Source organism: Papio anubis, chromosome 14 (genome assembly GCF_008728515.1).
Source record: "Papio anubis isolate 15944 chromosome 14, Panubis1.0, whole genome shotgun sequence".
In the NCBI taxonomy this organism is placed as follows: domain Eukaryota; kingdom Metazoa; phylum Chordata; class Mammalia; order Primates; family Cercopithecidae; genus Papio; species Papio anubis.
In genome coordinates, this window is record NC_044989.1 from 30,527,224 (window position 1) to 30,671,402 (window position 144,179).

The window sequence follows — 144,179 nt, forward strand, 5'->3', positions numbered from 1 at the left end:
GCCAGTAGTCTGTTTTAAGCAGCACCATTGTTCCTGCTATTCTCCCCTTTCCAGAATGCCGAGTGGGAAGCCTGCACACTTCCCCCACCTCTTATTCCTGACCATAGTCTGAGAGCTCTGGGAGGGAATGGAGGACTGGGGGACATTCGAACAAGGGGAGAGAGCCAGTAGTGGCAGCCTCTTCAAGTGACCTTCCCAGATTTGTTTTGAAAGTATCATTCAATGATACATCTACTCACGATGCTATATTTATCTATGAAAGAGGCAGGATATTTTTGAGCGGATGTAATTTCTGGCTCCCTCCCTTCAAGAAACAAAAACGTGTCATTCCTATTCATTTCTTCCTGCCTCTGCTTCTGTCTCTCACACACTTCTTTTGTATAAACATACCCCCCACACATGCACACACACGCACATACACATCCGCACATCCGCGTGCACACACAGAGGCAGGCACATGGTCCAACAGCTAAAATTCCGTGACTCTCTATGGCTGATTCAGACTTACCTAGCATGGTGGATAGAAAGGCAGATAGACAGGAGGAACAGGAGAAACAAAGAGGAAACTGTGAGTTTGTTCATTTATATTTTTGCCTCCAAGTTCACTGAACACTTAATATTATGGTAAATGGCATGAGGGCAAGAGAGAGCTCTGAGAGACACCTGCCAGGGTAGCGGCTGAGGGAACCAGGTCAGAAAGAGCACTTTGTTCTCTAGCTTCCAAGAAGTCACAGAGAGCAGAGGTACTCTATTTGCAGGAGACCCAAAGCTGAGATCTCGGGTAAGGGAAGTCTGAAGCAAGATTCAGGATTTTTTAGGGCAAGCTTGAGAAGCACAATACGATGAACTGTTACCAGGATGAGCATCTTCTGTTCTGCATTTAAATTAAATTATCAACACCAATGCCTCAAGTATGGGTTGGGGGACTCCTACCTACAGGGTGAGCAGGTGCCCGCCGTGTGATCTGGGCGCTGGGACTGTCAGAGCTGCAAAGGTCTCCAGGCAGTAACTCAGAAAGTGGGGAGGCGGGGGAAGCACTTGGCTCCAGGTCTCTTAAGCTGAATCACAGACAGATGCTGGGTTCAGGTATCAAACCACCGAAGAGAGAGAGAAAAATGGGTCAGTGTGTGCCTAAAGACAGGACCAAATTTGAGACCCAGAGAACATCAGCAGAAGGAGTCTTAAAGACTCAAGAACCAGGGATTGGGAAAGGGAGAGACAGGGTTGGGATCTGGTAGAAAGGGGACAAGAGTTGACCGAAGGGACTCAAACCTAAGGTAATTTCCTAGTGGAACCCGGGCTGTGCTGGGGGCTGCAGAGCCCTGAGCTACCCTTCCCAAGAGAGTGGTTCCAGCGGCTCTTGGAGAATAGGACTTTACTTAGTGTAAGGATGAGTGGGTAAATGCTTGCCTGAGTTTGGGATGAGGACCCTTCCTGGAGGGGCCACTAGGTCACAGAGGAAGCCAGACAGTGTGGGAGTCCCTGGGGACAGCATCCTCCATGCCAGGGTTTACAGCTATGGGGGACAGGAACCATCACTAGAGTCAGAAGCTCTAGGCCTGTCGCTGACTTGCTGGAGGACCGTGTGCAGCTCATCAAACCTCTCTCGGTCTCAATTTCTTCATCTGTTACAGGAGAGTGGTGATAATATTGCAGAGGGCTTTGTGAGGATTGAATGAGCTGGGCCATGGAAAAGGACTTTTAAAAAGTGCTTTCTAAACAGTAAAGCACAATACAAGTGCTGTTTTACTTTTCTCTAAGAAAAGGCAGAGGGCTTCTGTGGAAAGAACATGGGCTTTGAAAATGGACAGGTGGAATCCTGGTTATATCCCCTATAAGCTGTGTGGCCATGGGGAAGTTCTAGAACATAAGGAGATAGGTGTATAGCCATCCTCTCCACCCACTGTTTCTTAACAATTAAAGTATAATTTACATAGAGTAATTCATTCTTTTTATTATACAGTACTGTGAGTTTTGGCAAATAAATTTATTTGTGTAACCCGCACCACAATCAGGATATAAGCCGAATGGTCCCAAGATTCTAAACACTTCCCCATCCTCTCTGTATTGATCTCCATATATCCAGCTACCGGCAATCATTTAACCTGTTTTTTGCTCCTGTAGTTTGCCTTTTCCAGAATATCATATGAATGGAAGCATGTCTGGCTTTTCTCACTTAGCATAATAATGCTTTTGAGATTCATCCCTGCGGCAGCATATGTTAGTTCACTCCTTTTTATTGCCAAATAGTACTCCATGAACGTACTACAGTTTATCAATTGCCCAGTTGAGGGACATCTGGGTTTCCAGTTTGGGGCCACTATGATTATAATTGCAGTAAACACGCAGATTTCTCTGTGAATCTGTTTTCCCCTATGGTAAATCCTAGGAATAGAATAACTGGGCTGTATGTTAGATGTTTGTTTGTTTAAGTTTATAAGAAATTGGTAAACTCTTTTCCAATGTGGCTGTACCCTTTTTCATTCCGCCAGCACTGAATGAGTATTCCAATTGTTTCGTATCCTCATCAGCACTTGGTATTGTCAGGTTATTTTATTTTAACCATTTTAATTGTATATCTCATTATGGTTTTATTTTGTATTTTGCTAATGATTCATGATGTTGCACACATTTTTTGTTTTTGTTTTTTTTGGACATGGAGTCTTGCTTTGCTGCCCAGACTGGAGTGCAGTGGCACGATTTAGGCTCACTGCAACCTCCGCCTCCTGGGTTCAAGCCATTCTGCCTCAGTCTCCTGAGAAGCCAGGACTACAGGCATGCACCACTATGCCCGGCTAATTTTTGTATTTTTAGTAGAGGTGGGGTTTCACCATGTTGGACAGGCTGGTCCCCATCTCCTGACCTCAGGCAATCCGCCTGCCTTGGCCTCCCAAAGTGCTGGGATTACAGGCGTGAGTCACCATGCCCAGACTGCACACCTTTTCATGTAGTTATTTGCCATCTACAAATCTATTTTGTTACAAGTACTTGCCCTCTCTTTTAAAAATTTTGGTTGCTTCTTTACTTACTATTGAGTTTTGAGAGTTCTTTTTATATTCTGGATACGAATCCTTTCTTGGATGTGTGATTTGCAACATTTTTTTTACCAGTCTGTGGTTAGTCTTTTCATTCTCTTATCAGTGTCTTTCAAACAACAGAAGTTATTAAAATTTTGATGAAATCAACTTATCAATTTTTTTCTTTTCTGAATCATGCTTCCAGTATTGAGTTGAGGACGTTTTTGCCTAGCCCAAAGTCACAAAGATTTTCTTCTGTGTTCCTTCTAGAAGTTTTATACTTTTACATTAAGGTTTATGATCCATTTTAAGGTAATTTTTACATAGGAGTGGGAAGTATGGATTGGAGGTTTACTTTTTGCCTATTCATATTTAATTGTTTCAGTATCATTTGTGAAAAGATTATCCTTTCTCTACTGATTTTCCTTTGTATTTGTGTAAAAAAAATTTGTTGACTACATGTGTGTATCTATTTCTGGACTCTATTCTGTACCATTGACATATCTGTTTTTTTCTTTTTCCCTCCAAAATCATACACTGACCTCGTTACTACAGTTTTATGATAAATATAGTAAGTCCTGAAATCAGGTAGCATGGTTCCTCCAACTTTGCTTTTGTTTTCCCCCAAATTGTTTTGGCCATTCAAGTTCCTTTGCCTTTCCATACAAATTTTAGCCTCAGACTGTCAATTTCTATAAACAATTTGTGGGGAGTTTTATTGGAATTGAATCAAATCTATAGATCAATTTGGAGCGAATTAACATGTTAATATTGGGCCTCCTTTGATGTCTTTCATCAGTGTTTTATAAACTTACAAATATGGATATTGCATATATTGCAGAATTAAAAACTGAAATATTTAATGCATTTGGTGATTTGGTCTTCTCTTTCAGTCTGGCTTAGAAGTTAATCGATTTTATTAATTTTTTTCAAAGAGCCAGCTTTTCATTTTGCTGACTTTTTTATATTGCTTTTCTGTCCTCAATTTCATGTATTTCTATTTTTTATTTTTATTTTATTTTTTGAGACAGGGTTTTGCTCTTGTTCCCCAGTGTGGAGTGGGGTGGCACAATCTCATCTCACTGCAACCTCTGCCTCCTGAGTTCAAGTGATTCTCCTGCTTCAGCCTCCCATGTAGCTGGGATCACAGGCATGTACCACTACGCCCAGCTAATTTTTGTATTTTTGGTAGAGACAGGGTTTCACTATGTTGGTTAGGCTGGTCTCACACTCCTGACTTCAGGTCATCCACTGGCCTCGGCCTCCCAAAGTGCTGGGATTACAGGCATGAGCCACCGTGCCTGGCCCAATTTCATTTATTTCTAATCTTTCTTATATTGGTATTGTTTTCTTTCTTCTGCCTGACTTGAGTTTAATTTGCTTTTCTATTCTAGCTTTATAAGGTGGAAGACTAGTCATTTATTTTATATCTTTATTCTTTCCTAATGTAAGTATTTAGTGCTATACATTTTCCCTCAAGGTACTGACTGAAATACATCACACAATGCTTGATTGCTTGATATTTTGTTTATATTTTCATTCAGTTCAAATTATTTTCTAATTTTCTGTTACTTCCATTTTGACTTATAGATTATGTAGAAGGGTGTTTTAAAATTTCCAACTATTTGAGGACTTTCCAGATATCTTCTTGGTTTTGATTTCATTTAATTCTGCTGTGGCCAATTAACTTATTTTCTATTATTTAAATTCCTTTGAATGTATAAGTTTTAAAATTGACCCTGAATATAATCTGTTTTGTGACTATTCCATGTGTTCTTGAATGAGTATTTTGCTCTTGTTGTGTGAACTATTCTACAAATATCACTCAGATGAAGTTAATTGACAGTATTGTTTGGGTCTTCTATATCTTTAGAGATTTTCTGACTACTCCTTTTATTGGTTATTTACAGAGGAGCATTGTAGTTTCCACGTACAATGTGGATTTGTCTATCTCTCCTTTCAGTTATATCATTTTTTGCTTCATGTATTTTTAAGCTCTTATTTTAGGTGTACACATATTTAGGATTATTATGTCTTTCAGTGGAATTACCCTATAATCATTGTATACTGGCCACCTCTATGACTAGTAATATTTCTTGTTCTGAAGTCTATTTTGTCTAATATTAACGTGGCTACTCCAGCTTACTTTTAAATAAGGCTTGCATGATATATCTTTCCCCATTATTTTAGTTTTATGCTAACTATATAATAAGAGGTAGAATATAGTTTTGTCTTTAAAAAAAATCCAATCTGACAATTGCACTTTTTAATTTGTGTACACATTAGTCTACTAGGGCTGCCGTAACAAAATATCATGGACTGGGTGGTGTAACCAACAGGTGTAACCAACAGAAATGTGTTTGCTCACGGTTCTAGAGGCTGGGAGTCCAAGATGAAGGTGAGAGTAGGGCTGGGGGTTCAAGATGAAGGCGAGAGTAAGGCTAGGAGTTCAAGATGAAGGTTAGAGTAGGGTTGGTTCCTGCTGAAGCCTCTCTTTTTGGCTTGCAGATGGCTGCCTCCTCCCTGTGTCTTCATGTGGTCTTTTCTCTGTGTGTGCATATCTCTGGTATCTCTCTTCTTATAAGAACACTAGTCATAATGGATTGGGCTCTATTCTCATCATCTCATTCAACTTTAACTACCTCTTTAAAGGTTCTATCTCCAAATATAGTCACCTTCTAGGATACTAGTGGTTAGGGCTTCAACGAATAGGTTTTAGGGAGACCCAATTCAGTCTATAACAGTATATTTAGGCAATTCACATTGAATATAATTACTGATATGTTTGGATTAAAATCTACAATCTTGCTAGCTTTTTTTCTATTTCATTTTTCCTTATTTTTCTATTTTTTCAGATTGAATATTACTTATTCTATTTTATATCTATTATTGGGTTATTTTTATTTTATTTTAAATTTATTTTAGTGGTTTCCCTAATACTTATAATATAAATATTCATCACAGTCTAACTTCAAATACTATCATATTGCTTCATTTATACAGTAAGGGTCTTACAGCAATATATTCCTGATTTCTCTCTCCCATCCTTTGTGCCAGTGTTGTCTTACATTTTCCTTTTATATATGCTATAAATACCCATGATATTATAAGCATTTTGCCTCAGGCAGACAATTATCTTGTGGAGCAACTGAAAATTTATTTTCATTTATGCCATTTCCAATGCTTGTTATTTCTTTTTGTAGATACTCGTTTCTGTTTACTATCATACACTTTATTCTAAAGAAATTCCTTTGCTATTTCTTGTAGCACTGGCCTGCTGGCAATGGACTTGGTGTTTTTATTTTCCTGAAAATTTTTTATTGCTCCTTTATATTGGAAAGATATCTTCAGTGGGAATAGATTCTGAGTTAAAGTCTTTTTTTCCTTTTCTCCTTTCAGCACTTTAAGACGTTGTTCCATTGTCCTCTGGCTTACGTAGTTTCTGAAAAGAAGCCTGCTATACTCTCTCCTTTGTTTCTCTATGTTACGTGTCATTTTTCCCTGTGTACCTTCAAAATTTTCTCTTTGTTCTTGGATTTCAGCTGTTTGAATATAACATGTTTAAGCTTACTCCTCCTCTTCCTCCTGCCTCTCTTTCTCTTATTTTTCTTCTATCCTGTTTGCTGTTCTTAGGTTAAGGAATCTGGTTTGGTGTCTGTTCTTATTTTTAAAAACTCTGAGCAACCATTACTACAAATACTGCTTCTGCCCTGTTCTCTCTCTCTTCACCTTCTGGGATTTCACTTCCATCCATGTTACACTGTTTCCTATTGTCCCATAGGTCTTCAATTCTGTTCCATTTTTCACTTGTTTTTCTCTTTGGGTTTCTGTTTGAATAATTTCTATTGACTTGACTTCTAATCCACTGTTTCTTTTCTTAGCTGTATCAACTCTATGGATGAATCTTTCAATAGCATTCTCCAGCTCCTTGTTTTCCATTTCTAGCATTTCCATTTGTTTTTTATTTCTAGTTTTGCTCTCTTTGCTGGAATTACTGACTTGACTATACATGTTGCCCACCTTTTCACTAAAACTTTCAACATATTAGCTGGAGTGCTTTTATGTTTCTTGTATGATAATTTCAACATCTTTGGCATGTTTGAGTCTAGTTCTGCTGATTGTCTTATCTCTTTATAGGGTGTTATTTTTTTCTTGCTTCTTTGTGTTCTTTGTAACTTCTTTGTTGAAGGTCAGACATACTGTGCAGAACAGTACAGACTGAGGTAAATAGTACTTTATGGCTGGAAATGGGCATGCCTTGTCGTTTTCTGGGCCTTTGTTATAGAGGTTTGAGCAAACTAGTCAGGAATTGAGCTGTGTTTGGGTTTTACTGTTACTATGGCTACTGTTAGTGCATCACAGGCTTTAAATTTCTCTTGAAGTGCCTTGTGTTTAGGGTGGTAGCTGGTTTGCCAGAAGGTGTTGCTTAATGTCTGTTTCACCATCAGCTTCAGAACTTCCCTTTGTGGCTACACCTTCAAGAAAATTTTTCTTTATACTCTTGATCCTCCTCCAGCAATAAATTGCTGTTTCTTGTTACTTAACCCTTTTAGCCTGAACTTGGAGAACAGGGCAGGGTTCAGGGCAATGTCTGCTATTCTGCTTCAGCTTCAGTCTTACGCAGAAGCTATGGCCCTGTGTCTTGGGGTGGAGATATTTCAGTGATCCTGTCCCTTCCCTCTCTGTAGCAGACTCTACTGGTCTGCTCATATTTTTTCCCCTCACCCAGGGTAGAGGGTTTTTATTCTTCTCTTCTCCCAGCTGTGATAGATTTTCACTTGTTCCCTAAGGACAACAAAGTTTGCTGTCTTTTCTCCAATAGTTTTTTTTTTTTTTTTTTTTGGTGGGGGAGGGGGGGATATAGGGAGAAGGGTCTGTGTGGAACTTTGAGCTTTCCTGCAACACTGTTCTCTTGAGCCCAGAGAGAGGTCTGATCATGTCTCTCACCCTCCTCCTCTCTTGTGAGCATCCAGTGTGGTCCATGGAGAAGAGATTGCAATGGAGTGTGGATTCCTCTTATGTCTACAGCTCCCAAGGGGTCTAGACGATTATACAGCCCCCACATATTAGGAAGTTTGGCTGAATTCTTTCCAATTGGTATGGAGTCCGACATGTAAGCAAGTACCTGTGTTCTGTCTGCCTTTGGAGGTGCCTGTTTTTTCTCACATTCTGGGTTAGTTTGTTACTTGCAATCCCAGTTCTCTGATGAGATCAAGAAAAGTCACTTTGCAGATTCTTCGCTTTTTCTTTTGGTAAAAGGATGAGAGCAACGCCCTTTGCAGCTTTCTACACCCTAACCAGGAGCCAGAAATCCACGGCTTTGGAGTTTAAGAGTCTTGGGCTTACTTGTTAGGTAATCTTTAAAAATGTTATTTGTATTTTTACTTTTTGGATTCTTTGAGAGTACAGATTATTCTATGTATAAAGCGGAAGAATAACGTACACTTTTGTGTTCTCTCATGCACTGATTTTCTTTTTGTTGTTTGTTCTTAAACATTTTTAAATTTAAGTTTTGAATAGGAATGCACAATTACATTGGTTCAAAATTCAAAAGAGTACGCAATAAACGTCTCCATCCCATCCCTATTCTTCGGCCACCTGGTTCTAGGAAGCCAGCGTTACTTGTTTCTTATTATCCTCTCAGAAATATCTTGTGCAATTACAAGAAAATACCTCCATATCCTCTCCCCACTTATTTTTACACTAAATGGTAGCATACTTTGCATGCTGTTCTGTTTTCTTGTTTTTTTTTTTTTTTTTTTAATTCACTTAGCAATATGTTTCAAAGACCTTTCCTGATCAACACAAAGAATTTTCTAAATTTAATGACTCTGTAATATGGTATGGGTACATTAGTTTAATCACATACTATTTATTTACCCATTGATGGACATTTAGGTTGTTTACTGCCTTTGACATTGTTCACAAACAGTACTATAAGCTTACTTCCCTTATGTGCAGAGATAATCTGTAGTATAAATTCTTGCTCATGAAATTTCTAGGCTTAAGGGTATGTGCATTTCTATTATGTATATTGCCATATTGCCCTTTCCAGGCACTACACTAATTTAGAGTCTCCCCTAAAATGCATAGGAGTGCCTGTTTCCTATACCTTTGCCAAAATAGAACATTCCCAAACTTTTGGATCTTTGCCAATCTGATAGGGCGAAAATAGTATCTCAGTGCAGTTTTAATTTACATTTATCTTACTAAGAGTTAAGCCGGATGACTTTACACTGGCTAAAGACATAGTTTTTATTTCTCTTTCTGTTCTCCAGAGCCCAGAGTGCCTCAGAGATTCCCATGGGGTTTGGGAGAGACGAGCCCAGGAGCAGGCACTATCATTCCCTCTGCCTCTCCCAGATTCAGCCAAGCAGTTGTTTTCACTTTTTAAATATGTATTGGAGTTCCTGCATAAAGTTTTATTGTGAGCAGAATGTTTCTGTTATAGTTAAATAGAAAATTATTGATGGAAGGCAATGCATGTTTTAATCACTTTTGATGGCTGATGAGGGAGCAAGACCCCTATTCCTTGCCTCCTTGCATGTCAGTTTCCTTAGAGGAAATCCAGGGAATAGAATAGAGTGTGTTGAGGATTTCTAGGCTGAGAGAGGAGAAAGATTTCAGTCACATTCATTATGCCACGTTTCTGAGGAAATTGAAGCCGTGGTCTTGTGTATCTGACACACGAGCTGCCAAGACACACGGGCAGAAGAATGTGGAGAAGGACGTGCTTGTGTGTCCCTGGGAGGCGGCAGCTCCTCGATGACCGGGATGAGGTCCTAAGCTTTGTTCTAAGCAAGGCATGATCCCAGAAAAGGCCTGGAACCTTCTCTCCTGGAGCGGGTGAGTTTGGTTTTCGTGTTTTCCCAGTGTTGCACGGCCATAGGGAAAGGAAAAAGGATTCCATGATCAGGCGGACACCTAGGAAGAGATAAGAGAGCGGCTGCAGAGTTCAGATGGGAGGGGAGAGAGCTCAGGGGCAGGAGGCCAGGGCGCCAGCATAAATCCCTGGGAGGGACCTGAACTTGAACTCTCACAGGGAGCTAGAGCCAATCTTATCTCATTCTTGGGGGCAGTGGGAACCCTGCTGATTTGTGGGTCACAAAAATATACTGTAACTGTGCTCAAAGATTAAATAAATTATCCCAGGTCACCGAGTTGCCTTGCCCAGTCCCTCTGCATCTCCCCTGCCGCCCGCCTGAGCCTGTGGCTTCCCCCACTGCCTGGGCACTGCTGGGACCACCCTCTCTGTTCTGGCTGGGAGGCAGATGCCCCCCCTCCCCAGCTCCTGCCTCCCTGGCCCTGTGTAGCCACATCTCGAATCTCTCCTCTGTTCAGCGCACCTTCTTACAGCTGCAGGTTCTTGGACCCCTTCCCAGCCAGAATTGTTGAGGGACAGGGAGTCCCCAGAACCTGCAAAGCCCACAGTGGGCTCAGCTTGCTGAATAACTGCCCCACATCGCATCTCTCAGCCTTTGTGAGCAGCTGCATCCCCCAGGACCCACCCCTTTAGAGGTAGGAGAGATCGGAGTCCTTGAGGCGTGGGGGTGGCAGGCAGATACTGTAGGTAACCATAGCTAACTGATTCTGATTTCTTTAACCTCATTGGATACATTACCTTGGAAACTCCTCATTTCATGCCTTCAAAGTACAACTAATATTATCCCTGTTTAAGAGAGGAGGAAACTGAGGCCCTAACTTCAAACATGAGGATCCCTCTGAGAGTCAATCAGCGTGGAGAGGCCAGGGGACTGGGGCTTCTCGGCTGATGGCCAGCAAGTCCTATCCAGAGACCACTGGGCATAGACCTAAGGCCTCTCCCTGGCCAACTTTAAAGCGAGACCCCTAGGAGGGAGGAACGCAGATCGAAGTTGAGTGGGACAAGCTGGTGGTCACAGACATGCTGCTCTGGCCTGGACCAGCTTAAGAGGCCCCAGCAGGGACACACATCTGTACATGTGCCTCCCCAGGGACATTTGGGAATAAGGGGATTAGAGGCCACCAAGCAGCAAATGTAATTGCAAAAGGACTTCACTAAAAGAAGAGGATTAGCTGGGGATTTGGAGGAAGTTTCCACAAATCACTTTGGCTCCTGGTAGCAAAGATTACTTGGAGATCAGAAGAGGTCCCATTGGGCAAGGCAGAAAGAGACGAGTCATGGGATGCTTCCCTGAGGTTGCCAAGACCCTCCAAGGAGCCCAGGCGGAGCCTCAAGCCGGGGCTGGGGCTGACGGGCCACTCCCGGAGACTGGGCTCTGTGGGAAGGAGCCCTTCCTAGGGGCCCGATCCTGGGGCTAGTCCCCTTGCTCCTTGGCCTTACTTCACTACCTGCCAGGTGAGATGCTGGAACCCACTCGGAGGCTCCAGCGTAGTGGGCAAGTGCCCCAGCCGGCAGGCAGCGGAAACGGGCTTTGATTCCTGGCTCCACGCCCCCTAGTGGCTCCTCCCACCCGAGCCCACTTTTCATCCATATACGATGTGGATAACTGTTTCCTGCAGAAGATCCTAAGGATGAAAATAAGGGGTTTAAGTGCTCCCCACTTGGCTAGCATGGTGACAGCTCAGGTTAGTGTCACCCAAGGAGTGTCACCCAAGGGTCCTGCCCACTCACAGTTTTGAAGTGACAGCCTGAGGAGGAGGGCTGTGGTTCCACGGCCCCATGCTGCCACCTGGAGGTCACAGGGAAGGGAATAAAATGATTGAGATGGTGATGAAAACGAGCAATATGATGATGATGATAGTAGCCATTAGAGGCGAGTTCTTACCTAGGCACTGACCTAACACTTTATATGGTTTATCTCATCTAAGGACGAGATTCCTACTATCTCATTAAAGTGATTCAGCTATTTACGTGGCTAGAGACATGACCTGTGTCATTTTATACAACGACCCTGTCAGGTAGAGATTTACTCTCTCTGCTAAATAGATACAGGACAACAAGGTTCAGAAATGGTAACTTACTTCCCAAGGTCACACAGCAAGTCACTGGCAGAGCTAAGATTGAAATTATATCTGTTTGAAGCCAAAGCTCATACATGTTCCTCCACATCCTGTGGCTCCCCCAGAGATCTGGTTCCTCTACAGGCTCTGGGCCAGGGGACAGGTCTGGCAGGGAGAACAGGTGTGGCTGTGGAGGGAACTTCAAGGGAACTCAAGAGCTGTGGTCCAGGAAGTATCCATGTTTGTTCTGGCTTCACATTACCCTCCTTTTGCAAGGAGACAGGCGATTGACCAACACCAGCCAGATCCTGAGGGCAAGATCACAGTCTTGCAGACTTTAAAGCTATCCAGGAACTTTCCAAGCAAGCATTCATGTTCACAAAGTCTACAGAAATGTAGATTCGAAGGCAGAACTCAGGAGGAAAAGTGCCATCTCCCGTGATTAAGAAAACATTTCCATTTTTATCTGTATATTTTGTGTCTGCATGTTTTATATATCTCCAATGCATTTAAAATACATTATTTTAGCCGGGTGCAGTGGCTCACGCCTGTAATCCCGGCACTTTGGGAGGCCGAGACGGGCAGATCACAAGGTCAGGAGATGGAGACCATCCTGGCTAACACAGTGAAACCCCATCTCTACTAAAAATACAAAAAATTAGCTGGGCGTGGTGGCGGGCACCTGTAGTCCCAGCTACTTGGGAGGCTAAGGCAGGAGAATGGCGTGAACCCGGGAGGCAGAGCTTGCAGTGAGCCGAGATGGTGCCACTGTACTCCAGCCTGGGTGACAGAGCAAGACTCCATCTCAAAAACAAAACAAAACAAAAAGCATTATTTTAAAAATCATATCACATTGAAAGGACCCTCAGGGATTATCTGGCTCAAGGATAGCACTCAGCAACGTATTCAGTGAAAGAAAGAAGGGAGAAAAACTTGCCTGGGGAAACGGAGGCACAGAAAGGAGAGAGATGTTCTCAAAGTCACACAGCCACAGAATTGGGCCTGAAATGCAGGTCTGCAGACACCAGCCTGTTCTCTTCCTGCTCGGCTGAATGGCACCCATAATGGCTGTAGGGTCCACCCAGTGGGAGGAGAGGCCAGTGTGCCCAGTGAGGTCATTGTGGAGCAAGCGAGGACTTGAGAACCGGGGCGTAGCCCAGCCAGATTTGTGCTTTTGCCAAATAGCCAAGTCCTCCCCTATTCCTTGTGTTGGCTCTGAGAAGATCTGCCTGCTAGAGAGGGAGGGAGGGGCTGATCCTAGGCCTGGGCGTGTTATTCTCTCTTGAGTCATCTTTGCCGCTGTATCTCCTGAGTACTAGCAAGATCATCTGGTCCTCAATTCTTTCACCTGTCCCCACCCCGGAGGGCTCCTGGTAGGAGATGAGATGTGCTAGAGGTGAGCATCTGTCACTGTCCTCAGCCTCCTCCTGGGTCTCAGGATGGCAATAGCCCCTCATTCGGCTACCATGGACCCACCGTGCACCAAAGACCGCGCAGGGTGCATCGACAATGTTATCTTACTCAATTCTCACAGCAACCTCAAGAGGCAGTATTCCCAACTCCCTGCCTTTTAAATACACTTGATTTTTTCAAAGCGGTTTTAGGTTCACAGCAAGGCTGAGCAGAAAGTACAGAGAGTTCCTGTAGACCCTCTGCCCCCACATATGCACAGCCTCCCTGCGGCCAGCATCCCACACCAGAGCGGCACGTGTGACACAATCAATGAGTCTCTGCACAGCGTGATCGCTCGCAGCCCGGAGGTTTTCCTTCACTCTTGGTGACGTACATTCTGTGGGTTTGGACAAGTGGTAGTATTTTAAAATGCCCACTTGACACAGGACAGCAGCTAGGCCCAGAGGTTAGGGCCACGGTTGAACAGCCAGGAGGTACGTGGCAGCGATGGAGCCTTTGATGGGTGGAGGAGGGGCTTCATGCTAACAAGCTCTCTCGGCCCCAGCACCCCATGGAAATGTCAACATTGTACCTGGTTTCCCCAGTGAAAATCAAGTAGGGCAAATGGGTCTGCTTTATGGGTGATGAAGTTGCAATGGCTCCAACAGTGGTAAAATTGATTCATATTTATCAGGTTGGGAAACGGGAGAACTAGGCTTCAGGACCTGCTGGCCTCTTGCCTGGCAGCTCCTTTAGGCATATTTTTGGACAGGCCACACAGCTTCCTATTGAGGACTCGCCAGGCAAGCTGGCCCCTGGAGATGACCCTGGGCAAGGCGGAGCTGCTGCTCTTGAGGTGCTTGTAGCCTCGTGGAGTCACAGACGCATCTGAGCTTGTTTTGGCCTGGAGTCAGCCCACGCTCACCAAGTTTTCTGCACTGGTTGGGCAGCATGGCGTGGAAGAGTTTATAGGACTGAACAGGCTGGCACTTGAGACATTTCTGAATTTTCCCCTTTTCTAGATGTGAGTTTATAGCTGGCCATTCCTACAGTGATTCGTGAAGGCTGATCAGATATTTTAATATTGATGGGGTGATAGTTATTATTGAGCTGGATCACTGTACCTTACAAAGGCACCATCCAGGTTTCCTGTCAATCTCTCTCACTCTCATCTCTAGACTTCTAGGCCCTCCCGGCAGGTGGTGCTAAAGTAGCCCTCCCCAGCCCAGGGCAGCAGATTCTTAGCCCCTCTTGCGACTGGCCGGCTCTCCTTTGAGCAGGCAAGCCTGGGCCAGGAGCTGTCTTCCTCTCCTAGGGCTGTGTGGACCAATGGAAAGAACATGGCTTTGGAGTACAACCAACCCGCGCTCTGCCCCTTGTGTCTTCATGGCCTGGGGCAAGACCCTCCATTTCCTCGTCTGACCATTCTGGTATTAATCCTTGTTAGGGGGTTTAAGGGCTGGAGATAATGGAGCCTAATTCCTGTCACATGACAGGTACTCAAAAACTGGTGGCTCCCATTCTGAGCTAAGTGAAGTTACCTCTGGCATGCTCTCACTCTGAAATACCTCCTGTCCCAAAATATGCCTACAGGGGCTGCCAGGCCAGAGGCCAAGGGGTCCTGAAGCCTAGTTCTCCCATTTCCCAGTCTGACAAATATGAATCAGTTGCGCCTCTGTTACAGCCATTGCAACTTTGTCACCCATAAAGCAGATCCATGTGCCTTATTTGATTTTCATTTGGAAAACCAGGTACAATGTTGACCTTCCCAGGGGGCACTGGGGCCAAGAGAGCTTGTTAGCATGAAGCCCCTCCTCCACCCATCAAAGGCTCGGCAGCGCCTCACTTTCCACTCCTAGCCCAGTGGAGATTGGTGCTCTTCTCCTGCAGTACACTAGAGTGCTCTGGGGAGTTTATGAAATGCAGAGTCTAAGTCCCCCTAAATCTACTAAACTGGACTCTGCAGGGGTAGGCCCAGGAAAGTATTTTCACCAACTTTCCCAGTGATTCTGGCTTGAGAATCATGACCTCAGGACACCTACAGGGCATCCGCCTCACTGCCTGTCCAAGGCAGAGTCCAAGAACCAACGCTGGGAAGGCTTCTGTGATTTAATAGAGAAGAGGTTGGGAGAGGGAGAACAAAATTTTACTGTCCTTAACCCTTTACAGTGACAAGTACTGCTAGCTTGATGTAGAAACACATACTCTTTACTCTTTTTTTTTTTTTTGACAGTCTCACTCTATTGCCCAGGCTGGAGTACAGTGGCATGATATCTGCTCACTGCAACTTCTGCCTCCTGGATTCAAGTGATTCTCCTGCCTTAGCCTCCCAAGTAGCTGGGATGACAGGTGCCCGCCACCATGCCCAGCTAACTTTTGTATTTTTAGTAGAGGTGGGGTTTCATCATGTTGGCCAGGCTCGTCTCGAACTCCTGACCTCAGGTGATCTGCCTGCCTTGGCCTCCCCAAGTGCTGGGATTTCAGGCATGAGCCACTGGGCCCGGCCAGAAACACATACTCTAGAGTCACACTCCCATCAGTGAAACCATCAGCTCAGCTCTGTTGCATATTTTAAAGTATACTAGCTGCATATTTTTCTCAGATTACTTCTCCTAGTTTTTAGTGTTTTCTCAACATTAAAATGGGAATAATATTTATTTCAAAGAATTATCAATGGGATTATAGGAGATTCGTGCTGGAAATGCATAACATGGGGCTTGGCACAAAGTGGGTGTGTCTGTTGTCAATTTATTGCCTCTCAGCTGCAAATCCACTCTTCTTTGCCCTACTTTGTAATACTGGAGCTGGACCCTGTTAATATTTCTCTTTCGTCAGCTGTTGCAATGTTACATTGTGTCAGTAGAGGGTGCTAGAGGGAAACTGCAAGGCACAGCAGAGGACCAGCTCCTCCTCTTGGCTCTAGTGTGCCTTTTTTCTCCCACAGTGTGATTGTCCCAGCAGGGGGAAATCTAATGGTGCTTTCTCCAGTGATTTTCTCCAGCATCCAGCAGAGGAGGCTCTTGTACTCCAGCTCCAGTTCACCGGCACCCCGGACCTTCTCCACTGCCCAGTGGTCTGCAGCCACACTGTCTCCCTCAAGGTGGGACTCTTATCCATGCTCTCACCTCTTTCTCTGGGTAATCTTCCCAGCCCTAGAGGTAGCAGCTGCTTCCTGCACTTACTATTCCTGTATTCCTTAGAGTCTTCTTTTGCCCCTTTTAGAAGTTAACACCTTTTACTACTTCATATATATATATATATATACACACACACACACACACACACATATATATATATATATTTTTTTTCCCCCCCGAGATAGAGTTTTGCTCTTGTTGCCTGGGCTGGAGTGTGGTAGTGTGATCTTGGCTCGCTGCAACCTCCGCCTCCTGGGTTCAAGTGATTCTCCTGCCTCAGCCTCCTGAGTAGTTGGGATTACAGGGACCCACCACCACGCCTGGCTAATTTTTGTGTTTTCAGTAGAAACAGGGTTTCACCATATTGGTCAGGCTAGTCTTGAACTCCTGACCTCAGGTGATCCACCCGCCTCAGCCTCCCAAAGTGCTGGGATTACAGCAGGAGTTACTATGCCCGATCTATATTTTTTTATAGTAAATTTTCTTTATTCAAATTGGGTGTGATTTTTGTCTCCTGACTGCTGGACTCTGTCTGTTATACAGTAGGTGTTTTAAAATAATAGTTCACCTTCTCTCCACTTCCAGGAAAGCTTTTTTTTTTTTTTTCTTTTTTTGAGTCTTGCTCTGTTGCCCAGGCTGGAGTACAGTAGTGTGATCTTGAAACCTCCTGGTTTCAAGCAATTGTCTTGGCTCATCTTCCCAGGTAACTGGGATTACAAGCTATGTTACCACACCTAGATAATTTTTGTATTTTAGTAGAGACGGGGTTTCACCATGTTGATCAGGCTGGTCTTAAACTCCTGACCTCAAGTGATCTGCCTGTTTCAGCGTCCCAAAGTGCTGGGATTACAGGTGTGAGCCACTGCGCCTGGCCCAGAAAAGCATTTTTACACATGTCATTTAATGACAAGGGAAAATTACCACACACCGCCAGAAACTATGGCAGCTCTGGAGTCTGCAACCCTAACCTGAACAAATGACTTCCTCCTTTGAGGGCTCACAGAGTGTGGCCACGCCATACCTCCTGGTCATGGTCTGAGGAAAGCCGTGAGGAATAAGGGTAAGGAAATCGGCACAGCCTCACCCAGCATTTTGGTGGTGGGCATATTGGAAGGCACTGAGGTCTTCTGTGGAAGCCATGCAGTACTGACAGATGACATTTGGAGAAAGACTCATAAACACAGACCAAACACTGGTGATAAGAAACAGGGTTCAAGCGGCAGAAAGCCCAGCTCTTCTAGGTTAAGAATAATATGGAACTCAGGAAAGACCCAACAAGCTTAGCCACTGTGTCCCCAGCCATGCTAAATTGTGAGCACTTGTGACTGTGGGGGAGGTGCCAAAGCCTCAACCCACAGCTCCCCTTTCCACCCTTTGTAGTTTGTGGGGTGTACATATAGGCAGTAAAATGTGCTAAGAAGAACCCATCTGCACTGTACTTTCGGGATATCTGAACCCTACAGACCCCAGCAATAGGGCAAGATTCTGTTGCACAAAGTGGGCAACACCAGGTGAACTGGCCCCTGCCACCAACAGAAAGTCAGCTCCCCCAGGCTTCTCTCTGGCTGGTTTTGTTACTTTCTCCTATCTTGGCAGTTGGAACGGAGGCAGTCCTTGGCTGTAACATCCATGGTCGATGGCCTGGCTGTGTGGTCCTGCCTTGCGGCTGCGTGGAACTAAACGTGTGGACAGGCATGTGCATGATTGTGTGGGTGGAACCCCAGGGTCCCAGAGCTCCTCCTACCTGGTAGGGATATCCTGCTCTCCACGCGGGCCTAGGACTCCCAACTGTTAAGTTATAAGCCATGGCAGGGTCTGAGAGAACAAGGGAATTAGAAGGAAGTACTTTAGGGGTCAGGCCAAACCCACAATTGGAGAAACTGACTAAGGTCAGACAGAGAAGCAGTTGCAAGACTAAGGTGACAACCGAGGCCCTGCCCTACTCACACTATGGGTTAATGTTACCAATTTAGCCATAGGGAGGGCCCCACTTCTGGCAAACTCCTGGCTTGCAGTGCTGAGCGGCCGGGCTGAGCAGTGATTAGTGGAGAACACCACTAGGTGTCACTGTCTCACCATTATCTGCAACTGCACAGTGGCCTGATTTTTTTTTTTTTTTTTTAATCTCCTCAAAGCAATGTGAATACTGGCTTAACCGCCAGCCTCAGGTGGGTGAAAAGGTTTTTAATTTTCATTGTCACAAGCATCATAAGAGAAGCAGCAACTCCCAGGCTGAGGAAGGAGAGGACTGTTTTGACTTACTGCCCTGGAGAGCGTGGGTCTCAGCAGAGCTGCTGTTGCTGACTTGGAGGGGCTCTTCTTTTTTCTGGCTGTTAATTGCTGCCCCTTGCTGATGATTGCGGAGTAGAATCTGTTAGGACCTGGATCCCCACGTTTGTGACATGGAAGGAACCTTAGAAATCTGCAAGTCCAGCCCCTTCATTTTTGGAGAAGGAAGCCCAGAAGAGAAGCCCATTTCCCTGAGGCACAGAGCTGGATGGAAGCAGAACCGGGACTTGAACCTTAGACTCCAGAGTCCTCACCCAGTGCTCCGTCCACTCCCAGGGGTGCCTATCTTTACACCACATGTGCTCATTCATTCTCTCCCTTAACATCTATTGAGCACTTACTACAGGCTCAATACATGGGTGGTGAAGTTGCAATGGCTCTAACAGAGACGAAATTGATTTTATGTGTCAGGCTGGGAAATGGGAGAACTGGGCTCTAGGAAAGCCCTTTAGGCATAAACCATGGCAGAGTCTCAGAGAACAAGGGAGTTAGAAGGAAAGAATTTAGGGGCCAGGCAAAACCCCCACCAGCACATGTGGTGTAAAGATAGGCACCACGGGGGAGTGGACAGAGCACTGGGTGAGGAATCTGACTAAGGTCAGAGAGGCAGTTGCAAGACTGAGATTATAACCCAGGCCCTGCCCTTCTCACACTGTGGGTTAATGTTGCCAATTTAGCCATAGGGAGGGCCTGGCTTTGTGGTTGAACGGAATTGGGAACTCTTAAAGAGGCAAGATGACATGGCAGGTCAGTGACCACAGATCACAGGTGGGGCCAGTTTCCTTCCTTTTGGTCCAGAGTACTTGTCAAGCTCATCCAATCTTTATGCAAACAACAGCAAAAGTGAGAATAGGATTCAGACCAAGATGAAGTCAGGTGAAGATGATGGAGCAATTCCACAACTGTGGCAGCTTGGATGGTGTGTGCTCCAGCTGGGCTGCCTGGAGGCTCCACCCTCTGTGGCCCACACTGGATATTGATTGAATGGGCAGGAATCTTCGGACCGTGGAGGATTTGAAGGTGCAACAATTCTGACCATCAGGGGACAGTGTTTTATCACATTCCACTTGGTCAAAGAGCCTATCCTCCAAGGCGGGAGAAAGAAAATGTTTTTTAAGGGAACAGAGAGGTGTTTAAAGTAAGAGTGTTTAAGTGTAGAAAAGAGAAAGATACATTAGCCTGGACTTAACATTGTTCTCTCAAAGGCAGTCATTTTATCGTTTTGCCTGTCTCTTCTCTAACTTGAGTAGGTATATCGCTGACACAACTGCAAAATTTTCCGTGTCGGCCTGGCGCGGTGGCTCATGCCTGTAATCCCAGCACTTTGGGAGGCCGAGGCGGGCGGATCACCTGAGGTCGGGAGTTCGAGACTAGCCTGGCCAACATGGTGAAACCCCTGTCTCCACTAAAAATACAAAACTTAGCTGGGTGTGGCGGCGGGCACCTGTAATCCCAGCTACTCGGGAAGCTGAGGCAGGAGAATCACTTGAACCTGGGAGGTGGAGGTTGCAGTGAGCTGAGATCGCGCCACTGTACGCCAGCCTGGGCAATGAGAGCAAAACTGTCTCGAAAAACAAAAACAAAACAGAAACAAAATTGTCCATGTGTCTAACCACCTTTCACGTGACCCTTCTCCTATGATCCAGAGTTTCTCCGAGATTTAGAAGCCCTCTGAGGGCATTTGGTGGCCTCAGAAAGGATAGTCTAGAGTCTGGTTAGAGATGCCCCAAGCCCGTCCACCCTCCCCTCCTCTGTCCTCCACCAGGCGGCAAGGTCGCGCCCATTACCCAGTCTGCACTCATCTTCTCAGATACAGCTATCACCTGCTTTGCCGCAGCCAGGTGCCACTGCTGTACTCATTATTGACCTTTCTGCTGCGATATTAAGCACTTTGGCTTGGCTGGGGAATTGTTAATCAACAACCTTGTCAGAGTGATGGATTCTTTTAAGATTATTGCTTAATTAGCTTGTTTAGAGGTAAAAATCAACAAGGACATCAGTTCTCTGGGAACTGGGAGGTAGTGGAAAGGGATCTTGGTGACATCCCAGGGAGCAGAGTGTGGTTGGAGTGGGAGGGGTAGGAAGCCTCTGAACACAGTAGGCCTTAAGCTTGCATTCATTAGGGATCTCACAGTCACCCTGGTTGCTGCAGTCTAGAGAACTGCCACCATTCAGCCAAGTTGCAAAAGCAGTGGTTCCTGAAATGTCACCCAAGGACCATGTGCGTCAGCTGGGGGCTTTAAAAATCACAGATCCCCAGGGCCAGTCCCAGACCTGGATTAGGATCTCAGAAAAAATTGTAAACAAGCTACTCAAGGCGATTCCTACATACATAAATGTTGAAACTCATAGCCCCAGAAGTCTGAGATGAACAGAGTTAAACAACTCTGATGAGCTTTGGGCAACTCAACATTTCCACTGGGAATGGATTTCACGTGGCTGGGCTCTAGCTCCAATACGCCCACCAGCACCTGTGGCCCCAGTCTTCTTCCTTCTGTTTTAATCTTCCTATTTCTGTCGTATCCTCTGTCTCTCCCATCTAATTTGTCTGTATCGCTCCGGGCCATGCCTCATCTATCTGTTCCTTATCTGTCTAAAGTTTCCTCCCTCCCTCAGGTCCCCATCTCCATCTTTTCATCTTTCTATCTCTCCTTCCATTTTCCTCTTCTCTCTGTGCTGGCTGTTGTCTCTTGGCACCTGGCAGCTTTTACACCCTTTTCTACATTCTCTCCTATTTGGCAGGGACTGGAAGCTTGAGAAATACCCTTGCCAGGACAGATCCAGGTACATTTTAAGTCCCACCCGCGAGATGCATGTGGGTGACGTTTGGAAGGCAGAAGAGGGGCAGAAGGCATGTGATTCTGCCTCCAGCAGGGTGTGCAGTCCGGTGTGTTTCAGCAGATGTGAGGTTTTGTCCTGCAAGTCACTGGCGTTAGGCTGCAGGAGGTCAGGAGCATTACTGGCAGCTCCCTGTAGTGTCTGGCTTGGGTAGCAGTAGCAGCTTCTTGGTTCTCTTAAGGCTAGTGGTGAGCCTGGGAGTTAGTGGTGACCTTCCTGGCCTTGGCTCCCTTATCCAATCCAACAGCTTTGTAAGTGCCTCATTCCTTAGACTAGATCCCTTCCTTCTTGACATACCTTGAGTATTTTTTGTTTGTTTGTTTGTTTGCTTGTTTTCCTGGCTAGACCTGGCTGATACACTCTTTTCCTTCCTCACCATTTAAACTCTTTCTCTAGTCCATATTCTCTCCCCTTTCTTATTCCCATCCCTTCCTCCTAACTGGTTGTTAAATAGAATTACAAGTTCTAAATGTTGAATTTTAGGTGTTATATTGTCTTAGTTCTTGATTGAAAACATAGGCGAACTGAATGCTTTTTAAAGTTGGAAAATCTCTCCACAAATTTAGTTGCCTATAATGAGGCCCCTTATGGATTCTATCCTAGGGGGTTGGGAGCAGGGAGAAAGCCCAGGTATGATAAGTCCCCTGTGACTTCCTACTGTAAATCCTGCCTTCATCTTCTTTGGGCCTGGAGATGCTGAGAATCAAGGGGGGCAAAAGATCCCCTTCTGCCCCAGGGAAAAGCCAAGCTAAAGTCACACTTCTGCCCCCTAGCCCCCAAACCACTGGCTATGCACACGTAGCTGCTGTCTGGAACCCAGCTGCCCTGGAGTGAGCGTGTGTGTGCACACGTGCTATCAGATGGCTACCTCACTGGGGTAACCGCCAGCTCCAGGGAAGCCCGCCAGTCCTTTCCTCTGCTCCACTGCGGACCAGCCTAAAGCCTAGTTGCTGCAGAGGCCACAATCACTGAATCAGGGGACTTATGCTTCAATCTTGTATCTGTCACTTCTTTTTTTTTTTTTTTTTAAATACTTTAAGTTCTAGGGTACATGTGCACAATGTGCAGGTTTGTTACATGTGTATACATGTGCCATGTTGGTGTGCTGTACCCATTAACTCATCATGTACATTAGGTATTTCTCCTAATGCTATCCCTCCGCACTTCCCCCACCCACGACAGGTCCCGGTGTGTGATGTTCCCCACCCTGTGTCCAAATGTTCTCATTGTTCAGTTCCCACCTATGAGTGAGAACATGTGGTGTTTGGTTTTCTGTCCTTGTGATAGTTTGCTCAGAATGATGGTTTCCAGCTGCATCCATGTCCCTACAAAGGACATGAACTCATCCTTTTCTATGGCTGCATAGTATTCCATGGTGTATATGTGCCACATTTTCTTAATCCAGTCTATCACTGGTGGACATTTGGGTTGATTCCAAGTCTTTGCTATTGTGAATAGTGCCGCAATAAACATACGTGTGCATGTATCTTTATAGCAGCATGATTTATAATCCTTTGGGTATATGCCCAGTAATGGGATGGCTGGGTCAAATGGTATTTCTAGTGCTAGATCCTTGAGGAATCGCCACACTGTCTTCCACAATGGTTGAACTAGTTTACAATCCCACCAACAGTGCAAAAGTGTTCCTATTTCTCCACATCCTCTCCAGCACCTGTTGTTTCCTGACTTTTTAATGATTGCCATACTAACCGGTGTGAGATGGTATCTCATTGTGGTTTTGATTTGCATTTCTCTGATGACCAGTGATGATGAGCATTTTTCATGTGTCTGTTGGCTGCATAAATGTCTTCTTTTGAGAAGTGTCTGTTCATATCCTTTGCCCACTTTTTGATGGGGTTGTTTGATTTTTTTCTTGTAAATTTAAGTTCTTTGTAGATTCTGTATATTAGCCCTTTGTCAGATGAGTAGATTGCAAAACTTTTCTCCCATTCTGTAGGTTGCCTGTTCACTCTGATGGTAGTTTCTTTTGCTGTGCAGAAGCTCTTTAGTTTAACTAGATCTCATTTGTCAATTTTGGCTTTTGTTGCCATTGCTTTTGGTGTTTTAGTCATGAAGTCCTTGCCCATGCCTATAGCCTGAATGGTATTGCCTAGGTTTTCTTCTAGGGTTTTTATGGTTTTAGGTCTAACATTTAAGTCTTTAATCCATCTTGAATTAATTTTTGTATAAGGTGTAAGGAAGGGATCCAGTTTCAGCTTTCTACATATGGCTAGCCAGTTTTCCCAGCACCATTTATTAAATAGGGAATCCTTTCCCCATTTCTTGTTTTTGTCAGGTTTGTCAAAGATCAGATGGTTGTAGATGTGTGGTATTATTTCTGAGGGCTCTGTTGTGTTCCATTGGTCTGTGTCTCTGTTTTGGTACCAATACTATGCTGTTTTGGTTACTGTAGCCTTGTAGTATAGTTTGAAGTCAGGTAGCGTGATGCCTCCAGCTTTGTTCTTTTGTCTTAGGATTGTCTTGGCAATGTGGGCTCTTTTCTGGTTCCATATGAACTTTAAGGTAGTTTTTCCTAATTCTGTGAAGAAAGTCATTGGTAGCTTGTTGGAGATGACATTGAATCTATAAATTACCTTGGGCAATATGGCCATTTTCATGATATTGATTCTTCCTATCCATGAGCATGGAATGTTCTTCCATTTGTTTGTATCCTCTTTTATTTCATTGAGCAGTGGTTTGTAGTTCTCCTTGAAGAGGTCCTTTACATCCCTTTTAAGTTGGATTCCTAGGCATTTTATTCTCTTTGAAGCAATTGTGAATAGGATTTCACTAATGATTTGGCTCTCTGTCTGTTATTCATGTATAGGAATGCTTGTGATTTTTGCACATTGATTTTGTATCCTGAGACATTGCTGAAGTTGCTTATCAGCTTAAGGAGATTTTGGGCTGAGATGATGGGGTTTTCTAAATATACAATCATGTCATCTGCAAACAGGGACAATTTGACTTCCTCTTTTCCTAATTGAATACCCATTATTTGTTTCTCCTGCCTGATTGCCCTAGCCAGAACTTCCAACACTATGTTGAACAGGAGTGGTGAGGGCGGGCATCCCTGTCTTGTGCCAGTTTTCAAAGGGAATGCTTCCAGTTTTTGCCCATTCAGTATGATACTGGCTGTGGGCTTGTCATAAATAGCTCTTATTATTCTGAGATACATCCCATCAATACCTAGTTTATTGAGAGTTTTTAGCCTGAAGGGCTGCCGAATTTTGTCGAAGGCCTTTTCTGCATCTATTGAGATAATCATGTGGTTTTTGTCTTTGTCTGTTTATATGATGGATTACATTTATTGATTTGCATATGTTGAACCAGGCTTGCATCCCAGGAATGAAGCCAACTTGATTATGGTGGATAAGCTTTTTGATGTGTTGCTGGATTCAGTTTGCCAGTATTTTATTGAGAATTTTTGCGTCGATGTTAATCAGGGATATCTTTTTTTTTGTTGTGTCTCTGCCAGGCTTTGGTATCAGGATGATGCTGGCCTCATAAAACGAGTTAGGGAGGATTTCTTCTTTTTATATTAATTAGAATAGTTTCAGAAGGAATGGTACCAGCTCCTTTTTGTACCTCTGGTAGAATTCAGCTATGAATCCGTCTGGTCCTGGACCTTTTTTGGTTGGTAGGCTATTAATTGTTGCCTCAATTTCAGAGCCTGTTATTGGTCTATTCAGGGATTCAACTTCTTCCTGGTTTAGTCTTGGGAGGGTGTATGTGTCCAGGAATTTACCAATTTCTTCTAGATTTTCTAGTTTATTTGCGTAGAGATGTTTATAGTATTCTTTGATGGTAGTTTGTATTTCTGTGGGATCGGTGGTGACATCCCCTTTATCATTTTTTATTGCGTCTATTTGATTCTTCTCTTTCTTCTTCTTTATTAGTCTTGCTAGCAGTCTATCAATTTTGTTGATCTTTTCGAAAAGCCAGCTCCTGGATTCATTGATTTTTTGAAGAGTTTTTTGTGTCTCTATCTCCTTCAGTTCTGCTCTGATCTTAGTTATGTCTTGCCTTCTGCTACCTTTTGAATGTGTTTGCTCTTGCTTCTCTAGTTCTTTTAATGGTGATATTAGGGTGTCAATTTTAGATCTTTCCTGCTTTCTCTTGTGGGCATTTAGTGCTATAAATTTCCCTCTACACACTGCTTTAAATGTGTCCCAGAGACACATTATATCTGCCACTTCTAATGGCATGGCCACCTCTTCTCAGGGCCTCAGGGATCTCATCTGTAAAATGGACAAGAGCCTGGACACCTTGCTTCCATCATAGGGCGGCTGTAGCGGCAGAAGCTCTAGGGAGCCTGGGGGGCAGGTGGGATTTTTGTGCCTGAGCCTTTGTCATTTGCTCCGTGAGGCATCCCGCCCCTCCATCTGGGCACCAGCCATGGTCCTTGCCCACCTCCTCATCTTGCAGAGACAAAGCAACCCATCCCAGGACCCATGGGTAAGAGGCTGACAGGGCCAGGGTTTGTCTGAGATCATCAGCCTGTCAAGCCCGCCCTGCTCTGGAGCCCTTTCTCAACCCTGGCTGAAGGACACGGGGAGTCCCGAGGAGGTGCAGCCTCGGGGTGAACTGGCTGGTCTGCCCTGTGCTGGGGCTAAGGATCAAGGCCCTGCCCTTTCCTGGGGAAACTGGAAGCCAGGGCCCCTCTACCATGGCCACCTGGAGCCTTTCTGAGCCTTCTGGAGCCCCAGCATGACAGGGAGAGTCAGTTTTTCAATCAAGCAATTGAGGACCCTGCCCCTTTAAATTCTGTTAGTTTAGAGAGAAAATTAATGACTGGTCCCTGAGCAAAGCCCTATGAGGGAGGAAACTGCCCTGCATCCTGAGGACACCAGTCCAGCGTGTGCAGACCCCCGGGGCTGCTCGCCACCAACCCTAGGCCTGCAGAATCATCCATTTCTGCTTGTCCTCCAGGATGCAAGGAGGCCCAAAAGGAGCTTGGGATGACACGTGGTTGTGGCAGCAAACTGTGCAGGTGCGTTAGACTTTCTACCTGGATGCCTGGGTGAAGGTCATCTTTGAATCCTGCAGGAAATGGCTTATTCATTCTTCTGGATTTTCCCACTTATCAGAGTCTCTGTTGACCTGCCAGTCCCAGTTTTTTTTTTGCATGCAGAAAATCTTATGTAGCAGGGCAGTCTGACAGCCCAGGATTCAGGATCTTTAGACATTAGCTTTAACTCCAAAGTCCATGCTCACAAACATGGGCATCTATCCTGGCTAACCAAGCAGCAGACTGGGAGGCAAAGTGACCTGTCCCAAATTTTGCTGTGTGTCTGACCCTCTCGCTATTTAAAAGCATTAGCAAGAGGGGCTCAACTCCTTAAGCAGGCAGCTATTCTACTTGAAATGACTGTGAAGGCTTTACAACAGTCCCTGTGGATGAGGTCACTTGGCTGCGTGTTTGGTACTTGTATACAGCATGCAATCACTGCTGAGCACTGCCCTTGCTCCTGGCATGGGTTTGTGCGTGATGATGCAGCCCTGCCTACACTATCCTGTCCTCTGACCGTGCCACTCAGAAAGACACACTCAGCAAGCTTCCCACCTTCCTGTCCTTTTGACACACCCATTTGCAACGATTCCCCTACTGGGTTGATGCATCCGGAAATGAGCTTTCCAACTGCAAATTCTTTCGAGTGGGTTCTGACCCAGTTATGCTGTGGAATCTCTTCCATTCTTTGTGGGCCTTGCCTTTTTGAGACACCTGGTGACCACACTGTGGTTGAGGAGGGAGCGAGGGAAGCATCTGCCTTGCTGGGTACCTTTCCTCTTTTCCAAGTGTATGTTTGAGACAGAACTTGAATGAGAGACCTTTATGGGAAACATGTTTTATTTTTGCCATTTAGCTGTGAAATCATCAGGATTCAGACATAAGATAGTGTAATTATTCTGCAAACACCCAGTGGACAGCTCCCGTGTCACCCATAGCACCCGAGGGTGGGCAAACTGGCTCATTTTAGCTCTTCCAAGAAGTGAATCCAACTGGTGACAGGTGACTCAGAGGCAACTTCTCTTCTCCTTTCCCACAGGGAGACATCTCCTGCTTCATTTTCCAGGGCAATGTAGGCTGAGCACATCCCAAAGTGCTCAGATAAGCTGCTTGGTGGCCACAGGCTTACCAGGGCCTGGGCCAGCCAAGGACCGAACCCAGGCTGTTGGAAGACAGCTTGGACTCCGTTTCACACAGGGCCAGTTTAGATGTATCACAACCACAGTGGGCAGAACAGCCTCTTAGAATGAAAGACAGATTCTTGAGTGATCACTGGGAGCTTGTCCTAGAGAAAGACATGGAGGCGCAAATGCAGAAGGCCAAGGGTGAGTAAAGAAACTTCTTCCTTTGAGTGACCACAGAAGAGGATCCCCATTCCAAAGATGCGGTTCTGGATCATCCCACAGTAGAGGAAGCACTGGTGCTTCCTGCTGGCAAGGCTGACAGACCCCAACATGCCCATGGCCCCTTAATGGATGTTCCTACCCCATTCTTCAAAATTCCTTAAAGGGCACCCCCGCACCTGTCCTGCCCCAAGCTTGAGTTCATATCATAGCCCATTTTAGCACCTTGAGCGCTGGCACTGGAGTGGAGGGAAACTTGGGGAAGAGATGTTCCTCCCATCTCCAGGCAGGTTGGAAGGGCTGAGGCCAGGGGCTGCTATGGTAGCAACAGCCCTGAGCTCTGTCCCATGCAAGCTCCAGATGGCTGGCTTTGGACTTCTTCAGGAGAGTGGTTTTTCTCAAGTGCAGGGGGTTTGGATTAAAGTGACATTCGTGCATAGACATGTTTTCTGCAATGATCAGTCAGCTGCCCTACCCATTGGGTAAAGAGGCCTCAACTCTTCTTCCCTGCCTCTCTCCTTCTCTCTTGTCTCACAGACTACTTGCTAGTTTGCCTATTTTTTTTTTCATAAAAATTCAGTCCAAGATACATAATTTAAAAATTCAAAGAGTGCTACAAGGCACAAAGGAAAATAGCAGCTTCTTGTCCCATTTCTATCCAAATTCCCCTCCCTAAACTCTTTCTTCTGATGTTTACCTCCGTATTTCTAGGTAATATGCTTATGCAGTTAATTCTTGATTTGTCAATTTTAAATGCCTATTGACTTCTTATGATGGAAGATGGGGCGAGGTTGCTTCTAGCCCCCTTTCATGTCTACAACTTCCCTCCTTCCATCCTTCTAATATATTTATGTCACATTTTTGTTAAATCAATATTCCATTTTGATTTTATTACAATTGTATGTGTACTATTCACTGCTGAATGAAAAAATACTCTAGGATCACATTTTCTTTCTTCTGTAACTCTTTATTCTTCCAGGAGTTAATAACTGCCTCACTTTTTTGTCCGCTTAGTTTAAGTCGTTATCCTACTAATTCTTCCAAAGCTCTCCAGCAGAATTTCAAAATCCCTCTGAACATTATTTTTTCTATAATTAAGCAATCTGATCAACGATTGCTCCCATTTTCCCCAAAGGCTGCCCTCCAGCTTCCCTTGGGATGGCTCACTCTCTTGCTCTGCTGCACAGCGTTGGTCCTTGGACTTCCCTGCCTCTGTCTAGTGTTGGATCTTCTGTTACCTGGATTCCAACTCTTCCTCCTCCTTGGTTTATCCCCTTGGAGTGTACATGTCGGTTTCCCATTGGATACATTTTTCTTCCGAAGCCAGCTCCAGAAGGCTGGACACCCTGGCATCTCAAGGTGCCTGGTAACCACCAGGTGTATGCTTGCCAATGGTGTTGAGCGTTTTCACGTCACCAGAGGCACATCCAGACTCACAACTCTCAACTCACAAGTATAGGAGAGTTTAACTTAAACTCAGACAGTTCCATCTGCCCCGGGGTGTCAGTCTTCAACCCAGCATCTAGCCAGATCTCTCAAAAAGAATTTCTTTTGATGAACAGAATGAGATGGGAGAGATGGATTTACTAGGCTAGAAGCAGACTCATCCTGCAGAAAATGGTTGTGGGTCATCAGTAAGACCAGGGTCACTGTTGTCATATTTCACCTAAATCCTGCAGACTAGGAGAAGGTGTCCCTTTCCTCAAGAAACTGTATTCTTATACAGTGGGAAATTGTTATAAATACCAATTTTGTTAGAATAAGGCATTTTACTGGCATATTGACAGTAGATCAACACAGATGTAGATGACATTAGCTAGACAAACTCTCAGCAGGGTGTGATTTGCCGTGTATTAAACCTCTAGACTGTGAAATCAATTAAAATCAATACAGCCTCAAGTGTCCAAGGAGCACAGAGCAATGAACTAAGTATTAGCATTCTTTCAAGTATGAACTTCATATTTTAACATATTTTAATATAGGTGTTGCCTGCAATGTGACAACAAGGCGTACACTTCGTTTAAAAGAAATATTTTTGATGGGAAGAGAGGAGGAGGGGTTCAGTCCAGTTGCGTATACGTATAACCCAATCTGCTAGGTCAGAGGAGAGCAGATGGGTTGAAGATGAGAACAGAAGTATTCTCACAATGAAAGTATACCTCGACTTGCCCAGTGAGTCCAAGGGCAGATAAAAGGCGTCTTGTACACAGTTTGTAGGGAGTGACCTGGAAAAAAAGTAGCCTGGTGATGGAGCTCCAAAAACCCTCATCTCTGGGAGAAGCTCGCTTAACTCAGGACAAAGCCTTTGCTAGCTCCAGTGACACTTTGTAACACAGAGGATCAAGTGAGCAAGGAGAGGGACTCGCTGGATTGAATGCTGGCTAACAATGAAAGTCTCTTTGCTGACCTCAGAATGTTGGAACTCCTAGAAGAAAGAAACTTTGTAATAGCAAAATAAGGGAATATTGGATAGAGTTGAAGTGACCAGGACACTTCCAACTTTTTCAAAAAAGTGAGGGAAATTTTCAAATTTTTCAAAAAAGTGAGGGAAAAATAGGGCTTCATAAGATAATATGGGTCATGATATGTTAGAGATAATAACAAGATGATATTAACTATCTGCCTCCCAGTACACCAAAGGGGAATAAAATAGAGAATAGCTAAAATAGCAGGAAGACTAGGGTGTAAACTAATAGTAAAAAATGTTGGGATGAGAACAAAACAAAGGAAGGTATAAACCTGAAAGAACAATTTCTTTCAGTTATTTGGGAGAAAGTTACCAACTAGTTTCTCTTTGACAGGTGTTTCGCTTTGTGCTAAGGAAATAGCAACAAACAAGACATACCCAGGCTTATTGTCTAGCGGAGAATACTGACATCAAGCAAGTAATGAAAAGTGTGTTAACTCAGCTAGCTACAAATAGAAGTGCACTTCCTCAACCTGGCAAATGGTATCTATGAAAAACACACAGTGATCATCATATTTAATAGCAAAGAACTGGGTGTTTTCTCCCAAGATTAGGAACACAAGGTTGTCTGCTTTGTTCACTTCTATTTGGCATTGTATTAGAGGTTCTAGCCAGGACAATTAGGCAAGAAAAAGAAATAAAAAGCTCTATATTGGTGTGGAAAAATAAAACTATCTTTACTTGCAGATTACATGATTTTTGAATATATAAAGTTCTAAGGAAGCTCTTTAAAAATATTGGAACTAATAAACAAGTTTAGCAAGGCTGCAGGATATAAGATCAATATAAAATCATTTTTATTGCTGTACACTTGCAATGAAAATCTGAAAATAATATTAACAATTTTATTTAAAATTGCATCCCAAAGTACAATAGTTAGGAATAAATTTAACAAGGAAAGTGTAAGACTTCTACACTGAAAACTGTAAATCATTGCTCAAAAAAATTAAAGAAGATCTATAAAAATGAAGAGACACATGGAACAAAAGATTTTATATTGTGAAGATGGCAATATTTCCCAGATTGACCTTTAGATTTAATTTACTCTCTATCAAAATCCCAGAAACTGATATGTTGATTCTAAAATTTATATGTAAATGCAAGGAACCCAGAATGGCCAAAATAGTCTTGAAAAGTAAAATAAAGTTGGAAAACTCACACTTCCTGATTTCAAAACTTACGATAAAATTGTAGCAATCAACACAGTGTGATACTGGCATAAGATACACATATAAATCAATGGAACAGAAAGGAAAGTTCATAAATAAATTCTTATATTCAACTGATTTTTGAAAAGGGTTCCAAGACAAACAGGAGAATGAATAGTTTTTTTCAGCAACTGGTGCTGGGACAAATGAATGAATGCAAAAGAATGAAATTAGAACCCTACTTCATACCATATAAAAAATGACCTCAAAATGGATCAAAGACCTAAATGTAAGAGCTAAACTATAAAACTTTTTGAAGAAAAACCAGAATAAATAGTTTGACCTTGGGTTGGGCAATGATTTCTCAGCTATACCACCACAAATATGTGACAAAAGAAAACAATAGATAAATTAGACTCCATCAAAATTAAAGACTCATATGCTACAGACGATAGTATCAAAAAAACTGCAAAGACAACCTGCAGAAGGGGAGAAAACTTTTGCAAATCACGTATATAAGGAATTCGTGTCTACAATATACAAAGAACATCTACAATTTATATTTTCCTCGGTAGTAAAAATATAAATAACGCAGCTTAAAAATAGACAAAGAACTAAATGAACATTTCTCCAAAGATCTACAAATAATCCATAAGCACTGAAAAGATGCTCAAAATCATTAGTCATCATGAAAATGCAAATCAAAACCACAGTGAGATATCACTTCACACTGTCTAGGATTGCTATAAAAGACAATGACAAGGGTTGCTGAGGATGTGAAGAAACTGGAATTCTCATTTGCAGCTAGATGGTGGGAATGTAAAATGGTGTAGCTGCTTTGGAAAACGGTTTGGTGGTTCCTCAAAAAGTTACAAATAGCATTTCCATATGATCCAGCAGTTCCACTCGTAACTATACACCCAATTGAAATAAAAACATATGTCCCCCCAAAAACCTGTGCACAAACATTCATAGCAGGATTATTAATAATAGGCAAAACTAGAAACAACCCACATGTCTATTAACTGAGGAATAGATGAAAAAAATGGGGTATAGCCACAATGAAATATTATTTGGCACTTAAAAGGAATGAAGTATTGATACATGCTACAACATGGATGAATCCTGACAACATTACGCTAAGTGAAAGAAGCCAGTCATAAAGGACCGCATGTTGTATGAATCACTCATATGAAATGTCCGGAATAGGTAAACTTAGATTCAGAAGATAGATCAGTGGTTGCCTCCGGCTAGAGGGTGGGACACAATTGGGAAGCAACTGCTGTGGGCATGCTAGATGGGCATGGGGTTTCTTCTTTGCGGTGATAAAAATGTTCTAACGATCATATTGTGGTGATTGTTGCACAACTCTGACTATGCTAAAAACCATTGAACTCTATACTTTAAATGAGCAAACTGTAAAATGTGTGAATTATATCTCAATACATTTCTTTAAAAGAAGGAATGGGCTACAACCAAGTGTGTTGAATGTTATGAGTGGGGAGGGGTGATATGTGAGTGAATAATATGGGAACCCAACTGGGCTAAGACATAAAGGATCAGGAGTTTGGTGACTGATAGCCAAGACAGAGCAGACAGTAAGGCCAAAGGCCTGAGGCTGGGAAAAGCATGGAAAATAGAAGGAAGTAAAGGTGTGGTGGTGTGGTGGGAGTAGAGAACAGGAAAAAGAGGCACAAGTTGTGGTTAGATGGTGGGCAGGGGCCACAGGAGACAGGCTCTTGTGGTCCATGTTAATGATGGCAGATTTTTCTTTTGAGCAATGGGAGGACATTGAAGGGTTTTTAAGCCTGGAGAATGTAATGATTGGATTTGAATTTTTAAAAGTGTAGTCTGGCTGCAGGAAATTGATTTGAGGGATACGAGTGGATATAGGAAAACCAGATAAGGAGGCCATGCCAAAGTTAGGGAGAAAGATGATGTCTAAGAAATCTCAACTGAAGCAGTTAGCAGGGAGAGTAGGAAATGAGAATATGTAGACGATGAACTCTTCTGTGAAATTTGGTTGTAATGAGAGGAAAGAGGTGGAGTTCAGCTGGAAGGGGTAGGAGATAAAGAAATTTAAAAGACACACATTTTAAAATGGGAGTTAAATGACTCCAGAAGACAAAGACAGGTTTAGTATTCAGAAGACAGAAGAGAGAATTCATTCAATCAGGCCCTTGAGAAGGTGAAGTGTAATGAGAAACAGAATGTCCTTAAAGGGACGTGCCCTTTAACTTAATAGGAAGAAGGAGGGAAATAGTTACAGAGGAAGGTGGATTTGTAGATTTGGAGGCAGAACTTCTTCACCCTCCTGCCTCCAATTCTGTAAAGCAAACCACAAGCCAAGAGTGAGTGGATGTGCTTTAATGATGTGATGCCAGAGGGTGGTGATCAATGAGGAAGCTAGGGAAGCACTCCTGGGGGTGACGATAGGCATTAATGAAAGAAAAACTGAAGGAAACACAACAATGTCTCTAATATTATACTTCCTTCTGACACAATTTTTAAAAATAGGAAGGGTGGAAAGATTAGTTAAGAGAGAATTGGGACCCTGTACAGGAGAAAAGATAGTAAGAGAGAATCCAGTTATTTTGAAATTTTAAGCCTTTAGGCCCTGTATATCAAATTAGCTTAAATATAAAATTGACAAATCATTTTTGATATTAGAAATCATGCAGATTGGAACAGGCACAATAAAACTGAAAATAATCAAACGTTCTGTTTTTAAAAAGGAGTGAAAGGAGAACTCAAGGAAATATGGTTGGGTCAAATTAACTATGATCTCTGCAGTATTAATTTGCGATCATTAGAAAGCATCAAATGTTCATCAGGAAATATTTATGCTAAAACATTATTTATGGAGACAGTGTCTGTCTCTTGACTTCAAGGTACATGAATGGGAGATTAAATACTGTTTACAAAAACAATCGAGTTTTAGGCGATATTGATCACAGGTCGGCTGCGTGGAGAACTGTATACTTCAAAGGTACATTGGCACATAGAGAATGGTCACCAGGAGGTCTGGATGAAAACCAACAGGAATAATTAAAGAAGATGGGCTTTGGGGCAAAACAGCAAAGGTATCCTCCTTTGTAGGTCGTGCATGTCCAGTATTTTTTTCTACAGTGGTCCAGAGAGTGGAGCCAGCAGCATGAGTAGAAAGTTTCAGGGAAGTAGATGATTGCCTCTAGCTAAGGAATATTTAACACTTGGAGATGTCCAACAACGGGAACCACAACATCTTGAGCTCCCCAGTCCTAAAGGATTCTAGAGGACTGATGGGGCTTCTGCTACAGCAGGGTTGGGATGTGGACTATGTAACGCTAGGGTCTGTTCCATGGAAAAGAATGTAGAGGAAATGACATGAGTGTTAATTCTTCAGCACACTCATGCTAGAGGGATAAACACTGATGCCTACAGATATTCATCATCTGTCCAAAGCTGCACAGTGAGACAATGGTACAGCTGGGGCTAGAGCCCGCTCTTCTCTCCCCAAGGCCTGACCATTTCTACCATTTCTGTTACTCTACACCGTTCAATTTCCACCGTTTCTCTTGCCTTTCCTGTGATAAGAGATCACTTTTTTCCTTTGGAACTTCAGTAAAGAATTCTAAACCCTCATTCATGCCTTTCAAGCCACGCCTTTCCATAAAGGTCCACTGGTCTACATTGTCTGCATGAAATCTGCAGCATTGGCCTTGAAACTCAATGGCCTTGAGCAGCTAAGCCTTGGTTCACTTCGGTAAGGGTCTGTCATCCCTGGGGAGGCTCTCCCAAGGAAAGAGTCTTATATGCAGTTCCTGGAGGAGAAGGGGGACTCATGCTCCCAGGAGGGAAAGACTCCAAAGCTACCATGTCTTACCTGAGCTGTGGGGTCTGCTTTCCTCTTTGCTTCAGTTGTACATGACCAAGTTCATCCACTGAAAAATAAGCATCATCATTACAACAATTCTTTACACTTGTTAGCTTAATACAGAGCAGGGCAAATGCCATCCTCCTCCCTTGAAAGACCTCAGGCCAGTCTCATCACCCCTTCCAGCTAATTCCAGCCCAAGCTGGGTACAGGGTGGGGTTGTCTCACAGCACATCTTCTGCTACTCCCTGAATAACCAGGCAGTGAGACGTATATCTTAGGTCGACCAGTTGGCTGGTCAGGAGCCTCTAAAACTCAATGGGAGTAAGTTTAATGTACAGTGAGCTCAGCGGGCTGTCCTTCTGTTCCCTCCTGGATTTATGACTCCCACATAACCCTCTGCTTTATTAAGCTATTGGAAAAAAAATAAAATCTGTCTGCCAAGATCCTAAAGCAGCCTGGTGGCCAGCGATATATAAGGCAGTAATTGGAGGTTGAGGGGACAGCTTGGCTGGCCTTTGACAGACCGTTCAATATCCTCAGGGAAAAAAATGCCCCCTGGAATCAAGTCAGGGGAGGCAGCCTAGGACTGTGCCTGCCCCAGGGAGGGGAAGGTACCTCACCTCCATTTCTGTCAGGTAGAGTCCTTTTCCATCCTTAGAGAGGTTGCGGAAAGTCTCTAGGATAAAGAAGGGAAGGTTTTGACTGAGGAGGGAGGAATCCAGGCAGTTCAGGGGAGGCAGACCTGGGCCCATAAGAAGCACAGGAGGTGATTCTGTAAAGCAACCCCTCCTGCCCCATGGGGTGTGCCTGTCACCTGTCCTCTTCTCTGTCCAGCCGAGCTCTGCACAGGGCGAGTGGCTCAGGGCTCGCCACCTCAGAGGGACTCTGTGCCTACTCTTCCCGCTCGCCTCTCCCTCTCCCAGCTTCCTTGCACTCCCTGCCCCTGCATCCATCCACACTAGGCTGAGGGGATGTGAGGGCTTGTTATTCTTGCAGTGATACGATTTGGGGACCTCCCTTGTGCAACCAACTGAGAACTGTATGGGGGTTGAACCTCGGGCTTCTTTTTTACTCTCCCAGAGCCTTAGTCTCTCAATCTTTTCTGCCCAGCTCAGAGCTGCAGGCTTTGTAGCGGTGCCTCATGGCAGGGTGGTGAAAGGATTATGAGTGGGGAGGGGTCTGGCCTCTCTCCCGCAATCACAGCCGCCCCACTGTAGCCCGGGGTTTCACACTAGATTTCATTAAAACCAAAGGGTCATGCTGCTAAAAGGTGTGGAAACTTCGGCCCACACAGTTGGATTTCTGAAGCCTGGGGAGGGACTTCCTACACCCACTTATTCACTTGTGTGTGAAATTCCTTCAGCGAGGACCAAAATCCTTCATTACATAACTGAAGAGCAGGTTTCAATGATAAACACAACCTGGAGAGGGGGACAGCATGATTTCAATTAACCTTGTTCCTGAGAGAGGGGCTGGGCAGGGTGATGAGGAAAAGAGACCCGGGATGGGGAACTACAGGGGAGAGGGGGGTGCAGAGGGAGCTGGTCATGCCATCTGCAGCCTTGGTTGGTGCCTCACGCAGGCTGCCAGCCCACCCTGCTGCTGAGGCCTCACGCAGGCCTGGGGTGGGGTACGGGGTGGCCGGTCCTCTCCTGTGTTCTCCGGTCACTGCCAAGGTCTCTGGGTTGCCCCTCGATGACACTTACTTGCCATGGCTTCAAGCCGCATCAGGAAGCAGACCAGGCTGGGGAAGCTGACCCTGCCGACACTGTCGCTGTACCTGAGGGTCACCAGACGCAGCAGCTCACGACTGACAAAGATCCCTCTGAGGAAGTCTGGGGCCACAGGTGAGCGAGTGAGTGAGAGGAGGCTAGGGCTGAGGGGTTCCTCTGCTTTTCAGGGTCTGAGAGACCTGTTCAGAGGTCCCGGCAACCTCCCACCAACTCCTCCTCCCACTCAGCCCCCTCCCTCTAGTGTCTTCTCTTTCTCGTTGGTTATTGGGCCCCAGGAACCTAGTTCTGGAGTCTGGTCAGAGACCAGGTGAAGATACTGAAGACGCTGCTCTGGGGACACATCAGTCTTCGCAATCATCTGATCATTCCCACGTAATGGGAGAGCTGCTGGGACACCTGGGGGGTGCTTCTAGCCCTGCCTCTGTCAACCTTCTCTCTGCTGATGACCTTGACAACCTTCCCCCCAACCCATGACTGTGGGTAGGTTGTTTATGGATGCCGCTAGTGTAGGTGGGAGTGGCCCCTGGCACAAGGAGATGCAGTCCTAATTCCATCCAGGGAAAAGACTGACCCTTGGCGGGACAGCAGAACGCAGGAGGTGGCCTCAGGCAGGCAGGAGCTCAGTGCCTTGTCATCCTGTGCTTCTAGTTATAAGCTCCAGGGAGGCACCAACCTCACAGGGCCAAGTACATACTGGCGCACAGTCAGGCTTTGCAAGATTTAGAGAGCCAGTAGAACCCTGCAAACCAAACCATCCATCATGGGGACAAGCCTGGTGGCCCGTGAGCCTCTGGCAGCCAGAGACACACATGCTTTCTCTGGCAGAGTTAATAAAACATGAACTTGAATGCCTTTAGATAAGCCAGGTCCTCTCCTGCTTGGCACATTCTCAGTCACCTGTTTTCTGACTGTGAGCTCCATCGCCCCTTTCACTTACCTGCCTGGCTGCTGAAGGCTTATTGAGTTGAATTCGAACAATTTTCTACTGTTTTCTCTTTTATCATTCTGGAGTCATGAGTGAGGTCTTTTTAAAATATTTCATCTTTAATGGATTCTTAAAGTGTGGTCCCCAGACCAGGGACATGAGCATCCCCTGAGAGTTTGTTAGAAATGCAAATTCCTGAGCCCCACCCAGACCTCCTGATCAGAGGTGCAGCAATCTAGGCTTTAACAAGCCCTGAAGGGGATTCGGAGGCAGCTCAGGCAGCTCGGGTTTGAGAGTCCCAGCTCTACGTTATGAAGCATTAAGGGGAGGATCCGGGCTACAGCTGGGGGCAGCAGCCTGATCTTTTTGTCCTGTCTCCAGGCCGGGAGCCATGGGAGGGAGGATGATGGAGACTCTCCTTCTGGTGTTAACCCAGGAAAATGTGATTTTACATTTTATTAAAGGAAGGTGTCCATTTCCTTGTGCAACTTTTTTTGTGATCCATTTTTCCCATTGGGACGGTGGAGGTAATGATTCCTGCCCTTCCCAGTTCGCAGGGTAGTCGAGACAGTCAAATGAGATGATGCCAACAGAAGTGCTTGGTGAACCATGGAGCACTTACGCACCCTAAGGTATTATTATCATTATCCCAGGGCTGAAAGCCTTTGCCTACTTGAAGCAGACAGATGCCATTTGATTTAATTTAGCCCCAAACTCTCTGTGAAGAGAGAGCGATCATCAGCCAGCCTGTGGGTATTTAACCCTGATGGCCCAGATACTGAGCTGGAAGCGCGTCTCCGAGGCGAGCTCGATTCCTGGTAGGGTATCAATCATGCGGCAGCTATTTTCTCACAATTAGAGCTGTGCTGGGGAGGAAAGGCATCTGGGAAAATTGACTGGCACGTAAGAACTCGGACGGGGCAACTATGTCTGAGTCTGCAGCCCTGGAGGCCCCCCAGGGTCAGCGTGAACTGGGGAGGACACCAGATCGGCAGTGCTCCTCTCTGATTGCCTGGCACTGCTGTGCCAGCTTTGCTACTAGGGGTGTGGGCATCACACCCACCCCCGGACCCCAGGCACCACAGCTCCAAAGTCCCCATTGTACCTGTATTCTCTATGGCCTTCCACAAGTCCGAGCTCAGGAGGACTCCAGGGCTTGTCTGAACCTTCTGGAAAACATGCTAATAGGGGAAGAGAAGCAAGAAGTCTGTGAAGATGGGGGAGGTCCTGGATGCTCCTTTTCCGTCCTGGGAGGTTGCTTCCCTAAACCTCAGAGGCAGGCACGGTGCCAGCACTGAAGACTGGGAGGACAGAGTGGCCACACCTGGTGAACTGACCATCCTGGCTGCCTGCTGAGGGGCTGTGGCTGCTTCTCTCCTCACCCAGGCTCCTTCCTCTTCTGCACCCCCAGGCTGAGCCCTGACACATAGGGCCGTTTTCTGCTTTTGAGGGGAGCATAGGGCTCTCTAGAGAGTTTGCGTAGGGTAGTGGTTAAGAGGAGCTCAGGCTTTACAACCAAACTGCTAGGGTTTAAATCGTGGATTATTTACCAGCTGTATTACCTTTAGCCATGACTTAGTCTTCCTAGGCCTCAGTTTCCTCATCTGTAGCATAGGGTTAATTACAGTGCCTACTTCATAGGTTCGTTGCAGGGAGTAAATGACTAAATATTTATAAAGTGCTTGGGGGAGTGCTTTGCACATGAGTGAATGCTCTATAGAAAACATTGAAAGCAGGTGGGAATGGCATCCTGGAGCCCAGCACGGGGGCAGAAGGTGGCACCGGAACATATCACTTTTGTATGAGGCGGCTCTTGCACCTACCCAGGCCTTTTCTACTTCTACCCAATTCTCCCTATAATCCTGGTCAACATCGTACTTCACAGATGAGGACACCGATGCTCAGGCAGGGAACATTTTGCCTTGGATTAGGTGTGTAAGTGCTGCAGGACTGAACTCAGGACCCTAATTTGGGTCTATGCCTAGCTGTCCCCAGGAGCTACTCCAAAGCAAAGTACCCACACACAGGTATGTGACTGAGGCAACCGTGGGAGATGGTTTTGCCTTTGCAAAATAGCAGCTGGACAGCTTTTTGGGGGCGTTATTCGGCTTTTGGTGAGTGCAAGGACAGACCTAGAATGATCTCAGGCATTCACTCGTTCATTCGGAATTCCTTCGGTCATTTATTCAGCATTTTGAACCCCTGCTGTGTTTTAGACACTATGGAGGTGCTGGGGAAAGATGGATATGAGGGAACCCTTGCCCTGGGGGACCAGGGGAGTGGACATGCCGGCCGTCGCAGTGCCCTGCAATGAAATGAGAAACCAAGTGGCCCCTGCTTGGGGATCTGGGGATATATAATGAAATAGCCACACAGGAATGCTTTTTTTTTCAGCCTTTAAACATGTTATGAAAATATTTAGTGACATGGCTAGACATTTGATGTATTTATTGGCATTTATTAATTTTTAAAAACAGATTATACTTCTATTTGGCATGTGTGGGTATACATATTACAAGAAAAATTCTGAAGTATGTTCACTAGGTGTTAACAGTTTCCCTTTGGTTGGCAAGACCATGTTTTCTAAGTTTATTTTTGCCCATCTATATTTTCTGTTTTTTAACTATGATAGGTATTGCTTTCCTAATAAGGAGATGTTATTTGTAAGTACAAGATGATAAGACGACACAGTGTGGCTGGCCCTGACAGATGTGGGTTCAAGTGTTAGGGGCCAGAGGGGTCATGGGGGCCAGCAGAGTCCCCAGGGAAGGTTCTGCAGGGAAGGAGTGGTAGAGGTTGGACTCTCAGGGTAGGTGGGCACTGGCCAGTCTGAGTGTGCGGGGAGGGGAGAAACGGGAGGGGCAGGGTGAAGGGGCACAGGTGTGACGTTTACAGGAAGTAGTGAGTCTCCTTTAGACTTGTATTGGAGTCTAAAGGAGAGAGTGGGATGAGTGGAAAGGGCTTCTCCTGGGCCCCAAATGGGGACCCACTTAGAGGGTCTTGTGTGCCACTCTGAGGGTTTAGACTTTGTCCTGGGAAAAATGGGGAGGCCACACTGAGGCCTCAGGCCACATCACTGTTTTCGACAGATCCTCTGGCAGATGGATTGGACGGGGATGAGATAAGCTAGCAGGTGTTGCAGTGGATGGAGGAGTGGGGGTTGGGGGAGATGCTAGTGGGCAGCTTTAGCTTACAGGGACAGCATTCTCCTCCCACCTCCAACACATCCCTGATTCCGCCACCTAACTGGGCATTGCCTTTGCCTTCTAGAGTTGCACTACGTCTCCCCAAACAACATGCGAGCTCTCCTTGAGGGCAGGGGTGAGATTTCCTCCTCTTTCATACCCCTGAACCCTGGTGCAGGGTTAGACACCCAGTAAATCCTTGCTAACTGGACGGAATGAGCGTGCTAGTCACAGAGAATGTGCCTGTACCTGGCAGTGAACAAGGCGCTTCCACAGTCGCGCAAACTCCTCTTGGTCTAGCCGCCCATCCACTTTCAGCTGGGTACGGAGTTAAGTGTGAACCAGTCAGTGTGCAAGGTGCAGAGGGGCTGCCGTCCTGCCAGTGAAGCCGGAGCAGGTCCATCCATCACTAGCAACACAGTTGGTCCATTGTCACCTAGATGTGGCCTCATGCCAGCTGGTCCATTGTCACCTAGATGTGGCTGCATGCCAGCTGGCTCCTGCTGCGTCTGAAAGGGACCTGGCTTAGATTTGCTTCACAAAGAAAAATGGGCAATTGGAAGAAGGAACCCCTGAGGAAAAGAGGCCAATATCACTTGCATCTGAGGGAAGAGAGGGGTCTAGAACACAGCCTCCACCAGTTGGAGTGGGTGCTTTGGCTCCAGAAGTTGGGGAGGAGCACGAAGGGGTCATGGCAACCCAGAAGCAGCAGCCACAGGAAAGCACATAGAGCCCTGTGCGCATAAGTATAGAGGGAACACATCCCGTGGGCATGTTAAAGCCAGCCCTGGCTGCGCCGTGTGATGGGTTCAGTGATGACTAATGAAGGGAAAAGCATTAACTTCTGAGAACTGGAAGGGGAGCCAGCGAGTGAGTAGGAAGAAGGCTGAAAGAGACCTGTCTGCTTTGCAGGGGTCCAGCAAAGGTGACCTCCCCTAGGGTTACTCACCCTGGGCCGTGGGTCGATGAGGACCATTTGGATTCCTCTGTGGGAGATGGGTAGTGTCTCTGACAGATTCCAAAGCAAGGCCAGCAGAGACAGGGCCTGATTTATGATTTCATCAAAAAACCCCTCTTGTTTTACAATGGCCGGCTTCACAGTCCCAATTGAGCCTTGTCAATGGTGCGGGAGAGGGACAGAGCGTCTCACGAGACAGCACACTGCCTAGTGAGGGGCTGGCAGGGCAGCATCTGGGGGTCTACACTCATGGAGTCAGCCTCTCCTGCCTGCCAAACGAGGGGTGCACAGCAGGAGGATGGCTCACTGGGGAATGGAAATCAGGAGGAGGGGCAGGAACCTGGGGTTTATTCTTGGTCCTACACTTGTAGCCACGGGCCTGGAGTGAGTTGCTGAACTGCATCTGCCCAGCCTCTCCCGCTGCAAACGCAGCATGGTAACAATGCTGAGGTGCAACTGCTGTGTCGACCAGGCAGTTTTCTGTGTTTTGGTGGTAGTTATCTTGATTGAACTGGGGACTTGTTGAGTAAGAAATTTAGATAACAGAGACTCCTCCAGTGGGAAGGGAACAGGTGAAAGGGAAAATAGTTCCCAACGGTGCTATAAAGGGCGGTTTAGGATAAGGTTAGAGCATAGACTTTGGAGGCTGAAAGCTCCAACTTCAAATGTGGGCACGAGTCCTGACTAGCTGTGTGATCTGGGCAAATTACTTAACCTCTCTGAACTCCTGTTTCTTCCACTGTATGATGAGATGATACGTTTTGTATCAGAGGGGTTGCTTCAAGAATTATAAGGACACACACACATCCCCCCCCCAGTACACTGATCAGCACATAGTAGGTGCTTAATAGATGGTAACTATTATCATTGTTGCTGTGGCACGTTCGTGAGTTAGTAGAGAATCCCCAGAAACTCAGGGACAGGAAAGAAGAGAAAATACTAAGAGTGAGAAAAGGGTTCCCTACTGTCCTAATTAAGACTCTGGGGAAGCCCACAGAGCAGGGGGGCGCTCAGAGCATGGGAGGGACGACCGCAAAGGATACTTCCATCAGAGCCACCAAGCTGCGGCACTCATCTAAGGAGAACATGTCCCCTGGAGGTCCTGAGGAGAGAAGGACAGGAAGGACTGAAGTGTTGACAGCGGGGTGTGGGGTGGGGGTTGCCAGCAGGGAGGAGGGTGGGGCCAGCTTGCCCTTGGGCTGCTCGTACCTGTCAGAAGCTCCTGGTTGAGAAGGCTGTGAAGCTGGGTGGCATCAATGTCCAGCCTCTGAACCAAATAAGGAAGGAATGCAGGAATTATATGAGTTCCAGGATCTCAGAGGCACATCTGCCTGCCCTGTAAAAACACTCAGATTTCCAAGCACTTAGTCCCCACAATGTACCCATCTTGCCCTCATCGTGAAGCCTTACCTGATGGCTCCCAGCCATAGTAGTGACTCCCTCCCCTGCACATCTGTCGTGTTGGTCACTCCTGATGCTTGGCCCCTGGTGTAGGTGACCTTGCATTTCTCTCTTTATCCATTACTGGACTGAAAGCAGTTTAGTCCTTCCCACCATCTCTGGCACTTGGGAACCCCTCAGGGTAAGTATTGTTGAATGAATCAACTCAGCCCTTCAGATGTGTTCCCCATCTGCTTCCAGGAAGAGACTTAGGAAAAAGTAATGACTACTGTGTACGTGTGTGTGTATGCACGTGTGTGATAATAGGAGTTAAAAATAACAGAAATGTGGGCTAAGAGAAACTGCTATCATTGAGCACATTACTTAGCATTAATTTTCCCAGCCACCGAAGCAAAAAGGGAGACATGGTTTTCTTTGGATTAAGAGCGGGAAGCAATTGAGGTTGGGGAGGGAGGAATTCTTCCTGGCCTCAACTTCTGAGACAGTTAACTGCGTTTGATTTTATACTGGGGGCATCCAGCAGCTTGACAGGCAGTGTCTTTGATGACAATTTCACAGAGACATGGAGCTGTTCTGTATGTGGCTCTTCCTCACGTCCAGCCTGGGAAGGGCAGAGGGGATGCTATGCTGGTATTGCCCTGGGAAAGCATTTTCATGGGGAGCTGGTGCTGGAAAGATTTATCAGCAGGTGGCCCTGTGGAGTGGCACTGGTCAGGTAGAAGAGGGTGCCTCCTGGGGGTCTTCTGAGAATCAGCACCTTCCATCTCCCAGGATTGTATTGGTCTTACCACCTTGAACTGGAAGCACAAACAGCCCCAGAGCCCATCCTGACGGGGTCCTCACCCAGAAGGATGACCCCTCAGGATGCCCCTGAGGAAGACATCTTGCCAGTGCCTGAAAATGGTCCTCAGGTCATTTCTCCCACATCTCACTTTGGGTTTTATCAGGAAAGTTGGTGTTGGGTGCCCACTATCAACTGAGTTTCTCTTCCAGAGACTCAGGACACCTCGCTTTGAGCGGTAGTCAGCATGCTAATGAGGAGTTCCGACTTCCATGGAATCATCCACTATAAAGCAGCTTTGGGGCATGGACCATGTCTTTTCCCTCCATATTCCCACGTGGGGACAGAGCCTGCCCCGGGTCCCGCATTCCATAACCAACCAAAAGAGTCTGAGGAGATGAGGGTAGGAATGGAGGTGAGGGATGCTTAAACAATCTCCTAAAAAATTGCATGTTTGCCTCAACCACCACAATGCAAGATGCCCAAAAGCTATTCCTTGGGATTCCCAAAGCTTAGTGTGGGACTTGTAATGACTGGGTGCTCAGTAAATGCTGGCTACTTGGTGGATAGACCTAGCTCATCCCAGAGTCTAAGTGGATCCTTCCTTTCCCACAGGCAGACCCTGGGTTATAGAGCTGTCACTACTACTATAGTGAATGAAGAACCGGTGGTAGCATCAAGTCATTGTATTAGTTTTTTTGTTTGTTTGTTTGTTTTGAGATGGAGTCTTGCTCTGTTGTCCAGGCTGCAGCACAATGGCACGATCTTGGCTCACTGCAACCTCTGCCTCCTGGGTTCAGGCAATTCTCCTGTCTCAGCCTCCCGAGTAGCTGGGACTCCAGGCATGTGCTACCATGCCCAGCTAATGTTTGTGTTTTTAGTAGAGTGTTTCACCATGTTGGCCAGGCTGGTCTCAAATTCCTGACCTCCTGATCTGCCTGCCGTGGCCTCCCAAAGTGCTGGGATTACAGGCATGAGCCACTGTACCCGACAACCATTGTATTAGTTTAAATCTAAAGTGATAGAAAAGGTCAGAAGAGAGGACACAGTGAGTGCATGGAGGATTATTTTGCTTTAAACTTTCTTTGGAGGACACAGACCCTGAGGACAGCTTGCAGGATTACAGAATACTGCCAGATGGGTCCTGCTCAAGAGTGCCTGGCCGAGAGGTGAAAGGGGGCTGGAATCCCATCTCTTTTCTACTTCCCAGCCATGTATCTGGCAGAGTGCCACACTGGGGTCTTACTCTAATTCCCACAAAGGCCCCCTATGGGCCACTAATCACCCTCTATGAGGAGGGATTTGGCTGTTGTTTGGAAAAGTCCTGATTAGAAAATCTGTCCCATCTTCACATATGGCAGACATTTTTATTTTAGAGGTGCAGGTGCATGGGCCGTGTGTGAGAATTTGCCACCTGCCACTGAAGGAAGCTTGGTCTCAGGCATCCTAATTACGCCTGCTAACCATCTCGGGGGCTAACCTTCACTCAGGCATCTGCTCTGGGGGAGGTGATCTGCCTTAATTCAATAAAAATGATTGAGCACCTCCTTGGCCAAGGACAGTGATCAGTGTTGGGGACAAGGAATGCATATAATATCATCCCTGCCTTTGGGAGCTTGCAGACTGAGGACAGTCATCTTGGCCGGCCTTGTCATGCAGTGAGGGAAGTGCCTCCTGAATCAGCCCAGATAGTGGACCTGGATCCTGGGCTGGTACTGACTTCATGGAGGTCTGTGTTCCTGTGTTCAGCTGCTCTTTGCAACACATGCCCCTCATTCCAGCCACATTCTTTTTTTTTTCCCTAAGTTTTCCTACTTTGGCCCAGGCTGCTTCTGGGTGACCACTGCCCCAGTGACCCTCTGAATGCAGAGACAGGGCCTGCCCTCCTTCCTGTCCTTGGCCTCTTCCTGGTTCAAGGCGGCAGGGTAGAGACGCACATCGGTATCACTGTCCACTTTCCACACCAACACAATTATTAACGGTAAGAGGCCCATTGTGCAGAGCCCCTGGCAGCTATTTTATTCTGACAAGTCAAGGAGTTCTTTATAACAGTTTATTAAGCCATTAGGGAAATCCTGTGTGCACATAGGTGGCTTGGCAGCAAGGATGCTGTATGTGCTTTCTGAAGCTGGCTAGCTCCCGGGAGGAACGATGCCAGGTTGGTGGGAGGTGGCCGAGTAGGAGAAGGAAAGGTTTTAAGGGATACTGCCAATTGCTTGTTTAAAGATTTAGAAGGCAATACACCTCACAACCCATAATTATCCCCTCCGTTTCTAAGCTCTACATTCCATCTTGATGTCACCCAGATGACACTGGGTGGGGTGCCGTGTCTCTACCGAGCTTGGCAGCCAGAGCAGTTCTGGAGATGATCCAGAAAGAGAGGCAGGTAAAATAATCCATCAAGTCACTTCGCTTCTCTGCATCCCAATAAGGGCCTATAAGAGCTGTCCCTCCCTCAGATCCCCTTTCTCTGCTCCCACGTAAGGCCCCTGGGGTACCATACCTGCTGAGCATATCTGTTGAAAATGCTTTGTTGGGAGCCATGTTCGGAAGGGCTTCCCTGGATCAAAGGGAAAATAGCCAATGTTAGACTTCTGGGGAAGGAGGCCACCCATCTGGTTCAGCAAGGGCACAACAACCCCTGCCAAGACCTGAGAAAGAGGCTTTATTGGGCAGTTGGAAAAAGCCTTCTGGGGAATGAGAAAACTGAAGTTTGTGGAAGGAAGAGGACTGCGTTGAGCCTGGCCTTGGAGGTCTGGTCTTCTCCCCCTACCCCGCCCGCCCCTTTGAGCCATCATCAGCCTATCATTGGTATCTCTCTTTTCATTGGTTGAGGGCAAGGGAAGGCGCAAAGAAGGAGACAGAAGCTCTTGGGGATGGGATGGGGCCAATGAGGCTTGTCAGCCAAACCTTGCTGCATACCTACCTCCATTCTGAGGTTGAAATGGTGGCTCAGGTGCCTAGAAAATCAGAGGACAGTGTGACAAGGATGACCAGCTCACCACTCAAAGGGGGCCTGCATATACAGGGCACCCAGCTGGCACTGGATATTGATGCCAAGTTCCTGAATGGGGCACCCTCAGCACCGCAGGACATGAAGTGAGCAGCTACAACACTGTGGCCACGAGCCCAGCCTTTTGGCTGGACATGGTCTGGTCTTTAACTGTTTAGTAAATGGCTCCTTCCACAACCAGATACTTCCAGCAACCCCCATTGTCAGGATGGCAGATAGGCTCTGCCTTAGGCTCCATCTCTGATTGGTGGTGTGATGGCGGCCTGCCATGCTGGACTTGGAAGGTCTCACCCACGCTCAACTGCAAAGACTGCCATAATGATGGCAATGTCTGCCTTGGGCCCAAGAGAAGACAAGGGGCCCAGCGGGGTGAGCACTTGCTGGTCGCAGTCTCGAATGATCAAGTTGGCATGGAAGACCCTCCGTGATGGACTCTTTCTTTCAGGCCCATCTTTCACTGTCTCCCTGCTGTACCCCACATTTCAGGACATGTGACATGCTGGCGATATGCCACCTTCCTGTATAGATGCCGATGCTACTTACTCTCCAAGCAGCCCTGTGCACAGTCACTTCCCTGCCACCATTCATGCTTTCTTCTACCACCTTCCCATGGCCACCATCACCTTCCCTTTTAAGCTATTAAATTGTGTTTTTCTTCAAAGGCCAGCTCAAGTGCCATTTCTCTCAGTCCCTCTTGCCACTCAGTCCTCCCGTGCCACTTTGCATTTCCATCTGGCAATGGCCCCATCCTGTTTGTGGTCTGGTTCTTGGTTCACAGACTTTCTCGCTCCCCCTTTATGGTGAGCTGCTCTAGAGTGGGGCCAATATTGCGTCCCCAGTGACATGCTGCACGAATACACAGAGCACAGCCCATAACGACACAACGCATTTTTATAAAGTTAAATAGAATAAAACATTTAGAATCCCAGAGGGTTCTGTACCTGTCATTGTCTGGCGTTTTCAGGAAGATTCGGAGCAAGAACTCCACTGATTTTCTCCGTGTCTGTGCAACCACAACATAGTTCCCAGGGCTCAGATGGTAGGTCACAGTGAAGTTGCGGCGGAATTTATTATTTGAGCTTTGGACAACGTTTCCGAACGGGGAAGAAAACACGGGTGGAAATTTCTCCTGGAACCTCTGGAATTAGAAGAAATACAAGAAATACAATTATTGTGAGAAAGCCCCCTCTGTGCATGGACCCCAGGCACCAAGAAAGACCCACCACCTTCTAGACCCTTTCCATTTACCAAGATAACATTACAGGTTCTATAAATGGAGACGGTGCTCAGCTGAACTCTCAAAAAGCAGTAGCATTTAGACTGTCGTTTCATCTAGACCCTGGACACTACAATGGGTGCAAAGAAATACTACACACAGTTTTATCTCATTGAGTCCAACAGCATCCTGAGTTTCTGAGTTTTCTCTCCCTGCTTATATAGAAAGAAAACCTCCATGGAAACTAGTGACATCATTTCAACACTGATTTTCTTCCGGGGCCCCTGAAGCCCCTTCTCTCCTGAATGTTTAGCAGAATACTTGGACTGCTATACTATTACAGAATTGAATTCTTTTCACTTCCTCTGTTTCATCTCTCCAGCGAAGCCCCGAGATTCCTTCTCATTGGAGAATAATGGGCCCTGATCATTTTCCTTTTATTTCAATATTTTCTCAGAGATAAAACAATAAATATAATGCAGTTCCTATTACCAGATGTCACATACATATTATGTAATAAAAACCCCTTGCTAAACAAATTTTCCTCACTACAGTCAAGCATAGGGATTCCATTTCGGATGGTTATGCAGTAGGAAATGATTATTTATGAGCTAAGCCTTGTGGGGAACACGTGAAAGGGGAAAGTTTCTTTTCAGGAGTAGGGACAGGGTTGGGCTCCAAGGTGAAAGAGGAGATAGGCCACTGCCCCAGGGGCATGGCTGGGTGGCATCTCCAATGCAATTCTGCTGACATTAACAATAGCCTCAGCAGGTTTGGGAGCCTGACTTGCTTGCGCCCTTATGGCAAAAGCAATGATGGAATCAGTTCTTCTCCAGAGGGTCAGCAGTGTCCCGTGGCTCTGGGTATGGGCGAGGGTGCATGCATGTGTGGGTGCAAGGGGAGGCAGTGGGCATGCAGAGGTGTGTGGGCAGTGTGCCTCCTACAATTAGAAGGCAAGGGTCTCCCTGCTTACCCATTATCTTGTCCTGCTCCCTCTGTTGGCCCCTCATAGCCCTGTCCAGGCTCCTGATCCTTCAGAACAGACTTGCTCAGTGGCAGTGAGAAGTGTGAGTGTGGGGGAACAACGTGGGGGTTCTTGGTCCATTGCTCAGAGTACCCAGCATCAACAAACCACAAACCCAGGACTGGTCATGCACAGACCCGACTCTGAGCTTGTAGGGATGGGTCCTGTGCTTTTTCCTGGATTAAGTGCCACTTTGTTCTCCAGCTCTGGGGCCTGAGATGCTGATGGCTCCTTGCACCTGAGTGCTTCTCTCAATGCCCATCCCAACCTAGCTGGGGTGTCAGGGACCAGAGTGAGATCCTGACCCCAGCTCTGTGGCTGGGCCACCACTGTCACAGGCAGGCTCCCCTGGAAGGTCTGGAGGTGCTGTAATCACTCTTTGTTGTCTGTGGCCACATCCTGCTCCCCGCTTTCATCTGTGGCCCCCAGGCAGATGCACCTCCCTCTTGGGGGCTCAGAGCTCTCAGCCATGGGCAGAGGGGTAGGTCTGAGTGCCTGTGAGGATAGGTATTCCAAACTCCACCTGTCCTTCTCCATCCTTCCTCATATGGGCAAGTTGCCTTTCACCAATCCTGGGCCAGATGATCTGTTTAGGATGGTGGCGGTTTCTCGCAAGACGGGCTCAAGGATGTACCTTGAAGCCGCATTTGGAGAGCATGCATCCTACTTAGGGAGGATTTGGGGACTGACTACTTTAGGAGGCTGAAGATCTTTTCCAAGGTACCCCTTAGTGCTGCTCTCATCTTAAAAGGAACCAGCTTCATCAATCTTCTCTAACAGAGGCCGTGGTCCTGAGGATGGTTTCACTTGAATGTTAACAAGAGAACAGCTCAAAGGGTCAAAGCTTCAAACCAGGACAGCTAAATATTCTCCTGCTTTGTGAACCTGTTTGGGGATTCTAGGCCTGTGTCTGATGTAAGACTTAGACTGAATTTGCAGCCACTGAACACGTGGAGGCCACGGGCATTGGAAGTGGCCTAACGCTTCACTGGTGGACGGCAGCAGAGGTGCAGGACAAGGACGATGCTGAGCCATACCTGTGAGCCAGCCTGTTGGAAACAGGGAGAAAGGCAGGTTTAGGAACTCAGACCCAAACAAAAAGGCAAGCAGAACTGAACAGCGTGGCTCATTGGTTTCATCCCTGCATTCCTCCACCTTTTCTTCCTCTCTTTTAAAGAATTTATTTTATACCTATTATGCCTGCCATAAAGCATTTTTGTTGTTTTTTTTTTTTGAGACAGAGTCTCGCTCTGTCACCCAGGCTGGAGTGTAGTGGCATGATCTCTGCTCACTGCAAGCTCTGCCTCCTGGGTTCAAGCGATTCTCCTGCCTCAGCCTCCTGAGTAGCTGGGATTACAGGCGCATGCCACCATGCCTGGCTAATTTTTGTATTTTTAGTAGAGACGAGGTTTCACCATGTTGGCCAGGCTGGTCTTGAACTCCCGACCTTGTGATCCGCCTGCCTTGGCCTCCCAAAATGCTGGGATTACAGGCATGAACCACCATGCCCAGCTGCCACAAAGCCTGTTTTAAACACTGACATATCACTTTCTAATAAGATGAAGTAAAGACAAAAGAAATTTTTCTTATTAGAAACAAGATACACCATCACTTAGAGTCTTCAAACACTGTTGCACTCTAACTTTCATGACCCGACAAAGCATTCATGGACCAATCTACAAACTAGTTTTAACAGACACATAATAGCTGTAAGCAGACATGACTTCCTAAATTTATTAGGTATGAATTTTACAAACGTTACTTATATCTGTGATAACATTGGAGTTGGAGAATATTGCACCTTCTCCAAGTTGCATGGTGAGAACCACCAATAGTGTGGTAGAACTTACGGCCCTTTCCAAGGCCGTGGCTCTTGCAGCCTGAAGATGTGAGCCCACACATCCCGCGCTTGTGGACTGATTTGGTGATCCACTAGGTGTCACGATTTCCTCTGATAGCTTTATGGAATGGATCAATGGGGATAACCTCAAAAAATGTGTAAGTGGAACATGTTCCTCTTCCTTGTGTGGCCTGCCTGTTCCTTGGCACACCTAGAGGTGAACTGGGATGACTGGTTACCCATTCTCTGTGTGAGGTTGTAAGAAATGAAACCTACTCAGTTGCAGAGAACAGCAAGAGGAAGGAAACTGAGGCAGAAAAGGAGGTGTCTGAGAGGAGGAGGTATTCTTTGGTCGGCCCAGCAAGGTGTGGTTACTCTTCACAGCAATGATGATTGCATTGGAAGGAAGGGGGAGAGTTTGACAGGGCCTGCAGATGGCACAGAACCTGGTGCAAATGTAAACTCTCTAACATCGGGAGCTTCCTTAAGAAGTCAACTTCTTTTAGTCCATCAGACCACTGTAAATAGATGGGAATTTGTTCTTGCACCCCCACCCCCAATGCTTGTAGGAATGTCTGTGTGCCTATGAATGGGGAGATACCCATGTTCCAGTCTTCATGTAGTAGAAGGAATACCTGAGGATGCAGTTCCATTAAAAGCCTCTCTACAGTTTGCAAAGCACTTGTATGTAATGTGTTGGATACTCACAATAATCCTGCAAGCCGATGCTGAGCTCCCTATTTTATGGGTGTAGAAATTGAGGCTGAGCAGTTTAAGTAGCAGAGTTGGGAACAGGGCAAGCTGTGCTGCTTGCTTTGCAATCAAGCCCTGTCACCACCAGGTGATGTCTTCCTTAGTTGGCGTGATTCTTTTCCACTGTTGACCCTGGGCCCCATCCATGTTTACAGACCTCTCAGTTTTCCCAGACCGACTTATCTGGAGGCCAAGGGTGAGCTGAGAGGAAGGTGGAAAGTCCAGGCCTTGGGGAGGAACTCTGAGGGAGGTAAGGATGAATTGGCTCATTCACCCTCATCCTTTTCACTGTCCTGTCTTCTCCCTGCCTATTCATACCCCATCAGGGTCTAGTTGGATGTAAAGCAGAGCAGTGCTCCCACAGCAGCTGGGGAGTCACAGGCCCATGCCAGGGCTGGAGCATCATCATATCAGCAGGGCAGCACTGGAGCCACAGACACCATGTGAGCCCTGGAGCCTTCTGAGAGTCTGGCTGCTGGCAGGTACATTGCTGTTTCTCAGCTGAACTGTGAAAGCAACCCATATCATTTGAGTTGTCCAGGTCTGAGCTGTTCTTTGGTGTTTAACTCAATCAGGATCTTGCAAGATCTGCTGGGATCTCCAGGAAGCCTGAGGAGCTCTTGGGTCTGAGTGTTCTTTTAGCAAATTGGGGAATGGTGAGAAGTAACACATCTCTGGCAGAAAAGTAGGGAAGTGGGTTTGATATCATTTTAAAAATGGTGTAGTTACAGTCTCGGTAGGGTTCCTGAACTGTGAAGACTTTGGGTGAATCAACACAAGGCCCATGGTCACCCGTGTGAACAGAGCCTCGGAAGTTGTGTGTGTGCTGGGGCAGCTGTGATCTTTTTCTGGGCTTCTGTCTTGGCTCAGAAGAAGGAAGAGTTGGCTGAGATGTTTCTAGTAGGCCTCTTTGGTGCTTGACCTGGTCAATCCTGGCTGGGCAGACCAGGGACCTCAGTTCCTTCTCAGCCTTTCCCAAATCTTTCCCTCTGCCTCCAGCCTTTTCTTCCCAGAGGTGAGAGCTGGAGAATCTGAGGATGAGGGTCCTCTTAGAAGGCACCTGAGTCAGCAGGAATTCTTGTCTGAAAGCCCTGGAAACTAATGCAGGCTGGGGTGGGCTGAAAGGTGCTTCTTGGAAGGAAAGCTCACAGAGTCGATGGGATGCTAGAAAATGCAGCCCAGAGGTGGGCAGGGGCCAGACAAGAAGGATACACAGCAAATAATCCTCAGCTGTTCCCACCTATTTTAGTTATTTCCTCGAGTGCCAAGGCTCTGAGTGACTGTGTGTGTGTGTGTGTGTGTGTATGTGTGTGTGTGTGTATGTGTGTGTGTGTGTGTGTGTGTGTATGAGGGGTGAGGGGGAGATGAAGGGAGCATCTAATTGGGCAAGCCTGGGTCACAAGTCTACAACTTTTGCATCCAAGGGCTTGGTTGAGGGAATATTTGGCCTCTAGCTGCTTGCAGTAGGAGGCTGGACCCTGCCTCCCACCAGGATTCCCCTAAGGTGGAAAAAGTGTTCAGGTACCAGGTGGTGATGAAAATGACAACCGTGTACTACTGCATCCTTAAGAGATATTCTTTGATAGCATCAGAGGGTTTGAGGCACCTCAAAACTACTCTGCTAAACGCCAGCAATGTCTCTCCACCAAATTGCTGAAATTGGGAAATGGAAATATGGTCAAGGAGAGCAGAACACAAAAGCTTTCCTGCTCTTTGTGGTTTTTGGAGCCATGAGTATCATCAGAAAGGCATGCTCCTAAGCCCTACCGAGAGCCCTGGGCCTGAGACCCTAAGTCCTGGGATCAAACACCCCTGTCACCTCCAAGGTGCACCTTGGATAGGTCATTCCTCTCTGAGCTTTAGCTTCCACACCTACAAAAGTGGGGCTAATTGGGTTTTTGAGACAATGAATGTGAACATGCTTGTACTTCTGAAGTACAGGTTGAGCATCCTTAATCCGAACATCTGAAATCCAAAATGCTCGAAAATCCAAAACTTTTGAACACCAACATAATACTCAAAGGAGGTGCACATTGGAGCATTTTGGATTTTGAGCTTTTGGACTAGAGATGTTGAATCAGTAAGTATATAATGCAAATATTCCAAAATCCTCCAAATCTCAAATGTGAAATACTTCTGGTCCAAAGCATTTCTGGTAAGAGAGACACGATCTATATTCTGTCACCGTGAGGCCCTCTTATTAGTGTGAACCACAGCCAATGCACAGGACTGTTCAGCCATGTCTGGGTACCCAGGAGCCCTGTCTGTCCATAAATGCACTGACACTCAAGGCTGTGAATTTTGCTTTCAGCTCAGTGAACAGAAACTGAAATCATTCCTAGAGACACTGTAATTCAAGTTCCAGCCCAGTCTGCTAAAGGACCTCTGATATCCCTGGTGCTCAGAAAGGTGACTTGTGTGTTTGACTGAAGGCTTAGGGGACCTCTGGAAGCCAGTCTCAGCTCTGCCATTAACTCTGACCATGTCACTTCACCTTTTGGGGCCTCATTTTCTTCAACTCTATTATGAGGAGAGAGGATCCCAGCATGTGATGAGTACATGATCTTAATTATCCACATTAGTGCAAAGAAGCCGTGGGGTGTATGATTTGAGAACCTTCACTTGACTTGGGGGATGCACCGAATTGTTTGGGGGAATAGCAGGGAGTAGAGATATCAGACGTTCTTTTGTAGCTTTTTTCTTTTAAATGGTATTTTTAAAAAATGAATTCCCCCAGCTATCGCATTACTGAGTACATACCCAGAGGAACATAAGCATTCTACAATAAAGGCATATGCATGTGAATGTGCACTGCAGCACCATTCACAATAGCAAAGACATGGAATCAACCTAAATGCCCATCAGTGACAGATTGGACAAAGAAAATGTGGTACATATACACCATGGAATACTATGCAGCCACCAAAAGAGCGAGATCATGTTTTTTTCCTGGGAAAATGGATGGAGCGGGAAGCTATTATCCTTAGCAAACTAACACAGGAACAGAAAACCGAATACTGCAAGTTCTCATTTATAAGTGGGAGCTAAATAATAAGAACTTATGAACACAAAGAAGGAAACAACAGACACTGGGATCTACTTGAGGGGGGAGGGTGGGAGGAGGGAGCGGAGCAGAAAAGATGATTACTGGGTACTGAGCTTAATACCTGGGTAATGAAATAATCTATAAAACAAACCCCCATGACACGTGTTTACCTATGTAAGAAACCTTCACATGTACCCCCAAACCTAAAATAAAAGTTTCATAAAACCAAAACCATGAAAGGAGAGAGAGCCTAGGTGGAGGGGAAACCTGGCCTCAGAATAGCCAAGCAGAAGTTTGCATGCCAACCACCAAACTATGACTCGACTTTGGTCTAAACATAAGAGAAAAACACACCTCTTGGATTTATACTCAGAACAGTTTAGACAGCTTCCCCCCGCCCCCACAACTTCCAAAGTTTAGCCAATGATTCTCAAACTTTAATGTGCATAAGCCTCTGGAGAGCTTATGAAAATGCAGATTTTCAGGCTCTGTCCTTAAACATTCTGATGTAGAAGGTCTGGAATAAGCCCAGAATCTGCTTTGTTAGAACAGCTAGTCTTGGCCCAGACCACTTTTTGAGTAGCAAGCATTCGATTCTACAGCGTCCCAGAAAACGCTGACAAGCGACACAGGCAGGAGGTGAGTCCCACTGTAATTATGGTCGATTGTCATCTCTCTGGCCTCAGATTTCTTGCACATTTAGCCTTGGACTGGATGAATGCTACAGCCTCTTTGGGATTTGTCTCCAAGGCTGTGGTATAGTCAAATCTCCCAGCATGGCCAAAGCTGTTCTCCCCAACTCAAGGTTTACACTGAATTTCTAAAAGGGAAAGCCCTGAAGCAGGCTGCCTTACCGGAATCACTTGGAAATTGAGTGGAAGTTTCTCATCTTCTGCCTTCAAATTTGGTGGCGTGATAGCAATTGTGATGCAGATGACAACATTGGTGCCTTCCATTGGCTCTTGCACAGAAAAGTTGAATTGAGCATCATTCCGAAGTCCTCCTGCATCAGATAGAGCTGTTACTAGAGCTCAGCTTCACTACTGGGAATCCCGGGCGGGACCATGTCCAGTGCAGAGAGCTCTGTGGGGTTGTGTTGTGAACTCTGGATTGGAGACCTAAGGCCTGGGTCCTAATCCTCACAGTTACTACTTGAGATACAAGTTTATTTTCTAAACCTTGGCTTCCTCCTCTTAAACACAGGAAAGGTTGTATAGTCCCCACTGTGTGAAAAATGTTTCTTAAACTGTAAAGTCAAAGTCTATTTTATAATGATAAGTGAAATTACAGAGTTCCCAGCTACAAGTGAGCTTTTGCATTGGTGGTAACCATCAGAGCCTTGAAATGGCATGAACCACCCAAGCACAACTAGAGACAGGAAAATAGGCAGAGAGATGGCAATTGCTGTACTCTTCTAACCAAGCATGCTTATCAAAGCCAGAACAAGAGAGAGCGAGCTAATGTGAAAACCATTAGATTCAAATACATGGAAGAATGAAGATAAATCAAGATAGAGATGAATTGATATACATCAGAAGATTGGACTGACAATGGGGGAGCTCTGCAAGGGAGTGGGGAGGCGTAGAGGACCATCATAGCATGGACGTGCCGTGAGGACTGGATAAGACGGTGCATTAAAATGCAGGTGCTCGATCACTGGCTCCCTTTTCTTTTTCCATTGTAAGGTATTACTGAAAACGGCCCTCATGTACAGGTTTTGTTAGTTCATTGATAAGGACTGTATCCAGGGGAGAGGGCCTTGGCCCTATAATCAGAGAGGCGTAGCTCAGGAAGAGGAATCAGTAAATTTGCTGCCCAACAGTGACTCAGAAGCTCTTGAGGTTCTGCCCAAGACCTCCTGGTGACAAGGTTCTCTGAGCAGCAGTTCTGTAGATCACTAGAGCCTGGAGGTCAAGAAGAGGGACACCATGGGGTATGGGCTCATTCAAACAAACCATCTCGACAGGCAGGTGCCCAGAGGAAGGGATGCATACACATCCCTGGGTGTAAACACACAACAAACACACTCTCACACACAAATGCATTGTTTACGCAGCCTCTTTTATCAAGGATGTATAAGCACACTCTGGTTCCTCTTCACAGGGAGCTCTTTCACTCATCAATGCCACAAACAGGGAATGGGAGGTACAGGGAGGGAATGTGACTTTCCCAAGGCCATGATCAACAAGATTCATCTCAGGGGAGCTCAAAGACGGGCTCAGAGGCGCCTATCTGTGGGACTTCAGCAGGGACACACCTGCCAAGACAGGGCAGGGATAGTCTCCCTTGTGTCTGGGTGGTGCTCTCTAGGCTCAAGGACAGACAGGTATGACTAATTCCACTGCTGAATGTTGGGGAGGCTGAGGACAGGGTGACCAATTATGTTTCCAACATCACAAGGCCAGTATGTGGCAAAGACAAGGGTCCAACCTAGGCCCCAACTCTTTTCCTGTGTTCTTTCTGCAGCCCTCCCCTTGTCCTGGATGTTTACTGGAGGGTGGTGAGCCTGCTCTCCTCCCAGGAAGCGGGAGGGGGTTAGTGGAAGGACAGTGGCACAGCATGGAGGGCTGTAGGAGAATCACATCAACGATTCTGCTGCTTGGCCCCTACCAGCAATCATTTTACTTGGAGGAGCCGTCACAGTCTCTTCATGCTGACAAACTCCCCTCCTTTCAGCTTCAGGCTCATGGCCCAGAATCAAGGGCCAGAGAGAGCTGAAGCCATGGCAGGGCTGGGCTGGGGCAGCCAGCTTCCAGTTGGGCAGTGTGACCACCCGTGTCATCATTACCTGTAGTGTTTCCTAGAATCACTTGCTTCCTAAACATTATTTGGGACCATCCTTCGTGGAGTGTGTTTCCATGGTCCAGGGTAATTGGAATTTGGCTACATATAAACATGGAGACGAATTTCTGTTGGAAATCTTGACATGACATCCTGTTAAAAACAGATATACATCACTCAGTGACTAGTGGTTGTGTCCCCAGGGTGGGGGTTCCTATGACTTTACAGCATAGCCACTGTCCTGCCCAGAGACCAATGTCTGAACCTGGCTCATTCACCATCAAGCACCCTTCTGTGTTTTCAGTCCTTCTGCTCCAGTGGCTGGGAGAGCAAGGACACAGTCACGTTCTGGGGTCTGCCTGTCACCAGGCAGAAGCTTTATCATTAACTGCCATCTCCTTAACGCATTGATCCAATGGTGAGCCCTTTCATGGTCAGTGGGATGACTGCCAGTCTCTGTCTGCTCTGGGTTCTCTAAGCTGCTACGAAAATTGTTTTTACCCTAGGGTGTTTTGCCAAATTTATTGTTGAGGTCTTTATCAGCCTAAAATTGGATTCCACACCTAAAATCCCATCTCCTACTGTGATTAAACCAGGGACACTGGGAAAGATTTCCTTCTAATCTATATTTGTCCCTCTGATTCTTAATTATTTAGACCCATGCTCCTTTCCACACATGCTAATTTTCATTGAAATACATCACTCAGTAAAACAGACAACCCTCTGAGGAATATACAGGTCATGCTCTGAGATGTGAGTATATGGCCAAGAATGTGTTCTCAAAACATCTAGTCCTGCGTGACTTCTGGGTGATGAAGCCAATGTCTCACCCAGAGCTACAGAGTCTGCATCCTGCTGCTGTTTTTGAGGTCACACTAGAGGAAACTGGGGAGCTCGAGGGTCCCAGCAAGATGGTACAGAAGATATGGGCATGACAACCATGCATCCTAGCTTCCAGGAAACCACAGATTTCAAGCCTTTGGTGCCAATATTCTCTTTTACTATTAAAATGTCCTGGAAAGTTCAGCATTTCATAACTGAAATAACTTTCCCACCAAGAGGGAGCCTACAATAATTTTTCATCCAAAGTTTTTGTGTCTTGGTAGAGAAAATAGGCTCCCTCTAAACAGGTCTCTGCAAAGCTATTTTCCGTCTTCGTAAATGTTTAGGGAAAAGGGTAGGGATTGAAGACTTGGGCAATAGTTAAAGATTTAAAACACCGTTATATAAGAAGGGTAAATACCAAAACTCTCCATCTTCCTGTTTCTTATGTAGCTGGCTTTTCCGCGGGTCACGGGTTTCCTCCCACTCCTGAGACCTGAACATGGACAAACAAACCACGGGGTGAGATTTTCCAGTGCATTTTTTCTCAACCATGTGTGGGTCAACAGGGACCCTCTGTACATGTCCCCATTAGTTCCTGGGGAGCACATGGCAAGTGTCATTCCACCTGGGACAGGACCCAGTTATTCTCTACCTGTTGACGACTTCCAGACATCTGTCCCCAGCCTGGTCTTCTTTCCTGAGGTCTAGATGGATTTATGTTGCAGTTCACCCCACATCTCCAACAGAGTCCCATAGTGACCCCAAATCAACCTGTCCCTGACCATACCCATCCTCTGCCACCTCCTATTGTCTGAGTGAGAACATGAGGAGTCCCTCTGTCACACCCACACATCCAAACAATCATCAAATAGCATTCATTAATTGATCCTACCTCTTAAACCCCTCTCAAAGCCAGGCACTTATTTCCATCCCTCCTGCTGTTACCCCAGTTCAGGCTCCCTGCCCTTCCCTCTGGATGTCCACCTGGTCTCCCTGAACTCAGTTCTGCCCACTTTCCCATCCATTCCTCACACTGCCATTGAAATGATCTTTCTAAAATGTAAACTTGATTATATTATTTCCCTGCTTAAAACCTATCAGTGGTTCCATATTATTCTCAAGGTAAAGTTCACACTCCTTAAAGAGAACCTCGGCCTCTGCCACCCTTTCTGATGTTACCAGTGTCTTGCTTCCTCACCTTACCTCCACTCTTGAATTCTATTCTCCAGCAATAGTGCCTTCATTTCCTTAAAACACCCCCTGCACCCCCAACTTTCACCCTGATGCTCGCTGCACCTGGCGCCCTCTTCCTCCTTTTAGTTCTGTAACCTGCCCTTACTCATCTTTCCTCTTCAAGGGCATTGCCTCTGGGAAGCCCTGCTTGGCCCCCAACTGCCCTCTGTTCCAGGTCTTTTGAGCTTCCATAGTCTGCTGTGTTACTGTTACTTTGTGTATTGGTTGCTATGTCTCACTAGACTCCCAGAGCCATGAGATTGCTGAGCCTGGCTGGCCATCCTATCATCGCAGGTGTTTTGCCCATGCCTTGGCATGTATTAGGTGGGTGCAAAAGTAATTGCATGCCTAATAGCACACAGTGATTTTTTGTTTGTTTAATTAATTAATGCTGCCCACTTCGTTGGAACGATATGTTCCAGAAGCCAGTCCTTGGGTCTCTGGCGAGGAAGAGACCCTCACAAGCAGAAGGCAGCAGCTGCCCTTTCTTCAGCCCACTCCTTAGAGGGGAGGCATGCTTGTAGGCAATGGGTTTCAGGGGCACAAAAGCTCAATGAGACCTTTCTCATGGATGAGGTTGCATGGGGAGCCTGGGTCCCCTCTGTGCTAGGACAGCAAGGCAGGGGCCACCACTCAGGCTTCCGGCTGCAGGCTGAAGCAGTCAGATGTGGTATTGTAAAATGGCAATTTTATAATTAAGCGATAATTACATTTTCTGCAGTGTGTAAGGGAGAATAATTGTAGTGTAAATCAATACGCTATCGATTCATACAAGTTTGCTTTTAAGTGTGTGCGACTGAAATTTCAATTATGGCTGAGATTAGACCATCTGGTTCTCTCCATCCATCTCCATTCCTAAAAAGTAGGGAAGAAATCAACCACCTGCTTGGAGACAGTGATTATGCAGTCCCCGTCACTTCCTTCCAGTCTGGTTTCTGGTGCAAAGTGGTGACCCTCAGCAGTCAGCCAAGATACAATATGTGATCCGACAGAGCAGGTGCTGCTAGATCCGTCTCCCCCAGTCCCTGCTCTGCACACATCACGGCCATGGTCAAAAGCCTTCCTTTATGCCCATGCCTGTAGGGGATAAATCCAGACTTCCGGCATCAGGCTGTCTGGTGTTGGCTCCCAGCACTCTCTCTCTCTCAGCTTCCTCTGCCTCAGGCCAGTTTGTTGGCCCTGAAAAGACTATCGATGTTCCCAGAGGGGTGCCATAGCCTATGCGTCCCCCTCCTATCTAGTGATCTCTTCTGAAGTGAGTCATACTTCCTCCACCACAAGGCCAACTCAAGTTCGGTCCCATCCATGAAGCTTTCCCTGAACATGCCAGCTCATGGGATGCTTCTCTCCCCAAACCCTGGTGTCCCCCGTTGCCTTGACTGGTCACTTGATATTTAGCATGGGAAACATGGGCAAAATATCAATTGCGAATATATTGCCTCTTCTTCTACCCTAGGGAATCTGTCATTGTCATTTGCCTTCCCTCTACTTCTATCCCAACAGGCAGCCTCAAATCAGGGGTGCTGGCTGATCCTGTCACACTCTGGGCCATATTTGGCAACTTGGAGTAATGACTGGGAAGGAGAACTGGAAAAGGACAGAGGTTATTAGGATTTATATTGGAAAGCGCAAAGGATACACCTGGGAAGGAAGAAAGAATAGAGGCAAGAGAGGAGAAACTGGGGAGGTTTGACTGCCCGATTCTCCCAGGGGCGTCTGAGGTCACAGTTAGGTTTATTCTAGGAATTCATTGTGCTGTTTCCTCCCACCTTCCATCTCTGCTTACCTTGCCCTCCATCCCAATCATACTTTCATCCCACACTGGTTGAGTGCCCAAGGGTGCCAAGGTCATGGGAGATTGGAGTGGTCCTGCCACAGCTTAGCCTGGGGCATCAGGTCTAGAACTGGCTGGCTCTGCATTAGCCTCCAGGACGCACCGTCCTCACTGTATTGATTTCATTGTGTGCTGGGCCCATTCCTGTTTGTCTGAACGGATTGCACTTCCTTTCAGATCAAGTTCTCCACCCCCAGCCCCACTGGTGACGATGCAGCAGCTGCTGTGTCACCACACTTTTCACGGATGGACACAGACCCCTGGAGGAGTGTGACCGGGCTGAGCCTTGCTGGCTGCCCAGAGGAGCAAGTAACCTGTTGCGGCCCCTCTGTCCTCTCAGGACCACTGTCTCCTTCACAGTCAGCAAGGGGCTGGCGGCCTAGGGGTCTACTCCTCTGGCAGCTGGGAAATGCCAGCCCAGTTCCCTGGGGAAAGCACTGACCACACAGCTGGGCCCCCATGGGATGTCTTAGCTCCTGTGCCTCCTGATTTAAGTGTGGAGAGGTGCAGCTTTATCATTTATATCCCAGGCACCGAGTACTCACAGGCATCCGGAGCAGCAGGGCAAGACTGGAGAGCTGAGTAGATTGGACAAAAACATCATCTAGATCTTTGCATCACTTTCCCCAACTGCCCCCGGTTAGGACGCCTTTTCCACCCTGATAATGTGACATGCTCAGGATCAGAATTCCATGGGTCCCTCCAAGGGAGGCAGTTCCTTCTCTCCATCTCTGTCTTGCCAAGTCGGGGCTTGGCTCCTGCCTGCCCTGACTCCCGCCTCTTTTACTAATTCTGGGCATGTGCATTCCCTGCTGTGGACTGTAACCTTCTGGAGGGTGGGCACTGGGTCTTGTCATCCATATACACCTCACAGCACCCGCTTAACACAGTGCACTTAGTACAGGGTGTACACAGTAGGTGCCTCATAGTTGCTTGGCAGATGGCATCACAGGAGCGTGAGATGCACAGATAACCACGTGTAGGTGTGAGCTGGACAGGCCTGCCGTGAGATGCACAGCGGCGAGACAACCCCTGCTCTCATGGGCAGGAGGCTCTACCAACACCAAACGCTCTGTGAAGGATGGAGAGAGGTTTCCTGAAGCCATACCCATCACTCCAGCGCCCTCTCCATTCAGTCTCGCCCCAGCCCCAGGGGTTCCACAGGGAGATAATTTCTTCCCAGCCCCTTCTGTATTGAATCTGTAAAGAAAACAGAAAAGGAAACTGTCAGTGCTCTACAGCAAAAGTCAGCAGAAAGGGGGATGAATGCAGCTGCTTTTTACCTCCAAGGACCAATTTAACTTCTGACCTCATTTGGCTGCAACCAGAAAAAATTGAAAGGAAAAAAAATCAATGTCTCTCTACTGCCTGCATGGCGTTGGAAGGAGATAGACGAGGAAATGGCCCCTCATTCCGCTCAGCCCCTCGCAAGGGCAGATGCAACTTTATCATTCCTTAAGACTGCATCCCAGAACCTGAGTGAGTTGAGATTTAATAGCAGATAAACAGCAGGGGATGTTGCTTCGGGCTGCAGAGGACAACTTTATGGGTCCCCAGCCTCCTCCAAGCCCTGTCATGGATGGCATCTCTGTTCCACAGACACAGCCTCATTCTCTGCCGGCAGCCCAGTGGGAGCTATGGAGCAGTCTCAACAGCACTGTCGTGAGTGAGGAGGGTAGAGGAGGCAGATTTGAGCAAGACTGAGATGGCCTGTGAACCAAGATAGCCAGGGCTAGCCCTCCTCATCCTGCATCCCGGAGCTGATGAGATACCTCAGTCTGAAAGAAGATGGCCAACAATGGCCTGAACTTTCCCTCCTTCCCTCCCTTCCTCCCTCCCTCCCTTTCTCCCTCCCTTCCTTCCTTCCTTCCTCTCTCTCTTCTCTCTCCTCTTTCCTCAAATGGCGAAAAGCCTTTCAGCCACGCAAGCGCGCAGCTCTCGCTCTTTATTTTTCCGGCAGCGCGCAGCAGTTTCACGCTGCCTATGGTGTTTTTAAAAATGCAGGCATGCGCAAAAGTTGATTTTGATGATGCTTAGTAGCTTTCTTTTGATTTTTGACGCTGCGTGCAGCGCGCGCTGGCGCTGCTCACCAAAAATGCCTTTGCGCGGCGGGAAGGCGTTTTTGAAAGTTGAGAAAGTGTTCTTCTTTTTGATTTGATCTGATTCGCCTGACGACGCGCAGGCATAATGCCGCCAGCGCCTTTTTCCCGTTTTTCTGCCGCGCGCGCGTTACGCCGCCATACGGCCATGCTGTCCGTCGCGTGCGTCGTCGTCGTTTTGCGCGCATGCGCTGCTGCTTAAAAGCAAAAGTTCGCGTCGAAAATGCCATGCCCCTCCTTCCTTCCTCTCCTCTTTTCCTTCCTTCCTGTCTGTCTTTCCTTCCTTCTTCTTCTATCTTCGAGCCTTGTTTTTCCTTCCTCCGTCCTTTCCTTCCTTTCTTTTAATTCTGTTTCCTTTGATCTCTTTCTTTCTCCTCCTCTCCTTTCCTCTCCTCCTTCCTTTTTCTTCTTTTGCTCCCTTGTCTGTAGGTTACTCTATCCTCACTCAGACTGATAAGGAGGTTCATCTCCCCTATTCTCACACCTGCCTCCTAGTTAGAGGGGCAGAACTGTGAGAATGACAACAGCAGCTGGGCCAACTTGAACCTTGCATCCCTGGGAGCTGGGTGGCTCCCTAGCGTGGTAAGAGGAATTAAACAGTTTTCATGATTTCTGAACCAGGGCTAGATGATGTCGATTCCAGGGCACTGTTGTCTGAGGAGACAGAAGCCCAGAGGGGTGAGGAAAGGGGCGAACTTGCTCCCTGATTCTTGGTCAGAGAAGAAGGACAACACTCTGGATAGAACAGACTATCACTGTGTGGAAGAGAAGCCGCAGGTGGAGGCAGGGCTCAGAGCTAGGTGCCGGCTAACGTGTGCTAAGGAAACAGCACGGGAGAAGCTAAGCACCTTTCTCAAGATCGCTAAGACAGCGGCAGAGGCAGAATTCCAATCTAGCCATGGTCAGTTTCCAAAGTCCCGGCTCCTAGTTTTGGAATTGGGCAAGAGTAAAGGTCCATTCTTGGATGTAGCTGTGCCCTTGGCCTCGACTGTGACCCTTCAGCCACCTGGTCAATGCCCATGCTCACCAGTGGGGCATTGCTGTGCCGGAGCCGTACAGTCACACACGGGCCCAGGAGCCTGGCTCAGAAAAGGCTGTTTTCTGTTGCTTCCCTTGTCTGCGCTGCTCCCTGGCCAGTACCTCAGCAGAAGGGGCTCTCACTTTCAATGCCTCCAAGAAGCACAAACCCAGCTTTCCCACCCCATCTGCCCTACCCTGAGGCACCCCAAGCCTTGCACACAGTTTACTGTTAACTCCCAGCACCTGACAGAGCCCATGGAGCAAGGACACAAGAAATGGTCACCTGGTGCCCCAAATAGCTTAATGAGCCATGCTCAGTGTCTCATGGATACTCAGGGGCTTCGGTGGGCATGGGGGAGAAAATCAACCTGCGATTCAAAGGGGCTGGAAGCAGGGCTAAGTGAGGCATGCAGATAAACACTCACCCCTTTGCCCAAGGGAATCGCCGACTGAGCTAAGTGCATAATAAAAAATGCCAATTTCATTTATCTTCCTGTCTGTGTCCTGCCTAGAGGGAGGATGAGCAGATTAAAAAGTATGCCACATTTATGGGTTGCTTTAATCTTAGCACTTGTGGTTCAGAGTTATAACCTTCTCTCTCTGGAGGAGGAGTCTTTAACCAACTCAAGTTCTTGGTTGTGTCCCTCCTTTATGGCAGTGACCCATTCGTGCTGGCATGGGCCTTGGTCTGGGGGTGCAGGGGTCACACTCGAGGCCAAGGCCATGGCTACACCTAAGAATGGGCCGGCCACGTGCTTCTTCACTCCCTGGCCGCTGACTCTGCCTCTGACCCTGCTCAGCACTCAGGAAAGGTGCTACTGGGCAGGAGGTAACCCAAGTTATCTACCCTGCAATAGTACTTCCTCAAATGAATTATCCTGAATGCCAGTTCCATTGGCCATTAATAGTTATTCCTAGCAAAAATGGTTTTGTGGCTAATGGTACAATAAAAACCAGCAGGGCTTGCACTGCTCATACAGGCCTCTTGGAGTCTTTAAAATGCAAATGTACACTCTGAATCGCCAAGGAGGGGATATAGTGAGTGGCATTTTCCAAATGTATTTGGAAACCCATTTTCACAGAGGCTAGTGCTTCTTAGAACACGTTCTGTGAAGTGTCAGCAGCATGGAATGGTGGAGCAGGGACGGATTACACAGGACATGCGGTCTTGATCACCTGTCTTCCCAGGGGAGGTGTTCTGTTTAGACCACTCAGTATATTATTAAAACAATTCCAAGTGTACACTATGGGGGCACAAATGTTCGAGCTGTGGGTGTCATGATCAGGAGCCCAAACTGCAGCTGAGACAGCACTTGGACTCCCGAGTTCCCCTCTGTCACCCTAGATGTTCACATAGCTGCTCTGCAACCCAGCAGTCACTGCCATCTCCACAGCCAGCCACTGCGGGGACTCATGCTCTAAGGTCATCTGGACCTCTGGGTACACGAGTCCCTTCTCCCCTGTGTTCAGAGCAGAAACAAAGGCTATCTCAATGTATAAAAAGGATCTTGTCCAAGAATGGCAAATACATTGCAAAGGTACCTGACTTCCTCATCTCATGCCCCAAATAGATATTACTAATTGATAATAGCTCTCTTTCCATTAATCTGGAAGTGCCAAGGTCAATTTTGGACAATTACCTGTTGTACAAAAAGCATTCATTAGAGACAGGAGATATTGTCTTGGTTTTGTGATTGGGACAATGATCAAAATGTGAAACAATGGAACAACTGGCCTCAGGTCCATGGACAAGAGAGACAGATGGATAGAGAGAGGAAGGACATGTGGGAAAGGAGGAGAGGCCAGGCAAGTATGAGAAAGCCACACATAGAGCCTGATGCTCTGCAGTCCTCGGTCCATAAAGTCCTGGGAGAAATGATGTGCCCTAGAGTTTGGAACTCGGTCTCTTAGGGCTTAGAAGACATTATTAGACCTCAAGTGTTGTGGGAACTACAGAGACCGAGGAACACTTGCAGGAAACCATCCCATGGCCAGGAAGTGCTGTCACCGCAAGTGTGGTGACAAGTGTAGACAGACACTAAAGAGACAGAGTGTCCAGGCCAGCTATCTCCCAGGTGCCATCTGTCTAACCTCGTGAAAGACATCTTTCCTATCAGGCCCCAGCTTCTTTCTTTATGAACGGAGAAAGTTGGACTTCAGTAGTGTTTTCCAGGCCAAATTATACTGCACACAGTGATTACATACATTTTTGTCCAGCCAGAGTCAATTTTTCCATTGAGGAGCACAATTGTCCTCCAACGCCAACCTCCCCCTCTTCCATGAGAATAAAGTTTTATCTGGGCCTACAGTGTATGTCCCAGCCTCCCTTGGCCTTGGTGTGGTCACATAATTAAGCTTATACTAATGGGATGTGAGAGAAATGATGCATGCCTCTTCCAATTCATGCCTTCTATATGGATATATGAGTGTCCCTTGGCCTCTTTCTCTCCTCTGGCTGGGAGATGAGGGATTAGAGCAGCTGTCTTGGGCTCATGGGTGGAAGCCCCATGTGGAGATGCCAGAGCCACCTACTAGTCCTGGCATCACCTGCTTACCTGAGAGAGAAATGTACTTTGTCTTAAGACCCTATATTTTGGAGTATCTTTGTTATAGCAATTTAGCTTGCATGTAACAAATAAAACCCCTTTCAGGGCAAAACTTCCCCCCTGGAGTCAACTGGGTAGTTCATTCTACCTCCTTTGGGGCTAATCTCCCAGTTTAGATAGACACTCAGAGCTGTCTGAGATCAGCAAGGTCTCTGGTGGATTCCTGGAAAGGAAGACAGTGGGAGTCAGAACTTCTGGATGAACAGAAGGAGCTGAGGCTGTCCATGGTGCATGTCATGATGGGGGCAAGGGTGATAAATCCTCATTTCATCTTTGTTGGCCTTTCATGTGATTCTGGCCCCTATTGAAAGGAACAGGAATGCTGGGGCAGAGGCCAGGGGAGAGCTGGACAGGCCAGCAGCCAGCCTTACCTGCTCGGCCCCAGTCACGGTGTAGGCGTGCAGACTCACCAGCCCATTCTCCATCGCCTGTGCTGTATCTGTTGACTTCAAAGCAGAAAAGCAGACCAAGCATTAGACATCTACAGGTTCTTCAAAGAAATAGAAAAACACAGTCCAAACAGCCGCTGAGCCATCTGGGTCCCACTGACTCACTTGGGACTGATAGATGGCCTGGAACTCTTTTCTAGAGTGGCAGAGTTGGAAGGCCATTGGTTATCTGAGGCCCCAGGGATTTCATGCCTCAGGGAACCACCCCCATGAGTGATGGAAGGAACCCCATGGAGTCCTGAGGGCCTGGGTTACTCTCTCCACCAACCACATGTCATCAGTGAGACACGGCACAAATATGTCTGCTGGGACATTTGCAGGAGGCAGGAATCACTTGACACCCACACTGGGAGTAACTGGGGTTTAAAGTGCATCTTGGGCTTCTGGTGGCATTTTGGATTAGCGATGTGTGACTCAAAGCCCGTATGTTTCAAGATGAAGGAAGCATCCCCGCAGATAGAAACCAGATGTCTCAGAACAGACTCAAATAATTTGGAGGGTCACTCAAGCTTTTCAAAATGAATCATGCTGCCTTTGGGTACTGCCATTAGAGCCAGTGAGCATCAGAGGGCCCCGGGGGACTCTGTGTAAACTTAAGGCAAAATACAAAGGAGTGGTCCACAGTGGCAGGAGCTGCAGCCGCCTTCTCCAGTGCATGGTAAAACCCACTGGTTGCCTGGGAGCTGTAGCAGTAGGTCCAGGCTCTGGGGCAGCAGCACTGGAAGACTTTTCCAGCCACTTATGAGCTGTGTGATGGTGAGCACCTTAGGTAGCCTCTCTGAGCCTGCTTTCTCTTCTGTGAAGTGAATTCTGCAATTTCTGTCTTAGAGGCAGGCTACTGCAGGGTTCAATGAGGTGACCCAGGTAATGCACACTGTCAGTGTTCGTTAATGGTGGCAGCTTGCCATACCCTTCTTAGCTGAATGGGCCCCTGGCTGAGCATTCCTGGCTGAGGAAAGGCTTGAACTGGTGCAAAAGGGCTCTCCGTTGACTTACCTCACTTGGAGTGGCACAGGTAATCAGGGAGCCTGCCTTGATCGCTGTCTTCACTGCCTTCACCAGGTCCACAGGGGAGGAGTGCAGATGGATGTTGGTGATCACGCCTCCCGTGAGGTCCACCAGGGCATCCTCGAGGAAGCCATAGTGCAGATCGGAATAGGATCCGAGCAGCCTGGGAGCGGAACGGGGGATGAACCATCGTGGTGCCTTTGGTGAAATGCTCCGGGAGGGGAACTTGTGCACTGACCCTCTGCCTATTTCCCAGGTGAGAGGCTGCCTGGTCCACTCCTGACCATGGCCATCTACCTCCCATTTGCCTGGATGGAGATTCTAGCACTGTCTGCTGCTCCAGGGGCTCCTACTGTCCTCTGTACCTTCCTGCCCTGGTCCCCTAGGCCTGCATGGTCCCATAAGTGGCAGCACTGATGACAGGCTGGGTGTGCCTGTGCTAGAGCCATAGGCCAGGGGTTGAACCCTACCTTTGCCACAAATTTGGCTGCTTGACCTTGGACACATTAAGGAGCCTCATGGGGCTATGTTCCACATAGTACCTGGCACGTGGTCATCCCTTAACGAGTACTGGATATTACTACATTGAGTATCTCCTGCTTCCCATTCAGTTTAACAGCAGTGTGAAGTACTGACTGTGGGCCAGGGACTATGAGAGGCATGTTTAAAAACCCCGTTCTTGCCCTCTAAGAGCTCACAGCTATACCCTGATGCTGGCAGTGGTCATTGGGAGCCGCTGTTCTTACTCTGCAAACCCTGATCCAGAATTCCCATCCCCAGAATTACCCACTCACCCCCAGATTATGAGGGAGATCACTGGCTTAACTAAAGGTAACATAGGTAAGGATGAGTCTTACGTAACATAACCCAAAAGCTTAAAACTCTCACCCCCTTCTCCAAAGCATCTCTTCCTGCCACGCCACCTCCACCCCTGCCCATGGCGTTTCTGTTTCTGGGAGATGGGCAGGGCCAGACCCAAGAGGCCTACTGTTCCCCAGGAGAGAGGGTGGCCTGATCAGTCACAATGGAACCTCTCACGCAGCGGCCAGACAGTCAGATGTGTTTTGAGAACTTCAGCTCCCATCCATGGGGTGAATTGGAAGGGTTCCATGGAATTTTGAAATTTAGGCAGGGCAAGCTCACAAAGGATGTGGAACTGAGGCCAGATCAGGCAGGAGACCCTGGCATCAAAGACGCCCAGCAGGAGCCACACTCACTGCTGCCTCTGTCACTCTCGCCAGGGACCTACGCGTTCCTGTCCCCAGTGGGCAGGCAGAGGCCGAGCCCTTCGCAGGGCGGTAGGCAGTGGAGGAAGTCCTTGCTGCAGCTTTTGTTCTGGTAATGCAAAATCACACATGGATCAGGGCCTGGGTCCGTCCTGCTGCCCCCTCCAATTGGGTCTTCCACCCTGGACAAGACCCTTCCCCTCCCTGTCCTTGGCCTTTCATCTGGAAGCTGCAGGGTGGACTGGATCAGCCCTCAACACTCCTTTCTCACTGTTTCCACCTCTGACATTCTCTCCTCCTGGGGATCACACAGAATTCCAGTAGATTCACTTCAGCAAATACGTATGTATCAAGCAGTCACTATCAGCAGGACACTGCCCCAGGCACGAATGCTTAGAAGGAATGGCTTAGAAAGCCTTTTATTAAAGAAAGCTGAGGATTTCCAGAATGAAGGGGCATCTCTACAGGAGCCCCCATGTGACAGATTAATCTTGTTTTAAAACTGGTTCTAAACCTTATCCTCCTTCTCTCCCTCTCTCTGACCCAGGGTCTAGATTCTTCTCTCTGGAGCATTTGCTCAGTCAACTGTAGAGTTTTCTTTGGTGGTGAGCGTGCCTGGTTGGGGCTGAGCTCTGGAATCCCTCGCTGTCCCACGTGGGTTCTGGCTCCTGTTCCATCGACCAGGGCATGGCTGAGTGTGCTGGAAATTCACAAGGACTGGGGTTTGGGAATCCGTTCCCCACCAGTGCGACCTCCTGCTCTTTGCAACAGCCCTTTCCTGGTGATATGCTCACGGCGCCTTTCCTGGCTTCAAACAGGGCTGTGCTAAAGAACAGCACTCCAGAAAAGCCGTGGTGGGGCCTGGCCCCTCCCTCATGTCACTGTTTCACTGCCTCTGGGCCCCATCTGACGTCCTGCACCCACGGCATCCGGCAGTCATCTCGGAGTCACCCAAGACAACCTGAGGCACCCCCTGCCACTCACGGCCAGAGCCCTTGGTGTCTTCTGAAGCTTTCTCTTACTACGCATCCACAATGCCCATGAAACCTGTCCCAGCAGCAGCTGGGTGTTTTGACAAGGAACTATCTTTCTGCTTTCTAAACATGAGCTCACGGATCCTGCTGATGTTCAGGAACATGGCAACTATTCTTAGCCCCCTTTGCTGACAGGAAGTAGAAAGGAGAGAGAGAGAGAACTGTGTTCACCGCAGCCACCACTATTCCTCATCACCTGAACCAGGAATTCTGAGACAACCTTGTCCCCATCCCTCTGCTTCAGCCTCATTTGGGGGAAATGTCTTTCTGCCCGGCAATCATATGAAAGAGGAAAGAATTCAGATAGAGCCGGAGCAGATGCTGAAATGCTGTAAAGAGTCTATAGAGGATGGTAAGCAGCCTACCAGCTCTCGTCCCTCAGTCTCCTCTCTTATTTCACGACCTCTGGGGAAAACGAAACCCTAACTATGGTTTTCATTTGACTTGACCAATTAATTTCCAGACTCCCCAGCTGCAAGGAGAATAGAAAGTTTGGAGTCCATGTGTTCACTGGGCTGTTGCCTGCTCTCTTGGAGGGAAGAGGTCCATCTCCATCTGGACAGATGGGCTCTCTACATTTGGGCTGTGGTCCTCATGTGCCAGACACTGAGCTCCACAAGCAGCAAAAAGACAAATCATTTTCCTGTAGGACTGACAATGTCAGGGATGGTGGGAAGGCATGGGAAGTAGTGACTAGGGAAAAACGTGCTCACTCCATCCTCATCTGAGTGTGATCTTGGGCCAGTCATTTCACCTCACTGAACCTCAGTTTCCTCATCTTTCAAAGAAGGTGGGGTTTGATGCTGACAGACATCCTTTCTGGCTCTGAAACACTGTAAGTCTATGTGATTCACCCCTGCATTTTAGAGCTTCCTTTTTTGGATAGTGAGGGGTGGGGAAGCTTTTAAACAGCTTTAATAGTTTGAGACATTTTATCCTCTGCTAGATTTCTTTAAGCAGTGGAATGCGGATGCCACGTCCATGTTCCTATTTGTTTTCAAGCTGAATGATTGCTTTAGGTCATCTGTTAACAAAATGGGGTCAAAGTCATCATTTCCTTCTGCAAGCTTTCTAATTCCCACAGGGAACCACTGGTCTCCCTGTTTTTACATAAGGATAAAACAAGGCCCTGAAGAGAGGAGGGCTGAATCCGTATTGAAAAGATAATGGCAGTGTTTTCATAAGTAGCTTAGAAGTGAATTAACCTCCCAAACATGTGGATTGGTTCAACAACCTTGGCTGTTATCTGGGCTTCATTCTCAAATGCTAATGAGCAGCTCTTTCTGACACTGGAAATGAACAAAAACTATAGTTTTTCACAAGTTTGCCTCAAAAAGAAAGAATGCACAAAAAGAGGTCTTGAGGCACCTCGCTGTTTGGACTGTGACTTCCAGAAGGACCGGGACTGGGGTGGACTGTGGGGCTATCACCACCTCTAGGGCCCAGGACTGCACTCGGTAAGGGTGCAGAACGGATGGGGAAGATAATGATGTCCCCTGGCCAGGTGAGTAAAGACCCGGCAGGCCCAGCTTAACTACGTGCACCTACCACCCCATCACAATTCGGAGACTCAGCTTCTCCATGTGTGGGCCGAGAGGCTGGTTAGGATGATCTCCAGAATTTTCTGGATCTGTGATGCTGTCCACTCATTTTCTCCTCAAGGGTGTGGTCCTCTCTGCTTTCATCTGCTAGCAGTGATACCCAGCTCTGACACTTCCCTCGCCTCTTCACGGTGCCTGCCTCACACACAGCCTCTTCTGAGGGCAAGTGTCCCCTCCCCAGCTCGTGCCCCTTTGTAGCCACTTGACGCAGGTCATGGCCGATTGGACCGATGGGGTCCTGACCCAGGCTTGACCAATAAGACTCCAACTCTCTGGATTGGAATCAGGTACTGGGCGGGGAATTGGGTAGAAAGTAGCAGAAGGTAAAGACAGAGGCACAAGGCTAGGCAGCCTGATGAGGAGTTCAGAGGAAGCAGGGGTCCTCAGAAAGTCGGAGCAAGGAGGCAGCAGAGGAAGATGCACAGCAAAGACAGGCACCTGGGTGGTAGTAGGAGGAGCAGGCCAGCTGCAGAGAGGAGCAGAGCAGAGCAGAAGCCACAGCAGCTGCAGCAAAACCAATGCCAGAGCCTTTCTCCAGGCCCTGGGGACCGGCCCCATGACAGTCCCGGCCCTTGGAACTCTGCGTACCTTCCTGTCCTATTTCCAGGTGTGCCACTTTCCCCCTTCATAATATCGTCACTGCGAGGTCTTGCTCTTTTTTTTTTTTAAAATTTATTTGTTTCATTTCATTTCATGAATTTTCTCTTTTTTCTTTTCTTCCTTCTTCCTTCCTTCTATCCACGTTCTTTTTCTCCTCCACCCCAAGACAAGCACTTCAGGATGTGGAATGTGCACCTTTTGTTCATATGTGTTCTTGTGAAATGAGAATTGCAGGGCACAGAGTTTCCATTTCCATAAATAACAGTACATGGGATTGCTTAGTGCCTCTTACCTCATTTGCAAAACCCAGAAAGCTGGAGAGTGCCAAGTGTTTGCCAGGATATGGGGATCCAGGAACCCCCAAATAGCACAGGAGGGAGTGTGCATACAGGCAGCCTCTGAAGGACAACCTGACAATACTTATCTTGGCTCCATGCACGTCTCACACCCACTAAGGACACTTCTAGGGGACCGCGAGGACCCTGCCTCTCAGAACTGTCCCGGTCACCGTGCACAGATGGGATCTGTGGCTTCTGACTGCTGCATGGCTCTCCATGAAGTGTGTCCATCCATTGTACCCACTGACTTCAGTGATGGATACTCCATACCATCCTCGTGGCAGTCAAGAACCTCCTCAGATGTGTCCCCTTAAGGGCCCCTAGGAGTGTCCCTATTGGGTGTGAGAAGTGTGTGTAGCGAAGCGAAGTATTGTCAGGTTGTCCTTCAGAGGCTGCCTGGGTGCACACTCCCTCCCGTGCTGCTGGAGGGTCCTGGATCCCCACATGCTGGCGAGCACTTGGCATTCTCCAGCTGTTGCAGTCTCATAGGAGGAGACGGATGTGTCATTACTCTTCGTGTTTACATTGTGTTGATGACGGAAAGTTTGAGTGTATCTTCATGACCTCTGTGGGTGTTTAGGACAGGGCCCTCTTCCTCACACACACATGTGCACCTCCCCCATCCACAGTCCTGCACACATCCACTTGAGTCAGTCTGAGAGCGTCTGTCCCAGTGCCAAGCACAGTGCCTGGCATATGGTTAAATGCTCAATAAACATCTGTTGAATAAAAGCAACCCAAAGAATCTAAGCACAACATGTGAATTGGGATGTTTATAAGTTCTTAAGCTTGTCAGCACTGAAAGGCAGTCCCTAAGTCATGGTATTTTGACCATATGAGAATGAGCATGTCCTGCCCCACACCCACACATAAATGCCACCTCATAGCAGCCACACCGGGTGCCCAACTGCCTGGACCACCCCAAGGATGGCTTTATTTGAATCACTCCCATTGTTAGAGATACCTCCTCCCACCTATCCCCTCTCCCCTTGCTGAAATCCTGCCCATCCTTTGAGGCCTCACTCAAATGCCATCACTTCCACACAGCCTCAGCCTGACTTTCTGTGAGTCAGAGAGTGAGAATTGTTTACTCTCTCCTCTGCCCTCTCGTCAGACTTTGACCGTGATATTATTAAATATATTTCTTTGGGCCCTGATACCAGCCTTGCAATAATATCATTGTCAATACGTATCTCTGTGCAGCCCCTGCCCTGCCCACTCTTCACTATGTGCCTGTGGGATCCTCCTGATGGCCCCAACACTGACCTTTGCACGTGGTGACTGTTTATGGAGACGCCCAGCCAGGTGGCAAAGGCTGCAATGCTCCAATGGGGACTGTTTGCATTCCAGGTAGGCAGGACCAGCACTGAGACTCTGGGCTGATGGGTGGCGGGGTTGTACTTACTTGGCATAGGCTTTCTCCAGCAGGCAGGGCCAGAACTCTTGGTTTTTGTGGCGAGGACGCACAAAGAGGCACTTATCTCCCTGGACAGGTAGGCGGTCATCAATCACCACTTCCACCCACTGGCCACATTGCCAGAACTGGAAGAGAGCCAAGCATATGCTTTCAGACACAGCTGAGGCACGAGGGAGCTCCTGGGTCCCCCAACTTAAGCCAAAAGTTGTAACATGACCTCTACAATGTAATAACGAACTCTATCCAGAACAAAATCCCAGCCCAGGTTGCCAGGCAGGAGACAGGCATGTCATCTCCACCGGCAGATGGAGAAAATGAGTCACAGACCAACTTAGTCCAGGAAGATATAGGCAGGGAAGAAGCAGACTTGGGTTCTAGCTTCACTTTGCTCCTAAGCGTTGCCTCTCTTTGGCAAGTCCTTTGTGAGCTTTAGTGACACAAATGAGACTCTCCAGGTACTTCTTGTGCACAAAATGGCAATAGGGAAGCAATGCTACCAACAGAGGAGAGTGGTGGGGGCAGGGCTAGCATGACAGAGGCAGAGCCTGCAGGAGCTGAGAGCTTGAAGGAGGAGGCAGGATTTAAGCATGTGGCAGGGATACAGGGAAGGTATCCCAGACAGGAGGCACACTGTGGGCAAAGGCCTGGAGACAGATGACATGGATGGCTCAGGAGGACTGAGCAGTGACAGCCTCCCTCTGGCCCCTCTCTTCTCCTGTCAAGCTGCCCTGCCATTATAGCAGCAGAAAGGATACTGGCTGGTGTTGCTACTGCTAAGAGTGCAAATGAACCAGATGTTCCTCTCCAAAACAGACTGTTTGAATCTCTAGCATTCAACTCTGAATGGTTCACCCGGGGACATGGCCAAATGAGGAAAATTCATAACAAAACCAGCTTTTTGGATTCTCTTTGCTGGCCTCCCCTGTGTAGGAGAAGCAGCAGGGCTTCCGGCTTCAGCCCTGAGCTTTGGCGAAGGCCAATTTCCACTGGGTGGACTCCATGGAAAGCTGGGTGGATGGGATCGCTCATCCACATGGCCTTTTCCACATCTGGATGTCCCAGATGTCAGGCTGTTGCATCCAGCCGCAGATGCAATTTCAGAGCAGAGATAGAGGTTGAGACAGATATGTCAGTGGAGACATGTTTTAATAGTTGCTAATGAGCCAGTGCACTGTGGCGGGTTCTGCATAGCTGTGGACTTGCGTTCCTATTGCAATGAGCAGCAAGATGTGTCAGCAGTGAGGATGAGAGGCAACAGGGATGGTTTTAGGACGGTGATTACTAAATGCATCCGAAGCACTAAGAGAAGCTAATCCCAGTCCCTAGAAGGGAGTACCAAAAGGACAATCTGGATTTTGTGCTTAATTGGGTGGCAGCATATAGTAGATAGCAGTCAGTCGGTGGAAATGCAGTTGAATGCTGGTCTTGCCTCTTATTACTTTAGCAACAGATGTTGGACAAGATAATTCTCTGGGACTCAGTTTTCTCATCTGCCAAATGGCAGTAGGAGTAAGAACTGCCTCATAGGTTCTGATTAGGATCAGATGAGATCATAAAAGGTGAGATTATGAAAACAAGATTGTAGTTATGAGAGTAGAGACTCCTTTTCAGTGGCCATTTGGTTCAGCACCTAGGACAACGCCTGGCACACAGTAGGACGTTAAGAATGAGTAAGTCCTGGCTAGAATGAGCTTCTCTGGTTAGTTCATCTTTCTTTCTTTCTTTCTTTCTTTTTTTTTTTTTTTTTGCGACAGAGTCTCGCTGTCACCCAGGCTGGAGTGCAGTGGCACTATCTCAGCTCACTGCAAACTCCACCTCCCAGGTTCACGGCATTATCCTGCCTCAGCCTCCTGAGTAGCTGGGACTACAGGCACCCGCCACCATGCCTGGCTAAATTTTTGTATTTTTAGTAGAGACGGGATTTCACTGTGTTAGCCGGGATGGTGTCGATCTCCTGACTTCGTGATCCGCCTGCCTCGGCCTCCCAAAGTGCTGGGATTACAGGCACTAGTGCCCAGCCTAGTTCATCTTAAAAACAACTCTTAGCCCTATCTTCCCACACCAGTAATGCTGACCAAACTTGCTCTCCCTATACAAAGGGGACATCAGATAAATTTGCCACTCTCAGAGACGATGCAAAGGGCCTGACCGGTGGTAAAGAATGAGGCCACCACCTGCATTTCCTGGTTCATGCCTCTGGGTGGGGAGGGCTGGCATTTGGATCATGTCTGTACCTTCCAAGAACCATGCTGGAGGTCATTTTGCCAACACCCAGTGGTCTGACAGGGAAACCAGAGTGTTTTAGGCAAAGCATCTGAGGTGACCTGGGCACTGGATAACTTTTGGAGAGCAGTACACAAGCTCGCAGCAATGAGAGGAAATCTACAGAGGTCAGGGCACTGCAGCTGCTTCTGGGGAACTGTGTGACTTTCTTCACCACCCAAAAGGGCAGAGTGTGCCTTGCCTGGGCCTTGAGTTGTCCTAACCACCTAAGTAGCTCCACCAATGCTGGGGACAAGTCCAGACACAGCTCAATCCTGGATCCTCTAGCTCACTCGCTGGTGTGGTCCTTGGACCAGCAGCAGTATCATCACCTGCCTGACAGAAGACCTAATATGCAAATAGCTGAATGTAAGGAGGCAAGAGCAAGATAAAGGAAGGGCCCAGAAATAATAAAGGGAAACTTAGTTGACTAGAAGGATACAGGTCTTCAGACTGAAAAATATCACTGAATTCCCAGACAAGATGAATTTTTAGCAGGTGTATATATAGATATATTCCAGAGAAATTTCTGAACTTGAAGGAGAGAGCCCTTTTTTTTTCTTTTTTTGAGATATAGTCTCGCTCTGTTGCCAGCCCGAAGTGCATTAGTGCAGTGGCACGACCTCAGCTCACTGCAACCTCTGACTTCCTGGTTCAAGGATTCTCCTGCCTCAGCCTCCCGAGTAGCTGGGATTACAGGCATGTACCACCATGCCCAATTAATGTTTGTATTTTTAGGAGAGACAGGATTTCACCATGTTGGCCAGGAATGGCCTCAATCTCCTGACTTTGTGATCTACCCACCTCAAGCTCCCAAAGTGCTGGGATTACAGGTGTGAGCCACCACGCCTGGCCAGCACTTCTTACAGACTCTCAGTTGGACAGAACACTTTGCATACAAAGTCAAAGTCCAGAGAATAGATTAACATGAGATGTTTCTTCTGCAGCACTGGAAGCTGCAAGACGACGACACAATGGTTACAGACTTTTCAGGAAAAGAAACATGATCCAAAATCGTAAACCTAACTGAAATATCATTTTTAAATGAGAGAAAAGGAAAAACTCTCACATATTCTGAGGAAATTATTCAAGGAAATTCTATCTAATAAAGATTTAATTAGAACAAAAATCTTAAGGAGAAATGAAGGGTGGGAGAAACAGTGGTAGGCAATGAGTTTCAAATATGCTTTTTATAAGAAACACACCTATAACCAAGTGAGCATTAAATTAACAATAAAGAAATGAACAAAAATATAACAGGGAAATGTACATAACAGGAAGCTAAAGTGGCAATAGGAATATCAGGTAAAGAGGAATCCAAGGCCAGAGCATTAAATGCAACAAATAGGGATATTGTACAAATTTTGTTGCAAGAAGAAGATAGCAAGATCATAAACCTTTGGGTACCAAAGAACATAGCAGGAAAAGTGTAAAGCCAGAGCACCCGAAAACATAAGAAGAATTCTCCTAACAATAACTATGGGAGGAACTTCTCCCCTTTGTTATGATCTAAAGAATCAAGCAGACAAAAAATAAGTAAAGATAAAAGACATAATGACAGATAACACAATTGGAAATCATAGAGCTTGATTCAGTATGTAAAACTCACAACCATTGGATAATGTAGATTGTTCTTGTGTGTCCATGAGCCATTTATAAAAACTGCTGTGGGCTTGGCTAGAAATAAAACTACTTTATTAATCTCCCCAAATGCAGATAGTTATGAATTATATTCTCCAATTATAATAAAACAGAAACTCAGTAACTCAAAATTACCCCTTGCAAAACTTAATCACTTGAAAATCAAATAAACTTTAAAGAAACAACCCCTATATGATAAAAGATACAAAATCTAAAATTGTATTATCTTAAAAATTAATAAAAGTAAGACTTTTTATATCAAAACCTATAGATACACATCTCAGAGGAAATTAAAAAGACTACGAATATTAAGTGTGAAGTTTCAGAAAATCACAAAAAAAAATACAATCAGGAGAAAGTATAAAGGAATTAATAAAGATAGGATTGAAATAATTAGTTATATAGAAAACAAAACCTCAAAAGGAAAAGAATAGAAAGACTAATGAAAATCAAAAGTTGATTAGTTAAAAAAAAAAACAAAAAAAAACCATACACACACAACACCCACATAACAGATTCATTGGATAAAGAAAAGCAGAATTAAGAAAAAAAGGAAAAGTAAAAATACAGCACAGATTGAGAAAGTAGATTTAGTCACAGATTACAAGAAGTTAAATGAATTGTCAGAGATTCATATAAGCAACTCAGTGGCAATATATTTGAAAATACCAAAGAAACAGTTGATTTTTCTAGTTCGAGTATAAATTTCAAGAATTAACTTCGGTAGAAGTAAGAGACCTGAACAGATCAATAGCTATTGAATACACTGGAAGAATTAAAGAAATCATATTTAAAAGGGAGGCAGGCCCAGGTAATTTCACTATCGTCTATTTTACTTTCAAAGAACAGTTAATCAATGATTAGCTTTCATTATTCTACTTATTTCAAATCAAGGTATGTAAAGCTCAATCAGCTTGTTTTAAAAAGCTAGCAGAACTTAAACATGATAAAAATAACATCAACTAGAAACCACTTTTATGCATGATATAGGTACAAAAATTCCAGTACAATTTTTTAACAACTTGAATGTACTAAAAGAAGAGTGAATCAAGAGAGCATATTACTGAAATCAAGAGAAGGCAGGATTTGGCTCTTGTCACTCATTCAAAATTGTGAGGTTCTAGCTTATGTCACAAGGCAAGAGAGCAAAATAAGTTCTACAGATATTAAAAGGAGAGACAAAATTATCTATTTGCAGATAATATTATTAGATAACTAAACCATTCCAGATTCTGTTAAAGAAAGAATTAAGAACTAATAAAAGAATTTGGTAAGGAGCCTAGATACAGTTTAATATACGATAAGCAGTAGCTTTTCTCTTTTTTAGCAGCACCAAGTTCAAAATGAGGGAAAAAGACCTCAATTACATGAGCCACAAAATTATAAAATGTTTGAGAATGAATTTATCAAGAAAGATACAGCACCAATATGAATATTACACTTTATTGAAGGGCATAAAACTAGTTCTGAATAAATAGAAAGGTATCCCGTGTTTCTGGAAAGGAAAACTTAAAATTTAAAAAAAATGTAATTTTTCTAAATTAATACATAAATGCTGCTGCATTCTGTATCACAGTGGCTTTAAAAAAATAGACAAAATAATTTTAAAATTCTCATGGAAGAATAAATGTGAAAGAATTACCAAGATATTTTTGAGAAAATGGTAATGAATAATGAAGGAGAACTTATCCTACCAGATGTTACCACTTCCTATAAAGCTACTGTAATCAAAATAGCACAATATGGCACAGGAATAAACAGAGACAAAAATTCGATGTTAGTTACAGGGTTCTCGATCAATGACTCTTTTGCTAATCATTTCTGTCATTTCTTTTTATTCACACAAAAACATTTCAACTCTCATCTTCCCTGTGTGTTGTCAGACTATAAGCTTGAATCCTTTTTTTGGAGATAGGGAGGGTAACTAATACAACTGTCACTTTCATCTCAGGCTTCCAGGCCATGAGAAAACTTAAGACCCTCACCTTCCCTGTACTCACAGAGAACCCCGTAGCATAATGAGTGTTGCAAGGGCACACGTACCCGGAAACGGAAAATCCCGGCATACTGGTGTGAAAAGCTTTGGACCCTCAGGATCTTCTGCCTGTACTGTGGATTCTGAGTCAAGGAGCCCAGTGCTGCCAGGAACCAGCAGTCAGCTGTGAGGGGAGATAAGGCAGGAAAGGCTGACGGGACACACTTGGAAACCCCGTCCCATAATTTAAAAGGTCCTTACCACCAGAGGCCACACACTTCCTTCTAAATGATGCATTTTTTTTTCCTCTGAGGAGAACCAGGGGAGGGAGTCACAGGGACTGGCTCCAAGCCAGATAAAGAAGGGGCAGAGGTGGTGGTGGTGTTCATGGAGTCTCGCTCTGTTGCCCAGGCTGGAGTGCAGAGGCGCGCTCTCGGCTCACTGCAACCTCCGCCTCCTAGGTTCAAGCAATTCTCCTGCCACAGCCTCCACAACTGGGACTACAGGCACGCACCACCAAGCCCGGCTAATTTTTTGTATTTTTTTAGTAGAGACAGGGTTTCACCGTGTTGGCCAGGCTGGTCTCAAACTCCTGACCTCAAGTGATCCACCCACCTCAGCCTCTCAAAGTGCTGGGATTACAGGTGTGAGCCAGCATGTCCAGCCTCTGATTCTCTTTTTGCCAGAGGTGCTCAGTTACAGCAAATGTTGGCAATGATGCTCTGTACAATTGAGGAAAACTGATTCACGTTTTTCTTTCCTATTAGGTCAGCCTCTCCCTGTGCAGAAGTAGGGGGGTGTTCTCTCCTTTTCCTCCTTGAGGGATGCATGGCCTTGAGTTTCTCCTTGGATGTCCTTGTAAGCCCTTTTGAGTCCTCTCCTCCCCTCCCTGAGTCCTTTCTGCTTCACCCCTAACATGATCAATTTGTCTTTGAATGCCATTTCATGCCAGGCACTGGGTTCAGTACAGAAGCCACAAAGACGGCCTCAGAGAGGTCCTTTTTCCAGTTAGGTGAAACCCTAATAGGGGAACCATCGGCTGGTGGCCAGGCAGGCTCTATTGACTTGGTCCAAGGCACGGTGATTTCACCAGGCGAAGTTCAATTACAGGACCTATCATCTGCAAGCTGACATTTTGAAAGCTTAGAATGTGTTCTCAGAAAGGTTGTTGTCTTTGCTGTCTCCAACTCCTATCCACTTTCCAGCCAGCTCTGCCCTTTCACTCCAACGCTTCTCTTTCTGAGGGTTCTCTTGGCCACACCTGGAACAGCCCAGGTACCTCCTCTTAGGCAGCCCCTCCTGTTGCCCTGTCCATACCCTCCAGCTCTCAGTAGCTCCTTTGCTCTGGGGCTGCCTGGTGGGGTGGGAAGCAGTCAGAGAGTGCTGGATTCTTAACTCTGTTACTAACTGAGTGTGTGACATTAAGCAAATTATTTTATCTCTTGGACTCTCCACTGTCACATATATAAAATGAGGTTGTTGCACACACAAGGTGTCTTGCACGGTCATTGCAGAAACTCAGTGTATGTTTGCTTTCATTTTTCCTGTCTCCTTTTCCCCTGCTCATTGCAGGCTGCAGGACTGGGTGTGAGCAGTTTGTCCACATCTGCACCAAGGGAACTGGCCTTTCTCCCTTAGAAGTAGGGCAGGACTCTGTGGGTAGGCACCACCCTCCACCACTTCCTATCCAAGGCAGGGAGAGAAGATGTTGCACTCTTACCTGCGCCTCCTTGTTGGATGTCAAATCTGCTTATACCATCCAGGATGAAGTGAGGAGGACCCCCTGGTAAATCCTTTAGGAAAGAAGGAGAAAAGCTATGAGCATCATTCATTGCTTTGTATCGCAAAGTGACATCATTCACTTTGTCTTTCAAGGGTCGAGGTTAATTCTTAAAAAGGTGCTTAAAATCCGAGTTAGGAAAGTTTGCTGGGCTCTTCGGCCTTTATTGCTACCAGGAAGGCAGCAGGTATCATAGGGTGTAAATGTAACTGAAAAGACAGGCCATAATGCATTAGCATACTACACGAAGAGAGAACATAAATAAGGACTTGGAATCCTTGGATCAAATAGCCATTCCATCTCAACAAGCCAGGGTTTTAATAAGAGGTTGTAAATAAACCATAAAAAGTGAATAGAATACGTTTATGAGAGGAGACATTTATAAATGTAATAAAGTACTATAGCTTTCATAATAAAGCTTTTGTTGTAAAATGGTATCTTTCAGAAATGAGCATGGGCATTCTGGACTCCAGGTTTAAGTCCAGCCATGTGCTGTAAGGGATATACAGTGCACACACCTCAGCTCTTTACCCACTCCCTGGGTAACTCACAGACTGGGTCGGGAAGGCCCCAGTCCGCTTGTGTGAGGAGCTGGTACTCAGTGCCCGGTCCTTCCCTAACTTCTAACACACATAGTGCCTGCCAGCCAAAGAAAGTGGTTACGGAGGATTCCCCCAGTGCTACCACATCTGGGAAGAACATGAGGAACTGTCAGCAGGCACTGAAATTGTGAGAGTTCCCAAAGGGGATCCCCCAGGCACTTTGGGAGAACACCGGGCCACAGGTCTGGCTCCTGCCCCAGCACCAGCCAGCCCTCTAGACTTGGCCAGGATGACCTCAGCCTCCTCTCAGTGCAGCTCTTTCTGGATTTGCATAATTTAGTAATTGGTCCTTGTATAATTTCTTTTCACATTGACCAATAAGTCTGCAGAGAGCAGGCCTGCAAGCTGGAATTGGATTCATTTGCTCAGTAGACATTCATGTACAGAGTCACGTGCCTTGTAGAACCTGCCAGCTCTTCATAAACTGCCCAGATTTCTGGAAGAGATGCACACTTAGGGGAAAACGAAGGTGTGCCTGCCTGCAAACACAGGGTCCTGGCTGAGGGCATCATTTTACAAAACTCCTCCTGCTGCTTTCTCTACAACTAACTGACTCCGTCAAATGCCAGGAGGGGAACTCTCAGGCCCAGGCCCTTCCGGGTGAGGGGGACCCTGGGGTGGCACAAGGTCTGACCCTCTGCCAGAGCCATGGTGGGCAGAACTTTGGCATCTCCCTCAACGCAAGAAAGAGGGAAGGACATCCGGAGGGCCTTCAGGTGCATGCAGGGTTCCAAGTGGAGCCAGTTTTAAAATGGTGTAGGGCATTTCAGTAACCTTTACTTGTCTCCTCTCTCTACTGGAAAAGGGGACTTAAGGTCTCAAAGCAGGCCTGCTGTCAAAGATCCTCTACTCATGGGAAGTAAAGCAGGGATGGAGGCTGTGGCATTTTCAGACCCAGAACAAAGATGACTTTGCTCCATTTTCTTGACTTTGGCCACAGCTCTTTTTCGCTGTGGTCCTGCTAGTTCCCCTCCAGGGATCCCTGGAGCAAGGGTAGGGGTGCTTGGAGAACCCATTCAGACAGACCTGGTGTGGAATCCTACTCTAACATTTCTTCCTGGGTGACCTTGAGAGCTTGAACAATTCCCTTTACTTTACTGTGCCTGTTTCCTCATGTGTAAAATGGGAACAATAATACAAAATGTAAGGACAGTTGAGAGAATCTAATGATGATGCAATCAAGGCAATGGCTGTCATTCATCAAATCCTTGCTGAGGGAGGGTACCTTGCTCCAGGATTCTCTCTGGTAGGCTCCCAACAGCCTTGCAAAGCTGGACTAGTCCTTACGTTTACAAATGCGGAAGGATGTGAAATACTTAGCACAGTGTCTGACAGAGTACATGTTCAATAATTATCAATCCCCCTCTTTTGAAATATTTGCAAAATTAAAAAGGCTATACTCAGACAAACCCATAGCCTCAGATGCATTCATTATTAAACAAGATAGAATAAAAACATGAATTTAGCAGTAGATCTTAGGAAGAAAAAGACAAAAAGAGCCTCACAAAAATAGGAGGAAGAACTGAAAAGAACATTAGTGAATTATAAACCAGAAAAACAGCAAGATTAATAAATAAATTGTTCTATTATTTGCCATTGAAAGTAATGGTTTATAATGGTTTTTGCCATTACTTTCAATGACAAAAACCACAATTACGTTTGCACCAACCTAATATGTGGGAGAGGGTTACATAGACTCAACCTTTGGCAAATATGGTAGAGAAACCCAAATAAAAGTAGAATTAAAAATTGGGCTTTAGAAATATAAAATAATGATGTAGAATTCTATGCCAATCAATTAAAAAAATCCGATGATTTTCTGACAAAAATAAACTTGGCTAAAATTGACTCGTGTTAGTAAACAAGCTGAAAAGACTAACAGCCTTTGGATAGTATTTTAAAGTTACCAAAGAGTATCGCCCAAATGCCCTGTAAAGGCTTACAGGTACATGCAATTTTTCCTCTGAGTTCCCTCAAACTTTCAGAGAATAGAAAATTCCAGTGTCATTTACAGTTTCAGTGTAAAAATAAAAATTAAAAAAGAATCCTGCCACCATCTAAGAAGCCAGCATAGCCTTGATGCCCAACCTGAGAGAAAACTCACATACATACCAGACTGATTTTGGATAATTTGTTATCATTGTGTAGGATTTGCTGTAGAAATGCAGAATGCAAGGATGGTTTCACATCAGGACATCTACTAATATGAAGTAGCACTTACATGGGCCAAAGGGAAAAAAATTTGTATCCTTTCAATAAATGCTATGAAGGCATTTGATAAACACACAAGTTTTTATGATTTACTAGAATAATAAAAGTTAAAAACAAAAATTTTAGCTAATTAGGAACAAAAAGATATTTTAATGTGTTGAAAATTAGATGGTGATGATTTCAAACCACAATTCAATAGTCAACTTCAAGTTTATGGGAAAACATACGAATCATTTGCATCAAAGGTGGGCACAAAAGCAGCTTCTATGTCTCCTGTCTTCTAAGCTGCTTGTTCCTCCTGGACCCTGGACTTTAGAGCTATGACCAATAATCCAAAAAGAGAGACGGTAGGAAGGGATAGAAATGATACCCAGGAGCATTTTAGTCTGCCAGGCTGACTTCCTGAGACAAGGCCCATTAAGAAAATAGGTAAAGATGGCTGGGAAACTGAAAATGTGCTGACTCTGGGAAGGCCACCTGTTACCAGATGGGCCAGGCACATCAGGGCAGTGAAGCCAGTGTGATGAGAACCTAGATTAGATTCACCCTGAACTGGCAGCAATGGGCAGTCTCCAGTGAATCACCTAGCAGCTTCACAGACAGGGAGACTGCTGTGCCCCACCTCCCACTGCTGTGATTTCACAGGTCATTCAGAGATAGCGTTCAGGATTTGCATAGCTTCTCAGGGGATTCTGAGACTCAGCCAGGGCCAGGGAGTAGGTTCGATTTGTTCCAGGTCACACAAGAAACAGGCTCTGAATCAGGTGTCTGCCTCCATAGTGTCTTGTTCTTCATTCTGACCACACCAGCAGTCAGCATCTTCTCAACCTTTTTGTTTTTGGATTCTGTGAGATGGACTTGGGCTTTGAGGGCTATGAAACGTTATTAGTACAGAAGAAAGCTGGGATGGTTAATTTTATATAGCATCCTAACTAGATCACAGAGCACCCAGATACTTGGCTAAACATTACTTCTGGGCATGTCCATGAGGGTGCTTCCACATGACATTAACATTTGAATTGGTGGATTTAGCAAAGCAGATTCCCTTCCCAGGGTGGGTGGGCATCATCCAGTCTATTCAGGGCCTAAATAGAACAAAAGATAAAGAAAGGGAGAATTTGCCCTTTTTCTGCCTGACTCCTGGAGCTGAGACGTTGGTCTTTTCCTGTCCTTGGGCAGGGAATTACATCATCCATTCTCTGGTTCTCTGGCCTCCCACTCAGATTTAACTACATCACTGGCTTTCCTGGGTCTCCAGATTGCAGGTGGCATATTGTGGGACTTCTCAGCCTCTATAAGCATGTGAGCCAATCCCTCCTAGTAAATCTCTCATTATAAATATATCAACAGGATATCTATTAGGATATATGTCAATATGTTAATGGAATATATTTATAAAAGATATATTGATATATTTACTAGCAATAAATATGTCAACAGGATATATATTAATGATTCTTGTTCTCTGGAGAGCCCTGAGTAATACAGAAGCCAGCAGCAATAGTCAAGCTAAGTAATCTTAGGAACTTAATTCTGGATTGTGGAGACCTTTCTCCAGGCAATGCTTGGGGGTAATCTCTGTTATATTAGGTATGTCAGAGCTCTTGCAATGCGAGGGCTCCTGGCATCTTAGAAAATACCCTCTCTGATGTGGTCCCAAGCCAGCTGCTCTCCCCTAATCATCTCCAGAGGTAGACGGAGAAATATGCCAAGAAATAATGTGACAGCACCCGGCATATTTCTGCATTCTCTCTAAAGACTTCCACATCCTCACATGGCATGCTGCTTTTGGGTAAGAGAGCCCTGTGTTTAGACTCTTGGTAGTTGGCTCTTTCACATGGTGGCCAGAGTTCAGTCTGGGACAAGTGGCAGCGTCACTCCCTTTCCTATTTTTGCTAGAGGACTTTGATTTATTGGCATCCAAGTTCTCTGGCTGAATGACACTTGGCTGTTGGCAGGGTCACTTTCTGCCATTTTATGTTACCTATTGCCTTATGGAATGCTTTCATAACCTAACCGGCACTTACAACTCTGCTTTTTAACCTCTTCCTTTCCTGAAGAACACATTTTGGTCCCAAGGTGAATCGTTTCTAGTGAATGATCCTTTCAGAAACTGCTCTGGCTGCATGGAAGGAAAGGTGTCACCTGGATAGGCAGTGCCTCACTCTAGGATGGCCACAGGCAGGAAGCCACATGGGGCTGTGCTGAGCTTCGAATACCTGTTAAGCAACGTGCTTGGGGCACACAGCCCATTTTTCAGTTGAAAAGTAAAGTGTGTTTTACTATAAAATGGGTACAAAGATGAACTTTCAGTTTATCTGACAACATTGGTTATTGTTGTGAAGATCTACTGTTTACCATTGTGTACTGTCCAATATGGTAGTCACAAGCCATATGTGGATACTTACATTTAAATTAATTTAAATTCAATAAAACTTAAACCTTTAATCCCTCAGTTGCATCAGTCACATTTCCAGTGCTCAATAGCCACATGTGACTAGTGGCTACTGTATTGAACAGTGCAAGAAGAACATTCCCATTATCACAGAATGTTCTATTGGATGGTGCTGATCTATTTAATGAGGATGATAATATTATCTACCTCATAGGACTGTGAGGCCAATTAAATGAAATATTGCATGTAAAGTGCTTAGCATAATACTTTACACATGTACATGCTTGATAAATTATCCATGAAATAAAAATTCTGCTAAAAGGGGTCCACTTTAAGTACCAAATTTAGCTCAGGGAAATATCACGTAGATACCTCATGTGTAAGTGTAATTTCTTAGCACTGTCCCTTGCTGAGACTGGGGCTGTAGGAAGCATTGAGACTGATGAGGAGTCGGGTCCTCTCAGTGCCATTTGCACAGGGCACCATCATGGGCTGTTGTGGAGCCTGACTGGGGGATGGGGAGGGCTTGGGAACAGAATGAAGCAGGATGTGAACAGGGCTTCCTTCTATTTCAGAAAAAGTTTCAGCAGCAAAATGGATGAGATTATTGGGTTAATTGTTGGAGGAAGGAAGGTCAAGAGCCAGAGGAAGAAAAGGGTAGGTAAGACGCTGGGGAGGAGAGAGAAAGAAAGGTATATGACACAAAACAACTTTTCTGCACCAGGCATAGAAAGCTAAGCCTGGTTCTCATGCCCCTGACTCTTGGGCTAGTGTTGAACCTGCCAAGCTGGGATAAATACTCAAAACAGAATGATGTCCCTTGTGGTTTACCAGTTGCCTATAGGAGGAGATTTCTCATTGTCTGGAAAAACTTAGAATGTGGAGAGGGCCTAAAATACCTTGGTGCTACCTCAGCCATCATATAGTTGAAGTTTAAGGGCCACTGGTCAGACCTCTGGTCAGGCACTTAGCAAGTTCTATAGCTTGGGAGTCAACCTTCTAAAAATAGTGATAGAAAGCAGAACATGAGGCTGGGTATGGTGGCTCATGCCTGTAATCCCAGCACTTTGGGAGGCTGAGGTGGGTGGATCACTTGAGGTCAGGAGTTTGAGACCAACCTGACCAACATGGTAAAACCCCATCTCTTCTAAAATACAAAAATTAGCCAGGCATGGTGACTCATGCCTGTAATCCTGGCTACTCAGGAGGCTGAGGCAGGAGAATAACTTGAACCCAGGCAGTGGAGGTTGCAGTGAGCCGAGATTGTGCCACTGCACTCTAGCCTGGGCGACAGAATAAGACTCCATCTCAAAAAAAGAAAAAGAAAAAAAAAGCAGAACATGAGAAGAAAGGCATTTTCTACGCTCCCTGCCAACCTTCCTTCAGCCCCTACATAGTTTCCTCTGACCCACATTTTTCCCTGAAAGAGTTTCTTAAACTGGCCAAGGGCTGAAGCTGAGATGGCTGGACCGTGAAAGCCCAAGAATCCCAGGGAATAGGCCCTGAGGCTGCTACCTTATGACATTCTCACAAATTAATCACAGTAACAGTAACTAGTGCATACTTAGTGTTTACACTGTGCTAGACACTGTTCTAAGTATTGTACTCATTTAGTCCTTAAAGTAATCATATGTGGTACGGGTGCCATTTTTATCCCTAAAAAGGAAAAAAAGGGCAGAACATAGGCAGATGAACTTTAGAGAGGGATTGATTCCTGTTTTACTCACATGAGGTAGAAGATTCTACTAGTGCAAAAAACATTACTAGTGACAGGCAGGAACCCAGAATAGGACATGAGCTTATGATGAGGACTTACAGGGTCCATTTAGCATGGTGTTAGGAGCTCAGGTCTTGAAACCAGACTCCTGGGTTCAAATTCCAGCTCTACTATCATCTAACTATATGACTTTGGGCAGAGGTACCCCTACTCTCTGATTCTGCTTCTCAGCTGCTAAATGAGGCTAATAATAGTATCTTATCATAGAGTTACTGTGAGGATTGACAAGTCAAAGCCCCTAAAGCCAGGCCTGCCATATGGTCAGCACTCTGTGGGTGTGGCCGTTACTATTAGGAATGGGCCAGGCTGGCGTGGCTTCTCTTCCAGTGCTCTCTGCAGTCACAGCTGTACACTGTGGGTCAAGGACATCACAGTGTCGAAGGGGTGAGTACATTGGCTTTTTCCTTTACTGTCCTACTTGGAAAATAGGTCAACTCAAGGTTTCTTTCTTGCACATGTGAACTTGAAACATGCATCAGGCACCTGTAGATAGGGTTCTTCATTAATCCATTCACTCATGTACTTGTTCATCCAAATTCTAACAGAGACCCTATTAGGCACTTAAGTCAGTGGGGGGAAAGCGCAGCAGGTGGAAGGAATCTTCATTTAAATTCTGGATCCTTCCCTCACTAATCATGTCACTTTGGCATGTCACATCACCTGTCTGAACATCAGTTTTCTATAAAGTTAGGAGAAAACGAAGAAGATAAAGTATGAGAAGACACATGGAAAGCTCTGGAAAGTACTATACAAAGGTAAGTCTTGCCAACTGTGATAAGAAAGACAAAGAAATATGACATTTAAAAAGAAGTGCCAGAATGAAAAAGTGCCCCCAATCCGCCCAGTAGAGCTCAGGTAAGCTTTTGGATGAGGAAAGTAGTAATGGGAAAAGCAGATTCGGCCCCTGTCTGCCTCTATTTTGGGTTCCTGGCATTATTCTTTATAAGTGATTTCACTTCCGTTTGCCTCAGTTTCTCCTTGCCCCCAAAAGACATCACAAGTTGAAGTGTTGTGAGAATCAGATAATTAGCATCTCTCAATCCTTTCTAAAGAGAAGTGTTATAAATTCTTCAACACTATAAATATGGTCTCACATCTATTGCTCAGCACCTTGTGAGAAAAAAATCCCACCACTTTCTAAAATAATCTCAGCTTCTGAAAATAGCAATGGGAAAAAAATGACCTCTTGGAACTTCTTTAAATAGAATTCTCTGCTTCATCTCTCCTTAGGAGGTAAAGACTAGAAGAAGAGAGTCATTGTTGAGGACTTCCTGCCAATGGCTGATAAGAGGATCCTAGAACGCTGAAACACCGCACTTTTCTCTAAGCAGCATCCCAAACCCTACCTGATCCCTAACCCTTCCCTTCACCAAAGCTTCAAATCTGTCCCAATGTAGGGCAAGAGGTGTCGCCTCCCAGAGCCTGATGTCTTCAGTTCTCCTTCCCATGTGCAGAACCGAATTAGAGATCCACAGACCAGACAAATACTTTTGTCTCATAGCCTCATAGACTCTTAGTAGCCACCATTAGAAAATAACTTTATTCTGTAACCTACCTTGGCTTTATGGGAAGTGTTTGGACAGTGCTTGGCATTTAATCAGTGCTCAATGGTTGCAGATATTATAATGATTAGCTTACTAGACACTATATTATTTTATCTCATTCTAGGTTATACTGGCAGCCTACAGAAGCATGAATAGAGGTTTGGGCAGGAGGGTCCTTAGAGTGGTCATTATCCGGGTGCTTTGCATCAACAGTAGTCCTGATGAGATTATCAGAATGTTGAGTCAGCTGAGACATTTTCCATGGAGGTGTCAGGCCCTAAAATTGAGATAGTTCTAGAAAAACCAGGAGGGCTCACCTGGCTGCAAGGTAGAGGTAGTGGCCATCTGCTGGGGTTGTGGAGTCAGGGAGATCTGAATGTTGTCCTACAATATCTCCCTAATTTTAAAGCTGATGTCTAAAATTCTCTTGCAGGTGGTCAAGCCTCTCTAAGATCGAGAATGTGAATATAAAAGAGAGAGGGGAGGTGATTATTTAAATTCATCCTAGTGTAAATGACTGACCTGATATCTTCCCTTTGAGCAAATTCTAACAGGGAAGGAAAAAAGAATATAAAGATACTGACATCTGAAGAGAAGAAAGGGTGACAGAGTGATAGACGGGGTCAGTTATGTGGTGGAGGAGACTCCAACAACTACAATTTTCATACCCATGGTTTCCCATCTTTAGATGAAAAACGGAGGCATTTTAATTTAGTGACGTACTTAGTGTTAGAACTGGGTTAGAGTTAGGAGTCTGGGCTCCTGGCTCCTGCTATAGCATCTTCCCATCCCGCTGAATAGCTGCAACACTGGAGCAGAGATACCCAGTGAATTTCATTCTCCTTCCGGTTTGGTTTGGCCCAACCTCCTTTTGGCTGGAGGTGCCATGGCAGGTGACTCCGAGGACCCTGGGGCTGGTATGCTCCTGTGGGGCTCACTCACCTGTGGCCGCTTCCATATCACATTGGAGAGGCGTTTTTCCTGGAGCAGCTTCTGGCCTATGGAAGAATCTGCTGCAGGGAATGTCTCATCCTTAAACGTCTGGCCCATGCTCAGGCAGTAATCCCGCAAGGTGGTAAAGTCCTGGTCTTTGAACTTGATGATGGAGGTCTCCACTGAAGACTCCTGGTTATATGCCATGACTCTCCTTAGAAGACTTCCGAGGTCCTTTCCTGTTGGTGAGAAAAAGGGATACCTTTGGGGTAAGCCATCAAGTCCTTTGCACCATCAGATGTGAGCTCCAGATGGGCACTCTGATATACCACCCTTTACAGGTAGGGGACTGAGACTGAGTCTGCGCTGTCCCTGGTGGCACAGTCAGTGAGACTGAACTAGGATTCAAGCATCCTTACTCCCAGCTAACTTTTCAATCTGCTGTACAAAACAGCTCACCAGTATGCTCTCACATGCACAAGAGGCTATGGGGTACTAGTACATCTCATGACCATTTATTGAGCACTGCCAGGTGAAGAACTGGCAGATAGGTTTAAAAAAATTGCCCACAGCTTCCCTGAGTAGGAAGTGCACAGAGGCCCACGAGTTGCATTGGAAAGGTCACGGGGTGTTGGAGGGTTTAGTGGGGTGGGGGTAGAGGGGGTGGGTAGGAAGTGTTGGAAGAGATTGCCAGAAAGGTAGGTTGGAAAGTTGGGTGAGAAAATGTTTTATACCCCATAAGCTCTGCAGAGCTGTTGAAGAGGTGGGGCATGATCAGATCTGTACATAGAATGGGGTTGCTAGGAGCAATCTGGGGACCAGAGAGAGGGTGTGGGCAGGGACTGGATGCAGGAAGGAAGCCAGGAGCTGCTGCACTTGTCCACAGGAGAGACGGTGGTAGAGCATCAGAAGGGAAGATGGTGGGGTGTGGACAGATTTGGTGTAATTTTATAGGTGAAGAATTCAATATGGGGGATAGGGAAGGAAAAAAGAAAACAAAGAAAAGATAGTACAGTGAATATCACATGGGTTTTGAAGTTTGCTTTCTGTTTTCATCAGCTCCATACTGCTTCTGCAACTTGGAGTGGGTATTCAAGCCTGTGAACCCATTTTTCCACCTGTATGGATTGAAGCTATCAATCTCATAGGTTTGTTGTGATATTAAATAAGTTTTGACCTAACTGAGCAGAGTGACAGGCATGCAGTAGTCCCTTAATAAATGTTAGCATCCTAGCTTTCCTCGAGTTGACAAGGAAGGCTGAGGTTTCTTGTTCAGGCAGCCACAGGAATGTAACTGGTGCCATTTACCAAAAATGTACCACGTCCTCCATCTGTGAGGCTGGCCTGGATGGGAATCCTGAATCCATACTTCCTAGTTATGGGAATTGAAAAACCTTTCTGGTCCTTAAGTAGGACTTTTCAAGCTTCTTTGACCAGCGTCAGTGCAGATGGCACAAAAAAATCCAAAGGTCCGTGTGTTCTACCCATTTTCACTTCACAGTGGAAAAGGAAGCAGGTGATAATGAAGGAGCTAGGACTGGAAGGGAGTAAATTCTAAGGAAAGAATATGAACTCATAATCAAAATTTTGAATCCTAGAAAAATGAATGTAAACTTAACATAACTTAGCAATTTTCTTACAATTACCTTGTAATACCATGTGGCAAGTTATTTAGATAGCACAAATTCATAGACAGAATGTCACCAGTGAAGTGTCATTGTGCAAGCATATTTGAGGAGAATTGTGCATACAACTGTCTCAAAAACAAGATATGAATAATTTACATTTACATTTGAACAATTAGATTGGACCATACAGAACTGTCATTTTTGTAGGTCAAAAATGGTTGAATATAGTCAGTTTCATAGGGTTTAACCTAGGGTAAGAAATGGTTAAATACAAACAGTTCCATTTAGTTTAACCTAATACACATGTCCATTTCTTCAATCGAGTTCTTGGAGAATAATGGCACAAAATATTCAGTATGTCTCACCACTCACAATAGGGTTAAAAAGAGGGCCCACAACAAATTAAATAGTGATAAAGCTAAAATGTCAAAGTATCATTCAGAGTAAGAAAACAGTGATAGAAATCGATTGTCAGTTCAAGACAAAAGGCAATGGCACTCGATAATGAAGAGTTGTGAAAATCATGGGTCTACCGATTCTCTGTGTGTGCTCGGGGACAGTGGAACCAGTATAGCATTGCCAAGCCTCCTACCTCTCAGGAAAATATTGAATTACAATGTGTGATAAACTCTAGCAATGAGCTAATTTTGGTTTATGAAAACCAAATTATAGTTACCTTTAATAATACAATTATGGGATTGCCTGTAAGTAGCCCTTAATTGCATATAAAATGAAATTCTAAATAACTTTGTTTCATTTCTCCTTTGGAATTATACAAAGGTCTTACATGTGAGGATCAGTTCCTAGTTCATCTGGGGGGCCACCACTGTCCACTATTGGGTAGGGGACTGGCCACACTTTAGGAATTCACATTCTAAGATTCACTTGCCTCGTTTGTGAAATGGAGATGATACTATTACACATATTATAGGGTTGTTGTGAGACTCAGATGAAACCATGCTTCTAGAACACTCAGCACAGTGACTGGTAAGTAGAAAGCAGCCAATGCATGGTGGTTATTAGGATGATGATCATTGCTATTTTGAGCAGGAAAGGACTGTGCAGAGGCCCAATACTGTCTAAGACGAGGACTTGCTCATACTCAGGACAGGCTAGGCTCAGAGGGGCCTGCAGGGTGAGGGCCAGGATGTGCAGTCAGACCTGGGCCCTGGGCTCTGTTACTGCTCTGTATTCACTACATGGGCTGCCCAGGCATGGGGGAAGGGAAGGCTTGGGGACAGGCAGCAGGCTGGGTGTCTGCTGCTGAGGAGGTGGGCTGCTCTGGGAGGAGACTCTTGATGGGGAAGGGAGAAGCAGGCAGCAGAAGCTTGTTCCACCTCCACACACATAGTTTTCTTTCTCTCTGAGTTGCTCAGGGCTTCACCAGGGAACAGCCTGTAGGCTCATGTTCTCAGGAAGGGCCCACAGTACCTGACAACATTTCACTTTTGCGCACAGCAGAAGAGGATCACCTGATTTTCCTGCTGTCACTTTTGGGGAGGGCTTTCTGGTTCCTTCCTCTCTTCTCTACCCCATTTGTCTCACTTTGCAGGGTAGCTAAAGGTAGAAGAAGACTCAGCTTTGTTAATTTCAGGGGAAAAAAGAGATTGCTGAAAGGCCTACGTGATGTTCAAGACAAAGTTTATCTTGCTGCTGGGGCAGCTCTTGGGTGTTGCAAGAAAAGTCACACAAGAGGAGCTAGAAACATCACAAAAATAATTGATATAAAGTTCTTCACGTGAGAAGCTTGTGTAAGCTCATGAATCAAGCTTCATGAATCTGAAGCTTGCTTCAGAGAAGCAAGCAGGAGCTGCAGCTGGGAGTTACAAAGCCTCTTTAGCTCCCCTTGGTGTCTATGAAAGGAGCTTCCCTGTGTCCTCTGCTGAGTTGGGTGACTTAGTGAGCTCAGGTTGCCATAGCAAAATACCACTGACTGCGAGGCTTAACCGCATTTATGCCTGAGGTTGCAATTTTTTGAATTTTTGCAATCAGACCTTGGCGATGACCTTGAGCAGTATGATATAAATAACTCCCATATGCTTAGTGTTCCAATAATGGAACACTAGGCATAAATGGGTTAACAACAGGATTTATTTCTCACAGTTATGGAGGCTGGAAGTCAGAGATCAGAGTGCCAGTATGTGGTGGAGGGTGGGGAAGAGATCTTTTCCTCATCCTCTTCTTATAAGATCACAGTTCTATCAGATTAGTCCCCACTCTTAAGATCTCTTTTAAGCTTAATTGCCTCTTAAAGACCTTATCTCTAGTTACAATCATGTTGGGGGTTAGGGTTTCATATGAATTTGTTGGGGGAGGGGAGCAGTACAATTCAGACCAAGGCAGTGACTAACCCCAGCCTGATCCAACAACTCTCCTATCCCCGGCTGCATACTTCAGGGAGTGTGCACATCAAAGGGGAATTGGGTCATGTCGGTAAGGTTCTCAGAGAATAGACGGAGGATGCCAGTGGACACAAGAACAAATGACAGAGCAGCAACAGTGATAAGTATGTAAACATTATTTGAATTAATGGAAACATGATGAGGGCTCCTTAATGGGAGATATGTCTTATATACTGCTGAGTATCTTGATCTGCCAGCACGTAGCGCCAGACCTTGCACATAGTAGGTATTCAAAAAAATCTCCTCAGTGTCAGCAGATTAAATATTACATATCAGCTATTCTTGGATGTGTTCTATGATGCAGTTGCTTCATGAAACCCTCCACAAATAACAAATTATGAAGTGAAATTATTTTGGAAAATACCTGATACTGAACAGTCTTTATGGAAATTCACAAAAAGCTCCAAGAAGCCCTCTGATAAAGAAACTTAAGTTTGCTCCCAGTGTTTCACACATATAACCAATAAGTCCTTTTATTGGAGAACTTTTATAAATATTTCATGGAAAAGATGCACAAGAATTAAGTGACTTCAGAACATCCTGACTCAAGTCCTCATTCTACCCCGTACACACTAAGCACCTCAGTTTCTTCATCTGTCAAATGGACACATGATACTTTGTTGAAGAATCAAATAAGAAAATATATGGAAGGAGATTTAAACCATGAAATATTTTATGAAAAGATATTCATTACTATTTATTTATCTGACTAATCTTGTCCTAACCTGCTTGTATTTCTCTCTCTCAGAAATAAATAGTTGTAAGAATACACAGATAAATTACCTAAATTACATCTGCCCAGAAACATGAAAAGGGCATTTATTGTCCCAGTTTCTCTCTTTTCCCTGAACTATGTGTTGTTCTTCTACATGAAAATTCACAGGAGGAATTCAATAACAATAGAATATTTAGGTAAACCTCAAATATCTGGAATTAAACACACTTTTAAATAATTTATGAGTCAGATAATATCATAAGAGAGTTAGGAAGACCTGACATAAGCAGAAGGACATAAACAAGAAAGATAAGAGCAGAAATTAGTAAAACAGAAGACAGATAAGAGCAGAAATTAATCAAACAGAAGACAGACAACAGATAAAATGAACAAAGCAAAAATCTGCTTCTTTGAAAAGATCAACAACATTAATAAACCCCTAGTCAACTTGATCAAGAGCGAAAGAGAGAAAATGTAAATTGCCTATATTATCATATGATAAAGGGGTTATCATCACATGTCCTATAGACATTAAAGGGCTAATAAGAGAATACTACGAACAACCCAATGCTAACAAATCTGCTAAGTTGCATACAATGGATTAATTTCTTGAAAAATACAATTTATCAAAGTTGACACAGAAGAAACAGAAAATCTGAATAATGCCATATATAGTAAAGAAATTGAATTTACTATCAAAAGCTTTCTCCAGAAGAAACCCCCAGGCTCAGATAGTTTCAGCAGTGAATTCTGTTACACCTTCAAGGACAGAGTAACGCTAATCTTACATGAACTTCCTCAGAAAATAGACAAGAAGGGAAATATAGCTGAACTTATTTTTATCAGCTCAGCAAAATACTAAAAACAAAACCTCATAAAGAAATCTTCTTCCTCAAAAAAAATTACAGACCAATATTCTCATGAATAGAGAAGCAAAGAGCCTTAAAATTTTAGCAAATCAAATCCAATAATGTTAAAAAAAAAAAAAAAGAAGATACCACATCATAAGTTGGGTTTATTCCAGGAATGTTAGGTTGATTTATATTTTTAAAAATCCACCTGCAATCTACCACAGTAAAAAGCTACAAAGACATAATTTATGATAAAAACTCTCAGAAAACTAGAAATAGTAGGTAACATCCTCAGGAGGGTATCTGTGAAAAATTTACAGCTAACATAATATTTAATGATGGAAAGTGCATTTTCTTCCCTTTACGATCAGAATCCATGCCCATTGTTACAGTTCTATGTACCACTGTTGTGAAGGTCCTAGTCAATGCTACAAGAAAATTAAAGGCAAAAAGATTAGAAACAAGAAGAGAACTGCTCCTATTTTGGTGTTTTGATTGTAGGAAACCTACAAAACAACTACTAGAACTAATACTTAAATTTAGTAAGGTCACAAGATACAAGGTTAATATTTAAAAATTGTATTATTATATAATAGCAACAAAAAATAGCAGAATAGTAACATCTAAAATGCAAAATACTTGGGGAAAAAATCTAACATTAAAGATATTAAAGATATCTACAAAAAAACTATAAAACATTGCTGAGAAAAATTAAAGAAGAACTAAATAAATGGGGAGATATATCCGGTTCATTTATTGGAAGGCTCAATACTGCCAAGATGGCAGTTTTTTCCAAATTTTTCTATAGGTTCAATACAAGCCCAACCAAAATTCTAGCATGCTTTTTTTTTTGTTGTTAGAAATTGATAAGCAGATTCTAAGATTTACATCTAAATATGAGGAACCTAGAATAACCAAAGCAATTTTTAAGAAGAAGAAAAAACTGAAGGACTTACCCAATCTGACTTCAACACATGTTAAAAAGCTACTGTACTGGCAAAAATATAGACAAATAGATCAATGGAGAAGGGTGGAGAATCTAGAATAAATCAACACATATATGGCCAATTAATTTGAGAAAGGTTTCAAGGCAATTCAATGGGGGAAATAAAAGTCTTTCCCAAAAAATGGTGCTGGATCAACAGGATTTCTAAATGGGAAAAGTATAAACAAACATGGATCTTACTTCACACCATACACAAAAACCAAGTCAAAATGATCATAGACCTAAAGGTAAAACTTAAATTATAATACTTTCAGAAGAAAACATTTGCAAACTTGGGATAGGTAAATGTGTTTTTGATAGAATACAAAAAAATATGAGCCATACAAGAAAAAAAATTGATAAATTAGACTTCATTAAAGGTTTAAAAGACACCATTAAAAAAACACAAATACATATTTCAGACTAGGTGAAAATATTTGCAGCACATATATCAGACAAAGGACTTGAATCCACAACATATAAAGAACTCTTACAAATCAATAATAAGAAAAAACCCATTAAAATGGCCAAAAGATTTGAATAGACACATCACCAAATAATATATAAAAACAGGCAATAACCCAACATGAAAAGATGTTCCACATCATAAGTTATCAGTGAAATGCAAATTCATACCACAGCGAAAGCTCACTATAGACTGTTTTCTAATGGCCTAAAATGTAAAAAGACTGATCACAGTGTTTATGAGGAGATGGGAAACTGGAACTTTCATACACTCTCGGAAGATATGTAAACTGGTATGACTACATTAGAAAACAGTGTGGCAGTTTCCTAAAATGTTAAAACATACACTTACAAAATGATTCAGTCATTCCGGTCCTAAGAATTTACCCAAGAAAAGTGAAAGCATATGTTCATACAAAGACTTGTGCATAATCAAAACAGACTTATATTTAATAGCCAAAAGTTGGAAACAACCCAATGTCCGTCAAAAGTGAATGAATAAATTGTGATGTACCCATAAAATAAGGTACTACTCAGCAATAAAAAGAAATGAATTATTGATACATGCAACAACATGAATAAATCTCTAAAATCATTATGCTATGTGAAAGCCAAAGTAGAATACATATTATATCACTCCATTTATATAAAATCCTAGAAATGCAAACTAATGTACCGTGATAGAAAGAAGTTCAGTGGTTGCTCAGAAATGGGGGTAGAGGGAGGAATGGGTTATGAGAAAACTTTTGGGGGTGACAGAAATATTTTTTATTTTGAGTGTCATGATGATTTCACATGTGTATACACGTGTCAAAACTCATCAAAGTTTACACCTTAAATATATGCAGTTTTTATATATTCTAAGTAGAGTTGTTTCAAAAATTAAATGCTGTATATAGTTTATACAGTCTTCAGTAATTTGCTTCCCCCTGCACCCGATGGTTAAAAAGCAGCAGGATTTCATTTATCTCACTGCTGTATGTTATACTATGATTTATTTGTACTTCTTCTCTCAATGGACGTTTAATGCTCTTCTCTTTGTTTTAATGAAAAATTATGCTATAAATGTTATTGTACGTATCTCCTGATAAACATGCAAGAGTTTCTCTAGTTTACATTACAAGTAGAACTTTTGGGTTTAGGGAGCACACATACTCAACCTCATTAAGTATGCCAAATTATTTTCCAAGGTTGTACCAATTTATAATTTCACCAACAGTGTAAAAGAGTTGCCATTGCTATATATCCTCACTAACTCTTGGTATTGGCAGGCTTTTTATTTGTACCCATCTCGTGGGAGTAAGTGGCAACTCCTGTGGTTTTAATTTGTTTCCCTGATTACTGGTAAGATTGAGCATCTCTCACTATGTTTATTCTCCATTCATGTTCCCTCTCTTGAGGAATGAATATTCATATTTTGTGCCCATTTGTCTATTGAGTTGTCTTTTTCTTATTGATTTGTAGGAATTCACTACTCACTCTGCATATTCGTCTTTCATTGGTCATATGTCTTGTAAATATCTTCTCCCAGTTTGTGTCTTATCTTCTTAACTCCTTTACAGTGTCTTTTGTTGAACATCAATATTCTTTACACTAATACAAATGTACTACAAATATTTGCTTATAAGTTTAATTTTTATAAATTGAGCCAATATTAATTCTTATGGGAATTTAATATAAGAAACTTTGTAAGAGATTCTCTTTTTAAAATAGAAAATTTGTAATCAGCACATTCTTCTGAAACACTGATTTAAAATTTTCTTATAGCTCTATAATAATATTTTTAAGAAGTCCAACATATATATCAAAATTCTGAAATAGACTTGCAGAGAAATACTTTGAGTACTTAGGAAATAATGCTGGTATCTGTATTGGCAAATATAGCTTTGCCAAAGCCAATTACTTAATTTTCCCTCCCTTTTCCTTTCTTCCCCAAAATATAGTCCTTACTTTGAAGAAAGATATATATATATATATATATATATATATATATATATATATATATATAAATATCTTGATTTTTAAAATGTATTTGATAAAATCTCCACCTATTCCCTGTGTGTCGACTAGATTAACAGTAAAGTAGAATACAGCATAGTAAACAGAATTCGCAGTTTGACCCAGAGATTATGGATGAATGGTCTGGAGTAGCTAAGAATCATTGCATTGTAATAGTCACACAGTTCTGTCCCGTGTCCTGTCCTATTCTACATTTTTATCTTAGTCCTCAAAGAAGATGTTGAAATAAAAATGAAGATCCTTTTCAACTCTTTCATCATTTTTAATAGTGGAAATCAAGAACAATTAACCAAGCAGATAGCAGAATCAAAATTCTAAATGACTTCAAAACCAAGAAGATGAAATTAACTAAGGGAACTGCAAATCTATCTTTACATTTAAAAAGTTAACTATGCAAGTAAATAGTGAGCAGGATCTGTCTTGGGTAAATTTCATTTTGAAAATATTTTGTATACCTCACTTGACTTCCTATTTAAAATGAGACAAAACTACGAAAGATGTGGCAGGCTCTGACCAGCTTCAACATCAGTAAGGCACTGCTCTAGACAGGCTAGCCCCAGGACCTTGTACAAAGCCGCTCTTGACCCCACGTGGACATCTGTGTTCAGCTCTAGGGGCCACATTCCAAGAGGCTCATCGGCGCTCTCAATGGTATCTGAAAATGAGTGTTTGAGTAACGTAAGGGTGCCTGGCAGGGAGGCAAGCCCATTGCTTGCAAGCACGGGCTCCTGGCATGCAGTTATATCCACCTAAAAGAGGTGGCAAATTTTCATATTGGCAAAAATGTGCCATACGGGCAGGAGGCAGTCCAGCTAAATAGACAGGAAGCCTGGAAATCCCTTCCTGGGAGGAAGAGTTGGAGATCTAGAGAGGTTTACTGGGAAGAAGGCCAACTGAGGGGCCTTCAGTGACTCTCAGACTCAGCACCTGCAGCCCAGGTCCCCCTCCCTCCAGAATAATCCTGCTCTAAGAGAGCAGATATTTAACTACCTCTGGCCCCACAACCGTACTCCCAACCCCTGAGTTTCCATACCGCCAAGGTTATGCTCCAGTTCAGGAAACTGAACTCTGCCTTGTGTCTTAAGGAAAAAGGAAAAAGAAACAGCATGGAACGGTGCTCACAGGCACATAGAATCAGGTTGAAACTTGGGTTTGAATCCAGCTGTCCCTTACTGACTCAATGATCTTGGCCAATACTCTTAATATCTCTGAGCCTCCTTTCCTTACCTATAAAGTGGACGGGAGGTGGAGGTAATAAAACCAGCCTCGTAGCAGCAGACAGATATTAAATGAGAAGATTCTTGTTAAGAGCTTGGTGTGGCACATAGTAAAAGCTTGTGTCCATTATGCTATCAGAAACTCCTTGAGAATCCTGCCTGGCCCTGAACTTGAGCCCAGTGACTACAACCCTGTACCAGCTGATGGGCATGCCAGGCACCTGCCAGTCACCTCTGAACTCCCAACCTCAGGTATCTCCAGGTTCCAGAGTTGTGTTCTTTCCATGTGTTGAGACTGTCACCTCCTCCACCTGCCTGGCAGAAACACTGGGTGCACATTTACCTCTGGCCCTGAGCCATGCTGTAGACCACGCTGTCTGCATCTCCAGCTGGGCCAGTGTCCCACAGCCTCTACCCTGTCCCAGGGGGCTTTCTCCTCCTCTGCTTACCCTGCCCTACATGACAGCCAGGTGTCCCTGGGGCCAAACACATGTCCAGTGGAAAGGATATGAATGCAAAGGAAGAACATGTGATCTGTACAGTTCAGAGGGTGGAAAGAGTCAGAAATTTGGGGAAGTGTGATTTTGATTAGACTTTCTGCAATGATGGAAGTGTTCTATATCTGTGCTGTCTAAGACAGTGGCCACTGGCTATATGTAGCTATCGGGCACTTGAAAGATGGCTAGTGCAATTCAGGGGCTGGATTTTAATTTTTATTCAATTTTAAATCATTTACTTTTAAGTGAAAATATTCGCATGCAGCCTTATTGGATGGTATTGAAGAAGAGAACTGCTAATGACATGAATTACCACAGAACAAAGAAGGCCGTGAACACTCTTGGGTGGAAATGGTTGAGCAGAGGCTGGATGTCTCTACACGGCGGCCAAGAATAGCCCTTGGATTGGGCAGATCCCTTCCAACTTCAACCTGCTGGGCTCTCTCTTCTTTTCGTCAGCGTCATATTTTGGGTACTAAACCACTTAGCAACTTTCTGCCAGTGATGGGACTACCTCCCTGCCTCAGTGACAGGTTGCCCTGGTGTCCCTGTCCGCAGGATGCTCCTAGCATATCCCAGCAACAAAGGGTAATTTTGCTTGCATTTTGTTTTCAATCAGCTATGAAACAGGAAGCTGCATTCAATGGTTCCCTGCCCAGGAGTGCTGCATGCGGCCCTCTCCTGGCTGGTGTTTTTCAGAACAATGGAAATAAATCTGATGTAATGTAGCAGAACACGACAGGGGACGGTTTTCCCCTTAACAAATACTCATTTGAAATGGTGCCCAAACCCTGCACGAGGAGCAATCTATTTCCCACAACAGTGTTCCAGCAAAACCCATTACTAATTCCACAACTCAAATTAAAACTAACAGAGCTTGAAGGCTGGAGCTGACGCTCTCTCTGCTGACAAGGAACAAGGGTGGGGGAAGGGGTCTGCGCACTTGTGTGTGTATGTGTGTGTTTAATTACACTGTTTAACACATCGAGAATAATTTAGCTACCCGAGTGGAGAAAATAGGCACTTAACTGCTCTCTGGTGGGAAAAAGATGTGCAAACCACTTTCAGTTATATACCTTCTTGGCGTACCTCAGGGCTTTGAGGAGAGAGAGGGAGACAGAGAGAGTGAAGCAGAGAGAGAGAAGAGAGCAAGGGAAGGGGGTAGAAGGAAGGAAGACAGAGAAGGGGAAAAGGAAGGAGGAAGAAGAGAGGCGGGTGGGAGAGAGAGGGAAGAAGACAGAGAATTTTGTGTGGATACAAATCTACAGCAAGTTGGGAGAACATGTGACTACTTCTCAGAGAGCTTATATGAGATGGTGTAAGTGTGAGAATGAGCTTAAACATCGGGTTTGAAAATGGAACTTAACTGCCAGACCAGTGCTGTCCCTGAGCCACTCTGTACTTCAGAATCATCTCAGCAAGTTTCTTCCATGCATGTGTGGCCTGAAGACCATGGTGGGATTAGTGGCCCCCAGAAAGGTGGACCTCAGAGGAAGACTATGCAGAGCTCACTTTGCAGAAGGGGAAAGTGGGGCTCAAGGTGAAACAGGAAAAGTTTGGGCAGCGCTTGAGCTTGACTCCTGTCCCGCCCCCAGCTTCGAAGCTGGGGTGATCTGGCCTGTGAGCAAAGCATGCCTCTGTCCCTGCCAAAGGCATCCTACTTTGTGCCTAATCAGGGCTGAGAGGCGCACGGGCAAGCTAGTGTTTCTCATCATCTGAGATAACCTCTAATCCACCAAGGGCCAGGAAAGAGGCTATGAAATGAAATGAAAGAAGCCTCTCTCGTGTCTTCAGATGTAGAAAGCTACATAGACCTGGAACAGGTGCCAGAAAGTAAGTGCTCAGAATAGACCTCTCTATTGCCTGCCAGTGACTCTGGGTTCAGCACTGGAGCTGACTGCCAAGGAGATCATCAGCTTGGCACAAGAGAGGCAGAAAGCAGAAGCGACTTTCTGAGGTTCCATAGGCAAGGCAACCCCAGTCTCTTCTCTCCCTACTGCCCTTGCTGTGCGGACCCAGCCTCTTCCTGAATCATAGCACAAGGGAGCTTGGAAAGCTCTGCTGATGGGCCCTTCTCAGGAGACCCTGGAGGTAACCAAGAGAAGGTTTGCCTGACAGAAAGGATCTGTGTAGCTCCACTAAACTCTATGGGCCTTGGGCACGTTGCTCCCTCCCCTAGCCTCGGTCTCCTCACTTGGAACACTAAGAAGGTTGGTCCCACTCTTCTAAGTGCTTTTCCGCTGTAACATTCTATATTTCTGGAACTGAGATGACAGGTTTTATGTAGCCTCAATGATACTGTTAGACAATAAAATGGGAACCCACAGAATGTATTATTCCTTTCAATTAAGTTTAGGTTTGTGCCAACACACACAAAAAACAAACTTGTATTGGCATGGAAATCTCCTCCTTTCCCCTCCCTAGAGGTATTTGATAGGTGTCATTCAATTAGATAGGGTTGAGTAGACTCAACTATAGTCTAAGGACGAGGTAGAGCATTCTTTTTTCTGGGAACTAAAACTATATGAGTCTCAGAAACACTGTGTAATATTTCATCTGTGCTTAGATTTCTCGGCACGGTTTTTTTCTTTTTTCATCCTTGAAGAAGAGATGCACTTCTCATTTAGCTAATTCAAATTTTTTCTGAAACAAATACAAATTTGGTGGACTTAGGAGGTTGGGGCCTGCCATGTACCAAGTTAAAATGCAGGGTCTTGAGAGCCGCTGTTTCAGACCAGTACTCCCCAGGCAGACCCTCGGCTCCGGGCCTGCTCACTTCCCAAAGGCTTGAACTGCAGAAGGCTAGGTTTGGGGTCTTTTTCCTTTCTTTTTTTCAAGGTTCTTTGGAAGCCGAGGCCACACTTATATAATCCGTTTAGTCTTAAAGGATTTCCCTGGGCCTATCTCCTTAGGCTTTTTCATTTAAATGGACAAAGAGAAACAGAAAATGGATGAGTGCCGGGCATGGGGGCTCACAACTGTAATCCCAGCACTTTGGGAGGGTGAGGCGGGTGGATCACGAAGTTAGGAGTTTTGAGACCAACCTTACCAACATGGTAAAACCCTAAAAATACAAAAACTAGCTGGGCATGGTAATGCGCACCTGTAATCCCAGCTACTCAGGAGGCAGAGGTTGGAGTAAACCAAGATTACGACATTGCATTCCAGCCTGGGTGACAGAGGGAGACTCCGTCTCAAAAAATAAATAAATAAAATAAAAAATAAAATAAAATAAAAAGAAAATGAATGAGGCAGAGGCCAAGACAGAGCAACCGCACAAAGAGAAAGCCAAAGACTGGCTGGGTGACAGAAAGGAAGCCAGGGACAGCCAATCAGCAGGGATGGAGACTGAGGAAGAGAGTGGGAGGAATGAGATGGCCCAGACGCAGAGAGGACAAAGTCCACCAGGAGAAGGGATTCTCACACCAGCCCAGCATCAACGGCGCCAGAATTGTGTCCATATATCGCCCTGTTTTCTTATCCTTCAAGATGTGAATTCTCAAGGCATGGCTGGAAAACAAGGAATGCAGATGCTGTGACTCTCGGATGGAGCTTTTTAAAGACCACTGCCCCTCTGCTGCCTCTAGCCACAACACAGTAGAGAGAGAAAGGACAGTGGAGCCAGCTGTTGGACCCCTGGCCCGGATACCTGGGCATCCCAATCTGTGCCTGGTCATTCTGGGTCTCTCAGGCCTGACCTGTGGAGGCCGCAGAGGCGAGTGGGCTGAGCCCTGGAATGGGAGCTCTGGTGGAGGGGTGGCGGGGGGTTGGAGACAGATCCAGTAGTACCAGTGACCAAGCACGTTGGCTAAAGGAGCCATTCCTTTTTCAGACCTGGTGCTCAGAGAGACACAACGAAGGTCCCCATGGAGGCCCAGGCCAACCTTCTTGTTCTGGAGCAAGCTTCCATCCAAGCAGGTGGGGTCCCATCTCTGGGGTCAGGGTGTGGACCAGTGGGAGGAGAAATGTTTTTCAAAAATAAGAGCTTTCTATATTAAATATGTTAAAAGGCAACAAGAAAAAGAAGGAGCTTAGAATGTGTATGTGCATGCATGTGTGTGTGTGTGTGTGTGTGTGTGTGTGTAAATGCAAATGTAAACATGTCTAAGTGAGTGAGTGAAGCAGAGAAAGGCAGGCTGGGGAGGGTGGTGGTTAGGCCCCTGAGGTTTCCCTTGTTCCTTCTGTCATTCTTTCCTTCTCCAGCCCTAAGAAACGGGGAGAGCCAGAGCTTCTGAAGGCAAGGGCTGAAGGCAAGAAAGAAAGACAGAGGAAAGAGAGAGGAGCAGAAACGACCTAAAAACCAGCTCGTGCAGGGCCCACTGGGGAGATGGTGGGAAGGATAGGACCTGGGGCAGGGGGTACAGGCCTGGGAGCCTCTGCCTGAGAAGAGAGGGAGACGCAGTCCCGGGAGACCTCCGCCCCTCTTGCTGTCTGGCCTATGTTCCAGAACAGGCAGGGAGCTGTGGGGAATCCCCGTGCCCACCTAGGGAAGATGACCTGGCTGAGGAGGAAGACAGTTTGAGGACAGGTCTGAGGGGATGGTAGCACTGGCTCAGGACAGCCCCTGGGTTGACAGAACATGCTTGGGGTGGTCTTTTGGCTGGAGTCCCAGGAGCCAGCCCCTGCAGAAAGCCTCTGCCCTCATCTCCCCGCAGGGCCATGCCATCTGACAGTATCTTAAGTTCCTGCAAGAAAGCTAGAGCTTTCTGAGATGGGGCTTAATGGTATATGTAGTTCAGCTGGTTGACAGCCACATCTGGTTAAGGATTAGACTGGGGAGAAGAGAGAATGTTTGGCGAGGGGAATGGGGGCAAAGTTTCCTGTCATCTCTCCATCACCTCTCCGGCCTCAGGCCCTTGAGAACCAGTGGTCTCTAGTGGGCCACTGGGTGCATCTCCCGAAGGCAGGTGTGTGGTTCTGATGGAGACAGCGCCCCTCGTGTCTCTGGTCTGCAGGCTGGGACGGGGTCTGGCTCAGTTCTCTGAGCTGTGTGGGAGGTGCTGGTCAGACCCTGGTCCACAGGCATGGGAGGTGGACATGGCAGGGCTGTCCAGTGGAGATCAGAGGGCAGAGTGCTGCCTGAGGGACCATTATTTCAGAGGGAAAGGAAATAAACCTCCTGGCTACTCCCAGTTTTAAACATCCCTCAGGACTTACTTGGCTGAAGTGAGGATATTAACCCCCGAGTCCTGGCTGTCCTCCAGCCCAAGTCCTTAGAGGCAGCTCATCACTCCGGCCACTACTGTGGGACATGGTACACGTCCCATCTCATGTCCAACTCACCAGAGAGGGTGGCAGTGGGCAAACCTCCACTTCATACCCCTACAACTTGTCTTAACAATTTGGATCTCTTTATTCGCTAGTCTATCTCTGAGGCAACGCAAGAGGTAGACGAGGTGACCTTTAGCTGCCTTTCAACATGAGTATTATGGATTACAAGAGGTTGGGACACCCCTTGGGGATCGCCTGGTTCACTCTTCATTATTGAGATGAGGAAACAAGGCTTGGCTGAGCTTTCCTGGTTGTTTCCTGGGAGAACGAGCTCTGCAGATTGGTAAAAGCTTCTCATGCACCACACAGCCTTCCTTATACTGCAGAGGTTTTTATTCAACAGGGTTTGTGCAAAGCAAAAGGTAGTGCATAGTGGAGAAGAGTCCCCTGATAATTCAGGAATCAAGAAAAAAGAGACTGAGCCCATGAACACATGGTCCAAAGCTGTGTTTTCAACTGGAGTTCAGTATGGGAAGTTCTGGTGCATTCAGTTCAACTGGTTCCTTTGTTTTGGCCTTCTCAGAGCCTTTTTTTTGAGACAGAGTCTCACTCTGTCACCCAGGCTGGAGTGCAGTGGCACGACCTCAGCTCACTGCAACCTCCACCTCCCTGGTTCAAGCAATTCCCCTGCCTCAGCCTCCCAAGTAGCTGGGATTACAGGTGCATGCCACCGTGCCCGGCTAATTTTTTTGTATTTTTAGTAGAGATGGCGTTTCACCGTGTTGGCCAGACTGGCCTTGAACTCCCGACCTCAGACAATCTGCCTGCCTTGGACTTACAAAGTCTGGGATTACAGGTGGGAACCGAGCCTTTTTAAGTAAATTGGAATCATAACTCTCTGAGGAGGGAAGAGTAGGAGGCAACATTCATCCAAATATTTGATCATAAATGCTTTATATCAAGGAGCCCCCAGCAACAGCCCCCAAAATTGGTGTTGTATGTAAACCATGCTTTAGGAAACACTTGTCCAAAAGCTAGAGTCCCAAAGGTGGTAGAAAATCAACACCTCCTCTTGATTCTGCTCTGATGTTTTCCATGGCTGTGGACTTTCTTGCTGTCTATCAGTGGCATGCTACACCATGGACAATTCTGAGAGAGTTAGGATGCCCTCAACCTGACTTCTTCCAAACACTGAGGAGAGATGGAATGGGCCAGCCTATCCAAGGTTCCCTTTATGGTTTTTCTCATGGGAGAAAGAGGTGACATCTAGGCAGGAACACTGGTGCCGTACACAGTGCTTGGCAGATATTAATGATAATTCAGTCTTTATTAAACCTTTCTTAGGTGCCATCTCAGGTTCTCTTAGCCTCAACCTGTCTCTAGGACTCTTGGTTCCTTTTTTACTCCATCCAAGGAAGTGGCTCTTCTGACCACTTCTGGACTCAGATGAGGTGCCAAGCCTCTAGCAATTAGATCTAGTTTTCCCACTGGCTGCCATGGGGGTCAGAAGACACAAGCTGGAAGTGCAGGACAGTTAACTCCCCATAGGGCAAGCTTTGAACAATAATAGAAGACAGAGAGTGAGCCAGCAGATAAATGTCCTCTTTACCCTTGCTCGGATGGACTGTTCCAAGGCACAATGCATCTGCAGTGCCAGTCCAGCGGGGTCCTGCTTTGGCCAAGTGGCTGGCCATGTCTCTTTGTGAAGAGAGGCCAGGTGGTGGTACATCATCCGTCACTGCTTCCCCCTTTCTCCTCTCATTTCCCACTTCCCTGATTCTCACTCCCCTGGTGTCTTACCTTAAGCGCTAAGTAGCACTTAAGCTTTGCCTCAGGCTTTGTTTTGTAGAGAACCCAGGCTAAAATAATGTCAACAATAATAACTAAAATGTCTTCAGCACTTGCCATGTGCTCAAGTACTGTTAAGTGCTTTCCATATACGATCTCATTTGATCCTTTCACTGATCTTTTGGGGTAGATTACTGTTGCTACCATGTTTTAGCGATGAGGAAACTGAGACCCCCCCAAGAGGTTAAGGAGCATGCCCCAAATCACACAGCTCACCGTGTGGAAGTATCAGGCACAATGCTTGATACGGAGTGAGCCTCCGGGCCAGCAGGTTGGTGATTTTTGTTTGTTTGTTTGTTTGTTTGTTTTGAGACAAGGTCTTGCTCTGTCACTCAGGCTGGAGTGCAGTGGCATGATCGTAGCTCACTGAAGCCTCAACCTCCTAGGCTCAAGCGATCCTTTCACCTCAACCATGGCACCCCTCCCCCTGCCCCCAGTAGCTAAGACTACAGGTGTGCATCACCACATGTAGCTAATATTTTTTTCCCAGATCCCTAATTTTTAATTTATTTTTGTAGAGACAGGGTTTTGCCATGTTGCCCAGACTGGTCTTGAACTCCTGGGATCAAGCAATCTGTCCCCCTCGGCCTCCCAAAGTGTTGAGATTACAAGTGTGAGCCACAGTGCTTGGCCTTATGTGTGCATTTCTTCATAGCACCTTTTCTTCTAAGGTGTTCTTTCAAGACAGTAACTGAATACAACCAAATAACTAGGGGACAAGACAGGGTACCTATCAGGCACAACAGAACTCGAGCTCTGTCATGTGCATCTGGAATAAACTTTAGCAGCAAGTCACTCACCAGGTCCCTCACTTTTTCCATCTACAAATTGGGATAATGAACTTATGCTACATAAACCTTTTGCCTATTACACAGTTGGTAGATTATTACATTTCCATCAACCAATCTACTAATAAGTAAGCCTTCCTGCAGCTGTCACTCCTCCAAACTTCAAAACAACAATAACAACAAAAAACCCACAACACTTGTGTCAAGGTGGGTACAAAGGTGAGACAATTCAAGAGGATAATCTGACTGAAAGTCAAGTTAATGCCACTTGGGGGTAAACAAAGTTGTGCTTGTGATCCAGGACAAATGGGACAGTCAGTATAGTTCATGCCCCAACTATAACTATAGAGGGAAAATATCTGCACGTATTCTAATCTGGTTGACTTGGGTCCAAGCGGAGCAGCTGGAACTGTCTCCCTGAGAACAGCATCACATCTCAAAGATTACACAACTTTAGCAGTTATAGAGACACACATGTGTGACCATGACACCACTAGAGGCATGTAGGAACCTCCTGAATCTCTGAAGTTGTAATGATCCATCTTTTGTGATTAACCCAGAGTTGTCAACTTCATTCCTATAACTAATAAGCTAGATGATTAGAAAACAAAGGGCCCAGGTCCCCTTCTTCCCTTTAGCAAATGTTTATTAAGTACCTACTATCTATCAGAAACTACACATCAGTGCGCAAAGAAGGCATGATTTCTGCCATCAATGTGTCCTTATGACAAACACAGCCCTCAAGGTCACAACTTAGAATGAGCAGAAATCAAAGGTGACAGAATGATTAAGAAATACTGTCTTTGCATGAACTATGCAAAGTTTGGATTAGCTTCTCTTAGAAAATCAACTCCCCCTTTGCCCCAGTGTTTCTTAAAGCATATCCTTCGGCCACTTGCATCAAAAACACCCAGTACCTTGGGAGGTGGGAACTCAGAACTGACATCATGAAGCTCTCTAGAAAATTGTACATGCTCACTAATGTTTAGAGGGCTGCCTTGGTCCACAGCTCTGGGAGATGACCACTCACATCTTACCTGTTTCCTAGACAGGTGCGTCTGATGGAGGAGGGGAGACAGGCAGGTTCCACAGGCTCTCGGGATAGAGAGTGGTGATGGAGACTGGCAGAGGAGAACATGGCCGGCCGGCTGGCCGTCTTGGAGAAAGAGCAGTGCTGGTGTCTGCTTGCTCCTGCCCTCAGGCTTTTCCTTATATGGGTGTACCAGGTAAAGGCAGGCTCCACCTTCGTTAAACAGTGACTTCAGCACTGGGCAGTGGCCTGCCACTTGTTGGAGAGAGAGAGGACATTGGCTGTAAACAGCAATAGCTTCCAGATCCTCCTCCCCAAGCCTATTTCTGCCTGATCCCACCTCACTTCCTGGGGCCCCTGAGCTGCCCATTTCTTGGCTCTTGCGGTTTTCTTGTTTCCAGATATTTAAGTTTCTTTATCTTTATTCTGCTTCAGGGAATTGGTGTTTTGTTTGGTTTTATTTTACAAAACACCTCTGCTGAGAAAAGACTGAGGGAAGCAACCTTCCTTCCAGCCTCATTCTCATATAGGGAAGTACAATTGCCATGTCTCCCGTGTCAAGAGTGGCCACTCCATGTCAATCACATCACATCTCTTTCTACTAGACAGACCATCTTCTTTCTACAAACACATCGTAGAACACGTTAACTCCTGGGCAAGGCGAGACCCAGGGAAGGTCTCTGCATCATCCCTGCTTACTGGATGGGGCAGAAAGAGATGAGGCGTGTAAAGTGCATGTTTCCTGTTCTCAAATCCAAGGGGCTGTTTGCTTTTCTGGCATCTTTAATTCCTTGATGTTCTTCCTCCCCATTCATAGGTGCTCTTTAGAAGCCAATTCCAGAACCCTGATGGCATAGCATACCTTATGCTATAGGCAATAACGATAAAATAGGTAAAGCAGGGAAACAATGTGGAAATTACCAAAAACTGATATGACTGGTCCATTCCCAAACTCTGATGAGTAGAAAGGGATATTTGGCATGTTGTACCTGAACGAGTTAGAGAAACGCTACACTTTGAGACGAATTTAAGAGTCCTTTATTAGCCGGCGATGGAGAGACGGCTAACACTCAAAATTCTCTCCGCCTGGAGGAAGGGGCTTGATTTTCTTCTATACTTCGGGTTAGGAAGCGGAGGGGAGCTCAGTTGCAACAATTCTACAGAAGTAAAAACATGTAAACAGTTAAAAAGACAAATGATTACAGAGAAACAAACAATTTCCACGTGCAGGGGCTCTAAATCTTTCATAAGATGTTACGTATGTGGGCTCTGCCGGACACAAACTCAAGGCTTTATGGTGTTATCTCTTGAGCAAAATCTTGGGAACTTTGTACATTGCTTGCTTCAGTATCTTATCAGTTAATTTGACTCTGATATGTTGAGAGTCTGCTTACACAAGTTAACTCCTTGAGGAAGGGGGTGGGTAAGGAGTCCCTGAAGCCTTGCAAATGACGGAGCTTAATGGAGTTGGTCTGGCTTTCTCAGCTAAGGGAGAGCTTATTCATGTGGAAATAAGGCTAGGTGATTAAGCGAGAAAAGGAGAGTCTAAAAACAAAGTTAGTAACAAAAACAAGGGTAGGTATTACAGGCATATGAATGAAAAATCTGAGAAGCTGGAAAGTACGGAAGTGAGTTTTAACCCCAGTGTTGCAACTTTTGGCTATGTGACCTAGTCAAGTCTATTTCCCTCCAAGGCTTAGTCTACTAATCCATGAACTGAGGAGTATGATGCTTGCCCTGTCTGCCTTGTGTTTGTTTAGTGGGATGCCTGCACCCCAGCGGACACCTTCTATTAGAACTTTCACTATAAATACAGTAAACAACACACACACACACAATTGTATAAATATAATCAGAGAATAAATATGCAGATACTTGTGGTGCATGTTCAAAATGATTTTACTAATAGGGTATGCAATGAAAAATGTTGGAAAGTCATAGTTTCAGAAAAAAATGGAGAGAAAATGCTTCAGGAAGCCCTACCCACAAGGATGTATCACAAGACAGTGTCTCAAGAAAAATAATTGGGAGTTTTCTTGCTTATTGATGATGGTTTTGTCATCTCCCATCTCTAAAAAGATATTTTTCCCCCTGAGAGTGGGAGCTGTTATCCCCAGAGCAGTCTTTGGGAGTATTGAGTTAAAAAAGGAAACAGCTCCCGATGGAGTGTTCTAGGTGCGAAGAAACAAGCAGCTCTGGGTGATAATTGTGCCGGAAGAATGGCTTAGGTGAGGGACCCTGTCAAGAACACCTGTTCACAAATCCCAGGGGCTGTTTTCTTTTCTGGCATCTTTGATTCTTTGGTGTTCTTCCTCCCATTTATAGGTGCTCTTTAGAAGCCAACTCTCAGTGATTTGTGTTTTCCAGAGAATTCCAGCCAAGGGCTATAAACTGGGCAACACCTAACAGTAAGTTCTTAGCTGGACTTGCTCCACCTCTGCAGACCATGTGGCATGCCCCTTAAATCCTTCCAATGCCTTTCTGGCATTCCCTGCTGAGCACTGCATAGCTGCCCTGAGATGTAGCCCTTTGGGGCATGCATCCTTTACTGTATATGATGGCCTCTGTGTCACGGAGCCCCACTGGGGCCTCCCCTGCCACTACCTGTGTCTACTAAATACACTGATCCTGCTGTGGCTGCCCAAACCTGGCCTGTGAGGGCTGTTCTTCCAGTGCAACTGTGGGTGTAGCAAATGTGTCACTGCCATTGTGCAGTGGCTATACCCGCACTTCCTCTGCCACACCACGGCTGCCCCTCATGTGACTGGCCACCGCACTCCTGCTGCTGACATTTAGTGTTCAGTGTCCTAACGAAATGCAAAGAAATAGCTCTTTTTTCTGCAATTGCTTTGAGCCAGGAGAAAATTGGAGCCAGACTAGGCTCAGGGTCCCCATCTTCCCTCCTCAAGGACCTAGGCTACAGTGCTTGAACCAGTCTTGCCCACAGAGAGACCACCTTCTCTCAGAGACTTCTTCCTCCAGAGACTCCTTACTCGATCATGTCAGCACACTCCTGAGTGCTGCCACTCACCCACCTCTAGCCATGCCTCGGAATACTCAGATCTTGAGAGACATAACTCTTCCTCTCTCCTTCCTTCCCCTTCTCCTTTCTGTCTTCTTCCCCCAACCCCACTGTTCTGTCTCCCTCTTTGCCTCTCCATCATTTCCTTACAAACCGTTTCTCATGCCATCTTGCCAGGCACTGCACCAGACTCAGGGTCCACAGCAGCAGGTCCAGGGGACACACAAGCCCAGTGGACTTAGAATCTAGTGAGAAACACACATGAAACCAATAACCACAAAGCAGCCAGATTATTTCTCTTGCAATCAGTGAAGGATGTGGGGAGCCAGCCAGGAGGAGAGGGTCGAGGGGGAGGCTGCAGTGAGAGTGCTGAGAATGCAAATCCTGTGTACAGCTTGATAGATGTTCACAAAGGGAAACCCAAGTTACCAGCATCCAGATTAAGAAACACCATTACTGGAACCCAGAAGCTCCTTTGCACCCTTTCTCCTACTGTCCTTTGGTTTACCCTCAAGGGAAACTGTCCTGAGTCAATTAATTTTGATAAGCCTTATCCTCTTTTCCTTTATAAGAAAACAAACCCTGTGTTGACTTAGGGAATTAAATCAAATGACCCTGTAAAACATGACAAAGGGGACTGTTTTGGCAGGGTAAACAGGTTTACAGAGTGTTTACCACATAGTTAAATGGATCATTTAGCAGATTTCATGTATTTCTACATTCCTCTGTGGGTAGAAATAGCAAAGTCAACAAAGTGCGGTGATTTTTATCAATGACAAAAAGTATGAAGTAGAGGTCACCCAGCTCAAGTTTGCTGTGCCATGGCTGCCAGCTAGGCAGATTACGAACTACCTAGTCAAGCCCAGGCCTATTCCACCCCAGTTCCTTCTTGTGCCCTGGGGGACAGAACCCCAGCAAAAGCCAGAGTTTCCATTCTTATGGGTAGGTGACAACACAGAGTGTGTGTGCATGGTGGGGCCAGCAGGAGGCATGGAGGCAAGAGGAACATAAGGAAGCCAGAGATGGGTTAAAAATGAGTGATGTTCCTTATTATAAAATACTCATCACAGGCTGGGTGCAGTAGCTCATGCCTGTAATCCTAGCAGTTTGAGAGGCTAAGGCTAGTAGATCACTTGAAGTCAGGTGTTCAAGACCAGCCTGGGCAACATGGTGAAACCCCGTCTCTACTAAAAACACAAAAATTAGCCAGGCATGGTGGTGCAGGCCTGTAATCCCAGCTACTCAGGAGGCTGAGGCAGGAGAATCGCTTGAATCTGAGAGGCGGAGGTTGCAGTGAGCTAAGATCGCACCACTGTACTCCAGCCTGGGTGACAGATCAAGACTGTCTCAATAAAATAAAATAAAATGAAACAAAACACTCATCACAGAAACATTTGAAAAATTATTTAAAAGTTAAAAAATAACAACCATAATCTTATACCCAGAGAAAATGACTATTTTTCTTTTGTCTTCCTTTCTCTAGACATAGCCACACATAATGCAGACATTTCAGTCACTGGCACCTACAAATGCTTGCGGGAGATGTCGACTCAGTGCTCACATTCTGAATGCACTGGCTTGGAGCTTTTTCCCTGCAAATGCAATGTCTACCCCAGGGAATTTCTGGGAAGTCCAGGGAGTGTCTGCTGGTTGTCCACAGAACATCTTTTGCGTTCCATTAGGCATTGTGGTCTCTGGGGGACACTATGCCTTCTCTAAGGAAGTTCTGCCCTCCCTAGGGTTATAAACTCTTGATTGACCTGTCTCTATTGTCTCTAGCCCTAGTTCTTCCACTCCCAAATAGCTTCTTAGGGTCCTTCTCCCATGCAAATCACTTGAGCAAGTATGTGCCCCCAAAGCGAGTGTTTAGAATACCAAGTCTCAGCTGGGAGTGGTGGGGGATGCCTGTTGTCCCAGCTCCTTGGGTGGCTAAGGCAGAAGGATCACTTAAGCCCACAAATTTGAGACCAGCCTGGGCAACATAGCAAGACTTTGTCTCAATAAAAATAAAAATTAAAAATTAAAGAAAATAAATTCAACCATAACTTAAAACAAAGAATATCAAGTGCTTAATCTAAACTTATTCTCAATAGGATCACTCTATTTCTCTCTTGTTCTTTCTCTCTCTCCCACATACAACCTTTCCTTTTTTCCCCCACAAGATTGAGGTTAAACTATGTACTGTTTTGAAGCCTGCTTTTTTCATTTTAAATTAGATCATGAACATTATGTCATTAAATCCTCTTTAAAACTATGATTCTTAATAACTGTATACTATTCTAATGCTTGAATGTAATATTAACCAATACCTAATAGAATAGAATAAATAGAATATTAGCCAATCCTGTGGTTTTGGACATTTAGATTATTTCTCACCTTTGGCCATTACAAATCCTGGCATACAAATTGTTCCAAATGCTTCCAGTGAATTTCTTACAATAAATTCCTAAAAGTGAAATGAAAATGTCAAGAGCTATGAGCACTATAAAGGATTTTGATTCCTATTATTAAATATTCTTCCAAAAGACTGCTTCAGCGTATAGCTGGCCAGCAGCATATGTGACCTTTTTCCCATCTTTAGAGTATTTTTACGTTATAAAATGGTGTTACTTTCCTAAGGTGGGAAGATGGGGCACTGGCGGATAGAAAATGAACTCCAAACCGTCAGTGAAGGCTGTGAGTTCTCATGCCATGTAGCTATCGTTTCTCCTTCTCCGCTATGCCATGAGCCCATGGCCCAGCCAGCAGAGTACTTGAAAATCCTGAGACATACTATACACTTCCATGTTTCTATGACTTCAAGTATGATACTTTTATATCTATAATTTCTTATCATCTCTCCTCTGCCCAATCAAACCCTAACTCATCTTTCAAATCCCAGTTCAAATATTATTGCTAATCTTTCTACTTACCAGGAGCAAATATGTTTGGTAAATATTAGCAATTGCCACTATAACTATAGCTTCTTTCTGGAGTACTACTCCTCATAACCCTACAAGAGAGGCACCATTGTTCCCATTTTATACACAAGGACTATGACATTGAAAGGTTAAATAACTTGTCCATAATCACTCAGATTTGAACCCAGTCCAACCTGGCTCCAAAGCTTGGGTTCCTATCCATTACGGAGATTTCCCTAATCTTACAGCTACCCTCACTTCTCCATACTATACTATACTATACTATACTATACTATACTATACTATACTATTCTCTCACTTAAACTATGGTATACTTGATCATTTCCCAATTGGTTCATGAGCCCCTTACAGGAAATCGATCATGTATCCTTTCTATTTCCAACTCCTATCAGATACGCGGCACATAGTAGGTGCTCAATAAATTTGCATGGCATTCAGTCAGTTGGAAACCAAGTGGATTACTCGAGTGTTGAAGCAGGAGACCATTAATTTCTCTTGGGCTATAATAATTATTTTACCTAGATGAATGAACTACAGTTAGAGGGAGTCCTCAGACTAGAATCTGGAACTGGCAGAGAAGGCCCAAGAGGGAAGCACTGGAGGGAAGGGGCATCAGTCATTTGACCTCTAGAAGGATGATTCTTGTGGACACACAGGGGTTCTGGGAAAGATAGGTCTTGTCATGCTCCTAGATTCAGAGCAATAGGTGATAAATCTAATATTATTTTTAAGAGAAGCATTATAAACACTCAATCTTTCAATACAACTGTTCTGGCCCCACCACTTACTTATTCTGGAATTTTGGACACAGTACTTAACTTTAAGCCTATTTCCTTGACCCCCAAAATGCGGATTATAATAGAATCTAACTCACTGGGCATTGTGAGAATGAAAGAAGCAAAGGCAGATAAAATGTTGAATACTGAGCCTGGTATGTAGTAAGTGTGCAGTAGATGATGGCTATTCTTTAGTAAAATTTGACTGAGTATCTGGCTGGTGGAAGTTTATGAGAACCAGGTTAGGGGGAGGCTGGGACTTCTAAGGTAGAAACCAAGGACATTTCTGGGAAGGATGGAGGAGAGAACCGAGGCCAGGGAGGTAAGAACTGACACTGACCAGGAGAAAATCCAGAGCGGGAGAAAGAACTCATTTTTATTTGCTCCTTAAAGGTTCTGTTTCAAAAACAAGTAAGTCTGTATGCTGTAAGCATTGTCTGAAGACACAGAAAGAGACTGGCAAAATAGGATCATCTCTGGTGTTGCCACAGGTTGTTGCACAGAAGAAATTAGCTCTGCTACTGGTGTGGAAACCTTAGCAATGGGCGGACTGAAAGGAAATGAACCTCTCTTCTTTCTTTCTCTTGTGGTGGCCATGGTGGAGGAGGCCTTGAGGAACCCAAGTTCCTGCCCGTGCTGGAGAAGCAGGAAGCCTTGCATTGGGCAGGGTTGAGCAGGTGCTGGCTCTGCCCCTTTCTGCATCTTGGCGCCTCTCAGGGTGAGCTCCTTTGGTGGTCACCAGATCCATGAAAGCACAGCCCAAGGGTGGTCACTGTCACTGCAGCCTGAGAAGACTCATGGACCAGAACAAGAACTAGATTCTGTCTTGGTACTAGAAACCCGAAGGTAGGAAGAAAAGGTCAGGATATGAATTGTTCTTGCTAAACCCTTCTTTGATTGTATCTCCTGATAAATTCTCAGGAATTTGAGGTAAGAGGGCTTAGGTCAACCAATGCACGTGGGTGGTGTAAGGGAGCTGGAATAAGCTACCTGTTATCGTTATCTAGCTAACTCAAGGATAAAAAACCCTTCCTTCTTCCTAAAAGGTAATAAATTGGTGGAATGGGGTGGCATGGGAACAGGTACAGACCAGAAATGTTCAGAGTTGGTGCAGAACAGCTTGTAGACAGAGGAGGGACATTTGGTAAACAGGTGGGGACACATTTCATTCACTTAGAAAAGCCAAAGTGCCCTATGTAGGGGTGAGTGGATCTTGCGGAAGAAAAGGCAGGCACAAAGGATTGGTACAAAGGATTGGCAAGCAGGTTCTAGCAGAGGCAGGTGGCTGTGCCAACCCCAATCCATGGGCACTATGGTATGACAGTCTCATTTTGGAGTCAGTCACCTGAAAAAAGTCTTCCCATCCCTATGGGAGAGACCTCCAGGTACCGTCTAACAAAATGACCTTGGAGAACCAGCTTGGACAAGTGCAGCTTTTTCTGTGGACTCCTTGGCTCCTCCATCTGTTCCCTATGGTGATGGGCAAGAAAACTAATTTAAAGGATGCCTGTGCTCATATTGGGGGACAGAAAGAAAGAGATGTCCTGAGGAGACTGTCTCCATCGATAGCCAGTTTTGGGGGTGACAAAAGGAACTCTAACAAGGTAGATAGATGAATCCCCTGAAGAAAAGAGGAAGGCAGGCTGGGACTCCAGAGGGAAGAAGGAAGAAGCCACGGGTCTGAGCCAGCGAGAAACCACATGGGGCTCCGTACGGGGTTGCTAACTGCCCACTAACACATTATCTATGAAATATAATCAAAATAGTTTCATTAATATGGATGCCGGTACCATCACAAAGTAATTAAATGAGGAAGTTAAAACTGCCAAGTACCACTGTGTATGAGAAATATACAGAGCTGCCTCGTAAAGGTCAGGCTTCAATCAAGCTCAGTTACGATTACAAAGAGCCACGATGAGTGGTCAAAGAAACATTTGTGCTTCCTCGATAAGACGATGCTACTGCGGAGGTCCGTGCAAGTCTATTAATATCAATTTTTATCCTTTTTAGAGTCATACTTACATTTTGAGAGGACAATCATTAGACAATGGGCCACGCATAAGGATAAGGACCGAGGGCTCAGTGCAAGCATTGCCTCTGAACTGAACAATCAAGCTTTATTCATTTCTTGTTTGGCTCATTATGTTAACTTTTTATTATGCAAAACTGCCAATTCAATTGCACAATGAGAAAAAATATATTTGGAACAATTCACAAGCAATGTTTACCATACCTGCTAAAAGGAAAAAACTCACCAGAAAGAATTTACTGAAGAGAATTCTTGTAATCTTCCCAGATCCTCATCGACAGCTGATTTGACCATCCAGGAATTTTCAATGACCTCTACTTGAGTGCCTCAGAAAACGTAGGAGCAGCGAGGGCTCCTTGGCTACATGTGAAGCAAAGTTTTCATATAAGTGATGTGGTGTGTCTGAGAAAGGCCCTGGCAGGGAGCACTAAGCGGTTTCAAACTTCCATGCATAAGGTTCACTTGGGGAGTTTGTTAAACAGTGCAGATTCCCGGGTCTTTCCCTAGAAATTCTGATTTAGTAAATTGAGGTTGAGCCCAGAGAATCCACAGGTTTAAGCTTCCCAGGGATCCTGTCTTGAGGCTCCACAGGCTTGCCCTGGTTGTGGCTGGCTCACTATTTAGAAAGGGCAACCCTCTCTACATACACTGTCAGGGGGTCATCTGGCCTTCAAACGCTTAGGAGCCAGGGCTCCCCTCTGTGAGCATGGGCTCTGGGGCCCAGGCTGTGGGCCTCAGTGTTAAGTCAGGACCTGAGCACCAGAGGGGATAGATTATAGGGAAGATATTAGCTTTCTCTGCCTGCCCATCTCTGTTAGCCACGTGATCCTCAGGTCTGGCTCCATAGTGGAATCACCTGGAAAGAGTTTTTTAAAATGCTTATGCCTGGGACCTACCCCAGATCAGTCAAATCAGAATCTTAGGGGTGAAGCCAGTGTGCTTCTGGCAATATGTTTCAAAGATGCTCAGGTGAATCTAACGTGCAGTCAGGATTGAGAACCCCTGGTTTCGTCTATTTCTTACCTCCTGGGTCCCTTCTTTCCTGTCCCTCTTTGGTGGGGACACCTCCAGGAGCTCCATGCTCACACTGCACCCTCTGGCTGCCTAGAGGCCCCTACTCTGCCACCCAGTTGAGGCCTGTTCTGAGAGTGCTCCCTGGTCCCTCCTCTTCTTCAAATACAACCCTCTTCTCTCAGTGCCGTTAGTGCGAGGGGAGTGCACTGATGCGCAGGAGTCTTTGAGGGAAGATGTGAATTGCCATACCCTCCTTTCACCCTGTGTAAATGACTAATGGTCTTAAGTCAAGTTCCCTGAGAAACAAACTCTGAGAAGGAGGTTTATGTGCAGCAGGCTTACTGGGGAGTGCTAGTGGGATCAGCATGTAGGAGGGAAGGAAGACAGAAGCGCTGGATAGAGGGAGGAACTGGGTAGACCTTGCAATATAGGCTGTTGCAACAGAGCCCTTGGCTGATCCCATGGTTAGCTCTGGATGACCCCTCAGAATCTCTGTGCTTTCAGGCTAGGGGGCAGGTCGTTTATATCCCCAACATGGATGGGTAATTGTATGTCTGCTGCCTCTGGGGAGGAAGCCGACCCTGGACGAGGCAGTTCTTTACAGTTCAGGGAAATTAAGGACTACGGTAGGGCAGGGACTCAGCTGAGAGTGTCAGTTGTCAGCATGCGGAACCTGTGGGGCATCAGCTACCTCGGTCCTGCATGCAGCTCTTCCTGTCACTCCCCATCACTCCCCATCACCCACACCAACCCACCCTGGTTTCCTTATTTTTTGAGACAAGCTTGCCAAAATGAACAAACGTCAACTTAGTTACCTTGAGAAAGGGAGGCTTCTTAGGACCTTGAGAGGCAGCTTGGGTGTGATCTAAAAACTTTTGGGGTTGGATTAGAATCTCAGTTTGGCCTTTACTGAAATTATTATCTTAGGCAAGTTGCTAAAATCTTTACGCCTCAGTTAATTTGTCTTTAAAATGGGACTGATGAATTGGTACATAGCAGAGTTGCTGAGGATTAAATGCAGTAGTGTGGGCAGTATCTGAGACATGGGAGTGTGTGTGAATGCAGGCTCCTCCTAGGCTGGGCGCTGCCCACCTGGGGTCTGTCCCCATTGGACCCCACAGGACACTTAGGACAAGACTGAGCCACTTCTCTCCAATTCATGCTCCTCTCCTGGTAGCCGAGGTGCTGAGAGAATGCTGGAAATGTCCCTGGGAGGATGTTGGTCCCGGACCGGATTCTCAGATTTCCACTTCTCCCACTATAGTGCCAAGAAGTGCCTTGCCCAATTTTCCTTTAAGCAGTGGCCAGGCAGGGAGTTTTGCAACTTGAGAAAAATGTTGTAAGGGTAAAGAAGACCCCTCTTGGGCCTGAAGAAATTCCAAAGTCAATGTGGAGAACAACCCTGAATGGGGCTTCTGCATCATCAGTAGTGTTGCCAGTCTCCCAAATAAATTGTATTAGAAGGCTGATTAACAACCAGCCTTGGCAAAATGCTGTGAGAATATCAAATGCAAAAAAAAAAAAAACAAAAAAAGAAAAAAGTGGGACTCAAAATAATGTATTCAATATGATCTCAGCTGTGTTACACAGTGGTTTAGAAAAATTCTGGAAGCAAAAATGCCAAGATGTCACAATAATTACCTCTGTATAGTAAGAGTGGCTGATTTTTTTTTCATGCCTTCTTTACACATTTCTATCGTTTTAAATCTTCCTGCGATGAGCAGGAGCTGGGGAAAGAAAAGGAAAAAGAAAATGGAAAATGCACTCCCAGCAGTGGGAGAGGGCATGGCAGTGTTTCCCACTGGTCTCTCGCACAGCAGATGATGCCTGCGGAGGGGCGTGAGGCTGGGTGTCCATCTCACTTACCCAGCCTGAAAATGTCTATGTGAAGAAGCGTAAGCAAAACAGACACTTGCGCTAATCGCTGTTCAGAGCTTGGCTGCTGAGTGTTTTCTGGGAGCTGCATTGTCAGTTGAGGGCTGCCCACTGCGTGGGGTGGATTCCCCAGCCCTCACAGGATAATTTTATCACGGAGGACAACATTTGTAGTTCTGCATGAGCGGCTCTCCTGGCGAGATAAAGAGGAGACAGTGAGCTGAGGCTGAGGCTGAGAAGGCTGGCATATGTGATGTCTTCGGGGATCGGAAGCTGTAAATAGCACAGAGGGACACACAGAGGCCTGTGGTGGTGGAGGAGGGGCTTGACGGGTCCTGGTAAGTCCTGTCTGTCTTCAAAACATACTCCTCCTCTGAGGGCCCCCTGCCCCTTCAGTGCCTATGAGCCTTGCCTTGGGACCTGTGGGGCACATGTCATGCCACTGGTTGCCACGGTTTTCAAACATTTAACCCATTATTGAGAGAATCCTTAGTAGAGAGCCAAGCCTATGGGGAATGGACATCAAATGGATGAGTTTTCATGACAGGGAAAAGAAATGTTAAGACTAGGAGAATTTAGAGCTGGAAGACAGTCTTTTTTTTTTTTTTTTTTTTGGACAGAGTCTCACTCTGTCATCCAGGCTGGAGTGCAGTGGCATGATCTTGGCTCACTGCAACCTCCACCTCCTGGGTTCAAGCAATTCTCCTGCCTCAGCCTCCTGAGTAGCTGGGACTACAGGTGTGTACCACCACACCTGGCTGAATTTTTGTATTTTTAGTAGAGATGGGGTTTCACCATGTTGGTCAGGCAGGTCTCGAACTCCTGACTTTGTGATCCGCCCACCTTGGCTTCCCAAATAGCTGGGATTACAGGTGTGAGCCACTACGCCTGGCCTGGAAGACAGTCTTAAGATCACCTTGTCCTAGCCCTTTGTTTTGTAGGGAGGAGTTGAGTTCTAGACAGGTTCATACTAAGCCTTGATTTGACCCCTTTGAGTCCAAACCAAGATTCTGCTTCTTTTATGGGTTGAATTGCATTCCTTCCCCACCCCAAGGATTATGTTGGAGTTCTAACACCCAGTACCTCAGAATGTGACCTAATTTGGAGAGAGGGTCTTTACAGAGGTAATCAAAAATATAAGATGATCCAGATAAGCCCTAAATCAACATGATTGGTGTCTTAGGGGATTTCTAATTTAGACACGAAGATAGGCATGTACACAGGGAGAAAGTCATGTGAAGACTGAAGTTAATGCTTCCAGAGGCCTCCTATTGAATGGAGGAAAGAGGCCTGAAACTGATCCTTCCCTGGCACCTTTGGAGGGAGCATGGCCCTGCCTGGCAACATCTTGATCTCAGACTTCCAGCCTCCAGAATTATGGCATAATTACTGTTGTTTAAGCCACTCCATATATGGTACTTTGTTATGGCAGCCCTATGAAAGTAGTATAGAAAACCTCATCAAAGGAAGGATTTACAACCTTGGCCATATAGGATAAAGTACATCTATGAATTCTAATAATCTATGCCAACCCTGTGCCTTATGATTATTAATAACTGAGAATGAACAACTTGCAGTCAAACTAGATCAAACCTGAAGCACATTTGGAAACTTAGCTGATACCCAAGGACCTGAGAAACCAAAAATTGTGATTCGGTACAAGCTGGGCAGAGCAGATCTCTCCGGAGGCTGCCCTGTTCCCTAGAAAGTGGCTGCCTCTGGGCCAGGAGAGAAGAACTCGGGCCAAGGTCGAGACCTAAAAGTAGGATTGTGGTTGGGTGCTGTGGCTCATGCCTGTAATCCAGCACTTTGGGAGGCCAAGGCGGGTGGATCACAAGGTCAAGAGATAGAGACCATTAGCTGGGTGTGGTGGTGCATGCCTGTAGTCCCAGCTACTTGGGAGGCTGAGGCAGGAGAATCACTTGAACCTGGGAGGCAGAGTTTACAGTGAGCCGAGATTGTACCACTGCAGTCCAGCCTGGCGACACAGCGAGACCGTGCCCACCCTCCACCCCTGCCAAAAAAAAAAAAAAAGTAAGATTGCGTTCTTTTTCTGTTCCTTGTTGAATCTCAAAGACAGGTGTCATTCAGAGTCCTAACAATGATTCCGGTGCCATTGACCAAGAAATCACACTGAACCAGTTTGACTCAGTAACTGGGTATGTTAGCATGAGACACAGGAGAGGAGCTTATGGAAGGCAGGTGACAGATCAAATGCAATAAATACAGTTACTTTCTTATTTTCAATTGAAGTTTTTCTTAAATCCCTTCAGTCCAATATTTGGATTCTTTTTATTAGTAAGAAGTGAGGTTTAGGGACACCTTGCTGTCAGAGATGCTATCTGGCTGGAACCAATCTTGGAGACAAGGGGTTCAGACCACGTTTGCTTTCACTCCTTTCCTTCTTAAGCTTGGACATTGCATCTGTAGTTCACAAAGCAGCGAGGGGCTCCTGGATTAGAACTACCTTTTTCCCAGATCCCTTTGTCTCCAGGAAAGGGGTCTGAAGCTCTAATCTATTGACACATTGCCAAGCACTGTGATTTGGCTAGCAAAATTCCGTATCACAACTGTGGAAAAAAATTAGCTCTGATGATTGAAAAGCAACGTGGAGCTTGAGAGTTTATCTCATGAAGGGGCACGTGTGGATACGGTGATGCAGAGCTCTCAGAGCTGACTTCTGAGCCCAGCTGAGGGGCCCTGGCATGTAAAATGGGAGATGGAATAGATTAGTCATATTTAAATGTGTTTCTTCTCCCTTTTTACATCAGTGGAATTGTTTCTTCAAATCTTAACTGGAAGCTCAAATAAATAAAAAATAATAAATGTTTAAATGAGTTGCTTTGTTTAAAAAATGGGCAAAGGACTTGAGTAGACATTTTTTTCCAAAAAAGGTATACAAATGGCCTACAAGCACATGAAAAGGTACCTAACATCTGTTACATCAAGTTTAGCTTAAAGCTGCCTCCTTACATATTTTAAGTTTGGTCTAAATGTTTTTCTGTACATCCTGAACTATAACAAGTGGAGGTGTAAACAGACTGTAGCCCACACTTGCGCCAATCACTGATTTTTGGCCAATTAAATGTAGCCAACCATTCAAACTGTGTTCAAATAAGGCAAATGCTGAGCTGTAACCAATCCAGCTGTTTCTGTACCTCACTTCTGTTTTCTGTACAGTTGCTTTCCTTTTTCTGTCCATAAATCTTCTTCTACCACGTGGCTGTGCTGGCTCGCTCAGAAGGCTGCCTGACTCGCAAATCATTCATTGCTTAATTAAATTCCTTTACATTTAATTCAGCTGAAATTTTTCTTTTATTAGATGGTGTCAGAAGTGGGATCAGAAGTAGAGCTTCTAATGACCCTCCAGGAGTGCTGAGTGACCAAAGTGAGGTACCGGCAGAGCTCTCTGAGTTTGAGCAAATTTTTGATCCAAACTGGGCTTGGAAGTTGCCACAGAAACTGGACTGGATCCAGGATTGGATGTGACTGGCTTGGATCCAGTTAGAGGCCTCTTATGTCTGACTGGGTCAGAAAGAAACTGGTAGTAAATGGTAATATTGCAGGGGGTGTAAAATTTGGCTTTTGAAAATTTGCAGGGATTTTTGTGTTCTATCACTTTGTCTCATTTTTCTTGGTAGAAAAAAAAAAAAAAAGGATTGGCTAAGTTGATCAAGGAGACCTGAGCGCAAAGCCAATATCTTAGGTAAAAATGGGATCCTTAATTTCTGAAGAACTGAGTTCCTCCTGGCTTACACATGCATAAGTGTTAGGCCCCAGAAACAGTGAAGTCTTAGAGAAATGTTGAAATCTTACTAAAGATAACTTAGAGTGGAACGTTCCAAATGAACAAAACTGCACTAAAGTGCATTTAAAAATGAGGACTCCCAAATTAGTTTCATCCAGGGATGCCTATTGATATGCAGAAGCTTCTATAAAAATTTTAATATTTTTATTTAAAAACTTTACAAAAGGCAAATTAAAAGCTTAAGTGGCAATTAGTTTAAAAAAAATTAAATCTGCTAACCTTTCAGCTTAGTTACTATCCCAATCCAAAGGAAATAGACCGCAGCACCAATTGACTGGCTTTCGGTAAGCAATGGGTAGATTTTACTTGGGTAAATAATGGGATTGTGTTAGAGGTCCTCCCCTCAGGAAAGTCCCTCTTGGTTAAAAATTGATTTGGCACTATGGGATGTTTACTCCTATTCTCTTTGAATTAATCTGCATTGTACTCTTTGCTGATAGCTGTGGATGACAGGATTAGGCATGTACAGGACAAAGGAACGTGGGGAACTTTTTCTCCCCAAAGAGGAAACCTCGAGAGCTGATGGGATTGCCGGAAAAGATCCCTTCATGACCAACAAGTGGCCGCCTGAACTTTTGATTCAGTGTCGCTGCAATGGGTGGGTCTTTCTCTGGCCTCCCTGAGCTCCTTGCCTTCCCCACCCTGCCACAGGCAATGCTTTTCTTTCTTTCTCTCCTTTCCCGTGCCTATCTTTTCTGTTACTCAGGACGACCACCTTGCTCAGAGACCACATGATGAAACTCCTGGTGGGAGGTTGGATTAAAGATGACAGGGCCAAACCAAGGGCAAGTTTGAACTTCACCAGTTCGATATTGGGTGCTAAGCAGAGTGGCTAATGTCTATGTTTTGTCACACATATTTTGCAATGGCCAAAATGGAAAATGTTAATTCGGTTACCCCATGCAACCCTTTGGACAGCATCTTACAAAATTGACAGGCTTTTGCCTGTGGTTCTGTGAAACAAATAAAAAAAGTATTTTGTGTTATGGCTTGGCCTCCAGAGCAATGGTAGTGAGCTGAGTCACTCGGGCCGCTCAGGGAGGGGAAACCCAGGAACCTGACATGCTAGAAAAAGGGTAAGAATTTCTTACCAGACTCTGGCCTCTCTCTGTGTGTGTAAATTGGCTGAATGAATGGTAAAAATCACTGTTTCTCTCCTCTGTAAAGTTTTGATTAATGCAAAAAAGGATTCTGAGGCTAGTCTTAAGTTGTAGTGAATCTCGTGTGGTTTGTGTGTCATTCTGTATGGTTCTGTCATAAAGAGCAGTACATTAGGATAGAACACGGACTTAGGACCCCATAAGCTCGCTATTCAAGATGGCACAGCAAGCTGGTCAGTAACAGACTTTGCTGCAGGTCCCTGAAATGAACAAAGAACTGAATGAGTTTTCATCTCAGTGTATGTCCTTGGGACCTTGACCTTGTAACCACGTGGCAGTACTTTCTCTTGGTCTCTGCCATCTAGGGAACAGGAATTTGGGGGTTCATGTCATAGTTAGCTCTAAAAATTATCTTTAGTTAAAAGTAGTGCAAGCTCAAAATTGACTGCTCTGGATTCTTCTGGAAAGAGCAATGGAAGCTGCCCAATGCCGCAGCTCAGCAACTAAGGCTTTGCCATTTTACCGTGGTGGACCTGGGCTCAATCCTGACTTAGGGAATGAGTGCTTTCTGGTTTGATAGCTGTGTGGCTTTTACAATTTGTTGATTCTCTTTCCCTCCACGAAAAACTTCTAGCTTCCCTTAAATTTTCCTTTCTCTTAAATTTTCCTTTCTCCGAGCTACTTCTGAAGATTCTAAATGTTATAAAAACTGCTTACCGCCTCTTTGAAAATACCTCATACACTTGTGGTTAAGTCATAAGCATAGTTGAGGCTTGTTGGTTTCACTTGTGAGGTTACTTTTGGTAAAGTTTAAAAACCAGAATTATTGGCCATTTGGCCTGGCTAAAGTAGGGTAATAAGAAATTTAAAAGGATATTTTTTTTAGAGAGCACTATGGTTAAAAGTCAGCTTAATTAAAAGTTGATATCCAAGCTATATGTATATTTAAAAGGCTTTATGGTTTTTCTTCTCTTGGATCTTATTTTTCTGAAGAAAAAGGGTTTTTCATTTCTTCTCAGTTGACTTAATTATTTTTCTCCATTTTGTCTTCTTGTCATTCTTAATGCACATATAAGAGGACCTAAGGTAACTTCTAATAGCCTGGGACTCCTTAAGAAAAACAGAGGAGTTGCCATAGACCCCATTTTGGTAAAAAGCCTCTGTTTTCCTCATGGAAGCCTAGGAATCGAAAGTGGATAGATTCCTCTCAAAATCTAAGGCTCTGTTCTGTTTCACATTTTGTTATTTGACAGTTTTGAGTTTTGGGGTATCAGAAATTATGAGAGAGGTTTGGTGTGTAATAATTAGGTAGGAAATATACTTTAGGGATGGCTAATGGCATTTATGGGGAATACTCGGCTCTTTGTACCCTTGGATCAGAGAAGCATGCTCTTGGCCACCTAGAAGGATGGAGATATCCCCACCCCAAACTGAGAGATAAGACTCCTGTGGGATATGTGCTGACTGTAAAATGGGCTCATTGGCTTTAGGTTGCCATGAAATGAAATGCACAGTAAAAGCATTGCAATGTCTTCTCCCATAGCATTTCCCTCTTTGGGGGGATCCAGGATGTGATATAAAAGTGGGATGCTTAATTTTGGAGATCTGTTTTTTACTTCCAGCTGTGTCTGCTTATTAGGCCCTAGAAACTGAATGCTTTTGTGGCCCTATTCCTTGAAGGGCTCCATCCTAAAGTCACTAATCCAATTAAGACACTTAAAAACTGCCAAGTGAAAAAATCTTACAACTACTGGATCTTCTTCTGTGTATAGTTATATATGTGTTTTTTGTGTGATGTTTATATAAAAGAGCTCTAATTAATTGGTTTAAAGAAAAACAAGCACTTAAATCACTAACGACATTTAGTCTAAATTAGGCAGGTCAGATACTAGGTTTGCTAAATGCTTTAAGGTCATAAACTGCTTCTTTGACTTTTGAAAATTGTTCAACTCTCTTGTCTTACAGCTAAGTAAGGCCTGAGGACATTGGGAGTTAGCCATGGCCCTAGCTATTCCAGAAAGAGACAGACCTTATCTGTACTTCTGTCTGGTGTCCTAGACTCCAAACCTAGTACATAATTAAAATCACTTACTTAGCAAGTTTTTCACCAAAAATAAAAATTGCTAAGATTTAACATTGTAACAGGTAATTAAAACTGCTGAAAAACATGCAAGTTATGTAAGGAAAATAAAATGTGTTTTTAGTAAAAGATTATAAGAAGGCATGGGATGTAAATTTTTGCCTAGTTTAGAGGGTTAAAGAATTGTTTTAAATGAGATAGGATAAAGCTAAAGGTTTGAACAAGTTGTGAAAGATTTGCGAGAAATGAATTGTAAAAGATTCTGTGTATGAACATATTGGCTAAATTTAAAGGGGTACTATGCAGTTTTTTCTGTAAATTGAACATTGGAATGAAAGCACACCAGGGTTTTCTTAGAGCATTGATATGCTCTTTAACAAAAATTTGTCAAGAGTTATCGAAGGTTTATGAAAATCTCACCTTATGGTCAAACTGATTAAGATTGATAAATTTGTCTATAAGGTTTTCTTAAAGATTGGGGTTAACATTAATAATACACTAATGGCGGGGCACAGTGGCTCATGCCTGTAATCCCAGCACTTTGGGAGGCTGAGGCAGGCAGATCACCTGAGGCCAGTAGTTCAAGACTAGCCTAGCCAACATGGAGAAACCCCGTCTCTACTAAATACAAAAATTAGCCAAGTGTGGTGTGCATGCCTATAGTCCCACCTACTCAGGAGGCTGATGAGGCAGGAGAATCGCTTCAGCCCAGGAGGCAGAGGTTGCAGTGAGCTGAGATCACACCACTGCACTCTAGCCTGGGCAACAGAGTGAGACTCCGTCTAAAAAAAGAAAAAGTACACTACTGCAAGGGTAAAATTTGGCTTTCTCTTCTCTCTTAAACAAGAGTTTCAAGTAGTATTAAAGGATAATGAAATATTTTTGTTTGCCTTTTGAATACTAAAAAAAGAAGGGGAAGATAAGAGACAGACTGTTTGGAAAACTGTCTTCTATCAATGAGTAAATGTTTTTGCCTTTCTAAAATTTTTGAGTCTTCATTTTGGCTAAGTGAATGACTTATAGTAACCTGGAATTTTATTTCATAATATCAAGTGTTTTAAACCTTTAACATGTTTGATAGGCTTCCCAAAATCAAATTTCAGCTTCAAAATTGTGTTTTCTGACCTCTCACTTTGAGATGCTATAGAGGGTCCCCGAAGCATTCAAAAGAGAGGTAAACAGGATTATTCGACATATTAAGTTACATGGGAAGCATTGTCAAAATAAAAAACGTTTAACCCTCTTCAGGTTATACTTTAGTGAATGATATTAATATATGTTCCAAAATTATATGGGATTTCTAAAATTTTAATATGTCCAAGTATATGCTATCAATCATAATTATGGTTATTAAGTTATTGTAAACCACAGAAATAATCAAATTTCCTTATCAATTGTGTCTTTAACTGTGACTACTTAAAGTAAATTCCACAGTTAATTGCTTAATGCCGATTCAGTTTCTGAAAACTTCACAAGCACACAAAATCCTGGAATATGGTGTCTTTTAGGAGGTTCATGAAAGAATGGAAAGGACCCTGAAAAGCACAAGTTTCTGATAACTTTAAAATCGTATCATTTGAACTGGGTAAGAATTCCTAGAACTTTAATGAGAAGACTGACTGGTTTATAAAACTGCTAACCCAAGTAGAACAAAAATTAATTGAATACCAAGAAAACACTTCGCCAGATTTTTATGCTAAATCAGCTGATACTGAAATTGTTTAGATATACAATTTAAATGAACTCCATGATCTAAGCTAAATTACCTATGATAAACCATCAGTCATCAGTGCTATGCACCTAAATTGGAGAAATATCTGGTATTCAAGAAGACATAAGTCCAATGTTAATTAAGCATGGACTCATGGAGAACCAGGACAGCTGCCTTGTTCTTCCTCAATTCTTAAAGTTTTTGTTTTTAAAGATCTACATTCTCTGACTCCTCATGGAAAATAAAATAATTTAATATATATTTAATAAGTTAAATATATATTGGTGTGGTGACTTCTAAATGGAGTAGTTTATGACTAAGGTTTAGTTTATCAGTTTCTCATATTCGTTTATCAGTGGGAAACTGAAACGAATATGGGAATATGGGAAACTGATAAACTAAACCTTAGTCATAAACTACTCCCTTTAGATAAACCATAAGGTTTAGTTTCCCATATTCCTGGGAAAACAATCAAAGCTTCAGGTACATTTTGCTATCTGACGGGCCATTTAAACATTTACAGAGGAATTTCATTCAATTATCATTTTCCATGCATGTTTTCTGGTTGTATAAAAGCTTTCCCGTGCAAGAGGGCTGATGTTATAACAGTAGATTATTATGCCACAGCATAATTAATTTCACCCGGTAAAGAAAGCTTTTTATGGTTCCCTGACTGAGGACAATCAACCCCTTCATAATTCAGAACTCAAAGATTGGATCTTCTGAGAACATCAGAGAAAGACTGCCCTTGCCATGCATACTGCAACAAAACTTCAGAACCTTGAACCTTGGGTTAATAATCTCACAACAAAGAAGGGTTCCTCCATATTCTTGGAGCTGTACACCCATTGGAACTCTTAAGGTAAAGCTAACCAGGAAAATTTCTCCCCAGAAGATGGGATCCTTAATGTGAGCAGCTTTTCCCAATATCACGGATCAAGATTTCTCTACTATCATGAGACTCTTATCTTTGAATATTTTTCCCTTCCTTATGCCTCTATAAACACTAGGAGTGAAAAGGGGGGTCTGTTGTGTACACTTATGGGGTATACTTTTATTTGTGAAGGATTTTGCAGCCAGTCTTATACATGGATAACTTTATACCTTGATGGATGAAAGATGAGGGAGCAATGTAGGTGATAAACTTAATGGTACATACGTTGCCTCCTCATCAGTCAGAAATAAAACATTGGTTCACTCCTCTTAATTCACATCATAAGTTAAAGACAATATTGCCAGGAGGCCTTCATTCTTCTAGAAGGGCATCATTTGTTAGGTCCTTTTTCCATGGTTTGGGGTAAATGAAGCAATGATTAAAAATGTATCCCTCATGATAAACTCTATAGCAGATTCTACTTTAAAGGCTATAGCTATATAGCAGAATTTAAATTCTCTTGTGAAAGTTATACTAACTAATCAAATTGCTCTAGATTATTTACTGGCCAAACAGAAGTATGTGTGGAGCTGCTGGCACTTGTGGCCTGTAGAGAAATATATCACATCAGGTATTATAGAGATTCAGTTGTAGCCAAGAGACTGCTTAGTTAAGTAGGTAGACTCTTTATCTAGCTGAGTCTTTGATCTATTTGTTTTTATGTGGTTTGGTTTATGGGGACCCTGGGTAAGTCGAATACTCTAAACTCTTGGTATTATCCTCCCGATAGTCATCATAGTAGTCTCCCTGGTGTGCTGTATTCCCTCAAAGGTTTTAAATGTTTGCGTGTGGCCATCTCTAAAAGGTCAAATGGTCTGTCTTCAACTGGCATGACAAGAGCTGAAAGAAAAGTGGATCATGAGGACACCATAACCCATGAATGACATGCTGAGACTGGAAACTCAAAATCATGGTAACTGAGAGTGGTGCTAAGGTTCTAAATTGTGGTTACACTCTCATCTAAGAGAACCTGAAAAAAAGGGAATTTTTTTAAACAAAATTATGAGAGGCCATTGTTTTGGACTGAGCTTATGCACTAGGCCCCAACAGACCAAAACAAACCAAAACATAGTCACTTGCGCTAAATGTGACATAATCAAACTAAGACTTTAAGGAAACTTTAAGGAAAGAATAGACCAGGTTTTGTTTTTCTCCTCTAAACGGGATGTTCCAGTATAAGGAGGTACCGTCTCTTCAGTCAGTCCTTGTCCCCACTTTGCAAAACCCACTGTTCTACTGTTTCCCAATGAGTTTCAAGACCAAATAAGTATGTTTACGACGGTGAGAGTGACATTAATGACTAAAGTTTTGGCCAATCTCTCAAAATTGAGATGACGATCAAACGAGGAGAATTGTTAAATCAAGCTCAGCCTAAAGCTGCCTCCTTACCTATTTTAAGCTTGGCTTAAAGGTTTTTCTATACGTCCTTAATTATAACAAGTGGAGGTATAAACAGACCACAGCTTACACTTAAGCCAATCACTGAGTTTTGACCAATCAAATGTAGCCAGCTGTTTGAACCATGTTCAAATAAGGCAAACGCTGAGCTGTAACCAATCTAGCTGTTTTTGTTTTCTATACCTCACTTCTGTTTTCTGTATGTCACTTTCCTTTGAATCTTCTTCCACCACATGGCTGTGCTGGAGTCTGAGCCTATCCTGGCTCAGAAGGCTGCCTGATTCGCGAATGGTTCATTGCTTAATAAACTCCTTTAAATGTAATTTGGCTGAAGTTTTTCTTTTTATCACTTCATAAGCCACTGGAGAAATGCAAATCAAAACAGCTACATCCCACTTTACACCCATTAATATGACTATTCCCCAAAACAAAACAAAAATAAAAACAAACAAAACCCAGAAAACAACAAATGTTAGTGAGGATCTGGAGAAATGAAAACATTTGTGTACTGTCGGTGGGCCTATAAGATGGTGAAGACACAGTGGATAGCACTAGGCAGTTCCCCCACCGCAAAATGGAAATATAAATACCATATGATCTAGCAATTTTACTTCTGGGTACACCCAAAAGAATTGAAAGGAAAGACTTAGGCAAATATTTGTACAACCCATGTTCATAGCAGCATTATTAACCATACCCAAAGGATGAAAGCAACGCTAGTGTCCATGGGTGGGTAAATGGATAAATACAATGAGGCAGACATATACAATGGAATATTATTCAGCCTTAAAAAGGAAGGAAATTCTGACATATGCTCTAACATGGATAAACCTTGAAGACACAATGCTAAATAAAGTCAACCTTTCACAAAAGGACAAATACTGTATGATTCCATTTATAGGAGGTACCTGGAGTAGTCAGTTTTATGTTATATACATGTTACCACAATTTTGCAAAAAAGAGCTGCTCTCTTTGAATTTTTAAATCTGTATTTTTATGTATTTGATCTTTTAAATAAGATTTCTCCACATTTCTCACCTACCCTAGACACATGGCCCTAAAGCACCTCAGAAGAAGCTGAAGGAAGTCAGGCTCTATGGCTTTCAAGCCCCTGGACTCCTGGATCCAGAAGTTAATTCACACTCTGATCTCAGAGAAGTTCAAGACCTTCAGCAGAGCTTTTCCTGGCTGGGGCATTTTTGCCCCTGAGATATGTCATTAAACACTGTAACCAGGAACTTCTGTTCTTACCCCTGTCCTTCCCTTCACCTTTTATAATTACTAAATGCAATGTTTTATTTTTCCAAATACAAAACAATAAAACAGTTATAAAGAAAGAATTCTTAAGAAAATCACCATATAAAATGAATTTAAAGTCTACCATAAGACTCACCTTAGAATGAAAATAGCTTAAATCTTTTAAGTAGGTACACCCTATTCCTGAGAAATACTTATCTGATTAGTAGAATTACATTTCTTTTTGAGTCTGCTCCCCCTGTATAGACAAATGATCCCGTGTCAGATTACCGGGTTAATTGCAGCAGGACCTGCAAATAGTTTGATCTTGACCCTTTCGGGACTGGCATGATTTAAAGCTATGGTATTTTCTGGTTGTTCCCGAGATAAAATTGGCTAAGGACTATGGGAAATAAGGGATTTCTTTTGATTTCAAAATTGTATGTGAGAAATAAACCTCTCCAAGTTTTCATATTATAGATTTTTTTAAAACAAAAGGTGTGAATCTAAACTTGATGATACAGAGACCTGCGATCTATTCATGTAAATCCTTTGGAGGGGAATTTTTTTTTTATTTTGTCTGAAGAGATTTTGTAAGATTTTTCTAGACTGAATTTGAAAGCAGCTGAGAATCTGGCCCATTATGTTTTGATAGAGATATAATATTCAGATTTCCCAATGGGCAATGTTACATTTCTGAAACTTCTTTAAAAATACGTTTTTGAATCTAGTTGGGTCTTATGAAGAATCACATGCAGATAACATGCTACAGCACTTGTTAACATTTGGGGCTGTCCTCTTCTCAATGTTAGACACCATCTTTGGTGATGATGCCAGGTGCTTAGGGAGTTGTCCACATACATAATTCCTTAAATGGAAATTCTATCAATGATAACTTGTTTTGGAGAACATTAATTTGAAGGGAGCTTGCATTCCAGGGATGTAAACTCAGCACTATTCATAAAATTATTCCTGAAATTAGTTTCTCTCTGGTTATAATGTGTCTTTCTCTGTACATATATTTAAGTGCTAACTGGATTGAAAGGTATTTAGGTAAGGGGGGTAAAATGAAATCAAGGAAAGCTTCCAAGAGGAAGGAAGACACATAGGCAGTGATTTCAGGAGCAGAGAGACACAGTTCAGCAGTGAAGAAGCGGGAAAGAAGGGATTTTTAGAAAGTATGAAGCCTGGCTGAGCGCAGTGGCTCACTCTCGTAATCCCAGCACCTTGGGAGGCCAAGGTGGGTGGATCATGAGGTCAGGAGTTCAAGACCAGCCTGGCCAATATGGTGAATTTCCATCTCTACTAAAAATACAAAAAAATTAACCAGGCATGGTGGCGGGTGCCTATAATCGGAGCTATTTGGGAGACTGAGGCAGAGAATTACTTGAACCCGGGAGGCGGAGGTTGCAGTGAACTGAGATCGCGCGACTGTAATCCAGCCTGAACGACAGAGTGAGACTCCACCTCAAAAAAAAGAAAAAGAAAATAAAAGAAAGTGTGAAGCCCATGGATGGTGGGTAGTAAATCCATTCACCTGTGTCAGACAGACCCTGAATCAAACAAGATCTGAAGGTAGGTAAATTATGATACATGACCTTGGGATAATAGTGTGAAGCCATTACAATTAATTTCATTAAGACTGGAGTATAGCAGTTGTTCATGCAGTTTAATAACTAGGCAAATGCAGTTTTATAACAATTATGCAAAATGAAAAAAGAACCTAGGACTTGCAAAACAAAACCTATACTTTTTTCCTTAATCATAGGATAATAGGTTTTTAAAAAAATTCCTATTGGTTTTTACATTTTTGTTACCTATTTCTTCAAGATAAAAATAACTATTTTACTTGTTTCAAATCAAAGAGGTAGGGGATAGAGGTGCAGGGCAGGTGCTTTGAGTTTGAGAGAACCCACAGTTTTAAAAAAATTTAGATATTTGATTAATTTTCTATTCTTAGAGTTGTCACACAACTTTTATAAAAAGGAAAGATAATTTTGTAGAAGAATAAATTTTAATAAACACTTGCTCTAAATTAGCCATATCCTAAAAATAATAGTAAATTTATATGGGAATACATAGGCAGTACTATTAAATAATTTTTTGAAAAATGAAAATAAATTCAGGTAAATTCATAAATGTAAAGATGTGGAGAAAAAAGATTAGATGGAAATATTTCAAAATTCAGGTTACCTCTGAATGACAGTGTTATCAGCAACTTATTTTCATCTATGGACATTTCTATATTTTCCAAGTTGTTCATAAAGCATGTATATTACTCTTAAAATTAGTGAAAATACCTTTCAGCAATTTTTTTTGTCACTATGAAAAGCAGTATGTTGATTCCTCAAAAAATTAAATATAGAATTACCATATGACCCAACAATTTCACTTCTGCAGATATAAACCCAAAATATTTAAAAGCAGGGACTCAAATAAATATCTGTGCACTCACGTTCATAGCAGCATTGCTCTGAATAGCCAATGGTGAAAGCACACAAGTGTTTGTCTATGAAGGCACAAACAAATGATATGTAGCATGTATACACAGTGGAATATTATTCAGCCCTAAAAAGAAAGGAAAGTCTGACACCTGCTTCAATAGCGATGAACCTTGGAGACATAATGCTAAGTGAAATAAGCCAGTCACAAAAGGCAAATACTCTACGATTTCACTTATATGAGATATTTAGAGTAGCCAAAATAATAGAGACAAAAAGTAGAATGGCAGTTGCCCAGGAGCCAGAGAAGAGATATTGGGGAGTTAACATTTAGTGGGTATAGAGTTTCACTTTTGCAAAATGAAAAGAGCTCTGGAGATGAACAATGATGCTGGTTGCACAATATTGTGAATGTATTTAATATCACTGAACTGTACACTTAATAATGGTTAACACGTAAACTTCATGTTATGTATATCCTACCACAATTAAAATATTTTAATTCAATTTGAATTCAAATTCAGATAACACTAGGAACCCAGATAAAATGATAAAGTTGGTGATGAAGTTGGAAAATGGTGTGCCAAATCACGAAGAGCCTGAGCTCCCAGCTGATTTGTGACGTCAGAGCCGTGGGAGGAGATATGGAGAGGTGGGCTGGGGAGGCCACCAGTCTGGCCACCATGCTCAGGATGAGTTGGGTAGGATTAGCAGGCGAGAGGGAGGGAGCCAAATGTTATCCCAAGCATTATGTCCTGGATGCTCTGCCTATGTCTCCATGTTTATGACTAGGGAGACACAGACTAAGAGAAGTGGTTTGCCCCATGTCCTAGCAGTAGCAGGTGCCAGAGGCCTGTCCTGAGCTTCAGATGGATATGACCCCATATTCCTGCTCTTTCCTTCATACTATCCTACCTCCATGTATTATAAAGGAAAACAAAGGGGGGAAAGTGGTGGGAGAGGAGAAGATGATGGAGAGAATGGAAAGAAAGGAAACAAGAATAAAGAGAGAGAGAGTCAGCAGACAGGATAAGATTCAAAGCTGCAAACAAGAACAAACTTTTAAATAAGGCCCTAAGTCTGCATTGAACTTTTGACAATTATGGTTTGTCAGCATGGTAACTGATTCATAATTATGTTATGGGAGTTTAGCAACTCTATACGTAACTGGTGCAGAGCAGTTGCAGAGTTGTTAATCCTGAATGTTTATTACCCACCATTTCATAAATAGCTTAATAAATCTAAACAAGTCCAATTTATGGGGATGGTTGTGGCATTCTATTCAAATTTCAAGCAATTACAATAAAAACACATCTATTGAGGGAAAAGCAGTTTTGTTATTTTTTAAATTTGATACTGGAGGATGGCTGAGACTTGACATCCCCTTGAGCTGGTCTTTGCTCCATGTCTGGGCCCAGGGGGTAGGGGCAGGACAGCAATCAGAGGCTGTCTTTGAGTTGTTGTCTGCCAAGGAGATGGAGTGAGATACAGGCTGTCATTTGCCATCATGTTTAAGGATCTAGGTTCCTGGTGGTCATGACATTTCAAGGCTCGCCTTGGACCCTGCTGTGGTAGAGTATTCTACCCCTCAGGTTGGGTAGGTGTTGGGCATTTTCTAGAAGGTGAATGATTTGGGACGGGCCAGAAGCAATGATTTCTCTCCTTACATCTCCTTTCAAGGTCATGGACTTCTCTGATCACTGCCAGGAGTTCAATGCAGCCTACAATACAGGGTTGTAGGTAGAATCAGAAAGAAGACAACCCCCACCACCACCCCCGCCCCCTTCCCAACAAACTTAATGGTATTACTTACCTCTTGATCCATGCATTTTCTCTTACTCCTGATACTTTGCCTTTCTTTCATTGTTGCCTATTAGGGAGGCAATTGGTTGAAGGTGATGCAACAAGCGGGGTGGGTGGGAGAGACAGAGAGAGACAGAGAGAGAGAGAGACAGAGACAGAGAGACAGACAGAGAGAGAGAGAGAGAAGTAGAAAAGGCAAGGGACTAAAAGAGTCAGCCTGGGCTGTTATCCTTACTGTGTGCCTTGAACAAGTCAATTCTGCTGCTGCATCTCAGTGTCCCCTTTCAATGCTGACATTCTGTGGTTCTGTGATTCAATGAAAGGGAACAGCAGGTGAATTAGAGACAGCCGAAAGCAGTGGTTTGCAGAGCAGGAGCCCTGTCCAAACTGGAGACAAGACTTTACATCACCAAAGATAGAAATTTGACTCTACCTTCTTCCAGCTCAAATGTTGATTGAGAAACAACTTCTCCCTGTGAAGTGCAATGTTTGAAACTGCACATGAGTAAGGCTCATTCTCTCCCTCCCTAAGAGTTTGAATCTAGCAGAGTAGGAGATGCATACACAGGTAATTATAGCACAAGGAGGTAAATGCAAATTGACATTCTGAAGGAAATGTTTTAGGTATACAGAGAAGGAAAGTTGCTTGTTTGAATTGGTGAAGGATGTGTTTAGGTCATCCTTCATGGAGAAACTGATATTTAGCCTAGGCCTTCAAGGATGAATGAATAGACATCCCCCAACTGAGAAAATAGGAGAAGAGCACCACACGTAAATGGAACAGCAAAGGCAAGGAAGAATGGAAGAACATTTATTTACTTGGTATATGCCAGGTTTGTTTGTGATCACTATGGATGCAATAGTAAATAAGACAGTCTCTGATCTCATGGAGTTTACAGTCAAGTGGGTGGCAACAGGTATTAAACAAGTATTCCTATACATGAACACAGTGGTCTTAGGAGATGGAGATGTCTGTGTGCCTGAAGTGTAAGGTATGTGGTGGGGAGAAACTGGGCATAAACTTAAAAATATACAAAAGGTTGTGGAGTGTCTCGACTGCAGTGTATTTTATCCCTTGGGTAGTAGGGCACTAACAAAGATTTGTTAGTAGTGAAACATTAGCTGACTTGTGTTTTAGAAATAAAACAAAAACAAAAACTGAGGAAGGAATACATTAGATGGAAAGACACTGGATGCTGAGAAAGCAATTAGAATGTTACTACTACAGTCTAAGAAAAAGATGATGAGATTGGACCCTATCCATGGGAATGAAGACAAGGGAGAGATTCAAAAAGCATTTGCAGAGGAATGAATAAAATTTGATGACATGAGCAGTGAGCAAGAGAGAGGCAAAGATGATACCATTTACAGATCAAGTGACTTGGGAAATATTTCCACCATTTCTGAAGATAAGAAATACAAAAGGAAGAGGTGCTTAAAGGAAAAGCATGCAATTGAATTTGAGGAGGTTATGGGACATCAAGTAAGTTGATAGAAACGTTATCTTGGAATTTCAGGCTGGAGTTAGTGATTGATTTGAGAATCTTCAATTTAGAAATAGACACAGAAGCCATGGGGATGCATGAGAACACTTAGAGAAAGAATGGAGAAGATGACTATGCCTCCCCAATGTAAGTCATGCAGAAGAGGATAAGTGAAGAAATTTAGAATGAGTACTCAGGGAGAATGATGTCCTAGAATCAATGAAGGAAGTTAAAAGATAAAGGGGCTTAATATGGGAAATTATGCCTGAAGGCCAACTAAAACCAGGGGGAAAACAAAGAACCATTTAATGATTCATCACTCAGAAGGGTGTTAGAGACTTTGGGTCAAGTAATTTTATTGATTTGCTGGGAGCAGAAGGCATTAAATAAAAGGTTATGAGGTGCCAAAAGTCCAGAAAGTAGAGAAAGCAAGCATAGAAAGGACTCCGAGAGAGTATTCCAGCAAAGAAGGTCTAGGGATAATTGAATATTACAGTCATGACATTCATTCACTCGTTGAATAAATATTGCTTTACTAATACCTTCTAAACACTGAGCTAGGGGTCATTATAGAGACCAGTAAGGTATAATTCCTGCCTCCAAGGTGCTCAGAGTCTTGTAAGAGAGGCAGATGCAAGCTGCAATGAAAGCAATAGTGAAGATATATAAAGATACAGGTGTATGTAGCTCAGAGAAAGAAAAATTTGTTCTATCTGGTGAAGAAGTCAAGAAACTTCCTACATAGGTGCCATAAAGCTGTGTCTTAAAAGATTAAAAAGAGTTTACCAGCTGCAAGAAGATGAAATTTATTCCAACGAGTGGGAATAGTAGTACACGCAATTAAATGAAGGCAAGAAAAGAATGTATTTTGGCAACCTCAAACAATGTGGCATTGTTGGATCATGAAGTGAGATGGGGAGTGTCAACTAATGTAGCTAAAAGGCAGACAGGCACTAGAACATAAATTGCTTTAGGTGCCATGCTTTAGGCTAAGAACTTGGTCTCTACCTTGTAGGTAGAGAAAAAAAGTATAAGCAAGAAAAACTTGGGGTTTTGAAGGAGCTTTGATTTTAGCTTTACTCTTTATTGATTCATTTTTCCTGATTGGTTTATGTCACTGTTATTTTCCTAGTTTAAAATCAGCACTTGGTCCCTTAACTTTTCTGGGTATATACCCAAAGGATTATAAATCATGCTGCTTTAAGGACACATGCACATGTATGTTTATTGCGGCACTATTCACAATAGCAAAGACTTGGAATCAACCCAAATGTCCATCAGTGACAGACTGGATTAAGAAAATGTGGAATATACACCATGGAATACTATGCAGCCATAAAAAAGGATGAGTTTGTGTCCTTTGTAGGGACATGGATGCAGCTGGAAACCATCATTCTTAGCAAACTATCACAAGAACAGAAAACCAAACACCGCATGTTCTCACTCATAGGTGGGAACTGAACAATGAGATCACTTGGACTCAGGAAGGGGAACATCACACACCGGGGCCTATCATGGGGAGGGGGGAGAGGGGAGGGATTGCACTGGGAGTTATACCTGATGTAAATGACGAGTTGATGGGTGCAGCACAGCAACATGACACAAGTATACATATGTAACAAACCTGCATGTTATGCACATGTACCCTAGAACTTAAAGTATAATAATAAAAAAAAGAAAAAAAAATTTTTCATTGTCTTTCTTTAATAATTAAGTACTGCTTTTATAGTATCTTATTTTTGTATGAAGTGTTATATTTTTCACTGGTATCTAGGTTATAAATAGCTTCTTTTAAAATTTCCTGTTTGAAATCAGTTTTTAAAAAGAAAGCAAAAAATAGAATAAATAAATAAATTGATTCTTTGAGAAAACCAATAAAACAGACGTGCGTCTTACAAGCCTAATTAAGTGGGGAAAAAAGAGCATAAAAGTAGACAAGATTAAAAACAAAAAAGGAGACACAAGTTCCAGAGTTACATGCTTGAATTGTATAGCAACAAAATTTAAAACCTACACAAAATAAATTAATTCCAAATATAACACATTCTACTGAAACTGATTAAGAAGAAATGGAAATCTTGACTCAATCAATTATTAGAGAAGAAATAGAAAAACTGATTAGTGATCTATTGTTGTAAAAGTCACCAGTCCTCAAAGCTGAGCTCTTATATAAGTTAAGCACAGGTAATTCCAATGCAATTAAACTATTCCAGATGATATAAAGAAACAAAACCTGCCATATAATTCTAATAACAAAACCCGATATAGACAACAATGAAGGAAAACTATATATTAAGATGACTTATTAATATAGATGCAAAGTTCTAAATGAAATATTAGCAAATAGAATCTGTCAATGATCTAAAGAATAGTACATACTG

At 44.6% G+C, this 144,179-nt stretch overlaps 1 protein-coding gene across 3 annotated transcripts; it reads right to left on the reverse strand.

Annotated features, from left to right (window-relative positions):
- Nucleotides 1-8,760: 8,760 nt before the first annotated feature.
- CAPN13 (calpain 13) lies at nucleotides 8,761-113,916 on the reverse strand. 3 transcript variants are annotated; one of them, XM_009183941.4, is made up of 23 exons: nucleotides 112,174-113,915; nucleotides 92,520-92,749; nucleotides 82,989-83,061; nucleotides 81,337-81,452; nucleotides 75,379-75,515; nucleotides 69,163-69,337; nucleotides 68,089-68,163; nucleotides 63,101-63,192; nucleotides 59,344-59,418; nucleotides 58,108-58,253; nucleotides 56,174-56,322; nucleotides 50,718-50,729; nucleotides 48,382-48,578; nucleotides 47,354-47,387; nucleotides 46,931-46,987; nucleotides 43,455-43,512; nucleotides 43,289-43,347; nucleotides 41,537-41,605; nucleotides 39,208-39,283; nucleotides 37,151-37,279; nucleotides 36,065-36,120; nucleotides 35,451-35,508; nucleotides 8,761-9,941 (listed from the first exon to the last, which is right to left on the reverse strand). In XM_009183941.4, the coding sequence occupies exons 2-22, from the start codon at nucleotides 92,715-92,717 to the stop codon at nucleotides 35,482-35,484; spliced, it is 2,010 nt and encodes a 669-aa protein (XP_009182205.1). In that variant the 5' UTR covers nucleotides 92,718-92,749; nucleotides 112,174-113,915; the 3' UTR covers nucleotides 8,761-9,941; nucleotides 35,451-35,481. The 3 variants fall into 3 exon arrangements, with proteins under 3 accessions (XP_009182205.1, XP_003908517.1, XP_009182210.1); XM_003908468.4 differs by lacking the exon at nucleotides 8,761-9,941 and adding an exon at nucleotides 27,450-27,912; XM_009183946.4 differs by lacking the exons at nucleotides 8,761-9,941; nucleotides 50,718-50,729 and adding an exon at nucleotides 27,450-27,912 and having other exon boundaries at nucleotides 112,174-113,916.
- Nucleotides 113,917-144,179: the final 30,263 nt, after the last annotated feature.

Excerpts from the sequence above, each read along its gene's own strand:
- CAPN13 (XM_009183941.4), bottom strand. The coding sequence starts at position 92,717 with ATGGCATATAACCAGGAGTCTTCAGTGGAGACCTCCATCATCAAGTTC. Across the intron at positions 81,453-82,988 it reads CATCCAACAAGGAGGCGCAG|CTGACTGCTGGTTCCTGGCA; the intron begins GTAAGAGTGCAA and ends CTCCCCTCACAG. Across the intron at positions 75,516-81,336 it reads CCGGGATTTTCCGTTTCCGG|TTCTGGCAATGTGGCCAGTG; the intron begins GTACGTGTGCCC and ends GCTCTCTTCCAG.